Here is a 134,176-nt window from a genome sequence, read left to right on the forward strand (position 1 = left end):
CGACCCGCGCAGAATTGACGGCTCCGGAGCCACCGGGAGCTCAGAGCAGCCGGACGGCTGCGGCTGCGGCACAGGCGGTGCCGAGACATGGAGCGGCACCGAGGCAGCTCCGGACGGCGGAGCTCCGGACGGCGGAGGGGGAGGGCTAGAGGAGACCTCCGTGGGCTCCGTTCCTAGGTCAGCCTGCATTTCGCGAGGGGGTGCAGAGGGCGCTGAGGCTGCAGCCGGCAAGGTAACGGAGGAAAAAACAGGGGGGTTCGGGACACTAGTGCCCCATGGCAGCCCATCATCTTGATTCTGTTTTTGCGCAGCTTGAGCTTCCCGAGCTGCCCTTTTTTCCGCCTGACTCATCAACAACTCGTTATGCACTGCTTTCCACAACTTACTTCTCTTTTTTGCTGGCTTATCATCGTCTAAAACTAACTCCCACAGTTTATCCCCACACCGCCGCCACTCCTCTAAGGTGTGCACCGAGTGGGGATTTGCAAAAAAGCCATATGAGACCGCGTGGCTCAATAAAGCAGGGAGATCCTTTACTAAGTCTATACCTTTAAACTGTCTCCGCCTAGAAAAGCGGAAAATAAATCATATGCTGCTTGCCTGTCCATATTTACTCACGTCGGTTCCGTTGCAGCCCTCCAGGCTTCGGCAGCACGTATCTGCATAAACACTCTCCACACAGCCCTGCCAAAAAACACCTGGCAATGCGCCCCTTGTGTCATGGTTTTGTAATGCCGCTATCAATATTCCACATCATAACATCATGTGCAGTATGGATCATTGAAAGGTTCATACTCCAGTTCCGTGGAATAAGCCCTGAATTTTCCTGTTCGTTGTGGGAGAGTCAGACCAGATGGCCATCAGAGGTCCCTTCCAACTCTGAGGTTTCTGTGATTCTATAATTCTGTGAAAGCTTAGCACCTTAGAAGACAAACATTCAAACTATTAGACAAGCCAGGTACTTGACCAGGAAATTAGAATTTGGAGCCTACTAAGTGAATTATCCTCAACGAGAAATTCTGTTATTGTCTCCAGAGAGAACAGAGTTTTATTCCAGTCAGGCAGTTATCCCATTTGTTCCCTTCTCACAGGATTTCACTGTTTGGTTTTGTTTGTTTGTTTGTTTGTTTTTTAATGGTCAAATATTCTGTTATCAGAATACAATAAATTAGTATTTGCTACCGTCTAGTGGTAGCATTTATTTTATTGCCTCTACATGCTTTGTTCTGCAATAACGTTCTTTTCTCCTCAGAAATTCCTAAGCTGATCTTGACTTTATGCTTCTTCGCAGTAGTAAAGGCAAGGAAGGAAAAGCCTGCGTACTTTCAGTGATGGAACTTTTTACATTCATGGTGATATTTTTCTCTTCCTTTCCAAATGTTTTTTTCTTTAAGAGAATTTTGTCTTCAGCTTTTTGTTGAAGGATTTTACTGACACCACTGCGACATTGGATGACGACATCCAAGGTACATTAGGAGCTAAACTTGTGCTTTCTGCCACCACCATCAGTGAAGGAAGGGTGAATTTAATGAGCTAAGTGAAAAGAACACTTCAGTATTTGAAGAACGTGAAAGCAGCATTTTCTCAGTACAGCTGGACACATTTCCAAGACAAGAAAAATAAATAAATAAAGAGCTTCAACAAAAATAAAGAGCTTCAACAAACGAATAAATAAACAATCCCATTTAAATCCAAGAAATTGCATGGATTTTATGTTGGGGTACTAAGTTGTTGTTGTAAGGATTTATGAGTGCATACAATTGTTCTGAGTAGATGGACTGTTCTAGAATAGCTGAGTTGGGCCTGTAGGTTAAGAGTTAGTGGGCGGGGGGTTTAGGTAGGTGTGTGTATAGGTTCTTTTGCGTGCATTGGGTTTTGCCTAGTGGGTGTACGCGTCTGCATGGGATTTAGGATGGTATATAAGGAGTGTGACGCAACAATAAATTGAGAGAAGACATCATGGCGTCCATGTTTGTATCTCTCCCCCAGACAGTTGAGGTCCTGGGACAAGTCAGGTTAGTTGGCGGATACGTCAATTTTACTTATACAACAAAAATGAAACTATTCAAAAATATGATTCCCAGGGATGCTGCAGATGGATGCTGGTGTATGAAATCCTCACTTCTGTTATAGACCACGCGTGCTGTGCTGCTCCTCTGTTTAGCTCTGTAGGTACCGGGAGCAATTTATGTGTTTTGAAGAACTGTCCAACCTGATAACTCATCTTTGCCACATTAAAAGATAGTTTTGTTGATGGCTGTTGAGTACACAAGCTCTGATAAGACAGTGCAAAAAGGCAGCAGAAAAAAAAAAGAAAAAAGAAAAAGAAAAAAGAAAAAGGAAAGCTATGAATGTTAAACGTGGAAGGCTGCATTGTGCCCAGGTACCAGTGTGCAGGAAACATGGCCTGCAGCACTCCTGGGAAAGGGTGATGGAAGATAAAGAAGGCTGTGTCATAACATACCTTTGATGAAGAGAAACCAGTGGGAAAAACAGATGTGACATCCCTGAAGTCATCACTCTTAAGCTTGTCTGAACCTTTTTTTCCTGCCCCTGCGTTGAGTACAGATACATGTTGGGCAGAGAAATGGCTTGAGAGCAGCCCTGAGGAGAGGGCTGTGGGGCTGTGGGTTGAGGTAAGATTCAATATGAGCTGTCAATGCGTGCTTGCAGCCCTGAAGGCCACCAGTAGCCTAGACTGCATGAAAAGAAGCGTGAGCAGGCTTTGAGCAAGCTGGTCTAGAGGGAGGTGTCCCCTCCAGCAGGAGGGCTCCCTGGGATCAGCCTTGGGAGCAGTGGGCATCCTGCAGACGGCACGGCTCTGGGAAGTCCCGCGCGTCCCTGCGCGCAGCGCGGCGCCGGCGGGGCTCCGCCGAACGGGGAAGGGGCGGCGCGACCCCGCGCCCTCCCAGGCACCCCCGCTGCGCCGCTGTCCCACCGCCCCCCGGGCCTCCGAGGGGCGAGCCGACCCGCCTCCGTCCCGCGGGGGCCGGCCGTCAGGGAGCCCGAGCCCGCGCCGCTGAGGCGGACGGAACCGCCTCTCTTCGCCCCGCCGTTGGCTCCGACCGGGAGCCTGTGTGAGGCCGCCGCTCCGCAGTGGAGCCGCGGCCGGGCGGGCGGCACCGGGCATCGCTATGGAGAGGAACCCCATCCCGGTGCTGACGGTGCAGACGACGCCCTACGAGGACCAGCGGCCGACGGGCGGCGGGGGGCTGCGGCGCCCCACGGGGCTCTTGGAGAGCCAGCGCAACTACCTGCCCAACTTCGTGCAGAGCCTGCTCTCCTCCGTCGATCTCCGCGACCGCCAGGGCTGCACCATGGTGGTGGGCAGCGACGGCCGCTACTTGAGCAAGACGGCCATCGAGATCGTCGTCCAGATGGCCGCGGCCAACGGGGTAAGCTCTCCATGCACATGGCCAGAAAATGCCTGGAGATAAAGCAGCTGAGCCCTGTTCATGGTTCACATATATCAGCACCAATGTTCCTTTTAACCTTTAAGAGTTTTATTTAGAAAGGAGGTGCCTGTCTCAGAGTCGTATGTGACTTGATATTCTGAGATTCATGGAATCTCAGAACTGTGGGGGTTGGAATGGACAACTGGGGATCATCAAGTCCAGTCCTGCTAAAGCAGGTTCACGACAATAGTTTTGTTCTAGGTTCTATCATTTCACTCAAGAATCTTGGTTGTATTTCAAATAAATTTTTGCATTGCTATGGAATTTGTGGGAGAACTTTGTCTTAGAGACTGTCATTGATCCGTATTACTAGCAGCAGGAGGAGTAAGAACATATCTCTGACACCAGTGTGGTAAGAAGTGACTTAAGGTTACAAGTCAGGTAATTTAATGACTGTTATTTAGAGACATAATCTTGGTTTTCATATCCTCAGATTTCTTGTCAGAGGTCCAGTTACTTGTTTTGTTGCTTCTGTACTGGAAGAGCTTTTTCAATTCACTAAAACAAGCAAAAAATAAGAATTTCTCAAGCCTGGTTTGGTGGACTTTTTTTAGCTACAGGTATGAGTTAATAAGGCAAACTAATCAGGTGACAAGTGCTGTGTTGCGATATGCTGGGAGTTCTGAAAATACTATAAACGATTTCAAATGTGATGATAGTTGTGTGGAAAGGAGTGCTTAAAGCAGCTAATGGTTTTACTCCATTTTAATGTTCTCCCTTTAGGTATTGTATCTGTTGTTTATGCAAAGCATGGATTGCAGGTAAGATACTGGATTTCCCACATGTTTTAGATAAACTGCTACCCAGAACAGCTGTTGCAATGATGTTCATTTTGGTTAATTTTTTTACAATTGCTTTAATTCTTACAACAAATAAGGATATATTTCGTTTATTGTGGCTCACTAGTACTGTGTTTTGAACAGGAACAAAGAACTGATAAGCATGCAATTTTCAGCTTCTTACCAAGGCAGCAGCATCTCTGCAAAGAGTTGTCAGGTTACTTGACACGTGATTCATGGAATCTCAGATCTGTGGGGGTTGGAATGGACAACTGGGGATCATCAAGTCCAATCCTGGTAAAGCAGGTTCACGACAATAGTTTCGCTCTAGGTTTTATCATTTCACTCAAGAATCTTGGTTGTATTTCAAATAGATTTTTGCATTGCTATGGAATTTGTGGGAGAACTTTGTCTTAGAGACTGTCATTGATCCGTATTACTAGCAGCAGGAGGAGTAAGAACATATCTCTGACACCAGTGTGGTAACAAGTGACTTAATTAAATGTTGTAAGTCAGGTAATTTAATGACTAATGGCAGCTACGGGGAGGAGAGGTTAGAGGGTTGGACTACTACATACTGTATCGGATTAACAGATGATTTAGTTGCCTGGAAGTAGAATAAAATGTCAGGTAACAGAGGCATCTAAGTAAAGTGTACTGAAAGAACAGACCTACAGAACAGTGAGGATTGGTAAGTGCAGAAATAGTTTTTCATTTCTAGCTTTTTCATTGATAGTTGGCCATAAAAACAGTTCCTTACAACGTAGTAACTTAAGCAGTATGAATGAAAATCATACATTGTGTAAAATGATTTTGGCATAGTTTAAATGCAAATTAATTTGAGCGTTTTTTAAACATGCTCAATCCAGTTGTTTTAATTATTGTCTAGCACTTGACAGAGGAGAAGCCAGAAGGCCTTGTCAACGAAGCATCTCGGTATGGATATCAAAACCACTTTTTTAATCATAGTCAGTGACTGCGCTGTGCGGAAGATCATTCAAAATTGATTCTTTTTCTTTTCTAAGGTTTTCCCCTCCCTTGCTTTTAAACAAAGGTTGAAAGCAAAAATTACTCTGTACTTCATTTGATCATTCTGCTTAGATATGAATTTTCTAACAAGTAGGTTGATCTGAAAATAATGCCTCCTCTTTTTTTCCATGGAAACTACAACAGATAGAGTACAAATAACAGGTTGAAAGAAGCTCAACTTTCAGCTACAAAAACAGTTTTCAGTATAGTCTCCTCACCATTAGCTATACATTTTTACTAGCAGTGAAAAAACCTCAGCATGCTGTGCTTGTAAACATTTCAGTGGCCATGGCTTGTCTTTCATGTCACTGTCTGCTGCTACTTTTGTCTACTGAAATGCACAAGCCACAAGTAACCTCAAGAAGCTAATACTGTAGACATTCCATGATGTTTTAGTTGGCTGATGGTTTGGTTAATGTTTGCCTTCCTGTACTAACAATATAGTAATTTTACAGTGCTATGAGAGACATACTGCTTCTGCTTTACAAAAAACTGCTTTATTTTTCAAGGTGTTCCTTTTTTCTTTTTCCAAATGCATAGGCAGGTTGCATTAGCTGATCTTGTAATCGTCAATAAAACGGATTTGGTTTCAAGGGAAGAATTTAATAAAGTCAGACCAACTGTCAGGTATGAAATTTCTGGTATAACCATGACATTGTACATGCTCAAATGTTATTAGAAATTAGGCTCAAAATTAGGCCTAAAAAATGCCTTATAATAGACCTTTGTCTTAAGTGCTCACATTCTTATACTATTGGGCAGCTGTTGCCATTTGTCTGAGTTAACTACAGGGGGCAGTGTCTGGTAGTACATACATGTTTATTAGCAAATATAAAGGGGTATGGAAGATATCTGAATAATTGTCATGGATGTAAAAGAACAAACGGGCTGAATCAAAGCAGTGTTCAAAGGTGTGTTCCATCTTTCTCAGTACCCTGACAGACAAAATGGAATATTGAGAAATACTTTGCAATGTTATTTGTGGTTCAGACTCTTGAGAATTCTTAACCTTGCAGTTTGTACTGGGAGAAGAAAAATGCTGTGTTCAGTAGTAATATTTTATTGTCAGAAGTTGTGAATTTTGACCTTGGTTCGGCTATAAAATGTCACAAAAGCAAACTTTTTCTTGATGCCTCTTGGACTGTAAAACATTTAGTAACAGTGTGAGAGATGTCGTTATGTTTCTTGTATTGCTCTACATTGTTAAATTGTTCAATGGATATATTACAGTTGCGTTTGCACCTCATTTTGCTTTTTTCTCTTTGTTTTAGGTCAATAAATGGACTTGTCGAAATTTTGGAGACACAAAGGTCGAGGTATTAGATTAACCTGTATTCCAACAAGTACCAAATCCTGTCCCACTGACATTATTTTTACCAAGCTTTCATTATGATCTGTTGGCTGTGCACATGCATACCTACCTGTACTGTGTTTTAATGTGTGCTTGTGTTCAAAGAGGTACAGAACGATTGTTCCCATCAGAGAATTAGATAACACTTAGGCATCCAATACAAATCACATCTTTCAGAAAACAGATTCTTGTGTGGTTTTTGTTTGTTTGTTTGTTTGTTTAGTATTAATTTATTCTTTAACTGTATTCACTAAAATTCTCTTTTTATGCTCCCATATTACTGTACAGCTGAAAGCTGCTTTACTCCACGGTAGATAGCACTGACTGCTGACATCTGAAAATAGGGCTAGCTTCTGCTGCTTTGCATTGGAATAAGAGATCAGGAAAAAAAAAAACAACAAACATGAACAATTATTTATATGTTTAAAAATGAGTAATCAAAGCTTCAGTACACATAATTCTTACATGCAATGAAAATACAAAGCTTTCTTTCTCTCCCTATCTGTGCAGAGTTGATCTTTCCAATGTGCTGGACCTGCATGCTTTAGACAGTCTATCTGGAATCAGGTATGGCAATAATTTCACTTTTATTAAAAGTAATGCTCATTGCATAGATACACGCATGAAGTAGGTACATTTACATTTAGGCAGAGTCTGCATCTGAATTTCTGTTCCATGTTCTAGTTCAGACACTTGTTTACAATTCTCAGTAAGAGTAAGAAGTACTAGAAAGAGGATGTTTTTCCACTTGAGATACATGCAGCAAAAGATTGTAGGGTTTGTAAAATGAAATGAGAGCCAAAGCACCCATGACTGTTTGGCGTTTCCCTTGTTGAGGCTTTAAGTTGTCCATTAGTACTACTAGTAATCAATAAGATCTCAGTGGTTTTTTCTGGTTCTCTTAAAACTCAGAGGATTTAATTTTTTTCTTGCTTTACATTGTGATGAACTGGAGACCTTAGTTTTCACAGGAAACTCTGAGTTCCACAACAACCTAAGCCTTGGAAATGTTGTTCAGCGTGTTCCTGGATCCGTTATGTCCTCTGGTTCTTTTATGACTAAGAGGCTCAGCTTTAAATTAGCAACCACTGCACAGTGTGCAGTGGGAATTAGCTTTGGGAATGAGTTAAGTAGAAAGTGGTGTATAGTATTTCACTTCATTTTATACTGCACATTTTACTCTTAGAAGCAATGGCTTTGTTCCTTTTTTACTTCCTAACATAGTTTCAAAAAGTGATGCCCAACAAATCATCCCACAGATGTCAGAAGTTACTTTTTTGTTTTATAAAGATGTAAGAGTGTAAAATGTAGATAGAAGTCCATGGCGACTTACTCTATGATGGTTAAAAGTTAGTAGGAGGGTCGTACTATTAGCCTTGTTGTGAAAATGGGTCTCCTAAGTCTTTCTTGTAAGACACTGACAGCTGAGTTAGAACAAAGCGTTTCTAACCATAACAGACTCTCTTGGCCCAAAGACAGCTTGAATCCAACCAGAAATGACCATCCAATAGGTCACTCCTTGCTTTATCACTCATAGGTCAGAATTTTTTTCCTAATCTAGAAAGGAAATCCGTAATTGTTCTGTACATTACTATAGTCAAATTAGACAATTGACAGTGGAATTCCAGCAGTTAATCTGTGGCAGACTTCCTATCACAGATGATTTGAAAGATCAAACAAACATAATTAAACATAACTATTCTGAGATTAAAGCTGAATTAACAGTTGAAAATTACTTTGATAACAGCACTTTAGTTTTGGTCTGCAGTACTGAAGAGTTTGTGTAGATCTTGTTTGAGATAATGACACTGCATCCATCCAGTGCAAATGCAACATCTGCTTGTTTACAGCTTGCAGAAAAAATTGGAGAGTATGAAGACAACAGATGCACATCTCGACAAGGTAATTACAACAAGCACTGCTTCAGTCTCGCTGTTAGAAGATAGTTCAGGATAACTGCAACCATGGCATACTAATCATCTTATTTTTTCAGAAGGTTTCAGGTAGAGAATAGTATGTTTAAGATCTCTGGAATATTACACTAAATGCCATGTACTTTGATACAGATAGATAGTAAATGTATATACTGAGTTCTGCTTTCAAATATGGTTTAAGAGTTCTATTGTTGGAAACAGTGTTCTTGTACATGGAGAGCATTACTACAACAGACAAGTAATACTATTCTTTCAATATTTGTCCTTATTGAGCAATTGAGATTTGAGAATTGAGCCCTATACTTACACCTGATATTTATCCCGTAGGTCGAAATGATGTCAGTGTTTGTAGATATTGGGGAGTTGCTGTTCACAACTTTGCATTAATTAAGGTGTTAGAGAGACACATTCTGTGAGTGCTTCCCTTCGTTTTTACACAGAAAATCAACAGATCAACCTGTAACAGTGAATTAGGTTTTCCTATAAATTTGATATAAGACCTACAATCGCATGTGTGCTAGAAGGTTAGGAATGTGAAATGCTTTGTTTTTCCAGATATGTAACCCAGCTTTTATTTATGTCAGGGTAGAATCTTCTCTCTTGCTCTGTGCAATAAAACAATCCTTGCATATTACAGTTTAAATTGCATTTTTATCTTGGTGATTGTGTTTTATTTAGAGAGAAAATACAGTATTTTGTCTGTTTTGTGGTTTTGATTTTTAATAAATAATTGAAGGGGAAAGGGTCTGGCCTGTCACTCCTTTAGAGTATAAGCAGTTGTGTGCTAAATGCTGCTTTTAAGCATCTATCTTGTCTGTCTTGTGTGTCTTTCCATTTACAGGACATAGTGACAGTAACACTTGAAGTCCTAGGAAATATTAAGGAAGAAAACGTTAATCTCTTTATACAGGTAAATATGAATACATCGCAGTCAAGTGCGAAATCATTGTGTCCTTTTGTAGAAAATCATCTTACGCTGTTCTGTTTGTGAAAACATTTTTCCTCTTTGTAGAATCTTGTGTGGGAAAAGAATGTGAAAGATAGGACTGGATGTACCATGGATGTCATAAGACTGAAGGTTTGCCTGAAACTTCCAACCTCTTTGTTTTGTGCTTTCCCTCTTTTTAAATGGAAAGAAACTGCAGTGTATTGTCAGCCACATACAGGTCAAAGAGCAGACAAAAGAGAGAACATCAGTTTGTCATTGATCCATGTAGAGACACTTAAATACCTGCCAGCCAATGAGACCACTCAAGGTAGCTGACAGAGAAGCAAACCACAGTACTACTTGCTGTGTAGTGAAAGGGGAGACTTGCAGTCCCAAACATGAGTGGGACAGGATGAATGATCAGGACATAAGTGAAAGGAGGTGATGTTGTTTTCCCCTCCTTTGCTCTGAAAGGTCTCATCCATTTCACCTAGATGGCTCCTTATCTAGGGATGTAGTTACAGGTTTCTGTCCATGATTACAGTTATTGGCATAATAAACAGAAGTTTAACTGAGTGTAACAATGCAGCACAGTGCTAGCTATGGTCCCCCTAAAATTTTTTGATTACATCAGGCTGCAGTTTTAAAGATGTGATTTACACATAAGTGTATTCATTCCCGTGTACGATTCATTGCATAGTTCTGAGGTGAACGTTGGTGATGCTTGAGGATATACTTTCGTTTTCCTTAAACCACAAAGCTAAGTAAATGATAAAAAAGTCGATTGTATGATTAGACAAGGTCTAAGGAAAACAATCAAATGTGCTGTGATTTGTTTCCTGAGAACATATGTGTGTCACAGGCAGCAAGGTAATTATTTCTACTTCACTGGAAGAAAGGTTTATTTCTTGACAAGTAGAACAACAGCAGCATAAAGCCGGCAGTGCTGATGCACTTAAGCTGTCTGTTGTACTCATTAGCTGTACTGCTGATTAGAAGTATGCTTCTGTTGTACTGAGCTTTGGGATCCGAGTAATATTTACATTCTATTTTAGACAGTTTTCAAGTGATGAAAACTCTTTTAGTGCAACGTTTGGCATGTGAGTTAATGGACTTAGTTTTGAAGGTATTCCATTGTTAATTCCATTGCTAGTCATTTCACCACACAGATATTTGTTCTTTCTCTGCTATTGAGAGATTCTGTTTCAAGACAGTGTAAGTGTTAAGCATGAGAACTCAGTGGGAACAGACTCAGCATTTTTGGCTATTTTACATCACCTTGGACAGGTGATGAGGCTTTCATAGAGACATATATCATACATACAATCAAAGTGGCATGGTAGGAGATGACATTGAAATTTGCACAAATATTCCAGGTAACGGTCCAAATGAGAAGCTGAAGGCAGAGTATAGCAAAGTATAATTCTTAATTGTAAGAATGGTTGTTACAAGAGATGACTCTGTTGCATTGTTATTTTGATCAACCTCTGCATATTTGTCAGAGGTTTTTCCCTGCTCTGTGTACTTGTAAAGTTGTTTTGTTTTTCTTTTTTTCTCCGTAAGTATTTTGTTTTTAAAGGTTTGTTTATATACTCTAACAGTTATTTTTCTGGTAGGGGACTGGTATCTATTCAAGGCAAATCTCATCAAGAGATAGTCCAAGGTGTCCATGAGCTGTATGATCTGGAAGAGACTGCAATAGAATGGAAAGAAGATGAAAAAAGAACCAATAGGTTCATTCTCAGGGTGAGAGAGTGAGGCAGACTACTACATACTGGATCGGATTGACAGCTGATGTAGTTGCCTGGAAGTAGAATAAAATGTCAGGTAACAGAGGCATCTATGTAAAGTGTACTGAAAAAACAGACCTACAGAACAGTGAGGATTGGTAAGTGCAGAAATAGTTTTTCATTTCTAGCTTTTTCATTGATAGTTGGCCATAAAAATAGTTCCTTACAATGTAGTCACTTAAGCGGTATGAATGAAAATCATACATTGTGTAAAATGATTTTGGCATAGTTTAAATGCAAATTATTTTGAGCATTTTTTAAACATGCTTAATCCAGTTGTTTTAATTATTGTCTAGCACTTGAGACAGGAGAAGCGAGAAGGCCTTGTCAATGAAGCATCTCGGTATGGATATCAAAACCACTTTTTTAATCATAGTCAGTGACTGCACTGTGCGGAAGATCATTCAAAATTGATTCTTTATCTTTTCTAAGGTTTTCCCCTCCCTTGCTTTTAAACAAAGGTAGAAAACAAAACTTACTCTGTACTTCATTTGATCATTCTGCTTAGATATGAATTTTCTAATAAGTGGGTTGATCTGAAAATAATGCCTCCTCTTTTTTTCCATGGAAACTACAACAGATGGAGTACAAATAACAGGTTGAAAGAAGCTCAACTCTCAGCTACAAAAACAGTTTTCAGTATAGTCTCCTCACCATTAGCTATACATTTTTGCTAGCAGTGAAAAAGCCTCAGCATGCTGTGCTTGTAAACATTTCAGTGGCCATGGCTTGTCTTTCATGTCACTGGCTGCTGCTACTTTTGTCTCCTGAAATGCACAAGCCACAAGTCACCTCAAGAAGCTAATACTGTAGTCATTCCATGATGTTTTAGTTGGCTGATGGTTTGGTTAATGTTTGCCTTCCTGTACTAACTAACAATCTAGTAATTTTACAGCGCTATGAGAGACATACTGCTTCTGCCTTACAAAAAACTGCTTGTTCAAGGTATTCCTTTTTTCTTTTTCCAAATGCATAGGCAGGTTGCATTAGCTGATCTTGTAATCGTCAATAAAACGGATTTGGTTTCAAGGGAAGAATTGAATAAAGTCAGACCAACTGTCAGGTATGAAATTTCTGGTATAACCGTGACATTGTACATGCTCAAATGTTATTAGAAATTAGATCTCATGATTGTTCCAACAGATCGTGTAGTGAAAAAGAGCAGTGAGAAAGCAGTGAAAAAGAGTCTGCGCCTTTCTGGAGATGTTTCCAGTGCATTTCTGTGCTTCCACAGTATTATCGGCTTGCCTAAGTAAGATTTGATGTTACCTGCTCAGAAGTGTAGAATTATAGAATAGAATCAAAGAATGCTTTTAAGTTGGAAGGAACCTTCAAGGACCATTGACTCCAACCTCTGGCTCTACTCAGGACCACCCAAAATTCCAATTCTATGTCTGAGAGCTTTCTCCAAATGTTCCTTGAACTCTGGCTGCTTGGGGCTGTTCCATGTCTACCGCCCTCTGGTGAAGAACCTTTTCCCAATACCCAACCTGACCCTCTTCTGGTGCAACTCCACACCGTTTCCTTGGCTAAATTAGGCCTAACAAATGCCTTATAATAGACCTTTGTCTTAAGTGCTCACATTCTTATACTATTGGGCAGCTGTTGCCATTTGTCTTAGTTAACTACGGGGGGCAATGTCTGCTAGTCCATACATGTTTATTAGCAAATATAAAGGGGTATGGAAGATATCTGAATAATTGTCATGGATGTAAAAGAACAAATGGGCTGAATCAAAGCAGTGTTCAAAGGTGTGTTCCATCTTTCTCAGTACCCTGACAGACAAAATGGAATATTGAGAAATACTTTGCAACGTTATTTGTGGTTCAGACTCTTGAGAATTCTTAACCTTGCAGCTTGTACTGAGAGAAGAAAAATGCTCTGTTCAGTAGTAATATTTTATTGTCAGAAGTTGTGAATTTTGACCTTGGTTCGGCTATAAAATGTCACAAAGGCAAACTTTTTCTTGATGCCTCTTGGACTGTAAAACATTTAGTAACAGTGTGAGAGATGTCGTTATGTTTCTTGTATTGCTCTACATTGTTAAATTGTTCAATCGATATATTACAGTTGCGTTTGCACCTCATTTTGCTTTTTTCTATTTGTTTTAGGTCAATAAATGGACTTGTCGAAATTTTGGAGACACAAAGGTCGAGGTATTAGATTAACCTGTATTCCAACAAGTACCAAATCCTGTCCCACTGACATTATTTTTACAAAGCTTTCATTATGATCTGTTGGCTGTGCACATGCATACCTACCTGTACTGTGTTTTAATGTGTGCTTGTGTTCGAAGAGGTACAGAACGATTGTTCCCATCAGAGAATTAGATAACACTTAGGCATCCAATACAAATCACATCTTTCAGAAAACGGATTCTTGTGTGGTTTTTTTTTTGTTTGTTTGTTTGTTTAGTATTAATTTATTTTTTAACTGTATTCACTAAAATTCTCTTTTTATGCTCCCATATTACTGTACAGCTGAAAGCTGCTTTACTCCATGGTAGATAGCACTGACTGCTGACATCTGAAAATAGGGCTAGCTTCTGGTGCTTTGCATTGGAATAAGAGATCAGGAAAAAAAACCAACAAACATGAACAATTATTTATATGTTTAAAAATGAGTAATCGAAGCTTCAGTACACATAATTCTTACATGCAGTGAAAATACAAAGCTTTCTTTCTCTCCCTATCTGTGCAGAGTTGATCTTTCCAATGTGCCGGACCTGCATGCTTTAGACAGTCTATCTGGAATCAGGTATGGCCATAATTTCACTTTTATTAAAAGTAATGCTCATTGCATAGATACACGCATGAAGTAGGTACATTTACATTTAGGCAGAGTCTGCATCTGAATTTCTGTTGCATGTTCTAGTTCAGACACTTGTTTACAATTCTCAGTAAGAGTAAGAAGTAATAGAAAGAGGATGTTTTTCCACTTGAGATACATGCAGCAAAAGATTGTAGGGTTTGTAAAATGAAATGAGAGCCAAAGCACCCATGATTGTTTGGCGTTTTCCCCCCGTTTCCCTTGTTGAGGCTTTAAGTTGTCCATTAGTACTACTAGTAATCAATAAGATCTCAGTGCTTTTTTCTGGTTCTCTTAAAACTCAGAGGATTTAATTTTTTTCTTGCTTTACATTGTGATGAACTGGAGACCTTAGTTTTCACAGGAAACTCTGAGTTCCACAACAACCTAAGCCTTGGAAATGTTGTTCAGCGTGTTCCTGGATCCGTTATGTCCTCTGGTTCTTTTATGACTAAGAGGCTCAGCTTTAAATTAGCAACCACTGCACAGTGTGCAGTGGGAATTAGCTTTGGGAATGAGTTAAGTAGAAAGTGGTGTATAGTATTTCACTTCATTTTATACTGCACATTTTACTCTTAGAAGCAATGGCTTTGTTCCTTTTTTACTTCCTAACATAGTTTCAAAAAGTGATGCCCAACAAATCATCCCACAGATGTCAGAAGTTACTTTTTTGTTTTATAAAGATGTAAGAGTGTAAAATGTAGATAGAAGTCCATGGCGACTTACTCTATGATGGTTAAAAGTTAGTAGGTCGTACTACTAGCCTTGTTGTGAAAATGGGTCTCCTAAGTCTTTCTTGTAAGACACTGACAGCTGAGTTAGAACAAAGCGTTTCTAACCATAACAGACTCTCTTGGCCCAAGGACAGCTTGAATCCAACCAGAAATGACCATCCAATAGGTCACTCCTTGCTTTATCACTCTTAGGTCAGAATTTTTTTCCTAATCTAGAAAGGAAATCCGTAATTGTTCTGTACATTACTATAGTCAAATTAGAGAATTGACAGTGGAATTCCAGCAGTTAAGCTGTGGCAGACTTCCTATCACAGATCATTTGAAAGATCAAACAAACATAATTAAACATAACTATTCTGAGATTAAAGCTGAATTAACAGTTGAAAATTACTTTGATAACAGCACTTTAGTTTTGGTCTGCAGTACTGAAGAGTTTGTGTAGATCTTGTTTGAGATAATGACACTGCATCCATCCACTGCAAATGCAACATCTGCTTGTTTACAGCTTGCAGAAAAAATTGGAGAGTATGAAGACAACAGATGCACATCTCGACAAGGTAATTACAACAAGCACTGCTTCAGTCTCGCTGTTAGAAGATAGTTCAGGATAACCGCAACCATGGCATACTAATCATCTTATTTTTTCAGAAGGTTTCAGGTAGAGAATAGTATGTTTAAGATCTCTGGAATATTACACTGAATGCCATGTACTTTGATATAGATAGATAGTAAATGTATATACTGAGTTCTGCTTTCAAATATGGTTTAAGAGTTCTATTGTTGGAAACAGTGTTCTTGTACATGGAGAGCATTACTACAACAGACAAGTAATACTATTCTTTTCAATATTTGCCCTTATTGAGCAATTGAGATTTGAGAATTGAGCCCTATACTTACACCTGATATTTATCCCGTAGGTCGAAATGATGTCAGTGTTTGTAGATATTGGGGAGTTGCTGTTCACAACTTTGCATTAATTAAGGTGTTAGAGAGACACATTCTGTGAGTGCTTCCCTTCGTTTTTACACAGAAAATCAACAGATCAACCTGTAACAGTGAATTAGGTTTTCCTATAAATTTGATATAAGACCTACAATCGCATGTGTGCTAGAAGGTTAGGAATGTGAAATGCTTTGTTTTTCCAGATATGTAACCCAGCTTTTATTTATGTCAGGGTAGAATCTTCTCTCTTGCTCTGTGCAATAAAACAATCCTTGCATATTACAGTTTAAATTGCATTTTTATCTTGGTGATTGTGTTTTATTTAGAGAGAAAATACAGTATTTTGTCTGTTTTGTGGTTTTGATTTTTAATAAATAATTGAAGGGGAAAGGGTCTGGCCTGTCACTCCTTTAGAGTATAAGCAGTTCTGTGCTAAATGCTGCTTTTAAGCATCTATCTTGTCTGTCTTGTGTGTCTTTCCATTTACAGGACATAGTGACAGTAACACTTGAAGTCCTAGGAAATATTAAGGAAGAAAACGTTAATCTCTTTATACAGGTAAATATGAATACATCGCAGTCAAGTGCGAAATCATTGTGTCCTTTTGTAGAAAATCATCTTACGCTGTTCTGTTTGTGAAAACATTTTTCCTCTTTGTAGAATCTTGTGTGGGAAAAGAATGTGAAAGATAGGACTGGATGTACCATGGATGTCATAAGACTGAAGGTTTGCCTGAAACTTCCAACCTCTTTGTTTGGTGCTTTCCCTCTTTTTAAATGGAAAGAAACTGCAGTGTATTGTCAGCCACATACAGGTCAAAGAGCAGACAAAAGAGAGAACATCAGTTTGTCATTGATCCATGTAGAGACACTTAAATACCTGCCGGCCAATGAGACCACTCAAGGTAGCTGACAGAGAAGCAAACCACAGTACTACTTGCTGTGTAGTGAAAGGGGAGACTTGCAGTCCCAAACATGAGTGGAACAGGATGAATGATCAGGACATAAGTGAAAGGAGGTGATGTTGTTTTCCCCTCCTTTGCTCTGAAAGGTCTCATCCATTTCACCTAGATGGCTCTTTATCTAGGGATGTAGTTACAGGTTTCTGTCCATGATTACAGTTATTGGCATAATAAACAGAAGTTTAATTGAGTGTAACAATGCAGCACAGTGCTAGCTATGGTCCCCCTAAAATTTTTTGATTACATCAGGCTGCAGTTTTAAAGATGTGATTTACACATAAGTGTATTCATCCCCGTGTACGATTCATTGCATAGTTCTGAGGTGAACGTTGGTGATGCTTGAGGATATACTTTCATTTTCCTTAAACCACAAAGCTAAGTAAATGATAAAAAAGTCGATTGTATGATTAGACAAGGTCTAAGGAAAACAATCAAATGTGCTGTGATTTGTTTCCTGAGAACATATGTGTGTCACAGGCAGCAAGGTAATTATTTCTACTTCACTGGAAGAAAGGTTTATTTCTTGACAAGTAGAACAACAGCAGCATAAAGCCGGCAGTGCTGATGCACTTCAAGCTGTCTGTTGTACTCATTAGCTGTACTGCTGATTAGAAGTATGCTTCTGTTGTACTGAGCTTTGGGATCCGAGTAATATTTACATTCTATTTTAGACAGTTTTCAAGTGATGAAAACTCTTTTAGTGCAACGTTTGGCATGTGAGTTAATGGACTTAGTTTTGAAGGTATTCCATTGTTAATTCCATTGCTAGTCATTTCACCACACAGATATTTGTTCTTTCTCAGCTATTGAGAGATTCTGTTTCAAGACAGTGTAAGTGTTAAGCATGAGAACTCAGTGGGAACAGACTCAGCATTTTTGCCTATTTTACATCACCTTGGACAGGTGATGAGGCTTTCATAGAGACATATATCATACATACAATCAAAGTGGCATGGTAGGAGATGACATTGAAATTTGCACAAATAATCCAGGTAACCGTCCAAATGAGATGCTGAAGGCAGAGTATAGCAAAGTATAATTCTTAATTGTAAGAATGGTTGTTACAAGAGATGACTCTGTTGCATTGTTATTTTGATCAACCTCTGCATATTTGTCAGAGGGTTTTCCCTGCTCTGTGTACTTGTAAAGTTGTTTTGTTTTTCTTTTTTTCTCCGTAAGTATTTTGTTTTTAAAGGTTTGTTTATATACTCTAACAGTTATTTTTCTGGTAAGGGACTGGTATCTATTCAAGGCAAATCTCATCAAGAGATAGTCCAAGGTGTCCATGAGCTGTATGATCTGGAAGAGACTGCAATAGAATGGAAAGAAGATGAAAAAAGAACCAATAGGTTCATTCCCAGGGTGAGAGAGTGAGGCAGACTACTACATACTGGATCGGATTGACAGCTGATGTAGTTGCCTGGAAGTAGAATAAAATGTCAGGTAACAGAGGCATCTAAGTAAAGTGTACTGAAAGAACAGACCTACAGAACAGTGAGGATTGGTAAGTGCAGAAATAGTTTTTCATTTCTAGCTTTTTCATTGATAGTTGGCCATAAAAATAGTTCCTTACAATGTAGTCACTAAAGCGGTATGAATGAAAATCATACATTGTGTAAAATGATTTTGGCATAGTTTAAATGCAAATTAATTTGAGCATTTTTTAAACATGCTTAATCCATCTGTTTTAATTATTGTCTAGCACTTGACAGAGGAGAAGCCAGAAGGCCTTGTCAATGAAGCATCTCGGTATGGATATCAAAACCACTTTTTTAATCATAGTCAGTGACTGCACTGTGCGGAAGATCATTCAAAATTGATTCTTTTTCTTTTCTAAGGTTTTCCCCTCCCTTGCTTTTAAACAAAGGTAGAAAACAAAACTTACTCTGTACTTCATTTGATCATTCTGCTTAGATATGAATTTTCTAACAAGTAGGTTGATCTGAAAATAATGCCTCCTCTTTTTTTCCATGGAAACTACAACAGATGGAGTACAAATAACAGGTTGAAAGAAGCTCAACTTTCAGCTACAAAAACAGTTTTCAGTATAGTCTCCTCACCATTAGCTATACATTTTTGCTAGCAGTGAAAAAGCCTCAGCATGCTGTGCTTGTAAACATTTCAGTGGCCATGGCTTGTCTTTCATGTCACTGGCTGCTGCTACTTATGTCTCCTGAAATGCACAAGCCACAAGTCACCTCAAGAAGCTAATACTGTAGTCATTCCATGATGTTTTAGTTGGCTGATGGTTTGGTTAATGTTTGCCTTCCTGTACTAACTAACAATCTAGTAATTTTACAGCGCTATGAGAGACATACTGCTTCTGCCTTACAAAAAACTGCTTGTTCAAGGTATTCCTTTTTTCTTTTTCCAAATGCATAGGCAGGTTGCATTAGCTGATCTTGTAATCGTCAATAAAACGGATTTGGTTTCAAGGGAAGAATTGAATAAAGTCAGACCAACTGTCAGGTATGAAATTTCTGGTATAACCGTGACATTGTACATGCTCAAATGTTATTAGAAATTAGATCTCATGATTGTTCCAACAGATCGTGTAGTGAAAAAGAGCAGTGAGAAAGCAGTGAAAAAGAGTCTGCCCCTTTCTGGAGATGTTTCCAGTGCATTTCTGTGCTTCCACAGTATTATCGGCTTGCCTAAGTAAGATTTGATGTTACCTGCTCAGAAGTGTAGAATTATAGAATAGAATCAAAGAATGCTTTTAAGTTGGAAGGAACCTTCAAGGACCATTGACTCCAACCTCTGGCTCTACTCAGGACCACCCAAAATTCCAATTCTATGTCTGAGAGCTTTCTCCAAATGTTCCTTGAACTCTGGCTGCTTGGGGCTGTTCCATGTCTACCGCCCTCTGGTGAAGAACCTTTTCCCAATACCCAACCTGACCCTCTTCTGGTGCAACTCCACACCGTTTCCTTGGCTAAATTAGGCCTAACAAATGCCTTATAATAGACCTTTGTCTTAAGTGCTCACATTCTTATACTATTGGGCAGCTGTTGCCATTTGTCTGAGTTAACTACGGGGGGCAATGTCTGCTAGTCCATACATGTTTATTAGCAAATATAAAGGGGTATGGAAGATATCTGAATAATTGTCATCAATGTAAAAGAACAAATGGGCTGAATCAAAGCAGTGTTCAGGGGTGTGTTCCATCTTTCTCAGTACCCTGACAGACAAAATGGAATATTGAGAAATACTTTGCAACGCTATTTGTGGTTCAGACTCTTGAGAATTCTTAACCTTGCAGCTTGTACTGAGAGAAGAAAAATGCTCTGTTCAGTAGTAATATTTTATTGTCAGAAGTTGTGAATTTTGACCTTGGTTCGGCTATAAAATGTCACAAAAGCAAACTTTTTCTTGATGCCTCTTGGACTGTAAAACATTGAGTAACAGTGTGAGAGATGTCGTTGTGTTTCTTGTATTGCTCTACATTGTTAAATTGTTCAATCGATATATTACAGTTGCGTTTGCACCTCATTTTGCTTTTTTCTATTTGTTTTAGGTCAATAAATGGACTTGTCGAAATTTTGGAGACACAAAGGTCGAGGTATTAGATTAACCTGTATTCCAACAAGTACCAAATCCTGTCCCACTGACATTATTTTTACAAAGCTTTCATTATGATCTGTTGGCTGTGCACATGCATACCTACCTGTACTGTGTTTTAATGTGTGCTTGTGTTCGAAGAGGTACAGAACGATTGTTCCCATCAGAGAATTAGATAACACTTAGGCATCCAATACAAATCACATCTTTCAGAAAACGGATTCTTGTGTGGTTTTTTTTTTTGTTTGTTTGTTTGTTTAGTATTAATTTATTTTTTAACTGTATTCACTAAAATTCTCTTTTTATGCTCCCATATTACTGTACAGCTGAAAGCTGCTTTACTCCATGGTAGATAGCACTGACTGCTGACATCTGAAAATAGGGCTAGCTTCTGGTGCTTTGCATTGGAATAAGAGATCAGGAAAAAAAACCAACAAACATGAACAATTATTTATATGTTTAAAAATGAGTAATCGAAGCTTCAGTACACATAATTCTTACATGCAGTGAAAATACAAAGCTTTCTTTCTCTCCCTATCTGTGCAGAGTTGATCTTTCCAATGTGCCGGACCTGCATGCTTTAGACAGTCTATCTGGAATCAGGTATGGCAATAATTTCACTTTTATTAAAAGTAATGCTCATTGCATAGATACACGCATGAAGTAGGTACATTTACATTTAGGCAGAGTCTGCATCTGAATTTCTGTTCCATGTTCTAGTTCAGACACTTGTTTACAATTCTCAGTAAGAGTAAGAAGTACTAGAAAGAGGATGTTTTTCCACTTGAGATACATGCAGCAAAAGATTGTAGGGTTTGTAAAATGAAATGAGAGCCAAAGCACCCATGATTGTTTGGCGTTTTCCCCCCGTTTCCCTTGTTGAGGCTTTAAGTTGTCCATTAGTACTACTAGTAATCAATAAGATCTCAGTGCTTTTTTCTGGTTCTCTTAAAACTCAGAGGATTTAATTTTTTTCTTGCTTTACATTGTGATGAACTGGAGACCTTAGTTGTCTCAGGAAACTCTGAGTTCCACAACAACCTAAGCCTTGGAAATGTTGTTCAGCGTGTTCCTGGATCCGTTATGTCCTCTGGTTCTTTTATGACTAAGAGGCTCAGCTTTAAATTAGGAAGCACTGCACAGTGTGCAGTGGGAATTAGCTTTGGGAATGAGTTAAGTAGAAAGTGGTGTATAGTATTTCACTTCATTTTATACTGCACATTTTACTCTTAGAAGCAATGGCTTTGTTCATTTTTTACTTCCTAACATAGTTTCAAAAAGTGGTGCCCAACAAATCATCCCACAGATGTCAGAAGTTACTTTTTTGTTTTATAAAGATGTAAGAGTGTAAAATGTAGATAGAAGTCCATGGCGACTTACTCTGTGATGGTTAAAAGTTAATAGGAGGGTCGTACTACTAGCCTTGTTGTGAAGATGGGTCTCCTAAGTCTTTCTTGTAAGACACTGACAGCTGAGTTAGAACAGAGCGTTTCTAACCATAACAGACTCTCTTGGCCCAAGGACAGCTTTAATCCAACCAGAAATGACCATCCAATAGGTCACTCCTTGCTTTATCACTCTTAGGTCAGAATTTTTTTCCTAATCTAGAAAGGAAATCCGTAATTGTTCTGTACATTACTATAGTCAAATTAGATAATTGACAGTGGAATTCCAGCAGTTAAGCTGTGGCAGACTTCCTATCACAGATGATTTGAAAGATCAAACAAACATAATTAAACATAACTATTCTGAGATTAAAGCTGAATTAACAGTTGAAAATTACTTTGATAACAGCACTTTAGTTTTGGTCTGCAGTACTGAAGAGTTTGTGTAGATCTTGTTTGAGATAGTGACATTGCATCCATCCAGTGCAAATGCAACATCTGCTTGTTTACAGCTTGCAGAAAAAATTGGAGAGTATGAAGACAACAGATGCACATCTCGACAAGGTAATTACAACAAGCACTGCTTCAGTCTCGCTGTTAGAAGATAGTTCAGGATAACTGCAACCATGGCATACTAATCATCTTATTTTTTCAGAAGGTTTCAGGTAGAGAATAGTATGTTTAAGATCTCTGGAATATTACCCTGAATGCCATGTACTTTGATACAGATAGATAGTAAATGTATATACTGAGTTCTGCTTTCAAATATGGCTTAAGAGTAATTCACAACATCCTTCTCTCCACATTGGGAAGATATAAATTTGATTGGTGAACTTTTCTATGAATGAAGAATTGGATGTAGGATTGGGTCCAGAGACAGCTTGTCAGTGGCTCAATGTCTGGATGGAGTTTGGTGATGATTGGTGCCCGCTCTACAAAACTGACAGAACAACACCGTTTTTATCAGGACACACTCTGTAAGATTTACTTTTTCTTTAATTATTTATTTCTTAATTTTTTTCCTTTGCCAAAGAAAAGTGGGAGTGTCATCAGCTTTTCCATAGCACAGGATCAGCTTAAGTCAAGGTCTCTTCTCTTCTCTTCTCTTCTCTTCTCTTCTCTTCTCTCTCTTCTCTTCTCTCTCTTTCTCTTCTCTTCTCTTCTCTCTTCTCTTCTCTTCTCTTCTCTTCTCTTCTCTTCTCTTCTCTTCTCTTCTCTTCTCTTCTCTTCTCTTCTCTTCTCTTCTCTTCTCTTCTCTTCTCTTCTCTTCTCTTTTCTCTTCTTTTCTCTTTTCTCTTCTTTTCTCTTCTTTTCTCTTCTTTTCTCTTCTTTTCTTTTCTTTTCTTTTCTTTTCTTTTCTTTTCTCTTCTCTTCTCTTCTCTTCTCTTCTCTTCTCTTCTCTTCTCTTCTCTTCTCTTCTCTTCTCTTCTCTTCTCTCTCTTCTCTTCTCTTCTCTTCTCTTCTCTTTTCTTTTCTTTTCTTTTCTTTTCTTTTCTTTTCTTTTTTCTTCTTTTCTTTCCTTTCCTTTATTTTCCTTTTCCCTTCCTTCTCTTCTCTTCTCTTCTCTTCTCTTCTCTTCTCTTCTCTTCTCTTCTCTTCTCTTCTCTTCTCTTCTCTTCTCTTCTCTTCTCTTCTCTTCTCTTCTCTTCTCTTCTCTTCTCTTCTCTTCTCTTCTCTTTCTCTTCTCTCTCTCTCTCTCTCTTCTCTCTTCTCTTCTCTCTCTCTCTCTTCTCTTTTCTCTACTTTTCTCTACTTTTCTTCTCTTTTCCCCTTTCCTTTCCTTTCCTTTCCTTCCTTTCCTTTCCTTTCCTTTCCTTTCCTTTCCTTTCCTTTCCTTTCCTTTCCTTTCCTTTCCTTTCCTTTCCTTTCCTTTCCTTTCCTTTCCTTTCCTTTCCTTTCCTTTCCTTTCCTTTCCTTTCCTTTCCTTTCCTTTCCTTTCCTTTCCTTTCCTTTCCTTCCTTTCCTTCCTTTCCTTTCTTTCCTTTCCTTTTTTCTTTTCTTCCTTTCCCTTCCCTTCCCTTTCCTTCCCTTCCCTTCCCTTCCCTTCCCTTCCCTTCCCTTCCCTTCCCTTCCCTTCCCTTCCCTTCCCTTCCCTTCCCTTCCCTTCCCTTCCCTTCCCTTCCCTTCCCTTCCCTTCCCTTCCCTTCCCTTCCCTTCCCTTCCCTTCCCTTCCCTTCCCTTCCCTTCCCTTCCCTTCCCTTCCCTTCCCTTCCCATTCCCATTCCTTTCCTTTCTTCCTTTTTTTTTTTATCCTCTATCCCCTCTCCTCCTCTCCCACCCCCTCCCCTTCTCTCCCCTCCTGTCCTCTCCCTTCCCATCCTTACCCCTCCCCTCCCCTCTTTTTCTTTTTCTTCCCCCTTTTCATATTTTTCTAATTCTTCTCCAATTCTTCTTCTCTATCTTCATTTTTTCTTCTTCTGCCTTGCTTTTTTCTCTATTTTCATTTTCGTTGCAACTTTCTTAAAATTTTTCACATTCTTCATTATTTCTTGCTTTTCATCTTTCTTTTCTTTTTTTTCTATTCCTCTTCCTTTTCCTCTCCCATTTCCCCCCCTGTTTTCTTTTGCTTTTGGTTCTCCTTACCCTATTTGTTTTTCTTTTCCTTCCCCATTTTCTGTTCTCCTTTCTCTTTTTCTTCCCTATTTAATTTTCATTTTCTCTTCCTTCCCTCTTTATACTTTTTTTTTTTAATTTCCCCTTTATGTTTCCCTTTCCCCTTCCTTTTCCCTTTCCTTGTCTTCCTTTTCTTTATATTTTTCCTTTTTTTAAATTTTTCTTTCTTTTCTTCTTCTTCTCCCCTTCTTTCCTTTGGCTTTTTTTTTTTTTCTTTCTTCCCCTCTTTGTTTCTTCTTTCTCCCCCATTTTCTTTCTCTTCTCCTTTTTCTATTCTTTTTCTTCCCTATTATCATTCTTCTTCTATTTTCTTCCCTGTTTTCTTCCCTCTTTTTTCTCCCTTTATCTTTACTTTCCCCTTTTGTTTTTGTTTTTTTTGCCCTATTTCTTTTTCTTTACCCTTTTCTTCCCTATCTTCATTTAATTTTTCTTCTTTCCTGCTTTCTTTTTAATTTTCATTTTCTTTCCATTTTTCCTCCCCTTATCTCATTCTTTTTTATTTCTTGCTTTTCTTCTCTCTTTTCTTTTTTCCTCCTTTTTATTGTTCTTTTTCTTCCTACTTTTAAAAGCTTGATATCTTTTTTCTTATTTTCTTCCCCCCTTTTTTTTGTTCCCATATATTCTTTACTTCTTTTCCTCTTCCTTTTCCATTTCCCCCCCTATTTTCTATTGCTATTGGTTCTTCTTACCCTGTTTTTCTTTTGCTTCTCCCACTTCTGTTCTCTTTTTCGTTTTTCTTCCCTATTTCATTTTCATTTTCTATTCCCCCTTTGCTTCCCTCCTTTTTCTTGCCCTTCTTTTTTTCTTCCCCTTTATGTTTCCCTTCTTCTTTTCTATTTCCTTTTCTTCTCTTTTCTTTTCTTTTCTTTTCTTTTCTTTTCTTTTCTTTTCTTTTCTTTTCTTTTCTTTTCTTTTCTTTTCTTTTCTTTTCTTTTCTTTTCTTTTCTTTTCTTTTCTTTTCTTTTCTTTTCTTTTCTTTTCTTTTCTTTTCTTTTCTTTTCTTTTCTTCTTTTCTTTTCTTTTCTTTTCTTTTCTTTTCTTTTCTTTCCTTTCCTTTCCTTTCCTTTCCTTTCCTTTTCTTTTCTTTTCTTTTCTTTTCTTTTCTTTTCTCTTCTTTCTTTTCTTTTCTTTTCTTTTCTTTTCTTTTCTTTTCTTTTCTTTTCTTTTCTTTTCTTTTCTTTTCTTTTCTTTTCTTTTCTTTTCTTTTCTCTTCTTTTCTTTCTCTTTTCTTCTTTTTCTTCCCTATTATCATTCTTGTCTATTTTCTTCCCTGTTTTCTTCCCTCTTTCTTCTTCCACTTTTATCTTTACTCTCCACTTTCTGTTTCCGTTTTTTTTTCCTATTTATTTTTTTTTGAACTTTTTGTTCCCTATCTTCCTTTTATTTTTCTCCTTTCATGCTTTTTTTAATTTTCATTTTCTTTCCATTTTTCCTCCCCATTTCTCCTTCTTTTTTATTTCTTGCTTTTCTTCTCTATTTTCTTCCCCCCCCCCTTTTATAACTTTTTTTCCTAGTCTTAAAAACTTGATAATTTATTTCATAATAAATGTTTCTTCCCTTACCCCCCGCCCCCTTTTTTTTTGTTCCCATTTATTTTTACTTCTTTTCCTCTTCCTTTTACATTCTCCCCCCCCCCCCCCTTTCAATTTTTTTTTGGCTTTTGGTTCTTTTACACTACTTGTTTTTCTTTTGCTTCTCCCATTACTCTTCTTTTTTCCTTTTCTTCAATATTTAATGTTCTTATTCTATTTTCTTCCCCCTTTCCTTCCCTATATTTATTGCTCTCATTTTTTTCTATCCCTTTATGTTTCCCTTTTTTCCCTATTTATTTACGTTACCCCTTTATTCCCTATCTTCATTTTATTTTTCTTCTCTCTTGCTTTCTTTTTAATTTTCATTTTCTTCCCATTTTTCTTCCCCTTATCTCATTCTTTTTTATTGATTTCCTTTCCTTTCCTTTCCTTTCCTTTCCTTTCCTTTCCTTTCCTTTCCTTTCCTTTCCTTTCCTTTCCTTTCCTTTCCTTTCCTTTCCTTTCCTTTCCTTTCCTTTCCTTTCCTTTCCTTTCCTTTCCTTTCCTTTCCTTTCCTTTCCTTTCCTTTCCTTTCCTTTCCTTTCCTTTCCTTTCCTTTCCTTTCCTTTCCTTTCCTTTCCTTTCCTTTCCTATACTTTCCTTTCCTTTCATACTTTCCTTTGCTTTCCTTTCTTTTTTTGCTTTCCCTTTCCTTTTCTGTATACTTTCTGTATACTTTCTTTTCCTTTACACTTTCATTTCAATTCCTATTTTTAAACTTAGACTTTACTTTCATTTATACTTTCCTTTCCTTTCATACTTACCTTTGCTTTCCTATCTTTTTTAAATTCCCTTCTTTTATAATTCCCTTCCCTTTGCATTATACCTACATTCCCTTTCTGTTCTGTAACATTTTCCTTTCCACCTTCGTTTCCATTTTTTTTTTTTTTAATTAACCTTTCCTTTCCTTTTTTATATACTTCCCTATCCTTACAATTCTACATAAATTGACTTTCCTTTATACATTGCTTTCCTTTCCATTATATCTACCTTTCCTTTCTTTTCTATTCCCTTCCTTTCCCTTCCTTTATACTTACCTTTGCTTCCTTTCTTTTATACTTTCCCTTCCTTTATACTTTCCATTCCCTTATACTTTCCTTTCCATTCCTATTTTTAAACTTACCCATTCCTTTCATTTATACTTTCTTATCCTTTCCAATATACTTACCTTTGCTTTCCTTTCTTTTATACTTTCCCTTCCTTTATACTTTCCTTTTCTTTATACTTTCCTTTCCTTTATACTTTCCTTTTCTGTATACTTTCCTTTCCTTTACACTTTAATTTCAATTCCTATTTTTAAACTTAGCCTTTCCTTTCATTTATAGTTTCCTTTCCTTTCCTTTCATACTTACCTTTGCTTTCCTTTCCTTTATAAATTCCCTTCTTTTATAATTCCCTTCCCTTTGCATTATATCTACATTCCCTTTCTGTTCTGTAACATTTTCCCTTAGACCTTCCTTTCCATTCCTTTTTTTTTTCTTAAATTAACCTTTCCTTTCCTTTTTTATATACTTCCCTATCCTTACAATTCTACATACATTGACTTTCCTTTATACTTTGCTTTCCTTTCCATTATATCTACCTTTCCTTTCTTTTCTATTCCCTTCCTTACCATTCCTTTATACTTACCTTTGCTTCCTTTCTTTTATACTTTCCCTTCCTTTATACTTTCCATTCCCTTATACTTTCCTTTCCATTCCTATTTTTAAACTTACCCATTCCTTTCATTTATACTTTCTTATCCTTTCCAATATACTTACTTTTGCTTTCCTTTCCTTTATACTTTCCCTTTCCTTTTCTTTATACTTTCTTTTCCTTTACACTTTCATTTCAATTCCTATTTTTAAACTTAGACTTTCCTTTCATTTATACTTTCCTTTCCTTTCATACTTACCTTTGCTTTCCTATCTTTTATAAATTCCCTTCTTTAATAATTCCCTTCCCTTTGCATTATACCTACATTCCCTTTCTGTTCTGTAACATTTTCCTTTAGACCTTCCTTTCCATTCCTTTTTTTTTTTAAATTAACCTTTCCTTTCCTTTTTTATATACTTGCCTATCCTTACAATTCTACATAAATTGACTTTCCTTTATACATTGCTTTCCTTTCCATTATATCTACCTTTCCTTTCTTTTCTATTCCCTTCCTTTCCCTTCCTTTATACTTACCTTTGCTTCCTTTCTTTTATACTTTCCCTTCCTTTATACTTTCCATTCCCTTATACTTTCCTTTCCATTCCTATTTTTAAACTTACCCATTCCTTTCATTTATACTTTCTTATCCTTTCCAATATACTTACCTTTGCTTTCCTTTCTTTTATACTTTCCCTTCCTTTATACTTTCCTTTTCTTTATACTTTCCTTTCCTTTATACTTTCCTTTTCTGTATACTTTCCTTTCCTTTACACTTTAATTTCAATTCCTATTTTTAAACTTAGCCTTTCCTTTCATTTATAGTTTCCTTTCCTTTCCTTTCATACTTACCTTTGCTTTCCTTTCCTTTATAAATTCCCTTCTTTTATAATTCCCTTCCCTTTGCATTATATCTACATTCCCTTTCTGTTCTGTAACATTTTCCCTTAGACCTTCCTTTCCATTCCTTTTTTTTTTCTTAAATTAACCTTTCCTTTCCTTTTTTATATACTTCCCTATCCTTACAATTCTACATACATTGACTTTCCTTTATACTTTGCTTTCCTTTCCATTATATCTACCTTTCCTTTCTTTTCTATTCCCTTCCTTACCCTTCCTTTATACTTACCTTTGCTTCCTTTCTTTTATACTTTCCCTTCCTTTATACTTTCCATTCCCTTATACTTTCCTTTCCATTCCTATTTTTAAACTTACCCATTCCTTTCATTTATACTTTCTTATCCTTTCCAATATACTTACTTTTGCTTTCCTTTCCTTTATACTTTCCCTTTCCTTTTCTTTATACTTTCTTTTCCTTTACACTTTCATTTCAATTCCTATTTTTAAACTTAGACTTTCCTTTCATTTATACTTTCCTTTCCTTTCATACTTACCTTTGCTTTCCTATCTTTTATAAATTCCCTTCTTTAATAATTCCCTTCCCTTTGCATTATACCTACATTCCCTTTCTGTTCTGTAACATTTTCCTTTAGACCTTCCTTTCCATTCCTTTTTTTTTTAAATTAACCTTTCCTTTCCTTTTTTATATACTTGCCTATCCTTACAATTCTACATACATTGATTTTCCTTTATACATTGCTTTCCTTTCCATTATATCTACCTTTCCTTTTTTTTCTATTCCCTTCCTTTCCCTTCCTTTATACTTAACTTTGCTTCCTTTCTTTTATACTTTCCCTTCCTTTATACTTTCCATTCCCTGATACTTTACTTTCCATTCCTATTTTTAAACTTACCCATTCCTTTCATTTATACTTTCTTATTTTTTCCAATATACATAACTTTGCTTTCCTTTTATACTTTCCCTTCCTTTATACTTTCCTTTTCTTTATACTTTCCTTTATACTTTCCTTTTCTGTATACTTTCCTTTCCTTTACACTTTCATTTCAATTCCTATTTTTAAACTTACCCTTTCCTTTCATTTATACTTTCCGTTCATACTTACCTTTGCTTTCCTTTCTTTTATAAATTCCCTTCTTTTATAATTCCCTTCCCTTTGCATTATACCTACATTCCCTTTCTGTTCTGTAACATTTTCCTTTAGACCTTCCTATCCATTCCTTTTTTTTTTTTAAATTAACCTTTCCTTTCCTTTTTTATATACTTCCCTATCCTTACAATTCTACATACATTGATTTTCCTTTATACATTGCTTTCCTTTCCATTATATCTACCTTTCCTTTCTTTTCTATTCCCTTCCTTTCCCTTCCTTTATACTTACCTTTGCTTCCTTTCTTTTATACTTTCCCTTCCTTTATACTTTCCATTCCCTTACACTTTCCTTTCCATTCCTATTTTTAAACTTACCCATTCCTTTCATTTATACTTTCTTATCCTTTCCAATATACTTACCTTTGATTTCCTTTCTTTTATACTTTCCCTTCCTTTATACTTTCCTTTTCTTTATACTTTCCTTTCCTTTATACTTTCCTTTTCTGTATACTTTCCTTTCCTTTACACTTTCATTTCAATTCCTATTTTTAAACTTAGCCTCTCCTTTCATTTATACTTTCCTTTCCTTTCACCCTTGCTTTCCTTTCTTTTATAAATTCCCTTCTTTTATAATTCTTTTCCCTTTGCATTATACCTACATTCCCTTTCTGTTCTGTAACATTTTCCTTTAGACCTTCCTTTCCATTCCTTTTTTTTTTTTAAATTAACCTTTCCTTTCCTTTTTTATATACTTCCCTATACTTACAATTCTACATACATTGATTTTCCTTTATACATTGCTTTCCTTTCCATTATATCTACCTTTCCTTTCTTTTCTATTCCCTTCCTTTCCCTTCCTTTATACTTACCTTTGCTTCCTTTCTTTTATACTTTCCCTTCCTTTATACTTTAATTCCCTTATACTTTCCTTTCCATTCCTATTCTTAAACTTACCCATTCCTTTCATTTATACTTTCTTATCCTTTCCAATATACTTACCTTTGCTTTCCTTTCTTTTCTACTTTCCCTTTCCTTTTCTGTATACTTTCTTTTCCTTTACACTTTCATTTCAATTCCTATTTTTAAACTTAGCCTCTCCTTTCATTTATACTTTCCTTTCCTTTCATACTTACCTTTGCTTTCCTATCTTTTATAAATTCCCTTCTTTTATAATTCCCTTCCCTTTGCATTATACCTACATTCCCTTTCTGTTCTGTAACATTTTCCTTTAGACCTTCCTTTGCATTCCTTTTTTTTTTTTAAATTAACCTTTCCTTTCCTTTTCTATATACTTCCCTATCCTTACAATTCTACATACATTGACTTTCCTTTATACATTGCTTTCCTTTCCATTATATCTACCTTTCCTTTCTTTTCTATTCCCTTCCTTTCCCTTCCTTTATACTTAACTTTGCTTCCTTTCTTTTATACTTTCCCTTCCTTTATACTTTCCATTCCCTGATACTTTACTTTCCATTCCTATTTTTAAACTTACCCATTCCTTTCATTTATACTTTCTTATTTTTTCCAATATACATAACTTTGCTTTCCTTTTATACTTTCCCTTCCTTTATACTTTCCTTTTCTTTATACTTTCCTTTATACTTTCCTTTTCTGTATACTTTCCTTTCCTTTACACTTTCATTTCAATTCCTATTTTTAAACTTACCCTTTCCTTTCATTTATACTTTCCGTTCATACTTACCTTTGCTTTCCTTTCTTTTATAAATTCCCTTCTTTTATAATTCCCTTCCCTTTGCATTATACCTACATTCCCTTTCTGTTCTGTAACATTTTCCTTTAGACCTTCCTATCCATTCCTTTTTTTTTTTTAAATTAACCTTTCCTTTCCTTTTTTATATACTTCCCTATCCTTACAATTCTACATACATTGATTTTCCTTTATACATTGCTTTCCTTTCCATTATATCTACCTTTCCTTTCTTTTCTATTCCCTTCCTTTCCCTTCCTTTATACTTACCTTTGCTTCCTTTCTTTTATACTTTCCCTTCCTTTATACTTTCCATTCCCTTACACTTTCCTTTCCATTCCTATTTTTAAACTTACCCATTCCTTTCATTTATACTTTCTTATCCTTTCCAATATACTTACCTTTGATTTCCTTTCTTTTATACTTTCCCTTCCTTTATACTTTCCTTTTCTTTATACTTTCCTTTCCTTTATACTTTCCTTTTCTGTATACTTTCCTTTCCTTTACACTTTCATTTCAATTCCTATTTTTAAACTTAGCCTCTCCTTTCATTTATACTTTCCTTTCCTTTCACCCTTGCTTTCCTTTCTTTTATAAATTCCCTTCTTTTATAATTCTTTTCCCTTTGCATTATACCTACATTCCCTTTCTGTTCTGTAACATTTTCCTTTAGACCTTCCTTTCCATTCCTTTTTTTTTTTTTAAATTAACCTTTCCTTTCCTTTTTTATATACTTCCCTATACTTACAATTCTACATACATTGATTTTCCTTTATACATTGCTTTCCTTTCCATTATATCTACCTTTCCTTTCTTTTCTATTCCCTTCCTTTCCCTTCCTTTATACTTACCTTTGCTTCCTTTCTTTTATACTTTCCCTTCCTTTATACTTTAATTCCCTTATACTTTCCTTTCCATTCCTATTCTTAAACTTACCCATTCCTTTCATTTATACTTTCTTATCCTTTCCAATATACTTACCTTTGCTTTCCTTTCTTTTCTACTTTCCCTTTCCTTTTCTGTATACTTTCTTTTCCTTTACACTTTCATTTCAATTCCTATTTTTAAACTTAGCCTCTCCTTTCATTTATACTTTCCTTTCCTTTCATACTTACCTTTGCTTTCCTATCTTTTATAAATTCCCTTCTTTTATAATTCCCTTCCCTTTGCATTATACCTACATTCCCTTTCTGTTCTGTAACATTTTCCTTTAGACCTTCCTTTGCATTCCTTTTTTTTTTTTAAATTAACCTTTCCTTTCCTTTTCTATATACTTCCCTATCCTTACAATTCTACATACATTGACTTTCCTTTATACATTGCTTTCCTTTCCATTATATCTACCTTTCCTTTCTTTTCTATTCCCTTCCTTTCCCTTCCTTTATACTTAACTTTGCTTCCTTTCTTTTATACTTTCCCTTCCTTTATACTTTCCATTCCCTTATACTTTCCTTTCCATTCCTATTTTTAAACTTACCCATTCCTTTCATTTATACTTTCTTATCCTTTCCAATATACTTACCTTTGCTTTCCTTTCTTTTATACTTTCCCTTCCTTTATACTTTCCTTTTCTTTATACTTTCCCTTCCTTTATACTTTCCTTTTCTTTATACTTTCCTTTCCTTTATACTTTCCTTTTATGTATACTTTCCTTTCCTTTACAATTTCATTTCAATTCCTATTTTTAAACTTAGCCTCTCCTTTCATTTATAGTTTCCTTTCCTTTCATACTTACCTTTGCTTTCCTTTCTTTTATACTTTCCCTTTCCTTTTCTGTATACTTTCTTTTCCTTTACACTTTCATTTCAATTCCTATTTTTAGTCTTACCCTTTCCTTTCATTTATACTTTCCTTTCATACTTACCTTTGCTTTCCTATCTTTTATAAATTCCCTTCTTTAATAATTCCCTTCCCTTTGCATTATACCTACATTCCCTTTCTGTTCTGTAACACTTTCCCTTAGACCTTCCTTTCCATTCCTTTTTTTTTTTAAATTAACCTTTCCTTTCCTTTTTTATATACTTCCCTATCCTTACAATTCTACATACATTGACTTTCCTTTATACATTGCTTTCCTTTCCATTATATCTACCTTTCCTTTCTTTTCTATTCCCTTCCTTTCCCTTCCTTTATACTTACCTTTGCTTCCTTTCTTTTATACTTTCCCTTCCTTTATACTTTCCATTCCCTTATACTTTCCTTTCCATTCCTATTTTTAAACTTACCCATTCCTTTCATTTATACTTTCTTATTCTTTCCAATATACTTACCTTTGCTTTCCTTTCTTTTATACTATCCCTTCCTTTATACTTTCCTTTTCTTTATACTTCCCTTTCCTTTATACTTTCCTATTCTGTATACTTTCCTTTCCTTAACACTTTCATTTCAATTCCTATTTTTAAACTTACCCTTTCCTTTCATTTATACTTTCCTTTCCTTTCATACTTACCTTTGCTTTCCTTTCTTTTATAAATTCCCTTCTTTTATAATTCCCTTCCCTTTGCATTATACCTACATTCCCTTTCTGTTCTGTAACATTTTCCGTTAGACCTTCCTTTCCATTCCTTTTTTTTTTTTTAAATTAACCTTTCCTTTCCTTTTTTATATACTTCCCTATCCTTACAATTCTACATACATTGACTTTCCTTTATACATTGCTTTCCTTTCCATTATATGTACCTTTCCTTTCATTTCTATTCCCTTCCCTTCCCTTCCTTTATACTTACCTTTGCTTCCTTTCTTTTATACTTTCCCTTCCTTTATACTTTCCTTTCCTTTATACTTTCCTTTTCTGTATACTTTCCTTTCCTTTACACTTTCATTTCAATTCCTATTTTTAAACTTAGCCTCTCCTTTCATTTATACTTTCCTTTCCTTTCATACTTACCTTTGCTTTCCTTTCTTTTATAAATTCCCTTCTTTTATAATTCCCTTCCCTTTGCATTATACCTACATTCCCTTTCTGTTCTGTAACATTTTCCTTTAGACCTTCCTTTGCATTCCTTTTTTTTTTTTTAATTAACCTTTCCTTTCCTTTTCTATATACTTCCCTGTCCTTACAATTCTACATACATTGACTTTCCTTTATACTTTGCTTTCCTTTCCATTATACCTACCTTTCCTTTCTTTTCTATTCCCTTCCTTTCCCTTCCTTTATACTTAACTTTGCTTCCTTTCTTTTATACTTTCCCTTCCTTTATACTTTCCATTCCCTGATACTTTACTTTCCATTCCTATTTTTAAACTTACCCATTCCTTTCATTTATACTTTCTTATTTTTTCCAATATAATTACCTTTGCTTTCCTTTTATACTTTCCCTTCCTTTCTACTTTCCTTTTCTTTATACTTTCCCTTCCTTTATACTTTCCTTTTCTTTATACTTTCCTTTCCTTTATACTTTCCTCTTCTGTATACTTTCCTTTCCTTTACACTTTCATTTCAATTCCTATTTTTAAACTTAGCCTCTCCTTTCATTTATACTTCCCTTTCCTTTCCTTTCATACTTACCTTTGCTTTCCTTTCTTTTATAAATTCCCTTCTTTTATAATTCCCTTCCCTTTGCATTATACCTACATTCCCTTTCTGTTCTGTAACATTTTCCTTTAGAACTTCCTTTCCATTCCTTTTTTTTTTTAAATTAACCTTTCCTTTCCTTTTTTATATACTTCCCTATCCTTACAATTCTACATACATTGACTTTCCTTTATACATTGCTTTCCTTTCCATTATATGTACCTTTCCTTTCTTTTCTATTCCCTTCCTTTCCCTTCCTTTATACTTACCTTTGCTTCCTTTCTTTTATACTTTCCCTTCCTTTATACTTTCCATTCCCTTATACTTTCCTTTCCATTCCTATTTTTAAACTTACCCATTCCTTTCATTTATACTTTCTTATCCTTTCCAATATACTTACCTTTGCTTTCCTTTCTTTTATACTTTCCCTTTCCTTTTCTGTATACTTTCTTTTCCTTTACACTTTCATTTCAATTCCTATTTTTAAACTTAGCCTCTCCTTTCATTTATACTTTCCTTTCCTTTCATACTTACCTTTGCTTTCCTATCTTTTATAAATTCCCTTCTTTTATAATTCCCTTCCCTTTGCATTATACCTACATTCCCTTTCTGTTCTGTAACATTTTCCCTTAAACCTTCCTTTCCATTCCTTTTTTTTTTTTTAAATTAACCTTTCCTTTCCTTTTTTATATACTTCCCTATCCTTACAATTCTACATACATTGACTTTCCTTTATACATTGCTTTCCTTTCCTTTATATGTACCTTTCCTTTCTTTTCTATTCCCTTCCTTTCCCTTCCTTTATACTTACCTTTGCTTCCTTTCTTTTATACTTTCCCTTCCTTTATACTTTCCATTCCCTTATACTTTCCTTTCCATTCCTATTTTTAAACTTACCCATTCCTTTCATTTATACTTTCTTATCCTTCCCAATATACTTACCTTTGCTTTCCTTTCTTTTATACTTTCCCTTCCTTTATACTTTCCTTTTCTTTATACTTTCCTTTCCTTTATACTTTCCTTTTCTGTATACTTTCCTTTCCTTTACAATTTCATTTCAATTCCTGTTTTTAAACTTAGCCTCTCCTTTCATTTATAGTTTCCTTTCCATTCCTTTCATACTTACCTTTGCTTTCCTTTCTTTTATACTTTCCCTTCCTTTATACTTTCCTTTTCTTTATACTTTCCCTTCCTTTATACTTTCCTTTTCTTTGTACTTTCCTTTCCTTTATACTTTCCTTTTCTGTATACTTTCCTTTCCTTTACACTTTCATTTCAATTCCTATTTTTAAACTTAGCCTCTCCTTTCATTTATACTTTCCTTTCCTTTCATACTTACCTTTGCTTTCCTTTCTTTTATAAATTCCCTTCTTTTATAATTCCCTTCCCTTTGCATTATACCTACATTCCCTTTCTGTTCTGTAACATTTTCCTTTAGACCTTCCTTTCCATTCCTTTTTTTTTTTTAAATTAACCTTCCCTTTCCTTTTTTATATACTTTTCCCTATACTTACAATTCAACATACATTGATTTTCCTTTATACATTGCTTTCCTTTCCATTATATCTACCTTTCCTTTCTTTTCTATTCCCTTCCTTTCCCTTCCTTTATACTTACCTTTGCTTCCTTTCTTTTATACTTTCCCTTCCTTTATACTTTCCATTCCCTTATACTTTCCTTTCCATTCCTATTTTTAAACTTACCCATTCCTTTCATTTATACTTTCTTATCCTTTCCAATATACTTACCTTTGCTTTCCTTTCTTTTATACTTTCCCTTCCTTTATACTTTCCTTTCCTTTATACTTTCCTTTTCTGTATACTTTCCTTTCCTTTACACTTTCATTTCAATTCCTATTTTTAAACTTAGCCTCTCCTTTCATTTATACTTTCCTTTCCTTTCATACTTACCTTTGCTTTCCTTTCTTTTATAAATTCCCTTCTTTTATAATTCCCTTCCCTTTGCATTATACCTACCTAACCTTTCTGTTCTTTAACATTTTCCTTTAGACCTTCCTTTCCATTCCTTTTTTTTTTTTTTAAATTAACCTTTCCTTTCCTTTTTTATATACTTCCCTATACGTACAATTCTACATACATTGATTTTCCTTTATACATTGCTTTCCTTTCCATTATATGTACCTTTCCTTTCTTTTCTATTCCCTTCCTTTCCCTTCCTTTATACTTACCTTTGCTTCCTTTCTTTTATACTTTCCCTTCCTTTATACTTTCCATTCCCTTATACTTTCCTTTCCATTCCTATTTTAAACTTACCCATTCCTTTCATTTATACTTTCTTATCCTTTCCAATATACTTACCTTTGCTTTCCTTTCTTTTATACTTTCCCTTCCTTTATACTTTCCTTTTCTTTATACTTTCCTTTCCTTTATACTTTCCTTTTCTGTATACTTTCCTTTCCTTTACACTTTCATTTCAATTCCTATTTTTAAACTTAGCCTCTCCTTTCATTTATAGTTTCCTTTCCTTTCCTCTCCTCTCATACTTACCTTTGCTTTCCTTTCTTTTATAAATTCCCTTCTTTTATAATTCCCTTCCCTTTGCATTATACCTACATTCCCTTTCTGTTCTGTATCATTTTCCTTTAGACCTTCCTTTCCATTCCTTTTTTTTTTTTAAATTAACCTTTCCTTTCCTTTTTTTTATACTTCCCTATCCTTACAATTCTACATACATTGACTTTCCTTTATACATTGCTTTCATTTCCATTATATCTACCTTTCCTTTCTTTTCTATTCCCTTCCTTTCCCTTCCTTTATACTTACCTTTGCTTCCTTTCTTTTATACTTTCCCTTCCTTTATACTTTCCATTCCCTTTACTTTCCTTTCCATTCCTATTTTTAAACTTACCCATTCCTTTCATTTATACTTTCTTATCCTTTCCAATATACTTACCTTTGCTTTCCTTTCTTTTATACTTTCCCTTCCTTTATACTTTCCTTTTCTTTATACTTTCCTTTCCTTTATACTTTCCTTTTCTGTATACTTTCCTTTCCTTTACACTTTCATTTCAATTCCTATTTTTAAACTTAGCCTCTCCTTTCATTTATACTTTCCTTTCCTTTCATACTTACCTTTGCTTTCCTTTCTTTTATAAATTCCCTTCTTTTATAATTCCCTTCCCTTTGCATTATACCTACATTCCCTTTCTGTTCTGTAACATTTTCCTTTAGACCTTCCTTTCCATTCCTTTTTTTTTTTAAATTAACCTTTCCTTTCCTTTTTTATATACTTCCCTATCCTTACAATTCTACATACATTGACTTTCCTTTATACATTGCTTTCCTTTCCATTATATCTACCTTTCCTTTCTTTTCTATTCCCTTCCTTTCCCTTCCTTTATACTTACCTTTGCTTCCTTTCTTTTATACTTTCCCTTCCTTTATACTTTCCATTCCCTTATACTTTCCTTTCCATTCCTATTTTTAAGCTTACCCATTCCTTTCATTTATACTTTCTTATCCTTTCCAATATACTTACCTTTGCTTTCCTTTCTTTTATACTTTCCCTTCCTTTATACTTTCCTTTTCTTTATACTTTCCCTTCCTTTATACTTTCCTTTTCTGTATACTTTCCTTTCCTTTACACTTTCATTTCAATTCCTATTTTTAAACTTAGCCTCTCCTTTCATTTATACTTTCCTTTCCTTTCATACTTACCTTTGCTTTCCTTTCTTTTATAAATTCCCTTCTTTTATAATTCCCTTCCCTTTGCATTATACCTACATTCCCTTTCTGTTCTGTAACATTTTCCTTTAGACCTTCCTTTCCATTCCTTTTTTTTTTTTTTAAATTAACCTTTCCTTTCCATTTTTATATACTTCCCTATCCTTACAATTCTACATACATTGACTTTCCTTTATACATTGCTTTCCTTTCCATTATATCTACCTTTCCTTTCTTTTCTATTCCCTTCCTTTCCCTTCCTTTATACTTACCTTTGCTTCCTTTCTTTTATACTTTCCCTTCCTTTATACTTTCCATTCCCTTATACTTTCCTTTCCATTCCTATTTTAAACTTACCCATTCCTTTCATTTATACTTTCTTATCCTTTCCAATATACTTACCTTTGCTTTCCTTTCTTTTATACTTTCCCTTCCTTTATACTTTCCTTTTCTTTATACTTTCCTTTCCTTTATACTTTCCTTTTCTGTATACTTTCCTTTCCTTTACACTTTCATTTCAATTCCTATTTTTAAACTTAGCCTCTCCTTTCATTTATACTTTCCTTTCCTTTCCTCTCCTCTCATACTTACCTTTGCTTTCCTTTCTTTTATAAATTCCCTTCTTTTATAATTCCCTTCCCTTTGCATTATACCTACATTCCCTTTCTGTTCTGTATCATTTTCCTTTAGACCTTCCTTTCCATTCCTTTTTTTTTTTAAATTAACCTTTCCTTTCCTTTTTTTTATACTTCCCTATCCTTACAATTCTACATACATTGACTTTCCTTTATACATTGCTTTCATTTCCATTATATCTACCTTTCCTTTCTTTTCTATTCCCTTCCTTTCCCTTCCTTTATACTTACCTTTGCTTCCTTTCTTTTATACTTTCCCTTCCTTTATACTTTCCATTCCCTTTACTTTCCTTTCCATTCCTATTTTTAAACTTACCCATTCCTTTCATTTATACTTTCTTATCCTTTCCAATATACTTACCTTTGCTTTCCTTTCTTTTATACTTTCCCTTCCTTTATACTTTCCTTTTCTTTATACTTTCCTTTCCTTTATACTTTCCTTTTCTGTATACTTTCCTTTCCTTTACACTTTCATTTCAATTCCTATTTTTAAACTTAGCCTCTCCTTTCATTTATACTTTCCTTTCCTTTCATACTTACCTTTGCTTTCCTTTCTTTTATAAATTCCCTTCTTTTATAATTCCCTTCCCTTTGCATTATACCTACATTCCCTTTCTGTTCTGTAACATTTTCCTTTAGACCTTCCTTTCCATTCCTTTTTTTTTTTAAATTAACCTTTCCTTTCCTTTTTTATATACTTCCCTATCCTTACAATTCTACATACATTGACTTTCCTTTATACATTGCTTTCCTTTCCATTATATCTACCTTTCCTTTCTTTTCTATTCCCTTCCTTTCCCTTCCTTTATACTTACCTTTGCTTCCTTTCTTTTATACTTTCCCTTCCTTTATACTTTCCATTCCCTTATACTTTCCTTTCCATTCCTATTTTTAAGCTTACCCATTCCTTTCATTTATACTTTCTTATCCTTTCCAATATACTTACCTTTGCTTTCCTTTCTTTTATACTTTCCCTTCCTTTATACTTTCCTTTTCTTTATACTTTCCCTTCCTTTATACTTTCCTTTTCTGTATACTTTCCTTTCCTTTACACTTTCATTTCAATTCCTATTTTTAAACTTAGCCTCTCCTTTCATTTATACTTTCCTTTCCTTTCATACTTACCTTTGCTTTCCTTTCTTTTATAAATTCCCTTCTTTTATAATTCCCTTCCCTTTGCATTATACCTACATTCCCTTTCTGTTCTGTAACATTTTCCTTTAGACCTTCCTATCCATTCCTTTTTTTTTTTTTTAAATTAACCTTTCCTTTCCATTTTTATATACTTCCCTATCCTTACAATTCTACATACATTGACTTTCCTTTATACATTGCTTTCCTTTCCATTATATCTACCTTTCCTTTCTTTTCTATTCCCTTCCTTTCCCTTCCTTTATACTTACCTTTGCTTCCTTTCTTTTATACTTTCCCTTCCTTTATACTTTCCATTCCCTTATACTTTCCTTTCCATTCCTATTTTAAACTTACCCATTCCTTTCATTTATACTTTCTTATCCTTTCCAATATACTTACCTTTGCTTTCCTTTCTTTTATACTTTCCCTTCCTTTATACTTTCCTTTTCTTTATACTTTCCTTTCCTTTATACTTTCCTTTTCTGTATACTTTCCTTTCCTTTACACTTTCATTTCAATTCCTATTTTTAAACTTAGCCTCTCCTTTCATTTATACTTTCCTTTCCTTTCCTCTCCTCTCATACTTACCTTTGCTTTCCTTTCTTTTATAAATTCCCTTCTTTTATAATTCCCTTCCCTTTGCATTATACCTACATTCCCTTTCTGTTCTGTATCATTTTCCTTTAGACCTTCCTTTCCATTCCTTTTTTTTTTTTAAATTAACCTTTCCTTTCCTTTTTTTTATACTTCCCTATCCTTACAATTCTACATACATTGACTTTCCTTTATACATTGCTTTCATTTCCATTATATCTACCTTTCCTTTCTTTTCTATTCCCTTCCTTTCCCTTCCTTTATACTTACCTTTGCTTCCTTTCTTTTATACTTTCCCTTCCTTTATACTTTCCATTCCCTTTACTTTCCTTTCCATTCCTATTTTTAAACTTACCCATTCCTTTCATTTATACTTTCTTATCCTTTCCAATATACTTACCTTTGCTTTCCTTTCTTTTATACTTTCCCTTCCTTTATACTTTCCTTTTCTTTATACTTTCCTTTCCTTTATACTTTCCTTTTCTGTATACTTTCCTTTCCTTTACACTTTCATTTCAATTCCTATTTTTAAACTTAGCCTCTCCTTTCATTTATACTTTCCTTTCCTTTCATACTTACCTTTGCTTTCCTTTCTTTTATAAATTCCCTTCTTTTATAATTCCCTTCCCTTTGCATTATACCTACATTCCCTTTCTGTTCTGTAACATTTTCCTTTAGACCTTCCTTTCCATTCCTTTTTTTTTTTAAATTAACCTTTCCTTTCCTTTTTTATATACTTCCCTATCCTTACAATTCTACATACATTGACTTTCCTTTATACATTGCTTTCCTTTCCATTATATCTACCTTTCCTTTCTTTTCTATTCCCTTCCTTTCCCTTCCTTTATACTTACCTTTGCTTCCTTTCTTTTATACTTTCCCTTCCTTTATACTTTCCATTCCCTTATACTTTCCTTTCCATTCCTATTTTTAAGCTTACCCATTCCTTTCATTTATACTTTCTTATCCTTTCCAATATACTTACCTTTGCTTTCCTTTCTTTTATACTTTCCCTTCCTTTATACTTTCCTTTTCTTTATACTTTCCCTTCCTTTATACTTTCCTTTTCTGTATACTTTCCTTTCCTTTACACTTTCATTTCAATTCCTATTTTTAAACTTAGCCTCTCCTTTCATTTATACTTTCCTTTCCTTTCATACTTACCTTTGCTTTCCTTTCTTTTATAAATTCCCTTCTTTTATAATTCCCTTCCCTTTGCATTATACCTACATTCCCTTTCTGTTCTGTAACATTTTCCTTTAGACCTTCCTTTCCATTCCTTTTTTATTTTAAATTAACCTTTCCTTTCCATTTTTATATACTTCCCTATCCTTACAATACTACATACATTGACTTTCCTTTATACATTGCTTTCCTTTCCATTATATCTACCTTTCCTTTCTTTTCTATTCCCTTCCTTTCCCTTCCTTTATACTTACCTTTGCTTCCTTTCTTTTATACTTTCCCTTCCTTTATACTTTCCATTCCCTTATACTTTCCTTTCCATTCCTATTTTTAAACTTACCCATTCCTTTCATTTATACTTTCTTATCCTTTCCAATATACTTACCTTTGCTTTCCTTTCTTTTATACTTTCCCTTCCTTTATACTTTCCTTTTCTTTATACTTTCCTTTATACTTTCCTTTTCTGTATACTTTCCTTTCCTGTACACTTTCATTTCAATTCCTGTTTTTAAACTTAGCCTCTCCTTTCATTTATACTTTCCTTTCCTTTCATACTTACCTTTGCTTTCCTTTCTTTTATAAATTCCCTTCTTTTATAATTCCCTTCCCTTTGCATTATACCTACATTCCCTTTCTGTTCTGTAACATTTTCCTGTAGACCTTCCTTTCCATTCCTTTTTTTTTTTTAAATTAACCTTTCCTTTCCTTTTTTATATACTTCCCTATCCTTACAATTCTACATACATTGACTTTCCTTTATACTTTGCTTTCCTTTCCATTATATCTACCTTTCCTTTCTTTTCTATTCCCTTCCTTTCCCTTCCCTTATACTTACCTTTGCTTCCTTTCTTTTATACTTTCCCTTCCTTTATACTTTCCATTCCCTTATACTTTCCTTTCCATTCCTATTTTTAAACTTACCCATTCCTTTCATTTATACTTTCTTATCCTTTCCAATATACTTACCTTTGCTTTCCATTCTTTTATACTTTCCCTTCCTTTATACTTTCCTTTCTTTTATACTTTCCCTTCCTTTATACTTTCCTTTTCTTTATACTTTCCTTTCCTTTATACTTTCCTTTTCTGTATACTTTCCTTTCCTTTACACTTTCATTTCAATTCCTATTTTTAAACATAGCCTCTCCTTTCATTTATACTTCCCTTTCCTTTCCTTTCATACTTACCTTTGCTTTCCTTTCTTTTATAAATTCCCTTCTTTTATAATTCCCTTCCCTTTGCATTATACCTACATTCCCTTTCTGTTCTGTAACATTCTCCCTTAGACCTTCATTTCCATTCCTTTTTTTTTTTTAAATTAACCTTTCCTTTCCTTTTTTATATACTTCCCTATCCTTACAATTCTACATACATTGACTTTCCTTTCTACTTTGCTTTCCTTTCCATTATATCTACCTTTCCTTTCTTTTCTATTCCCTTCCTTTCCCTTCCTTTATACTTACCTTTTCTTCCTTTCTTTTATACTTTCCCTTCCTTTATACTTTCCATTCCCTTATACTTTCCTTTCCATTCCAATTTTTAAACTTACCCATTCCTATCATTTATACTTTCTTATCCTTTCCAATATACTTACCTTTGCTTTCTTTTCTTTTATACTTTCCCTTTCCTTTTCTGTATACTTTCTTTTCCTTTACACTTTCATTTCAATTCCTATTTTTAAACTTAGCCTCTCCTTTCATTTATACTTTCCTTTCCTTTCATACTTACCTTTGCTTTCCTATCTTTTATAAATTCCCTTCTTTAATAATTCCCTTCCCTTTGCATTATACCTACCTTCCCTTTTTGTTCTGTAACATTTTCCTTTAGACCATCCTTTCCATTCCTTTTTTTTTTAAAAATTAACCTTTCCTTTCCTTTTTTATATACTTCCCTATCCTTACAATTCTACATACATTGACTTTCCTTTATACATTGCTTTCCTTTCCATTATATCTACCTTTCCTTTCTTTTCTATTCCCTTCCTTTCCCTTCCTTTATACTTACCTTTGCATCCTTTCTTTTATACTTTCCCTTCCTTTATACTCTCCATTCCCTTATACTTTCCTTTCCATTCCTATTTTTAAACTTACCCATTCCTTTCATTTATACTTTCTTATCCTTTCCAATATACTTACCTTTGCTTTCCTTTCTTTTATACTTTCCCTTCCTTTATACTTTCCTTTTCTTTATACTTTCCTTTATACTTTCCTTTTCTGTATACTTTCCTTTCCTGTACACTTTCATTTCAATTCCTGTTTTTAAACTTAGCCTCTCCTTTCATTTATACTTTCCTTTCCTTTCATACTTACCTTTGCTTTCCTTTCTTTTATAAATTCCCTTCTTTTATAATTCCCTTCCCTTTGCATTATACCTACATTCCCTTTCTGTTCTGTAACATTTTCCTGTAGACCTTCCTTTGCATTCCTTTTTTTTTTTTTAAATTAACCTTTCCTTTCCTTTTTTATATACTTCCCTATCCTTACAATTCTACATACATTGACTTTCCTTTATACTTTGCTTTCCTTTCCATTATATCTACCTTTCCTTTCTTTTCTATTCCCTTCCTTTCCCTTCCTTTATACTTACCTTTGCTTCCTTTCTTTTATACTTTCCCTTCCTTTATACTTTCCATTCCCTTATAATTTCCTTTCCATTCCTATTTTTAAACTTACCCATTCCTTTCATTTATACTTTCTTATCCTTTCCAATATACTTACCTTTGCTTTCCTTTCTTTTATACTTTCCCTTCCTTTATACTTTCCTTTTCTTTATACTTTCCTTTATACTTTCCTTTTCTGTATACTTTCCTTTCCTTTACACTTTCATTTCAATTCCTATTTTTAAACTTACCCTTTCTTTATACTTTCCGTTCATACTTACCTTTGCTTTCCTTTCTTTTATAAATTCCCTTCTTTTATAATTCCCTTCCCTTTGCATTATACCTACATTCCCTTTCTGTTCTGTAACATTTTCCTTTAGACCTTCCTTTCCATTCCTTTTTTTTTTTTTAAATTAACCTTTCCTTTCCTTTTTTATATACTTCCCTATCCTTACAATTCTACATACATTGACTTTCCTTTATATATTACTTTCCTTTCCATTATATGTATTTTTCCCTTCTTTTCTATTCCCTTCCTTTCCCTTCCTTTATACTTACCTTTGCTTCCTTTATTTTATACTTTCCCTTCCTTTATACTTTCCATTCCCTTATACTTTCCTTTCCATTCCTATTTTTAAACTTACCCATTCCTTTCATTTATACTTTCTTATCCTTTCCAATATACTTACCTTTGCTTTCCTTTCTTTTATACTTTCCGTTCCTTTATACTTTCCTTTTCTTTATACTTTCCCTTCCTTTATACTTTCCTTTTCTGTATACTTTCCTTTCCTTTACACTTTCATTTCAATTCCTATTTTTAAACATAGCCTCTCCTTTCATTTATACTTTCCTTTCCTTTCCTTTCATGCTTACCTTTGCTTTCCTTTCTTTTATAAATTCCCTTCTTTTATAATTCCTTTCCCTTTGAATTATACCTACATTCCCTTTCTGTTCTGTAACATTTTCCCTTAGACCTTCCTATCCATTCCTTTTTTTTTTTTTAAATTAACCTTTCCTTTCCTTTCTTATATACTTCCCTATCCTTTCAATTCTACATACATTGACTTTCCTTTATACATTGCTTTCCTTTCCATTATATCTACCTTTCCTTTCTTTTCTATTCCCTTCCTTTCCTATCCTTTATACTTACCTTTGCTTCCTTTCTTTTATACTTTCCCTTCCTTTATACTTTCCATTCCCTTATACTTTCCTTTCCATTCCTATTTTTAAACTTACCCATTCCTTTCATTTATACTTTCTTATCCTTTCCAATATACTTACCTTTGCTTTCCATTCTTTTATACTTTCCCTTCCTTTATACTTTCCTTTTCTTTATACTTTCCCTTCCTTTATACTTTCCTTTTCTTTATACTTTCCTTTCCTTTATACTTTCCTTTTCTGTATACTTTCCTTTCCTTTACACTTTCAATTCCTATTTTTAAACTTAGCCTCTCCTTTCATTTATACTTTCCTTTCCTTTCATACTTACCTTTGCTTTCCTTTCTTTTATAAATTCCCTTCTTTTATAATTCCCTTCCCTTTGAATTATACCTACATTCCCTTTCTGTTCTGTAACATTTTCCCTTAGACCTTCCTTTCCATTCCTTTTTTTTTTTTTAAATTAACCTTTCCTTTCCTTTTTTATATACTTCCCTATCCTTACAATTCTACATACATTGACTTTCCTTTATACTTTGCTTTCCTTTCCATTATATCTACCTTTCCTTTCTTTTCTATTCCCTTCCTTTCCCTTCCTTTATACTTACCTTTGCTTCCTTTATTTTATACTTTCCCTTCCTTTATACTTTCCATTCCCTTATACTTTCCTTTCCATTCCTATTTTTAAAATTACCCATTCCTTTCATTTATACTTTCTTATCCTTTCCAATATACTTACCTTTGCTTTCCTTTCTTTTATACTTTCCCTTCCTTTATACTTTCCTTTTCTTTATACTTTCCCTTCCTTTATACTTTCCTTTTCTTTATACTTTCCTTTTCTGTATACTTTCATTTCCTTTACACTTTCATTTAAATTCCTATTTTTAAACTTAGCCTTCCTTTCATTTATACTTTCCTTTCCTTTCCTTTCCTACTTACCTTTGCTTTCCTTTCTTTTATAAATTCCCTTCTTTTATAATTCCCTTCCCTTTGCATTATACCTACATTCCCTTTCTGTTCTGTAACATTTTCCTTTAGACCTTCCTTTCCATTCCTTTTTTTTTTTTTAAATTAACCTTTCCTTTCCTTTTTTATATACTTCCCTATCCTTACAATTCTACATACACTGACTTTCCTTTATACTTTGCTTTCCTTTCCATTATATCTACCTTTCCTTTCTTTTCTATTCCCTTCCTTTCCCTTCCTTTATACTTACCTTTGCTTCCTTTATTTTATACTTTCCCTTCCTTTATACTTTCCATTCCCTTATACTTTCGTTTCCATTCTTATTTTTAAACTTACCCATTCCTTTCATTTATACTTTCTTATCCTTTCCAATATACTTACCTTTGCTTTCCTTTCTTTTATACTTTCCCTTTCCTTTTCTGTATACTTTCTTTTCCTTTACACTTTCATTTCAATTCCTATTTTTAAACTTAGACTTTCCTTTCATTTATACTTTCCTTTCATACTTACCTTTGCTTTCCTATCTTTTAGAAATTCCCTTCTTTAATAATTCCCTTCCCTTTGCATTATACCTACCTTCCCTTTTTGTTCTGTAACATTGTCCTTCAGACCTTCCTTTCCATTCCTTTTTTTTTTTTAAATTAACATTTCCTTTCCTTTTTTATATACTTCCCTATCCTTACAATTCTACATACATTGACTTTCCTTCATACTTTGCTTTCCTTTCCATTATATCTACCTTTGCTTTCTTTTCTATTCCCTTCCTTTCCCTTCCTTTATACTTACCTTTGCTTCCTTTCTTTTATACTTTCCCTTCCTTTATACTTTCCATTCCCTTCTACTTTCCTTTCCATTCCTATTTTTAAAATTACCCATTCCTTTCATTTATACTTTCTTATCCTTTCCAATATACTTACCTTTGCTTTCCTTTCTTTTATACTTTCCCTTCCTTTATACTTTCCTTTTCTTTATACTTTCCTTTCCTTTATACTTTCCTTTTCTGTATACTTTCCTTTCCTTTACACTTTCATTTCAATTCCTATTTTTAAACTTAGCCTTCCTTTCATTTATACTTTCCTTTCCTTTCATACTTACCTTTGCTTTCCTTTCTTTTATAAATTCCCTTCTTTTATAATTCCCTTCCCTTTGCATTATACCTACATTCCCTTTCTGTTCTGTAACATTTTCCTTTAGACCTTCCTTTCCATTCCTTTTTTTTTTTTTTAAATTAACCTTTCCTTTCCTTTTTTATATACTTCCCTATCCTTACAATTCTACATACACTGACTTTCCTTTATACATTGCTTTCCTTTCCATTATATCTACCTTTCCTTTCTTTTCTATTCCCTTCCTTTCCCTTACTTTATACTTACCTTTGCTTCCTTTATTTTATACTTTCCCTTCCTTTATACTTTCCATTCCCTTATACTTTCCTTTCCATTCCTATTTTTAAAATTACCCATTCCTTTCATTTATACTTTCTTATCCTTTCCAATATACTTACCTTTGCTTTCCTTTCTTTTATACTTTCCCTTCCTTTATACTTTCCTTTTCTTTATACTTTCCTTTCCTTTATACTTTCCTTTTCTGTATACTTTCCTTTCCTTTACACTTTCATTTCAATTCCTATTTTTAACCTAGCCTCTCCTTTCATTTATACTTTCCTTTCCTTTCATACTTACCTTTGATTTCCTTTCTTTTATAAATTCCCTTCTTTTATAATTCCCTTCCCTTTGAATTATACCTACATTCCCTTTCTGTTCTGTAACATTTTCCCTTAGACCTTCCTTTCCATTCCTTTTTTTTTTTTTTAAATTAACATTTCCTTTCCTTTTTTATATACTTCCCTATCCTTACAATTCTACATACATTGACTTTCCTTTATACTTTGCTGTCCTTTCCATTATATCTACCTTTCCATTCTTTTCTATTCCCTTCCTTTCCCTTCCTTTATACTTACCTTTGCTTCCTTTCTTTTATACTTTCCCTTCCTTAAAACTTTCCATTCCCTTATACTTTCCTTTCCATTCCTATTTTTAAAATTACCCATTCCTTTCATTTATACTTTCTTATCCTTTCCAATATACTTACCTTTGCTTTCCTTTCTTTTATACTTTCCCTTCCTTTATACTTTCCTTTTCTTTATACTTTCCTTTTCTTTATACTTTCCTTTCCTTTATACTTTCCTTTTCTGTATACTTTCATTTCCTTTACACTTTCATTTAAATTCCTATTTTTAAACTTAGCCTTCCTTTCATTTATACTTTCCTTTCCTTTCCTTTCCTACTTACCTTTGCTTTCCTATCTTTTATAAATTCCCTTCTTTTATAATTCCCTTCCCTTTGCATTATACCTACATTCCCTTTCTGTTCTGTAACATTTTCCTTTAGACCTTCCTTTCCATTCCTTTTTTTTTTTTTTTTAATTAACCTTTCCTTTCCTTTTTTATATACTTCCCTATCCTTACAATTCTACATACACTGACTTTCCTTTATACATTGCTTTCCTTTCCATTATATCTACCTTTCCTTTCTTTTCTATTCCCTTCCTTTCCCTTCCTTTATACTTACCTTTGCTTCCTTTCTTTTATACTTTCCCTTCCTTTATACTTTCCATTCCCTTATACTTTCCTTTCCATTCCTATTTTTAAACTTACCCATTCCTTTCATTTATACTTTCTTATCCTTTCCAATATACTTACCTTTGCTTTCCTTTCTTTTATACTTTCCCTTCCTTTATACTTTCCTTTTCTTTATACTTTCCTTTCCTTTATACTTTTCTGTATGCTTTCCTTTCCTTTACACTTTCATTACAATTCCTATTTTTAAACTTAGCCTCTCCTTTCATTTATACTTTCCTTTCCTTTCATACTTACCTTTGCTTTCCTTTCTTTTATAAATTCCCTTCTTTTATAATTCCCTTCCCTTTGCATTATACCTACATTCCCTTTCTGTTCTGTAACATTTTCCTTTAGACCTTCCTATCCATTCCTTTTTTTTTTTAAATTAACCTTTCCTTTCCTTTCTTATATACTTCCCTATCCTTACAATTCTACATACATTGACTTTCCTTCATACTTTGCTTTCCATTATATCTACCTTTCCTTTCTTTTCTATTCCCTTCCTTTCCCTTCCTTTATACTTACCTTTGCTTCCTTTCTTTTATACTTTCCCTTCCTTTATACTTTCCATTCCCTTACACTTTCCTTTCCATTCCTATTTTTAAAATTACCCATTCCTTTCATTTATACTTTCTTCTCCTTTCCAATATACTTACCTTTGCTTTCCTTTCTTTTATACTTTCCCTTCCTTTATACTTTCCTTTTCTTTATACTTTCCTTTCCTTTATACTTTCCTTTTCTGTATACTTTCCTTTCCTTTACACTTTCATTTCAATTCCTATTTTTAAACTTAGCCTCTCCTTTCATTTATACTTTCCTTTCCTTTCATACATACCTTTGCTTTCCTTTCTTTTATAAATTCCCTTCTTTTATAATTCCCTTCCCTTTGAATTATACCTACATTCCCTTTCTGTTCTGTAACATTTTCCCTTAGACCTTCCTTTCCATTCCTTTTTTTTTTTTTAAATTAACCTTTCCTTTCCTTTTTTATATACTTCCCTATCCTTACAATTCTACATACATTGACTTTCCTTTATACTTTGCTTTCCTTTCCATTATATCTACCTTTCCTTTCTTTTCTATTCCCTTCCTTTCCCATCCTTTATACTTACCTTTGCTTCCTTTCTTTTATAGTTTCCCTTCCTTTATACTTTCCATTCCCTTATACTTTCCTTTCCATTCCTATTTTTAAAATTACCCATTCCTTTCATTTATACTTTCTTATCCTTTCCAATATACTTACCTTTGCTTTCCTTTCTTTTATACTTTCCCTTCCTTTATACTTTCCTTTTCTTTATACTTTCCCTTCCTTTATACTTTCCATTTCTTTATACTTTCCTTTCCTTTATACTTTCCTTTTCTGTATACTTTCATTTCCTTTACACTTGCATTTAAATTCCTATTTTTAAACTTAGCCTTCCTTTCATTTATACTTTCCTTTCCTTTCCTTTCATACTTACCTTTGCTTTCCTTTCTTTTATAAATTCCCTTCTTTTATAATTCCCTTCCCTTTGCATCATACCTACATTCCCTTCCTGTTCTGTAACATTTTCCTTTAGACCTTCCTTTCCATTCCTTTTTTATTTTAAATTAACCTTTCCTTTCCATTTTTATATACTTCCCTGTCCTTACAATTCTACATACATGGACTTTCCTTTATACATTGCTTTCCTTTCCATTATATCTACCTTTCCTTTCTTTTCTATTTCCTTCCTTTCCCTTCCTTTATACTTACCTTTGCTTCCTTTCTTTTATACTTTCCCTTCCTTTATACTTTCCATTCCCTTATACTTTCCTTTCCATTCCTATTTTTAAACTTACCCATTCCTTTCATTTATACTTTCTTATCCTTTCCAATATACTTACCTTTGCTTTCCTTTCTTTTATACTTTCCCTTCCTTTATACTTTCCTTTTCTTTATACTTTCCTTTCCTTTATACTTTTCTGTATACTTTCCTTTCCTTTACACTTTCATTTCAATTCCTATTTTTAAACTTAGCCTCTCCTTTCATTTATACTTTCCTTTCCTTTCCTTTCCTTTCATACTTACCTTTGCTTTCCTATCTTTTATAAATTCCCTTCTTTTATAATTCCCTTCCCTTTGCATTATACCTACATTCCCTTTCTGTTCTGTAACATTTTCCTTTAGACCTTCCTATCCATTCCTTTTTTTTTTTTAAATTAACCTTTCCTTTCCTTTCTTATATACTTCCCTATCCTTACAATTCTACATACATTGACATTCCTTCATACTTTGCTTTCCTTTCCATTATATCTACCTTTCCTTTCTTTTCTATTCCCTTCCTTTCCTTTCCTTTATACTTACCTTTGCTTCCTTTCTTTTATACTTTCCCTTCCTTTATACTTTCCATTCCCTTACACTTTCCTTTCCATTCCTATTTTTAAAATTACCCATTCCTTTCATTTATACTTTCTTATCCTTTCCAATATACTTACCTTTGCTTTCCTTTCTTTTATACTTTCCCTTCTATTATACTTTCCTTTTCTTTATACTTTCCTTTCGTTTATACTTTCCTTTTCTGTATACTTTCCTTTCCTTTACACTTTCATTTCAATTCCTATTTTTAACCTAGCCTCTCCTTTCATTTATACTTTCCTTTCCTTTCATACTTACCTTTGATTTCCTTTCTTTTATAAATTCCCTTCTTTTATAATTCCCTTCCCTTTGAATTATACCTACATTCCCTTTCTGTTCTGTAACATTTTCCCTTAGACCTTCCTTTCCATTCCTTTTTTTTTTTTTAAATTAACATTTCCTTTCCTTTTTTATATACTTCCCTATCCTTACAATTCTACATACATTGACTTTCCTTTATACTTTGCTGTCCTTTCCATTATATCTACCTTTCCATTCTTTTCTATTCCCTTCCTTTCCCATCCTTTATACTTACCTTTGCTTCCTTTCTTTTATACTTTCCCTTCCTTTATACTTTCCATTCCCTTATACTTTCCTTTCCATTCCTATTTTAAAAATTACCCATTCCTTTCATTTATACTTTCTTATCCTTTCCAATATACTTACCTTTGCTTTCCTTTCTTTTATACTTTCCCTTCCTTTATACTTTCCTTTTCTTTATACTTTCCCTTCCTTTATACTTTCCATTTCTTTATACTTTCCTTTCCTTTATACTTTCCTTTTCTGTATACTTTCATTTCCTTTACACTTCCATTTAAATTCCTATTTTTAAACTTAGCCTTCCTTTCATTTATACTTTCCTTTCCTTTCCTTTCATACTTACCTTTGCTTTCCTTTCTTTTATAAATTCCCTTCTTTTATAATTCCCTTCCCTTTGCATCATACCTACATTCCCTTTCTGTTCTGTAACATTTTCCTTTAGACCTTCCTTTCCATTCCTTTTTTATTTTAAATTAACCTTTCCTTTCCATTTTTATATACTTCCCTGTCCTTACAATTCTACATACATTGACTTTCCTTTATACATTGCTTTCCTTTCCATTATATCTACCTTTCCTTTCTTTTCTATTCCCTTCCTTTCCCTTCCTTTATACTTACCTTTGCTTCCTTTCTTTTATACTTTCCCTTCCTTTATACTTTCCATTCCCTTATACTTTCCTTTCCATTCCTATTTTTAAACTTACCCATTCCTTTCATTTATACTTTCTTATCCTTTCCAATATACTTACCTTTGCTTTCCTTTCTTTTATACTTTCCCTTCCTTTATACTTTCCTTTTCTTTATACTTTCCTTTCCTTCATACTTTTCTGTATACTTTCCTTTCCTTTACACTTTCATTTCAATTCCTATTTTTAAACTTAGCCTCTCCTTTCATTTATACTTTCCTTTCCTTTCATACTTACCTTTGCTTTCCTATCTTTTATAAATTCCCTTCTTTTATAATTCCCTTCCCTTTGCATTATACCTACATTCCCTTTCTGTTCTGTAACATTTTCCTTTAGACCTTCCTTTCCATTCCTTTTTTTTTTTTTTTTAATTAACCTTTCCTTTCCTTTTTTATATACTTCCCTATCCTTACAATTCTACATACACTGACTTTCCTTTATACATTGCTTTCCTTTCCATTATATCTACCTTTCCTTTCTTTTCTATTCCCTTCCTTTCCCTTCCTTTATACTTACCTTTGCTTCCTTTCTTTTATACTTTCCCTTCCTTTATACTTTCCATTCCCTTATACTTTCCTTTCCATTCCTATTTTTAAACTTACCCATTCCTTTCATTTATACTTTCTTATCCTTTCCAATATACTTACCTTTGCTTTCCTTTCTTTTATACTTTCCCTTCCTTTATACTTTCCTTTTCTTTATACTTTCCTTTCCTTTATACTTTTCTGTATGCTTTCCTTTCCTTTACACTTTCATTACAATTCCTATTTTTAAACTTAGCCTCTCCTTTCATTTATACTTTCCTTTCCTTTCATACTTACCTTTGCTTTCCTTTCTTTTATAAATTCCCTTCTTTTATAATTCCCTTCCCTTTGCATTATACCTACATTCCCTTTCTGTTCTGTAACATTTTCCTTTAGACCTTCCTATCCATTCCTTTTTTTTTTTTAAATTAACCTTTCCTTTCCTTTCTTATATACTTCCCTATCCTTACAATTCTACATACATTGACTTTCCTTCATACTTTGCTTTCCATTATATCTACCTTTCCTTTCTTTTCTATTCCCTTCCTTTCCCTTCCTTTATACTTACCTTTGCTTCCTTTCTTTTATACTTTCCCTTCCTTTATACTTTCCATTCCCTTACACTTTCCTTTCCATTCCTATTTTTAAAATTACCCATTCCTTTCATTTATACTTTCTTCTCCTTTCCAATATACTTACCTTTGCTTCCTTTCTTTTATACTTTCCCTTCCTTTATACTTTCTATTTCCTTATACTTTCCTTTCCATTCCTATTTTTAAACTTACCCATTCCTTTCATTTATACTTTCTTATCCTTTCCAATATACTTACCTTTGCTTTCCTTTCTTTTATACTTTCCCTTCCTTTATACTTTCCTTTTCTTTATACTTTCCTTTCCTTTATACTTTTCTGTATACTTTCCTTTCCTTTACACTTTCATTTCAATTCCTGTTTTTAAACTTAGCCTCTCCTTTCATTTATACTTTCCTTTCCTTTCATACTTACCTTTGCTTTCCTATCTTTTATAAATTCCCTTCTTTTATAATTCCCTTCCCTTTGCATTATACCTACATTCCCTTTCTGTTCTGTAACATTTTCCTTTAGACCTTCCTTTCCATTCCTTTTTTTTTTTTTTTTAATTAACCTTTCCTTTCCTTTTTTATATACTTCCCTATCCTTACAATTCTACATACACTGACTTTCCTTTATACATTGCTTTCCTTTCCATTATATCTACCTTTCCTTTCTTTTCTATTCCCTTCCTTTCCCTTCCTTTATACTTACCTTTGCTTCCTTTCTTTTATACTTTCACTTCCTTTATACTTTCCATTCCCTTATACTTTCCTTTCCATTCCTATTTTTAAACTTACCCATTCCTTTCATTTATACTTTCTTATCCTTTCCAATATACTTACCTTTGCTTTCCTTTCTTTTATACTTTCCCTTCCTTTACACTTTCCTTTTCTTTATACTTTCCTTTCCTTTATACTTTTCTGTATGCTTTCCTTTCCTTTACACTTTCATTACAATTCCTATTTTTAAACTTAGCCTCTCCTTTCATTTATACTTTCCTTTCCTTTCATACTTACCTTTGCTTTCCTTTCTTTTATAAATTCCCTTCTTTTATAATTCCCTTCCCTTTGCATTATACCTACATTCCCTTTCTGTTCTGTAACATTTTCCTTTAGACCTTCCTATCCATTCCTTTTTTTTTTTTAAATTAACCTTTCCTTTCCTTTCTTATATACTTCCCTATCCTTACAATTCTACATACATTGACTTTCCTTCATACTTTGCTTTCCATTATATCTACCTTTCCTTTCTTTTCTATTCCCTTCCTTTCCCTTCCTTTATACTTACCTTTGCTTCCTTTCTTTTATACTTTCCCTTCCTTTATACTTTCCATTCCCTTACACTTTCCTTTCCATTCCTATTTTTAAAATTACCCATTCCTTTCATTTATACTTTCTTCTCCTTTCCAATATACTTACCTTTGCTTTCCTTTCTTTTATACTTTCCCTTCCTTTATACTTTCCTTTTCTTTATACTTTCCTTTCCTTTATACTTTCCTTTTCTGTATACTTTCCTTTCCTTTACACTTTCATTTCAATTCCTATTTTTAAACTTAGCCTCTCCTTTCATTTATACTTTCCTTTCCTTTCATACATACCTTTGCTTTCCTTTCTTTTATAAATTCCCTTCTTTTATAATTCCCTTCCCTTTGAATTATACCTACATTCCCTTTCTGTTCTGTAACATTTTCCCTTAGACCTTCCTTTCCATTCCTTTTTTTTTTTTAAATTAACATTTCCTTTCCTTTTTTATATACTTCCCTATCCTTACAATTCTACATACATTGACTTTCCTTTATACTTTGCTTTCCTTTCCATTATATCTACCTTTCCTTTCTTTTCTATTCCCTTCCTTTCCCATCCTTTATACTTACCTTTGCTTCCTTTCTTTTATAGTTTCCCTTCCTTTATACTTTCCATTCCCTTATACTTTCCTTTCCATTCCTATTTTTAAAATTACCCATTCCTTTCATTTATACTTTCTTATCCTTTCCAATATACTTACCTTTGCTTTCCTTTCTTTTATACTTTCCCTTCCTTTATACTTTCCTTTTCTTTATACTTTCCCTTCCTTTATACTTTCCATTTCTTTATACTTTCCTTTCCTTTATACTTTCCTTTTCTGTATACTTTCATTTCCTTTACACTTCCATTTAAATTCCTATTTTTAAACTTAGCCTTCCTTTCATTTATACTTTCCTTTCCTTTCCTTTCATACTTACCTTTGCTTTCCTTTCTTTTATAAATTCCCTTCTTTTATAATTCCCTTCCCTTTGCATCATACCTACATTCCCTTTCTGTTCTGTAACATTTTCCTTTAGACCTTCCTTTCCATTCCTTTTTTATTTTAAATTAACCTTTCCTTTCCATTTTTATATACTTCCCTGTCCTTACAATTCTACATACATGGACTTTCCTTTATACATTGCTTTCCTTTCCATTATATCTACCTTTCCTTTCTTTTCTATTGCCTTCCTTTCCCTTCCTTTATACTTACCTTTGCTTCCTTTCTTTTATACTTTCCCTTCCTTTATACTTTCCATTCCCTTATACTTTCCTTTCCATTCCTATTTTTAAACTTACCCATTCCTTTCATTTATACTTTCTTATCCTTTCCAATATACTTACCTTTGCTTTCCTTTCTTTTATACTTTCCCTTCCTTTATACTTTCCTTTTCTTTATACTTTCCTTTCCTTTATACTTTTCTGTATACTTTCCTTTCCTTTACACTTTCATTTCAATTCCTATTTTTAAACTTAGCCTCTCCTTTCATTTATACTTTCCTTTCCTTTCCTTTCATACTTACCTTTGCTTTCCTATCTTTTATAAATTCCCTTCTTTTATAATTCCCTTCCCTTTGCATTATACCTACATTCCCTTTCTGTTCTGTAACATTTTCCTTTAGACCTTCCTATCCATTCCTTTTTTTTTTTTAAATTAACCTTTCCTTTCCTTTCTTATATACTTCCCTATCCTTACAATTCTACATACATTGACATTCCTTCATACTTTGCTTTCCTTTCCATTATATCTACCTTTCCTTTCTTTTCTATTCCCTTCCTTTCCCTTCCTTTATTCTTACCTTTGCTTCCTTTCTTTTATACTTTCCCTTCCTTTATACTTTCCATTCCCTTACACTTTCCTTTCCATTCCTATTTTTAAAATTACCCATTCCTTTCATTTATACTTTCTTATCCTTTCCAATATACTTACCTTTGCTTTCCTTTCTTTTATACTTTCCCTTCCTTTATACTTTCCTTTTCTTTATACTTTCCTTTCCTTTATACTTTTCTGTATACTTTCCTTTCCTTTACACTTTCATTTCAATTCCTATTTTTAACCTAGCCTCTCCTTTCATTTATACTTTCCTTTCCTTTCATACTTACCTTTGATTTCCTTTCTTTTATAAATTCCCTTCTTTTATAATTCCCTTCCCTTTGAATTATACCTACATTCCCTTTCTGTTCTGTAACATTTTCCCTTAGACCTTCCTTTCCATTCCTTTTTTTTTTTTTTAAATTAACATTTCCTTTCCTTTTTTATATACTTCCCTATCCTTACAATTCTACATACATTGACTTTCCTTTATACTTTGCTGTCCTTTCCATTATATCTACCTTTCCATTCTTTTCTATTCCCTTCCTTTCCCATCCTTTATACTTACCTTTGCTTCCTTTCTTTTATACTTTCCCTTCCTTTATACTTTCCATTCCCTTATACTTTCCTTTCCATTCCTATTTTAAAAATTACCCATTCCTTTCATTTATACTTTCTTATCCTTTCCAATATACTTACCTTTGCTTTCCTTTCTTTTATACTTTCCCTTCCTTTATACTTTCCTTTTCTTTATACTTTCCCTTCCTTTATACTTTCCATTTCTTTATACTTTCCTTTCCTTTATACTTTCCTTTTCTGTATACTTTCATTTCCTTTACACTTCCATTTAAATTCCTATTTTTAAACTTAGCCTTCCTTTCATTTATACTTTCCTTTCCTTTCCTTTCATACTTACCTTTGCTTTCCTTTCTTTTATAAATTCCCTTCTTTTATAATTCCCTTCCCTTTGCATCATACCTACATTCCCTTTCTGTTCTGTAACATTTTCCTTTAGACCTTCCTTTCCATTCCTTTTTTATTTTAAATTAACCTTTCCTTTCCATTTTTATATACTTCCCTGTCCTTACAATTCTACATACATTGACTTTCCTTTATACATTGCTTTCCTTTCCATTATATCTACCTTTCCTTTCTTTTCTATTCCCTTCCTTTCCCTTCCTTTATACTTACCTTTGCTTCCTTTCTTTTATACTTTCCCTTCCTTGATACTTTCCATTCCCTTATACTTTCCTTTCCATTCCTATTTTTAAACTTACCCATTCCTTTCATTTATACTTTCTTATCCTTTCCAATATACTTACCTTTGCTTTCCTTTCTTTTATACTTTCCCTTCCTTTATACTTTCCTTTTCTTTATACTTTCCTTTCCTTTATACTTTTCTGTATACTTTCCTTTCCTTTACACTTTCATTTCAATTCCTATTTTTAAACTTAGCCTCTCCTTTCATTTATACTTTCCTTTCCTTTCATACTTACCTTTGCTTTCCTATCTTTTATAAATTCCCTTCTTTTATAATTCCCTTCCCTTTGCATTATACCTACATTCCCTTTCTGTTCTGTAACATTTTCCTTTAGACCTTCCTATCCATTCCTTTTTTTTTTTTAAATTAACCTTTCCTTTCCTTTCTTATATACTTCCCTATCCTTACAATTCTACATACATTGACATTCCTTCATACTTTGCTTTCCTTTCCTTTATATCTACCTTTCCTTTCTTTTCTATTCCCTTCCTTTCCCTTCCTTTATACTTACCTTTGCTTCCTTTCTTTTATACTTTCCCTTCCTTTATACTTTCCATTCCCTTACACTTTCCTTTCCATTCCTATTTTTAAAATTACCCATTCCTTTCATTTATACTTTCTTATCCTTTCCAATATACTTACCTTTGCTTTCCTTTCTTTTATACTTTCCCTTCTCTTATACTTTCCTTTTCTTTATACTTTCCTTTCCTTTATACTTTCCTTTTCTGTATACTTTCCTTTCCTTTACACTTTCATTTCAATTCCTATTTTTAAACTTAGCCTCTCCTTTCATTTATACTTTCCTTTCCTTTCATACATACCTTTGCTTTCCTTTCTTTTATAAATTCCCTTCTTTTATAATTCCCTTCCCTTTGAATTATACCTACATTCCCTTTCTGTTCTGTAACATTTTCCCTTAGACCTTCCTTTCCATTCCTTTTTTTTTTTTTAAATTAACATTTCCTTTCCTTTTTTATATACTTCCCTATCCTTACAATTCTACATACATTGACTTTCCTTTATACTTTGCTTTCCTTTCCATTATATCTACCTTTCCTTTCTTTTCTATTCCCTTCCTTTCCCATCCTTTATACTTACCTTTGCTTCCTTTCTTTTATACTTTCCCTTCCTTTATACTTTCCATTCCCTTATACTTTCCTTTCCATTCCTATTTTTAAAATTACCCATTCCTTTCATTTATACTTTCTTATCCTTTCCAATATACTTACCTTTGCTTTCCTTTCTTTTATACTTTCCCTTCCTTTATACTTTCCTTTTCTTTATACTTTCCCTTCCTTTATACTTTCCATTTCTTTATACTTTCCTTTCCTTTATACTTTCCTTTTCTGTATACTTTCATTTCCTTTACACTTCCATTTAAATTCCTATTTTTAAACTTAGCCTTCCTTTCATTTATACTTTCCTTTCCTTTCCTTTCATACTTACCTTTGCTTTCCTTTCTTTTATAAATTCCCTTCTTTTATAATTCCCTTCCCTTTGCATTATACCTACATTCCCTTTCTGTTCTGTAGCATTTTCCTTTAGACCTTCCTTTCCATTCCTTTTTTATTTTAAATTAACCTTTCCTTTCCATTTTTATATACTTCCCTGTCCTTACAATTCTACATACATGGACTTTCCTTTATACATTGCTTTCCTTTCCATTATATCTACCTTTCCTTTCTTTTCTATTTCCTTCCTTTCCCTTCCTTTATACTTACCTTTGCTTCCTTTCTTTTATACTTTCCCTTCCTTTATACTTTCCATTCCCTTATACTTTCCTTTCCATTCCTATTTTTAAACTTACCCATTCCTTTCATTTATACTTTCTTATCCTTTCCAATATACTTACCTTTGCTTTCCTTTCTTTTATACTTTCCCTTCCTTTATACTTTCCTTTTCTTTATACTTTCCCTTCCTTTATACTTTCCATTTCTTTATACTTTCCTTTCCTTTATACTTTCCTTTTCTGTATACTTTCATTTCCTTTACACTTCCATTTAAATTCCTATTTTTAAACTTAGCCTTCCTTTCATTTATACTTTCCTTTCCTTTCCTTTCATACTTACCTTTGCTTTCCTTTCTTTTATAAATTCCCTTCTTTTATAATTCCCTTCCCTTTGCATCATACCTACATTCCCTTTCTGTTCTGTAACATTTTCCTTTAGACCTTCCTTTCCATTCCTTTTTTATTTTAAATTAACCTTTCCTTTCCATTTTTATATACTTCCCTGTCCTTACAATTCTACATACATGGACTTTCCTTTATACATTGCTTTCCTTTCCATTATATCTACCTTTCCTTTCTTTTCTATTTCCTTCCTTTCCCTTCCTTTATACTTACCTTTGCTTCCTTTCTTTTATACTTTCCCTTCCTTTATACTTTCCATTCCCTTATACTTTCCTTTCCATTCCTATTTTTAAACTTACCCATTCCTTTCATTTATACTTTCTTATCCTTTCCAATATACTTACCTTTGCTTTCCTTTCTTTTATACTTTCCCTTCCTTTATACTTTCCTTTTCTTTATACTTTCCTTTCCTTTATACTTTTCTGTATACTTTCCTTTCCTTTACACTTTCATTTCAATTCCTATTTTTAACCTAGCCTCTCCTTTCATTTATACTTTCCTTTCCTTTCCTTTCATACTTACCTTTGCTTTCATTTCTTTTATAAATTCCCTTCTTTTATAATTCCCTTCCCTTTGAATTATACCTACATTCCCTTTCTGTTCTGTAACATTTTCCCTTAGACCTTCCTTTCCATTCCTTTTTTTTTTTTTAAATTAACATTTCCTTTCCTTTTTTATATACTTCCCTATCCTTACAATTCTACATACATTGACTTTCCTTTATACTTTGCTGTCCTTTCCATTATATCTACCTTTCCATTCTTTTCTATTCCCTTCCTTTCTTATCCTTTATACTTACCTTTGCTTCCTTTCTTTTATACTTTCCCTTCCTTTATACTTTCCATTCCCTTATACTTTCCTTTCCATTCCTATTTTTAAACTTACCCATTCCTTTCATTTATACTTTCTTATCCTTTCCAATATACTTACCTTTGCTTTCCTTTCTTTTATACTTTCCCTTCCTTTATACTTTCCTTTTCTTTATACTTTCCCTTCCTTTATACTTTCCATTTCTTTATACTTTCCTTTCCTTTATACTTTCCTTTTCTGTATACTTTCATTTCCTTTACACTTCCGTTTAAATTCCTATTTTTAAACTTAGCCTTCCTTTCATTTATACTTTCCTTTCCTTTCCTTTCATACTTACCTTTGCTTTCCTTTCTTTTATAAATTCCCTTCTTTTATAATTCCCTTCCCTTTGCATCATACCTACATTCCCTTTCTGTTCTGTAACATTTTCCTTTAGACCTTCCTTTCCATTCCTTTTTTATTTTAAATTAACATTTCCTTTCCATTTTTATATACTTCCCTGTCCTTACAATTCTACATACATTGACTTTCCTTTATACATTGCTTTCCTTTCCATTATATCTACCTTTCCTTTCTTTTCTATTCCCTTCCTTTCCCTTCCTTTATACTTACCTTTGCTTCCTTTCTTTTATACTTTCCCTTCCTTTATACTTTCCATTCCCTTATACTTTCCTTTCCATTCCTATTTTTAAACTTACCCATTCCTTTCATTTATACTTTCTTATCCTTTCCAATATACTTACCTTTGCTTTCCTTTCTTTTATACTTTCCCTTCCTTTATACTTTCCTTTTCTTTATACTTTCCTTTCCTTTATACTTTTCTGTATACTTTCCTTTCCTTTACACTTTCATTTCAATTCCTATTTTTAAACTTAGCCTCTCCTTTCATTTATACTTTCCTTTCCTTTCCTTTCATACTTACCTTTGCTTTCCTATCTTTTATAAATTCCCTTCTTTTATAATTCCCTTCCCTTTGCATTATACCTACATTCCCTTTCTGTTCTGTAACATTTTCCTTTAGACCTTCCTATCCATTCCTTTTTTTTTTTTAAATTAACCTTTCCTTTCCTTTCTTATATACTTCCCTATCCTTACAATTCTACATACATTGACATTCCTTCATACTTTGCTTTCCTTTCCATTATATCTACCTTTCCTTTCTTTTCTATTCCCTTCCTTTCCCTTCCTTTATACTTACCTTTGCTTCCTTTCTTTTATACTTTCCCTTCCTTTATACTTTCCATTCCCTTACACTTTCCTTTCCATTCCTATTTTTAAAATTACCCATTCCTTTCATTTATACTTTCGTATCCTTTCCAATATACTTACCTTTGCTTTCCTTTCTTTTATACTTTCCCTTCTCTTATACTTTCCTTTTCTTTATACTTTCCTTTCCTTTATACTTTCCTTTTCTGTATACTTTCCTTTCCTTTACACTTTCATTTCAATTCCTATTTTTAAACTTAGCCTCTCCTTTCATTTATACTTTCCTTTCCTTTCATACATACCTTTGCTTTCCTTTCTTTTATAAATTCCCTTCTTTTATAATTCCGTTCCCTTTGAATTATACCTACATTCCCTTTCTGTTCTGTAACATTTTCCCTTAGACCTTCCTTTCCATTCCTTTTTTTTTTTTTAAATTAACATTTCCTTTCCTTTTTTATATACTTCCCTATCCTTACAATTCTACATACATTGACTTTCCTTTATACTTTGCTTTCCTTTCCATTATATCTACCTTTCCTTTCTTTTCTATTCCCTTCCTTTCCCATCCTTTATACTTACCTTTGCTTCCTTTCTTTTATACTTTCCCTTCCTTTATACTTTCCATTCCCTTATACTTTCCTTTCCATTCCTATTTTTAAACTTACCCATTCCTTTCATTTATACTTTCTTATCCTTTCCAATATACTTACCTTTGCTTTCCTTTCTTTTATACTTTCCCTTCCTTTATACTTTCCTTTTCTTTATACTTTCCCTTCCTTTATACTTTCCATTTCTTTATACTTTCCTTTCCTTTATACTTTCCTTTTCTGTATACTTTCATTTCCTTTACACTTCCATTTAAATTCCTATTTTTAAACTTAGCCTTCCTTTCATTTATACTTTCCTTTCCTTTCCTTTCATACTTACCTTTGCTTTCCTTTCTTTTATAAATTCCCTTCTTTTATAATTCCCTTCCCTTTGCATCATACCTACATTCCCTTTCTGTTCTGTAACATTTTCCTTTAGACCTTCCTTTCCATTCCTTTTTTATTTTAAATTAACCTTTCCTTTCCATTTTTATATACTTCCCTGTCCTTACAATTCTACATACATTGACTTTCCTTTATACATTGCTTTCCTTTCCATTATATCTACCTTTCCTTTCTTTTCTATTCCCTTCCTTTCCCTTCCTTTATACTTACCTTTGCTTCCTTTCTTTTATACTTTCCCTTCCTTTATACTTTCCATTCCCTTATACTTTCCTTTCCATTCCTATTTTTAAACTTACCCATTCCTTTCATTTATACTTTCTTATCCTTTCCAATATACTTACCTTTGCTTTCCTTTCTTTTATACTTTCCCTTCCTTTATACTTTCCTTTTCTTTATACTTTCCTTTCCTTTATACTTTTCTGTATACTTTCCTTTCCTTTACACTTTCATTTCAATTCCTATTTTTAAACTTAGCCTCTCCTTTCATTTATACTTTCCTTTCCTTTCATACTTACCTTTGCTTTCCTATCTTTTATAAATTCCCTTCTTTTATAATTCCCTTCCCTTTGCATTATACCTACATTCCCTTTCTGTTCTGTAACATTTTCCTTTAGACCTTCCTATCCATTCCTTTTTTTTTTTTAAATTAATTTTTCCTTTCCTTTCTTATATACTTCCCTATCCTTACAATTCTACATACATTGACATTCCTTCATACTTTGCTTTCCTTTCCATTATATCTACCTTTCCTTTCTTTTCTATTCCCTTCCTTTCCCTTCCTTTATACTTACCTTTGCTTCCTTTCTTTTATACTTTCCCTTCCTTTATACTTTCCATTCCCTTACACTTTCCTTTCCATTCCTATTTTTAAAATTACCCATTCCTTTCATTTATACTTTCGTATCCTTTCCAATATACTTACCTTTGCTTTCCTTTCTTTTATACTTTCCCTTCTCTTATACTTTCCTTTTCTTTATACTTTCCTTTTCTGTATACTTTCCTTTCCTTTACACTTTCATTTCAATTCCTATTTTTAAACTTAGCCTCTCCTTTCATTTATACTTTCCTTTCCTTTCATACATACCTTTGCTTTCCTTTCTTTTATAAATTCCCTTCTTTTATAATTCCGTTCCCTTTGAATTATACCTACATTCCCTTTCTGTTCTGTAACATTTTCCCTTAGACCTTCCTTTCCATTCCTTTTTTTTTTTTTAAATTAACATTTCCTTTCCTTTTTTATATACTTCCCTATCCTTACAATTCTACATACATTGACTTTCCTTTATACTTTGCTTTCCTTTCCATTATATCTACCTTTCCTTTCTTTTCTATTCCCTTCCTTTCCCATCCTTTATACTTACCTTTGCTTCCTTTCTTTTATACTTTCCCTTCCTTTATACTTTCCATTCCCTTATACTTTCCTTTCCATTCCTATTTTTAAACTTACCCATTCCTTTCATTTATACTTTCTTATCCTTTCCAATATACTTACCTTTGCTTTCCTTTCTTTTATACTTTCCCTTCCTTTATACTTTCCTTTTCTTTATACTTTCCCTTCCTTTATACTTTCCATTTCTTTATACTTTCCTTTCCTTTATACTTTCCTTTTCTGTATACTTTCATTTCCTTTACACTTCCATTTAAATTCCTATTTTTAAACTTAGCCTTCCTTTCATTTATACTTTCCTTTCCTTTCCTTTCATACTTACCTTTGCTTTCCTTTCTTTTATAAATTCCCTTCTTTTATAATTCCCTTCCCTTTGCATCATACCTACATTCCCTTTCTGTTCTGTAACATTTTCCTTTAGACCTTCCTTTCCATTCCTTTTTTATTTCAAATTAACCTTTCCTTTCCATTTTTATATACTTCCCTGTCCTTACAATTCTACATACATTGACTTTCCTTTATACATTGCTTTCCTTTCCATTATATCTACCTTTCCTTTCTTTTCTATTCCCTTCCTTTCCCTTCCTTTATACTTACCTTTGCTTCCTTTCTTTTATACTTTCCCTTCCTTTATACTTTCCATTCCCTTATACTTTCCTTTCCATTCCTATTTTTAAACTTACCCATTCCTTTCATTTATACTTTCTTATCCTTTCCAATATACTTACCTTTGCTTTCCTTTCTTTTATACTTTCCCTTCCTTTATACTTTCCTTTTCTTTATACTTTCCTTTCCTTTATACTTTTCTGTATACTTTCCTTTCCTTTACACTTTCATTTCAATTCCTATTTTTAAACTTAGCCTCTCCTTTCATTTATACTTTCCTTTCCTTTCATACTTACCTTTGCTTTCCTATCTTTTATAAATTCCCTTCTTTTATAATTCCCTTCCCTTTGCATTATACCTACATTCCCTTTCTGTTCTGTAACATTTTCCTTTAGACCTTCCTATCCATTCCTTTTTTTTTTTTAAATTAACCTTTCCTTTCCTTTCTTATATACTTCCCTATCCTTACAATTCTACATACATTGACATTCCTTCATACTTTGCTTTCCTTTCCATTATATCTACCTTTCCTTTCTTTTCTATTCCCTTCCTTTCCCTTCCTTTATACTTACCTTTGCTTCCTTTCTTTTATACTTTCCCTTCCTTTATACTTTCCATTCCCTTACACTTTCCTTTCCATTCCTATTTTTAAAATTACCCATTCCTTTCATTTATACTTTCTTATCCTTTCCAATATACTTACCTTTGCTTTCCTTTCTTTTATACTTTCCCTTCTCTTATACATTCCTTTTCTTTATACTTTCCTTTCCTTTATACTTTCCTTTTCTGTATACTTTCCTTTCCTTTACACTTTCATTTCAATTCCTATTTTTAAACTTAGCCTCTCCTTTCATTTATACTTTCCTTTCCTTTCATACATACCTTTGCTTTCCTTTCTTTTATAAATTCCCTTCTTTTATAATTCCGTTCCCTTTGAATTATACCTACATTCCCTTTCTGTTCTGTAACATTTTCCCTTAGACCTTCCTTTCCATTCCTTTTTTTTTTTTTAAATTAACATTTCCTTTCCTTTTTTATATACTTCCCTATCCTTACAATTCTACATACATTGACTTTCCTTTATACTTTGCTTTCCTTTCCATTATATCTACCTTTCCTTTCTTTTCTATTCCCTTCCTTTCCCATCCTTTATACTTACCTTTGCTTCCTTTCTTTTATACTTTCCCTTCCTTTATACTTTCCATTCCCTTATACTTTCCTTTCCATTCCTATTTTTAAAATTACCCATTCCTTTCATTTATACTTTCTTATCCTTTCCAATATACTTACCTTTGCTTTCCTTTCTTTTATACTTTCCCTTCCTTTATACTTTCCTTTTCTTTATACTTTCCCTTCCTTTATACTTTACATTTCTTTATACTTTCCTTTCCTTTATACTTTCCTTTTCTGTATACTTTCATTTCCTTTACACTTCCATTTAAATTCCTATTTTTAAACTTAGCCTTCCTTTCATTTATACTTTCCTTTCCTTTCCTTTCATACTTACCTTTGCTTTCCTTTCTTTTATAAATTCCCTTCTTTTATAATTCCCTTCCCTTTGCATCATACCTACATTCCCTTTCTGTTCTGTAACATTTTCCTTTAGACCTTCCTTTCCATTCCTTTTTTATTTTAAATTAACCTTTCCTTTCCATTTTTATATACTTCCCTGTCCTTACAATTCTACATACATTGACTTTCCTTTATACATTGCTTTCCTTTCCATTATATCTACCTTTCCTTTCTTTTCTATTCCCTTCCTTTCCCTTCCTTTATACTTACCTTTGCTTCCTTTCTTTTATACTTTCCCTTCCTTTATACTTTCCATTCCCTTATACTTTCCTTTCCATTCCTATTTTTAAACTTACCCATTCCTTTCATTTATACTTTCTTATCCTTTCCAATATACTTACCTTTGCTTTCCTTTCTTTTATACTTTCCCTTCCTTTATACTTTCCTTTTCTTTATACTTTCCTTTCCTTTATACTTTTCTGTATACTTTCCTTTCCTTTACACTTTCATTTCAATTCCTATTTTTAAACTTAGCCTCTCCTTTCATTTATACTTTCCTTTCTTTTATACTTACCTTTGCTTTCCTTTCCTTTATAAATTCCCTTCTTTTATAATTCCCTTCCCTTTGAATTATACCTACATTCCCTTTCTGTTCTGTAACATTTTCCCTTAGACCTTCCTTTCCATTCCTTTTTTTTTTTTTAAATTAACATTTCCTTTCCTTTTTTATATACTTCCCTATCCTTACAATTCTACATACATTGACTTTCCTTTATACTTTGCTTTCCTTTCCATTATATCTACCTTTCCTTTCTTTTCTATTCCCTTCCTTTCCCATCCTTTATACTTACCTTTGCTTCCTTTCTTTTATACTTTCCCTTCCTTTATATTTTCCATTCCCTTATACTTTCCTTTCCATTCCTATTTTTAAAATTACCCATTCCTTTCATTTATACTTTCTTATCCTTTCCAATATACTTACCTTTGCTTTCCTTTCTTTTATACTTTCCCTTCCTTTATACTTTCCTTTTCTTTATACTTTCCCTTCCTTTATACTTTCCATTTCTTTATACTTTCCTTTCCTTTATACTTTCCTTTTCTGTATACTTTCATTTCCTTTACACTTCCATTTAAATTCCTATTTTTAAACTTAGCCTTCCTTTCATTTATACTTTCCTTTCCTTTCCTTTCATACTTACCTTTGCTTTCTTTTCTTTTATAAATTCCCTTCTTTTATAATTCCCTTCCCTTTGCATCATACCTACATTCCCTTTCTGTTCTGTAACATTTTCCTTTAGACCTTCCTTTCCATTCCTTTTTTATTTTAAATTAACCTTTCCTTTCCATTTTTATATACTTCCCTGTCCTTACAATTCTACATACATTGACTTTCCTTTATACATTGCTTTCCTTTCCATTATATCTACCTTTCCTTTCTTTTCTATTCCCTTCCTTTCCCTTCCTTTATACTTACCTTTGCTTCCTTTCTTTTATACTTTCCCTTCCTTTATACTTTCCATTCCCTTATACTTTCCTTTCCATTCCTATTTTTAAACTTACCCATTCCTTTCATTTATACTTTCTTATCCTTTCCAATATACTTACCTTTGCTTTCCTTTCTTTTATACTTTCCCTTCCTTTATACTTTCCTTTTCTTTATACTTTCCCTTCCTTTATACTTTCCTTTTCTTTATACTTTCCTTTCCTTTATACTTTCCTTTTCTGTATACTTTCATTTCCTTTACACTTTCATTTAAATTCCTATTTTTAAACTTAGCCTTCCTTTCATTTATACTTTCCTTTCCTTTCCTTTCATACTTACCTTTGCTTTCCTATCTTTTATAAATTCCCTTCTTTTATAATTCCCTTCCCTTTGCATTATACCTACATTCCCTTTCTGTTCTGTAACATTTTCCTTTAGACCTTCCTATCCATTCCTTTTTTTTTTTTTAAATTAACTTTTCCTTTCCTTTCTTATATACTTCCCTATCCTTACAATTCTACATACATTGACTTTCCTTTATACATTGCTTTCCTTTCCATTATATCTACCTTTCCTTTCTTTTCTATTCCCTTCCTTTCCCTTCCTTTATACTTACCGTTGCTTCCTTTATTTTATACTTTCCCTTCCTTTATACTTTCCATTCCCTTATACTTTCGTTTCCATTCTTATTTTTAAACTTACCCATTCCTTTCATTTATACTTTCCTTTCCTTTCCTTTCATACTTACCTTTGCTTTCCATTCTTTTATACTTTCCCTTCCTTTATACTTTCCTTTCTTTTATACTTTCCCTTCCTTTATACTTTCCTTTTCTTTATACTTTCCTTTCCTTTATACTTTCCTTTTCTGTATACTTTCCTTTCCTTTACACTTTCATTTCAATTCCTATTTTTAAACTTAGCCTCTCCTTTCATTTATACTTTCCTTTCCTTTCCTTTCATACTTACCTTGGCTTTCCTTTCTTTTATAAATTCCCTTCTTTTATAATTCCCTTCCCTTTGCAATATACCTACATTCCCTTTCTGTTCTGTAACATTTTCCTTTAGACCTTCCTTTCCATTCCTTTTTTATTTTAAATTAACCTTTCCTTTCCATTTTTATATACTTCCCTATCCTTACAATTCTACATACATTGACTTTCCTTTATACATTGCTTTCCTTTCCATTATATCTACCTTTCCTTTCTTTTATATTCCCTTCCTTTCCCTTCCTTTATACTTACCTTTGCTTCCTTTCTTTTATACTTTCCCTTCCTTTATACTTTCCATTCCCTTATACTTTCCTTTCCATTCCTATTTTTAAACTTACCCATTCCTTTCATTTATACTTTCTTATCCTTTCCAATATACTTACCTTTGCTTTCCTTTCTTTTATACTTTCCCTTCCTTTATACTTTCCTTTTCTTTATACTTTCCTTTCCTTTATACTTTTCTGTATACTTTCCTTTCCTTTACACTTTCATTTCAATTCCTATTTTTAAACTTAGCCTCTCCTTTCATTTATACTTTCCTTTCCTTTCATACTTACCTTTGCTTTCCTTTCTTTTATAAATTCCCTTCTTATATAATTCCCTTCCCTTTGCATTATACCTACATTCCCTTTCTGTTCTGTAACATTTTCCTTTAGACCTTCCTATTCATTCCTTTTTTTTTTTTTTAAATTAACCTTTCCTTTCCTTTTTTATATACTTCCCTATCCTTACAATTCTACATACATTGACTTTCCTTCATACTTTGCTTTCCTTTCCATTATATCTACCTTTCCTTTCTTTTCTATTCCCTTCCTTTCCCTTCCTTTATACTTACCTTTGCTTCCTTTCTTTTATACTTTCCCTTCCTTTATACTTTCCATTCCCTTATACTTTCCTTTCCATTCCTATTTTTAAAATTACCCATTCCTTTCATTTATACTTTCTTATCCTTTCCAATATACTTACCTTTGCTTTCCTTTCTTTTATACTTCCCTTCCTTTATACTTTCCTTTTCTTTATACTTTCCTTTCCTTTATACTTTCCTTTTCTGTATACTTTCCTTTCCTTTACACTTTCATTTCAATTCCTATTTTTAAACTTAGCCTCTCCTTTCATTTATGCTTTCCTTTCCTTTCATACTTACCTTTGCTTTCCTTTCTTTTATAAATTCCCTTCTTTTATAATTCCCTTCCCTTTGCATTATACCTACATTCCCTTTCTGTTCTGTAACATTTTCCTTTAGACCTTCCTTTCCATTCCTTTTTTTTTTTATAAATTAACCTTTCCTTTCCTTTTTTATATACTTCCCTATCCTTACAATTCTACATACATTGACTTTCCTTTATACATTGCTTTCCTTTCCATTATATCTACCTTTCCTTTCTTTTCTATTCCCTTCCTTTCCCTTCCTTTATACTTACATTTGCTTCCTTTATTTTATACTTTCCCTTCCTTTATACTTTCCATTCCCTTATACTTTCCTTTCCATTCCTATTTTTAAACTTACCCATTCCTCTCATTTATACTTTCTTATCCTTTCCAATATACTTACCTTTGCTTTCCTTTCTTTTATACTTTCCCTTCCTTTATACTTTCCTTTTCTTTATACTTTCCTTTCCTTTATACTTTTCTGTATACTTTCCTTTCCTTTACACTTACATTTCAATTCCTATTTTTAAACTTAGCCTCTCCTTTCATTTATACTTCCCTTTCCTTTCATACTTACCTTTGCTTTCCTTTCTTTTATAAATTCCCTTCTTTTATAATTCCCTTCCCTTTGCATTATACCTACATTCCCTTTCTGTTCTGTAACATTTTCCTTTAGACCTTCCTTTCCATTCCTTTTTTATTTTAAATTAACCTTTCCTTTCCATTTTTATATACTTCACTATCCTTACAATTCTACATACATTGACTTTCCTTTATACATTGCTTTCCTTTCCATTATATCTACCTTTCCTTTCTTTTCTATTCCCTTCCTTTCCCTTCCTTTATACTTACATTTGCTTCCTTTATTTTATACTTTCCCTTCCTTTATACTTTCCATTCCCTTATACTTTCCTTTCCATTCCTATTTTTAAACTTACCCATTCCTTTCATTTATACTTTCTTATCCTTTCCAATATACTTACCTTTGCTTTCCTTTCTTTTATACTTTCCCTTCCTTTATACTTTCCTTTTCTTTATACTTTCCTTTCCTTTATACTTTTCTGTATACTTTCCTTTCCTTTACACTTTCATTTCAATTCCTATTTTTAAACTTAGCCTCTCCTTTCATTTATACTTTCCTTTCCTTTCCTTTCATACTTACCTTTGCTTTCCTTTCTTTTATAAATTCCCTTCTTTTATAATTCCCTTCCCTTTGCATTATACCTACCTAACCTTTCTGTTCTGTAACATTTTCCTTTAGACCTTCCTATCCATTCCTTTTTTTTTTTTAAATTAACCTTTCCTTTCCTTTCTTATATACTTCCCTATCCTTACAATTCTACATACATTGACTTTCCTTCATACTTTGCTTTCCTTTCCATTATATCTACCTTTCTTTTCTATTCCCTTCCTTTATACTTACCTTTGCTTCCTTTCTTTTATACTTTCCCTTCCTTTATACTTTCCATTCCCTTATACTTTCCTTTCCATTCCTATTTTATAATTACCCATTCCTTTCATTTATACTTTCTTATCCTTTCCAATATACTTACCTTTGCTTTCCTTTATTTTATACTTTCCTTTTCTTTATACTTTCCTTTCCTTTATACTTTCCTTTTCTGTATACTTTCCTTTCCTTTACACTTTTATTTCAATTCCTATTTTTAAACTTAGCCTCTCCTTTCATTTATACTTTCCTTTCCTTTCATACTTACCTTTGCTTTCCTTTCTTTTATAAATTCCCTTCTTTTATAATTCCCTTCCCTTTGCATTATACCCACATTCCCTTTCTGTTCTGTAACATTTTCCTTTAGACCTTCCTATCCATTCCTTTTTTTTTTTTAAATTAACCTTTCCTTTCCTTTCTTATATACTTCCCTATCCTTACAATTCTACATACATTGACTTTCCTTCATACATTGCTTTCCTTTCCATTATATCTACCTTTCCTTTCTTTTCTATTCCCCTCCTTTCCCTTCCTTTATACTTACCTTTGCTTTTTTTCTTTTATACGATCCCTTCCTTTATACTTTCCATTCCCTTATACTTTCCTGTCCATTCCTATTTTTAAAATTACCCATTCCTTTCATTTATACTTTCTTATCCTTTCCAATATACTTACCTTTGCTTTCCTTTCTTTTATACTTTCCCTTCCTTTATACTTTCCTTTTCTTTATACTTTCCTTTCCTTTATACTTTCCTTTTCTGTATACTTTCTTTCCTTTACACTTTCATTTCAATTCCTATTTTTAAACTTAGCCTCTCCTTTCATTTATACTTTCCTTTCCTTTCATACTTACCTTTGCTTTCCTTTCTTTTATAAATTCCCTTCTTTTATAATTCCCTTCCCTTTGCATTATACCTACATTCCCTTTCTGTTCTGTAACATTTTCCTTTAGACCTTCCTTTCCATTCCTTTTTTTTTTTAAATTAACCTTTCCTTTCCTTTCTTATATACTTCCCTATCCTTACAATTCTACATACATTGACTTTCCTTCATACTTTGCTTTCCTTTCCATTATATCTACCTTTCCTTTCTTTTCTATTCCCTTTCTTTCCCTTCCTTTATACTTACCTTTGCTTCTTTTATTTTATACTTTCCCTTCCTTTATACTTTCCATTCCCTTATACTTTCCTTTCCATTCCTATTTTTAAAATTACCCATTCTTTTCATTTATACTTTCTTATCCTTTCCAATATACTTACCTTTGCTTTCCTTTCTTTTATACTTTCCCTTCCTTTATACTTTCCTTTTCTTTATACTTTCCCTTCCTTTATACTTTCCTTTTCTTTATACTTTCCTTTCCTTTATACTTTCCTTTTCTGTATACTTTCCTTTCCTTTACACTTTCATTTCAATTCCTATTTTTAAACTTAGCCTTCCTTTCATTTATACTTTCCTTTCCTTTCCTTTCATACTTACCTTTGCTTTCCTTTCTTTTATAAATTCCCTTCTTTTATAATTCCCTTCCCTTTGCATTATACCTACATTCCCTTTCTGTTCTGTAACATTTTCCTTTAGACTTTCCTTTCCATTCCTTTTTTTTTTTTTTTTAAATTAACCTTTCCTTTCCTTTTTTATATACTTCCCTATCCTTACAATTCTACATACACTGACTTTCCTTTATGCATTGCTTTCCTTTCCATTATATCTACTTTTCCTTTCTTTTCTATTCCCTTCCTTTCCCTTCCTTTATACTTACCTTTGCTTCCTTTATTTTATACTTTCCCTTCCTTTATACTTTCCATTCCCTTATACTTTCCTGTCCATTCCTATTTTTAAAATTACCCATTCCTTTCATTTATACTTTCTTATCCTTTCCAATATACTTACCTTTGCTTTCCTTTCTTTTATACTTTCCCTTCCTTTATACTTTCCTTTTCTTTATACTTTCCCTTCCTTTATACTTTCCTTTTCTTTATACTTTCCTTTCCTTTATACTTTTCTTTTCTGTATACTTTCCTTTCCTTTACAATTTCATTTCAATTCCTATTTTTAAACTTAGCCTCTCCTTTCATTTATAGTTTCCTTTCCTTTCCTTTCATACTTACCTTTGCTTTCCTATCTTTTATAAATTCCCTTCTTTTATAATTCCCTTCCCTTTGCATTATACCTACATTCCCTTTCTGTTCTGTAACATTTTCCTTTAGACCTTCCTATCCATTCCTTTTTTTTTTTTTAAATTAACTTTTCCTTTCCTTTCTTATATACTTCCCTATCCTTACAATTCTACATACATTGACTTTCCTTTATACATTGCTTTCCTTTCCATTATATCTACCTTTCCTTTCTTTTCTATTCCCTTCCTTTCCCTTCCTTTATACTTACATTTGCTTCCTTTATTTTATACTTTCCCTTCCTTTATACTTTCCATTCCCTTATACTTTCCTTTCCATTCCTATTTTTAAACTTACCCATTCCTCTCATTTATACTTTCTTATCCTTTCCAATATACTTACCTTTGCTTTCCTTTCTTTTATACTTTCCCTTCCTTTATACTTTCCTTTTCTTTATACTTTCCTTTCCTTTATACTTTTCTGTATACTTTCCTTTCCTTTACACTTACATTTCAATTCCTATTTTTAAACTTAGCCTCTCCTTTCATTTATACTTCCCTTTCCTTTCATACTTACCTTTGCTTTCCTTTCTTTTATAAATTCCCTTCTTTTATAATTCCCTTCCCTTTGCATTATACCTACATTCCCTTTCTGTTCTGTAACATTTTCCTTTAGACCTTCCTTTCCATTCCTTTTTTATTTTAAATTAACCTTTCCTTTCCATTTTTATATACTTCACTATCCTTACAATTCTACATACATTGACTTTCCTTTATACATTGCTTTCCTTTCCATTATATCTACCTTTCCTTTCTTTTCTATTCCCTTCCTTTCCCTTCCTTTATACTTACATTTGCTTCCTTTATTTTATACTTTCCCTTCCTTTATACTTTCCATTCCCTTATACTTTCCTTTCCATTCCTATTTTTAAACTTACCCATTCCTTTCATTTATACTTTCTTATCCTTTCCAATATACTTACCTTTGCTTTCCTTTCTTTTATACTTTCCCTTCCTTTATACTTTCCTTTTCTTTATACTTTCCTTTCCTTTATACTTTTCTGTATACTTTCCTTTCCTTTACACTTTCATTTCAATTCCTATTTTTAAACTTAGCCTCTCCTTTCATTTATACTTTCCTTTCCTTTCCTTTCATACTTACCTTTGCTTTCCTTTCTTTTATAAATTCCCTTCTTTTATAATTCCCTTCCCTTTGCATTATACCTACCTAACCTTTCTGTTCTGTAACATTTTCCTTTAGACCTTCCTATCCATTCCTTTTTTTTTTTTAAATTAACCTTTCCTTTCCTTTCTTATATACTTCCCTATCCTTACAATTCTACATACATTGACTTTCCTTCATACTTTGCTTTCCTTTCCATTATATCTACCTTTCTTTTCTATTCCCTTCCTTTATACTTACCTTTGCTTCCTTTCTTTTATACTTTCCCTTCCTTTATACTTTCCATTCCCTTATACTTTCCTTTCCATTCCTATTTTATAATTACCCATTCCTTTCATTTATACTTTCTTATCCTTTCCAATATACTTACCTTTGCTTTCCTTTATTTTATACTTTCCTTTTCTTTATACTTTCCTTTCCTTTATACTTTCCTTTTCTGTATACTTTCCTTTCCTTTACACTTTTATTTCAATTCCTATTTTTAAACTTAGCCTCTCCTTTCATTTATACTTTCCTTTCCTTTCATACTTACCTTTGCTTTCCTTTCTTTTATAAATTCCCTTCTTTTATAATTCCCTTCCCTTTGCATTATACCCACATTCCCTTTCTGTTCTGTAACATTTTCCTTTAGACCTTCCTATCCATTCCTTTTTTTTTTTTAAATTAACCTTTCCTTTCCTTTCTTATATACTTCCCTATCCTTACAATTCTACATACATTGACTTTCCTTCATACATTGCTTTCCTTTCCATTATATCTACCTTTCCTTTCTTTTCTATTCCCCTCCTTTCCCTTCCTTTATACTTACCTTTGCTTTTTTTCTTTTATACGATCCCTTCCTTTATACTTTCCATTCCCTTATACTTTCCTGTCCATTCCTATTTTTAAAATTACCCATTCCTTTCATTTATACTTTCTTATCCTTTCCAATATACTTACCTTTGCTTTCCTTTCTTTTATACTTTCCCTTCCTTTATACTTTCCTTTTCTTTATACTTTCCTTTCCTTTATACTTTCCTTTTCTGTATACTTTCTTTCCTTTACACTTTCATTTCAATTCCTATTTTTAAACTTAGCCTCTCCTTTCATTTATACTTTCCTTTCCTTTCATACTTACCTTTGCTTTCCTTTCTTTTATAAATTCCCTTCTTTTATAATTCCCTTCCCTTTGCATTATACCTACATTCCCTTTCTGTTCTGTAACATTTTCCTTTAGACCTTCCTTTCCATTCCTTTTTTTTTTTAAATTAACCTTTCCTTTCCTTTCTTATATACTTCCCTATCCTTACAATTCTACATACATTGACTTTCCTTCATACTTTGCTTTCCTTTCCATTATATCTACCTTTCCTTTCTTTTCTATTCCCTTTCTTTCCCTTCCTTTATACTTACCTTTGCTTCTTTTATTTTATACTTTCCCTTCCTTTATACTTTCCATTCCCTTATACTTTCCTTTCCATTCCTATTTTTAAAATTACCCATTCTTTTCATTTATACTTTCTTATCCTTTCCAATATACTTACCTTTGCTTTCCTTTCTTTTATACTTTCCCTTCCTTTATACTTTCCTTTTCTTTATACTTTCCCTTCCTTTATACTTTCCTTTTCTTTATACTTTCCTTTCCTTTATACTTTCCTTTTCTGTATACTTTCCTTTCCTTTACACTTTCATTTCAATTCCTATTTTTAAACTTAGCCTTCCTTTCATTTATACTTTCCTTTCCTTTCCTTTCATACTTACCTTTGCTTTCCTTTCTTTTATAAATTCCCTTCTTTTATAATTCCCTTCCCTTTGCATTATACCTACATTCCCTTTCTGTTCTGTAACATTTTCCTTTAGACTTTCCTTTCCATTCCTTTTTTTTTTTTTTTTAAATTAACCTTTCCTTTCCTTTTTTATATACTTCCCTATCCTTACAATTCTACATACACTGACTTTCCTTTATGCATTGCTTTCCTTTCCATTATATCTACTTTTCCTTTCTTTTCTATTCCCTTCCTTTCCCTTCCTTTATACTTACCTTTGCTTCCTTTATTTTATACTTTCCCTTCCTTTATACTTTCCATTCCCTTATACTTTCCTGTCCATTCCTATTTTTAAAATTACCCATTCCTTTCATTTATACTTTCTTATCCTTTCCAATATACTTACCTTTGCTTTCCTTTCTTTTATACTTTCCCTTCCTTTATACTTTCCTTTTCTTTATACTTTCCCTTCCTTTATACTTTCCTTTTCTTTATACTTTCCTTTCCTTTATACTTTTCTTTTCTGTATACTTTCCTTTCCTTTACAATTTCATTTCAATTCCTATTTTTAAACTTAGCCTCTCCTTTCATTTATAGTTTCCTTTCCTTTCCTTTCATACTTACCTTTGCTTTCCTATCTTTTATAAATTCCCTTCTTTTATAATTCCCTTCCCTTTGCATTATACCTACATTCCCTTTCTGTTCTGTAACATTTTCCTTTAGACCTTCCTATCCATTCCTTTTTTTTTTTTTAAATTAACTTTTCCTTTCCTTTCTTATATACTTCCCTATCCTTACAATTCTACATACATTGACTTTCCTTTATACATTGCTTTCCTTTCCATTATATCTACCTTTCCTTTCTTTTCTATTCCCTTCTATTCCCTTCCTTTATACTTACCGTTGCTTCCTTTATTTTATACTTTCCCTTCCTTTATACTTTCCATTCCCTTATACTTTCGTTTCCATTCTTATTTTTAAACTTACCCATTCCTTTCATTTATACTTTCCTTTCCTTTCCTTTCATACTTACCTTTGCTTTCCATTCTTTTATACTTTCCCTTCCTTTATACTTTCCTTTTCTTTATACTTTCCTTTCCTTTATACTTTCCTTTTCTGTATACTTTCCTTTCCTTTACACTTTCATTTCAATTCCTATTTTTAAACTTAGCCTCTCCTTTCATTTATACTTTCCTTTCCTTTCCTTTCATACTTACCTTTGCTTTCCTTTCTTTTATAAATTCCCTTCTTTTATACTTCCCTTCCCTTTGCAATATACCTACATTCCCTTTCTGTTCTGTAACATTTTCCTTTAGACCTTCCTTTCCATTCCTTTTTTATTTTAAATTAACCTTTCCTTTCCATTTTTATATACTTCCCTATCCTTACAATTCTACATACATTGACTTTCCTTTATACATTGCTTTCCTTTCCATTATATCTACCTTTCCTTTCTTTTCTATTCCCTTCCTTTCCCTTCCTTTATACTTACCTTTGCTTCCTTTCTTTTATACTTTCCCTTCCTTTATACTTTCCATTCCCTTATACTTTCCATTCCTATTTTTAAACTTACCCATTCCTTTCATTTATACTTTCTTATCCTTTCCAATATACTTACCTTTGCTTTCCTTTCTTTTATACTTTCCCTTCCTTTATACTTTCCTTTTCTTTATACTTTCCTTTCCTTTATACTTTTCTGTATACTTTCCTTTCCTTTACACTTTCATTTCAATTCCTATTTTTAAACTTAGCCTCTCCTTTCATTTATACTTTCCTTTCCTTTCATACTTACCTTTGCTTTCCTTTCTTTTATAAATTCCCTTCTTTTATAATTCCCTTCCCTTTGCATTATACCTACATTCCCTTTCTGTTCTGTAACATTTTCCTTTAGACCTTCCTATCCATTCCTTTTTTTTTTTTTAAATTAACCTTTCCTTTCCTTTCTTATATACTTCCCTATCCTTACAATTCTACATACATTGACTTTCCTTCATACTTTGCTTTCCTTTCCATTATATCTACCTTTCCTTTCTTTTCTATTCCCTTCCTTTCCCTTCCTTTATACTTACCTTTGCTTCCTTTCTTTTATACTTTCCCTTCCTTTATACTTTCCATTCCCTTATACTTTCCTTTCCATTCCTATTTTTAAAATTACCCATTCCTTTCATTTATACTTTCTTATCCTTTCCAATATACTTACCTTTGCTTTCCTTTCTTTTATACTTCCCTTCCTTTATACTTTCCTTTTCTTTATACTTTCCTTTCCTTTATACTTTCCTTTTCTGTATACTTTCCTTTCCTTTACACTTTCATTTCAATTCCTATTTTTAAACTTAGCCTCTCCTTTCATTTATGCTTTCCTTTCCTTTCATACTTACCTTTGCTTTCCTTTCTTTTATAAATTCCCTTCTTTTATAATTCCCTTCCCTTTGCATTATACCTACATTCCCTTTCTGTTCTGTAACATTTTCCTTTAGACCTTCCTTTCCATTCCTTTTTTTTTTTTTAAATTAACCTTTCCTTTCCTTTTTTATATACTTCCCTATCCTTACAATTCTACATACATTGACTTTCCTTTATACATTGCTTTCCTTTCCATTATATCTACCTTTCCTTTCTTTTCTATTCCCTTCCTTTCCCTTCCTTTATACTTACATTTGCTTCCTTTATTTTATACTTTCCCTTCCTGTATACTTTCCATTCCCTTATACTTTCCTTTCCATTCCTATTTTTAAACTTACCCATTCCTCTCATTTATACTTTCTTATCCTTTCCAATATACTTACCTTTGCTTTCCTTTCTTTTATACTTTCCCTTCCTTTATACTTTCCTTTTCTTTATACTTTCCTTTCCTTTATACTTTTCTGTATACTTTCCTTTCCTTTACACTTTCATTTCAATTCCTATTTTTAAACTTAGCCTCTCCTTTCATTTATACTTCCCTTTCCTTTCATACTTACCTTTGCTTTCCTTTCTTTTATAAATTCCCTTCTTTTATAATTCCCTTCCCTTTGCATTATACCTACATTCCCTTTCTGTTCTGTAACATTTTCCTTTAGACCTTCCTTTCCATTCCTTTTTTATTTTAAATTAACCTTTCCTTTCCATTTTTATATACTTCACTATCCTTACAATTCTACATACATTGACTTTCCTTTATACATTGCTTTCCTTTCCATTATATCTACCTTTCCTTTCTTTTCTATTCCCTTCCTTTCCCTTCCTTTATACTTACATTTGCTTCCTTTATTTTATACTTTCCCTTCCTTTATACTTTCCTTTTCTGTATACTTTCCTTTCCTTTACACTTTCATTTCAATTCCTATTTTTAAACTTAGACTTTCCTTTCATTTATACTTTCCTTTCATATTTACCTTTGCTTTCCTTTCTTTTATAAATTCCCTTCTTTTATATTTCCCTTCCCTTTGCATTATACCTACATTCCCTTTCTGTTCTGTAACATTTTGTTTAGACCTTCCTTTCCATTCCTTTTTTTTTTTTTTAAATTTACCTTTCCTTTCCTTTATACTTTCCCTTCTTTTGTACCTTCCTTTCCTTTACACTTTCCTTTCCTTAGCATACCTTTATACTTTCCTTTCGTTTATACTTTGCTTTTCTTTCCTTTCATTTATTTTTTTCTTGCCTATATATTTGATTTTTTTTTCTTATTTTCTTCCTTCCCCCCCCTCACCCCCCTTTTTTCTGTTCTTATATATTTTTTATTTCATTTTCTTTTTCCTTCTTTTTCCTTCCCCCCCCCCCCTTTTTCTTCTTTTCTCTTTATTTTTCTTTTTTTTCTACTTATTTTTCTTGCCTTCTTTCCTTATTCTTTGGCTTTTTCTTCCTCTTTTTGTTTTGTTTTTCTTCCCCATTTTCTTTCCCTTCTTTTTTTTCGATTCTTTTTCTTCCCAAATCTTCTTCTATTTTCTTCCCTGTTTTCTTCCCTCGTCTTTCTTCCCCTTTTATCTTTTACTTTCTGTTTTATGTTTTTTTTTTCCCGGTGTCTTTTTCTTTACCTTTTTCTTCCCTACCTCCATTTTATTTTTCTTCTTTATTGCTTTGTTTTTAATTTTCATTTTCTTTACATTTTTCTTCCGCTTTTCTCATTATTTTTTATTTCTTGCTTTTCTTCCCTCTTCCCCCCCCGACACCCACCCATCCACATTTTGTCTTTTGCTTCCTCCTTTTAAAATCTTGATTGTTTTTTTCTTATTTTCTTCCCTTCCCCCCCTCTTTTTTTGTTCCCATATATTTTTTACTTGTTTATGTTTTCCTCTTCCTTTTCCATCCCCCCCCCCCCACCATTTTTCTTTTGTATTTGGGTTCTTCTTAACCTGTTTTTCTTTTGCTTCCCTCTTTTTGTTCTCCTTTCTCTATTTAATTTTCATTTTCTCTTCCCCCTTTCTTTTCCTCTTTTTTCTTGCTCCTTTTTTTCTTCCCCTTTATGTTTCCCTTTCCCTTTCTTTCCCTTTATCTTTTTTCTCTTTTTTCTTTTATTTTCCTGTCTTTTCTTTCTTTACTTTTTCTTTTTTTTTCTTCTTCTTTTTCTTCCCTTCTTTCCTTTTGCTTTTGCTTCTTCTTCCCCTTTTTGTTTTATTTTTCTTCCCCATTTTCTTTCCCTTCTCCTTTTTCTATTCTTTTTCTTCCCTATTATCATTCTTCTTCTATTTTCTTCCCTGTTTTCTCCCCTCTTTTTTCTTCCCCTTTTATCTTGACTTTCTCCTGTTTCATGTTTTTTTCCCTATTTCTTTTTTTTAACTTTTTCTTCCCTATCTTTATTTTATTTTTCTTCTTTCTTGCTTTTTTCTCTTTTTAATATTCGTTTTCTTTCCATTTTTCTTCCCCTTTTCTCATTCTTTTTTATTTCTTGATTTTCTTCCCTCTTTTCTTTTTACCCTGACCCATTCTTTGTCTTCTTTTTTCTTTTTAATTTTTGATATTTTTTTTTTCCTTCTTCTCTTCCCTTCCCCCTTTTTTTATAGCCCATATATTTACTTCTTTTTTTTTTTCCTTTTCCAATCATTCCCCCACCCCCCAACCCCTATTTTCTTTAGCTTTTGTTTCTTTTTACCCTATGTTTTACTTTCGCTTCCTCCTTTTCTGTTCTCTTTTCTCTTTTTCTTCCCTATTTAATTTTCTTTTTTGCTTCCCCATTTCCTTCCCTCTTTTTTCTTGCTTTTTTTTCTTTCCCTTTATGTTTCTTTTTCTTCTTCTCTATTCTTGACCTTTTTCTTTTTCTTTTTTTTCTTTTCTTTTCTTTTTCCTTTTTTTTCTTTTTTCTTTTTTCTTTTTTCCTTTGTTTTCCTTTTTTTTCTTTTCCTTTCTTTTTTTATTCTTCTTTTCTTTTTCTTCCCTTCTTTCCTTTTGCTTTTACTTTCTCTTCCCCTTTTTGTTTTTTCTTCCCCATTTTTTCCCTTCTCCTTTTCCTATTCTTTTTCTTCCCTATTATCATTCTTCTTCTATTTCCTTCCCTGTATTCTTCCCTCTTTTTTCTTCCCTCTTTTTTTCTTCCTTTTATCTTTACTTTCCCCCTTCTGTTTCCTGTTTTTTATTTCTCCTATTTCTTTTCCATTACCTTTTTTCCCTATCTTCCCCCTTTTCTATTCCCTTTTCTCTTTTTCTTCACTGTTTAATTTTCATTTCCTCTTTCTTCCCCCTTTCCTTCCCTGTTTTTTCTTGCTCTTTTTTTTTTCCTTCCCCTTTATGTTTCCTTATCGCTTTCTTTCTCTTTCCCTCTCTCTTTCGTATTCCCTTTCTTCTTCACTTCCCTCTTTTCTTTACTCTTCATTCCTTTCTTTTTCTTCTTCTTCTTTTTCTTCCTTTTCTTTGCCTTCTTTTTCTTCACTTCTTTCATTTTCCTTTTGTTCATTTCTCCTGTTTTTGTTTTTCTTTTCTTCCCCATTTTCTTTTCCTTCTATTTTTTATATTCTTTTTCTTCCCTATTATCATTTTTCTTTTTTTTTTCCCCGTTTTCTTACCTTTACCCCCCCCAATTTTATTTTTGTCTTCCCTCTTCTATTTCCTTTTATCTTTCTCCTATTACTTTTTTTCTCTTCTTCTTTCCTTTCCTTATATTCTCTTCTTTTCTTCCTTCTTTTCTTTTTTCCTTTCTTTTTTCTATCCTCTTTCCATTTTCTCCCCTCCCCTCTCCTCATTTCTTTTTTTTTCCCTCTTTCCCTTTCTTTCCCTTTTCCTTTCTATTTCCCTTCCCCTTTATTTCCCTTTCCCTTCCCTTTCTCTTTTCTTCTTTTCATTTCTTCTTTTAATTTTTTTTTCTTCTTCGACTTCCCTTCTTTCCTTTTGCTTTTGTTTTTTCTTCCCCTATTTTTTTCTTCCTCATTTTCTTTCCCTTCTCCTCTCACTATTCTTTTTCTTCCCAACTATCATTCTTCTTCTATTTTCCTCCCTCTTTTCTTCCCCCTTTATTCTTCCCCTTTTATCTTTGCTTTCCCACTTCTCTTTCCCTTCCCTCCCCTTTCTTTCCCTTTACCCCCTTCTATCCCTTTCCCTTTCTTTTTTCTTATTTTCTTTTCTTTTTTTTATTCTTTTCTTTTGCTACCCTATTTTTCTTCTCTATTTTTTCTTCTTTTTTCTTTTTCTTTTTCTCTTCTTTTTTCTTTTTCTATTTTCTTTTGGCTTTGCTATTAACTTATCCTTTTTGTTTTTCTATATCTTCATTTTTTCCCTTTATTCTATTCTTCTTTTTTCTATCCCTATTATTTTTTTCCTTTTTCATTAACTTTTTTCTTTTTCTTTATCTTTTTTTCTTTTTTTTTCTTTCTTTTCTGTTGCTCTTTCTTCTCGTTTCTTTTTCTTTTATTTTTTTCTGCTGCTTTTTCTTCTTGTTTCATTGTTTTTCCTTTTCTTTTGCTTTTTAAATCTCTCTATTTTTCCTTTCCTTTTTTTCTTTCTCTTTTTCTTCCCTCGTTTCTTTTTTATCCCAATGTTCTTCACCTTTTTCTTTCATCTTCTTCCCCTTCTTCATTTCCTTTACTTCCCTTTTTTTTTACTTTTAAAGCACAATTACTTCATGAAATGATACTTCTCGATGTACAAACAGATATAAAAATATCATCTGATACCTCTTTGCGCTGTTCTCCCAATCACAGAGTAGCCATCAGTAGCTTTGGTTTTGGTAAAAAAAAAAAAAAAAAAGAAAAAAAAAATCTGCAGGACTGTCGTACAAATACTAGTGATGGGGGATGGAGGGGAGATATTCTGGCCATCAGTGACCTTTCCCTTCCATTTCCCCCCCTTATTTTCTTTTGCTTTTGGTTCTTCTTACCCTATTTGTTTCTCTCTTCCTTCCCCCTTTTCTGTTCTCCTTTCTCTTTTTCTTCCCTATTTTCTCTTCCCCCTTTCCTTCCCCCTTTTTTCTTGCTCTTTTTTTTAACTTCCCCTTTATGTTTCCCTTTCCCTTTCCTTTTATTTCCCTTTCCCTTTATTTCCCTTCCATTTTTCTTTTCTCTTTTCTATTCTTTTCTTTGGGGAAGCTGTATTTATGTTGTATTTACTTTGGTATTTATCTTACCTTTTTAGAGGAGTTGTGCCTGCTTCTGCTTCTTCAAAAAGGAACAGGGAGCTCTACAGTAGAAGCCTGAAGGTGAGGTGGGCTGGCCTCTCTGCCTGCCTGTGCTCCTTCCTTCCCCCTGGAAAGTTTATCACATGAGATTTTGATAGGCTTCTTCTTACCCTATTTGTTTTACTATTCCTCCCCCCTTTTGTGTTCTCCTTTTTCTTTTTCTTCCCTATTTAATTTTCATTTTCTCTTTACTTCCCCCTTTCCTTCCCTCTTTTTTCTTGCTCTTTCTTTTTCTTCCCCTTTATGTTTCCCTTTCTCTTGATTTCTCTTTCTCTTCCTCTTTCCCTTCCCCTTCCCTTTTCTTTTCCCCTTCTGTTTCTTCCCTTACTTCCCTTCTTTTTTGGGAAGCTGTATTTATCTTGTATTTACTTTTGTATTTATCTTACCTTTTTAGAGGTGTTGTGCCTGCTTCTGCTGGCTTCAAAAAGGAACAAGGAGCTCTACAGTAGAAGCCTGAAGGTGAGGTGGGCTGGCCTCTCTGCCTGCCTGTGCTCCTTCCTTCCCCCTGAAAACATCACCACATGAGATTTTGATAGGATTCTTTTTACTCTATTTGTTTTTCTTTTCCTTCCATCTTTTCTGTTCTCCTTTCTCTTTTTCTTCCCTATTTAATTTTCATTTTCTCTTTGCTTCCCCATTTCCTTCCCTCTTTTTTCTTGCTTTTTTTTCCTTCCCTTTTATGTTTCTCTTTCCCTTTATTTCCCTTTCCTCTTTCCCTTTCTCCTTCCTTTCCTTTCTCTTTTCTTTTCTTTTGTACTCTTTTCTTCTTCTTCTTTGTCTTCCATTCTTTCCTTTTGCTTTTGCTTTTTCTTCCCCTTTGTTTTTTTTTCTTCCCCATTTTCTTTCCCTTCTCCTTTTACTATTCTTGTTCTTCCCAATTATCATTCTTCTTCTATTTTCCTCCCTCTTTTCTTCCCCCTTTATTCTTCCCCTTTTATCTTTGCTTTCCCACTTCTCTTTCCTATCCCCTTTATGTTTCTATTTCCCTTTCCTTTTCCCTTTCCTTTTTTTCTTTTTATTTTTTTTTTTTTTTTTTCTTCCTTATTTTTCTTCTCTATTTTTTCTTCTTTTTCCATTTTCTTATTCTCTTCCTTTTTCTTTTTCTGTTTTCTTTTGGTTTTGTTTTTTCCTTATCCTTTTTGTTTTTCTTTATCTTCCTTTTTTTCCCCTTCCCTTTATTTTATTCTTCTTTCTCTTTTTTCCCCTATTCTCATTTTATTTTTTCCCTCTCATTAACCTTTTTTTCTTTTTTCATTTTCTTTTTCTGTTGCTTTTTCTTGTTTCTTTTTTTCTTTTTCTCTTGCATTTTCTTATTCTATTGTTTTTCCTTTCCTCTTGCTTCTTTAAATCTCTCTATTTTTCCTCTCCTTTTTTATTTTTTCTTTCTCTTTTTCTTCCCTTATTTCTTTTTTTACTCTATTTTCTTCACCTTTCTCTTTCACCTTCTTCCCCTTCTTCTTTTCCATTTCCCTTTCCTTTTTTTTTAAAAAAGCACAATAAATTCATGAAATGACACTTCTCGACGTACAAACATATAAAAATATCATCTGATACCTCTTTGCGCTGTTCTCACAATCATAGAGTAGCCATCAGTAGCTTTGATTTTGGTAATAAATAAATAAGTAAATAAATAAATAAAAAATCTGCAGGACTGTGGTACAAATAATAGTGATGAGGGATGGAGGGGAGATATCCTGGCCACCTCTCCCTTCCATTTCCCCAACATATTTTCTTTTGCTTTTGGTTCTTCTTAACCTATTTGTTTTCCTTTTCCTTCCCCCTTTTCTGTTCTCCTTTCTCTTTTTCTTCCCTATTTAAGTTTCTTTTTGTCTTTACTTCCCCCTTTCCTTCCCTCTTTTTTCTTGCTCTTTTTTTTTACTTCCAATTTATTTTTCCCTTTCCCTTTATTTCCCTTTCTCTATCCCTTCCCTTTTTCTTTTCTCTTTTCTATTCTTTTCTTTGGGGAAGCTGTATTTATGTTGTATTTACTTTGGTATTTATCTTACCTTTTTAGAGGAGTTGTGCCTGCTTCTGCTTCTTCAAAAAGGAACAGGGAGCTCTACAGTAGAAGCCTGAAGGTGAGGTGGGCTGGCCTCTCTGCCTGCCTGTGCTCCTTCCTTCCCCCTGGAAAGTTCACCACATGAGACTTTGATAGGCTTCTTCTTACCCTATTTGTTTTACTTTTCCTCCCCCCTTTCGTGTTCTCCTTTCTCTTTTTCTTCCCTATTTAATTTTCATTTTCTGTTTACTTCCCCCTTTTCTTCCCTCTTTCTTCTTGCTCTTTCTTTTTCATCCCCTTTATGTTTCCGTTTCCCTTCCTCTTTCCCTTTCCCTTCCACTTCCCCTTTCTCTTTCCCTTTCCCTTCCCCTTTCCCTTTTCCTTCCCTTTTCTCTTTCCTTTCCCTTTTTGTTTCCCCTTCCCTTCCCTTCTTTTCCTTCCAAGAAGCTGTATTTATCTTGTATTTACTTATGTATTTATCTTACCTTTTTAGAGATGTTGTGCCTGCTTCTGCTGGCTTCAAAAAGGAACAGGGAGCTCTACAGTAGAAGCCTGAAGTTGAGGTGGGGTGGCCTCTCTGCCTGTACTTCTTCCTTCCTCCTGGAAAGTTCACCACATGAGGTTTTGATAGGCTTCCATAATGTATGGGTATGGAAAGCTGCAACTAACTCTGCAGATGACTGGTATATACTTAACATTTGAAATCTCAATAAAATTTTCTGCTTGTTGAGTTATTGTCTGGCATTCACTTATTTCCTGATTTGGCCATCATTTCTGGCTGCTCTTTTGACAGATTTTCACTATTTCTGCAGTCACATTGGTCTGGCAACAGGGGAATCAGCTGTGGCTGTGGGTGTGGTGAGAGCAGCACAACCACCCCATCCTTCTCTGAGTCCTCACTTCCTCTGCAGCATTGCTTCACAGACCCTTGCACACCCTAAAAGCAGCGGCCAGCAACCAGCCACAGTGACCTGGGTTTAATTTGTCTGCAGTTGAATACAATTAGTCCCCAGACAAACTTGGGTCGCCTTTTTGTTTCACCAAAAAAATCACTGATGCTGAAGATCTGGCATATGCTCCAGCCTTACAGCTCAAGTCCTGTCACCCGCCCCCCCCCAATCTCACCCCCCCGCCCGTCCCATCTCCCCCCCCCCCCCCGGCAATGTGTGAGTTCAGCTGAAAGTGAACTGTATATACAAGACATTTGAGAGCTCCTTGTGAAATGGGCTTGTATTTTAAACTTCCAAGCGTCTGGAACCTCAACTGGCTTTGAATGCATCCCTGAGCCGAGCCCAATCTGGACACATACCTGAGGGTGGAGAGCAGAGACGATCCGCTTTTGGGAGCCGGGCTGAAAACGGCTGCGCCGTAACCCGCATAGTACATCAGGATCACTCCGTCGGGCAAGCGGCTCCATCTAGCGGCCGTGGCCCGTTTCATGCCGGACGCTCAGTGATGTCACCAACGAATGAGCTGACGTTACAGAACGGGGCGACCCTTCCCCGATCCCGGGCAGCCCCAGGATCTTTCTGGGAGCGATATGAGCAGAGCAGGGGTGGGGTGCATTGTAACTCCTCTTCTCAGCGTCACCCGCAGGTTCACCAGCAACTCACTGCAGCGCTCCCTGAGAACCACTGAAAGGGCTTGGTGCTGTGAGCACCTGGAGGAGCTCTTTGTGATAGGGAGTGGCCGAATGTTGCTTCCGGCTTTGCTGCTGGATAGATTTGCTGTGTACTGATATCAAATGCATTACAGTAGTTTGAGGCACCGGGAGATGACTGCCAGGCCCTCTGTCAAAGGAAAAACAAGTCTTTTGGCAGTGTGAAAAATAAACTGGGCTGTTCTCCAGTAGCAACCCAGAAAGATTATTGGATTTTGCACTTTGTTAGTAATTTGTAAGCAAATACTCAAACTATCAAATAGAAAACAATATTTCCTTATTTTATTTTATTTTATTTTATCTTATTTTATTTTATTTTATCTTATTTTATTTTATTTTAGAATGTGAGCTGAATAACATCTTCATCCTCACCTCCAGATTGCAGTATGGGAGCCAGTTGAGATGTCTCCTTCATGCTTTTGGTCTGGCAATCAGCTACTTTGCTGGATCAAACAGCCTGGAGACCCAATAGTGGCTGTCATCAGATGGTGAAGACATCACAGGCCATTGTCAGATGGCAATGTGACATTGACAGCAGATGAGTTCCTGCTCCCACTCAGCCCCATCTGCACATTGGTCAGATGCACAGCTTCTGAATGTGCAGCTGCTCAAGGGATATTCTCTCCTTCCCACAGCCACACACACCAGAGATAACTCACATCAAGGACTGGATGTGAGCCCTTGGCAGGGCCCTCCATGACAGGAATCCAAACTGTTTTGAGATCTTTCAGCACATTAACCATTTCACAGCCATCTTTTCTGTGGATGTTATCATAAAAGCTGAGGAGATCTTATCTTTCACTGTTAAGTGCTGGCTCATGAGAAAAGGCTGCTCTGATGTCTCCTCATGCTTAACAACATAATGGTATATTTGAATGAACACATCTTCACTAGCAGACAAGGGTGTGGGTCTAGAGCATAAGCAGAGGATAAATTTTCCCCACCGTTTGTGCTGGGAGTGAATTATCCTGTAACATTCTCAGGGAACAGGAAGAAGGAGGAAACTGTAACGAGGCAGTGCCACTTCCATGCTCAGAAGAGGATATGTGAGCATCTTCCTGCACTCAGCTTGAAGTTCCCACACACAAAAGGACCTAGACCCTTGTTTTTCAGTCTTCTGCTGACATATATCATGTAGCACTTCATATGCCTTTATTTTTACTTAGCCTTACTGACATGTCTATATAAACCAGTGTAACCTGTAAGACTGGCATTGTCAAAGTGATTGTTCAGGAAGCTATTTTCACAGTTTAAGGCCAAGAAGATGCTACTGCTTTTCAAGTGCTACATGGAATTTGTTGCTTGTAAAGGTCAGCGTTCATGGTTCATGCTGTAACACTACCCTAATCCTCATCAGGATCAACAACATGGATGATGACAGTGATCCTTTTTCTCCACCAGAGTCCTCTGTTTCACTGGCAAAAATACTGGAGGCAGGAAGAAGGCTGTGGGTTGGATCCTTGGGTACTTTTTCCACTGATGAAATGAAGGCAAGCAAATGACAGATCCAACTGTGCAGCCTTGGGTGTATGAATCAGTATTATCTGCTGGCTGGAGCTCCTGGTAGGTTTTGCACTAAGAAATGGTTTTGGTGTCACATTTGACATGAGACTCAGACTATCATGGGGTGTTTTGGGCTCATCTTATACACTATCTCAAGCTCTTTGGGAACAAGCAGCCTATTTTTCATTATGCAATATCGTCTTTATTCATCTACATGTTAATTGCTGGTTTCTAGGCTTTCTAGATCTGTGACCTAAGAATCACAAATCACGACAGGGGCAGAGGCAATTAGTTGTCCTCGGGCTGCTCTCTAAGACTCAAGTGTGTAAATTGCTCTTTCATTCGCACGTGAATTATTCTTAATATCCCTTCTCTGGTAATAAATACGTGGCTGTGAAGGCATGAAGATGTGTGTGTGTGTGTGTGTGTGAGGGGGGTGGGGGTGGTGGGGGATTAAGAGGGAAAGGTAGCATGACCCTCCCGTTCTCTTTTCTTTTTCAAGTAAAAGCTACCCCTAGGTCTTAACATTCTCTCAAAAAGATAATGCTACCGGTTTGTTTGCTTTCTGCATTCCCCTTGGATGCTAAGGCAAGACTAACACCGAGAGCATAAAGAAGTTCATGTGCACGTTGCCTCATATTGTATACGTGCTTCTCTATTAGCTCTGGACAGAGAGCATAACCAGATGAAAAACGGGTAAGCAGCACAGGTCAGGCAATTCAAAGAGAAAGATGGGGTCTTCAGAAGGGCACCTCAGCTTTATTCCCACTCTCATCTTCTGCAACCTGAGCCAGCAACACCCGCGGCTCCACAGGACGGCCATCGCTCCTGCCTCGGGCAGAGAACAGCCCTTTGCCATGCTGACTGTCTGCTCTGCTCTGCCAGGAGCTGATGGTTTACTTACAGCAGAGGAATGTATCTCCCGTTCTGGACAGCATGGTGACCTCCTGCTCAGCTTACTCAGACTCCTTTCTCAGAGTGACAAAGTGGGTAAATTGCACCAGAAATGCCCTGTCCATTCCCAGGGTGAGAGAGTGAGGCAGACCTGTAGGAGGCCAGTGGCCAGGATTTTCCATTTACATGCCCTTAGTTCCCTCTCAGTCTGGTAGGGGTGACTGTGAGCACAATTTGGAAGCCTTTGCTTGCTTCATGCCATATCTACTTGGGCTCATCACTGTGGGCTTGGGAAACCAGACAAGTACTTCCATTGGTTTCTGCAGACCATCTTTCACATTTGTGCATTCAGAAGCTCTGCTGTGTGAACACAGCCTCTGTCTGCATCAGCTGGCAGTGTCCCCTTCCCCAGCTGCTGATGTTTGTCAGGTCAGCACTGCACTTGCATGAGGGAGGTCAGCAGAACAACATCCTTAGGTAAATGACTGCAAAGGATTTCAAGCAAATACATTGCCCCCTTTTGTGATTGGAGCCCTGGGGTATCTCCCTTTTTGTGTGTACCTCTGGTAAAAACGTGGTCCGTGGGCTTTTGCTCTGCCCTTCTTAGCTTCACACACGACAGGCAAGGTACCTGAAACAAGTGCTGAGGGAGGTTGCTAAGCATCCAGCCTTAGAAATATTTAAAGCTCAGCTGAGCAGGGACTAAAACAAATTGCTCTAGATTTTAGGCTAGTTCTGCTTTGAGCAGGAGGTTGAACCAGATGCCTTCAAGGGGTCCTTTCCAAAAAAAGATTATTTTTTTTCTAAATGTTGTGTTCTAATCAATGAAGGCATCAGGTTTGGAAGAGAAACCTGTTTTTCTTGCTGGGGAATGAACTGGTTTCTGCAGAACAAGAACTAGGATATATTGATTTATATGAACAGCTCTGAGCCAGCAGATGTGGTGCAGTGGTTCTACCAGTGCTGCTGCACTTACAGAGGAAATGTTGGTCTTCCAGGGTATTCTCTCTGAATATTTACATCTTACAACCAGTGCAAAAGGAATCCCAGAGTGAAAATGCTCAAGTTCCTCTGAGAGAACTTGCACACTGGGTTGGCTCATTGCTGTCTTGTAACTAGTGAAGAAGGATGGAAGGATTAGTATAGCACATCTGATGCAGGAGAAAAAAGGATGCTTTTCTTATACGTGGAAGAATGAGACAGATGACTGAAAAGAAGCACAAAATGCCTAGGTCATGTCTCATGACTCTTGCAGTTTTGTTCTCACGTGACATTGTAAAGAGAATTTAATTTTATCAGAAAAATGCTTTTTTTTTTCTTTATTCTTTCTTTCCTTCCCTAGGAGCCTGCTCTGTTCCCTGAGAGAGTCTGTCCTCTGGTGTCCATAGAGGCATTTGGACTTAGCATTTGTTGACTTCTCTGCCTTCCTTTGCAGACATCAGTGAGGAGAGGCTGGGTGATGCCAGCGGAACAGACAATGCTGAGACCTACAGTGACGAAGACACAGACCAAAGGAATTCCCCAGACATGGCTAAAGCCAGAACCTGCTTCACCCCTGAAAGCCCAGAAATTGTATAAGTGGTTGAGGTATGTTACGCAGTTCAGAAAAATGGTGGGAGCACGGAGAGCCGTCCAGAGAGCCCCAAGTACCATGCAGAGCAGAATCACCTCCTGATAGAAGGTCCTTCTGGGACAGTTTCTTTACCTTTCAGCTTGAAAGCCAACAGACCTCCACTGGAAGTGCTGAAAAAGATTTTCCCTAACCAGAAGCCAATGGTGCTGGAGTTGATCCTGAAAGGATGTGGTGGTGACCTGGTGAGTGCTGTTGAGGTTCTCTTGTCCAGCCGGTCTTCAGTGGCCAGTGGTGAGAGAACTACTGCAGAGTCAGATGGTCTAGTTCTACCTTCCAATGGGCATATTTTTGAACACACGCTGAGTTCCTATCCTATTTCCTCTTCCAAGTGGTCAGTGGGCTCAGCCTTCAGGGTCCCTGACACACTGAGGTTCTCTGCTGACTCCAGCAATGTTGTGCCCAATCCTCTGACTGTACCTTTGCAGCACCCATTTCCTCAGCCACCTCGCTACCTGCTGATGCTGAGGAACACTTTGGCAAGAAACCAGTCCAGTCCTTTCCTGCCTAATGATGTCACCCTTTGGAACACCATGACGCTGCAGCAGCAGTACCAGCTGCGGTCCCAGTATGTCAGTCCTTTCTCTAGCAACTCGGCCAGCATCTTCCAAAGCTCTTCTGTCCTTCCTTCTCGCTCATCAGAAGATCCTAGGATCTCAATCCCTGATGACGGATGTCCTATTGTGTCTAAGCAACCTCTTTACACAGAAGATGAGTATGATGAAAGGTCTGATTCTTCAGACTCAAGAATACTCAACACATCTTCTTAGGATGACATTTGCCATATGATAAGTAAGTAAGTGATATTTTCAGTGCAGCTGAACTACTGGGCCTGAAGAGGAGAGACGTATACTCCATGAAACACTTGCAATTGTATTAAAACTTGACTTTGCTTGGTATTGTACTATAGCAATAAAAACACAACTTATTTAATTTCTTGCACTTCATTGGATAATGCCAAATAGCAATACTCTGGCTTTAGCTCTGAGTGTGTACGACAAGGAAAGACTTTATGGCCATCGGTTACGGGACTCTGGAAGATTCGTAGCGGGAACAGAAGCTCAAGGTCTACTTTGTTCCTTAACTCAGACAACTGGGGATATTAAACTAGAATACTTGAATGCTGTTTTATAAGAGAGAACTCCTCGGGACATAAGAAATCAAACAAAAGTAGTTCAATTGCAAATGGACTAAAACAAGGACCAGTCATCATCTTTGCATTGAAAGGAAAGGCAGAAGAATTATGCACATGGAACTAGCATGAACTGCTTCTGTACTGTTTGAGCTTGGACATTTTTTAGAAAAATAATCTTATGAGTTATTCTTTTCCCATGGCTAGGTCAAAATGTGTAATGTCAGTGTAAAACCAATTACGGCTGTGAAGTGCATGAAGTGTATTGTGAAATGAACACAAGATTAAACATTGTCAGGTTAATGTAGCATGCTAAGGACTCTAGAAAAATAAACTAAGATGATCATCTTGGTTTATGTCATTTATATTGGGCAAATAGCATTTCTGAGGATAGAGAGCTGATTAACTGCCAGCTGGGGTAACAATGTCTAGTTCCAGCAACAGCAGACAAGGGAAGTCTATTTTTCCCAGTCCAGGTTCTGCCCCCCTGCCTCGTAGCCTGAAACTGAGTCTCAGCAAATGCTATCATGAGGGAAGCTTAGGTCCTTGGATGTGTGCTACAGACACTTCCAAGTTCAGGAGAGTGAAGCAGAACTTGTAACAGTCACAGTAAGCAGGAAAAAAAATATATATATAAGTCAATAAGAGGCTCTCCTGCCCCTTCAGAAACATTTTTTTTTTTATTTTTATTTTTTTTTATTTTTTTTTCCCCCTATGCTATAGAAATAGAAATAGGAGATAGGGTGTAATAGCAGATCTTTCTTTAAAACAGTGTGGAGTTAAATGGCAGCTTTCCCGAATCTGGAAAAGTAATTATTTGAACAATTTATTGCATGTTTGCATGCATGAACTCCCCTTTTATCCTACTTTCATTACAGTGTCAGAATAACACTACAAATTGCTTCTGGTGAAGAATGCCACTACATTCACTCTCCACCTAGATATTTGTCTGTTAAGGTTTTTGTGCCATTTTTTGAACCATTTGACAGTGACCACATCTGCTTGGCAGTTGGATTTTCCAAAACACTTCTTTCTGTGTGGATGCAATGGCTGGCAGGCCTGCCATGTGTACAGATCAGCCCTACCCCTCAAACCCAATGAGGGTTCCCCTAGAGGGGGGAAGCCTAAAGCAGGTGGGCTGTAGGACCTTAGAATTTGTCAGGCATGTTGCCTAGTATCACTGCTAATGTGAATGCCTGTGTTCTCATTTGGCATTTCATACTTCGTAATGTTTGTGTACTCAATGGATCCCACAGTTTATACTGATATTGAACAGGCACAAGCAGAAGGAGAATAAAATAAATAATGTTTTTATTTTCTCCGGGGGATAAATGATCAGAAATACACTTTTTATTGTGTATTTTTGCAATCTGTTCAGTAAAGCAATTTGTAGTTGTATGCTAGAGAGCAAAGAGGGAAAGTTGGAGAGTGGGAGAAAAGAAAATAAATAGCATTCCTTATGCAAATGTAAGAACATCTGGAATTTTCATAATGCAGAATTACAGTTTTGTACTGACACGTTTTCCTGTGCCCACATGGAATTTGTAAACAAATTCATCTTCAAGACACTCCAAGCAGAAAAGTAATAGACACTCATAAAATAAGCTTGGTCTTGCAAACAGAAAGAGATGAGGTAGTGAAATGCTGTGCTCCGACATCGTAGAGGAGTTAGGTGTGAAAGGCTCGATGCGAACAAACAGGTCCGTGAGCTCAGGTTTTGAGCTCATGCACCAAGCAGATTTCCCTCCAGCAGAGGCTTTTGTATAGGCACCCTCATAGGTTGAATGAATTCTGTTTCTTCTTCTTTCTTTTGTTTCCCAGCAGAGGGTGAATAACCTCCAGCAGGAAGACCAAACAGTGGCAACCGACAGCTCACAGTGATCTTATGCACTGTGGTCTGTGGGTTTTCAGTGAGCAGAACCTTGACATCTTGGAAATGGAACATATCTTTCAGAGAAAGATGACCTTTGGCCAAGCTGGGGCAAACTGTTCATACTACAAACATGATGGGTGAAAAAATGCAGGGTCAGAAATGCAGTTATCAGCAATTATTAAATCCTATCTCTTTTGATAAACTGTTGTGGGTTGGTTTTTTGTTTTTGTTTTTTTTCTTTGTGAAAGCGCTGAAATTAAAATAGTCATTCTTTCAGGAATCATAGAATATCTTTTGACTAAATTCACAATTATTATTATTATTATTTTTAAATAAAGTAAACATAAGCATGTTAAAAACAAAAACCAAACACATTTTGTTTGTCTGAAGACAACTTCTGCAGTATTTTGGCTATTTACAAGTTCCATTAAAGCAAACAAACCAACAGGAAAATAAACTAACCAACCAACCAAACTGACCCAAACAAACCAATTGGACTGACCAGCAGTTATATGTCTAGGAAAGGATACTGTTCATACAGCTGTGTTTCCAGGCTGCCACTAAATGTGGATGTCATTTCTAGACTTCACTCAACATGCAGCAAGGATCTGGGGCCCTTGGCATATTGGCAGGGCCCCATGGTGCTGGAGTCTGCTCCTTATGTCTTTACCTGTGGGTAATCCTAACTCCATCCTGCCTTTACAGTGTGGGCAAATAGGAGATGAGAGAACCTCTGCTTCCCTATGCACCATAATGTACTATTGCATCCCATCCCGTCCCATCCCATTCCATCTCATCCCACTCCTGGCACCTGGCCCACATGCACTACCCAATTGCACCTTTTCCTTTGCATCAGCAGACGTTCTTGAGAACACCTGTTTTGTCTCAGGCCATGCACTTCCCAGCCCTGGTTCCTGCAGGTACCAGGTCCCAGCCCTCTGTTTTCTGGCTCCGTCTCGTGGTAAAATAAGGGAGAAGACGCGTGGGTGAAGAGGAAGGAGTGAAACTGGCTGCGTGTCTGGAAACCATAAAGAACGAGCTTAAGCATCAAGAAGATCAGCGAAGCCTTTGTTGTAGTCCTGCAATTAAGTGGTCCTATTTCATTTTTATTTGATATTTTTGTAGGGGGCGATACCGCAGCCACGAGTCACTTGGAGCAAGAGGACTTCCCCTCATTTCACGGCGCAGTTCTCGCTCTGGGTGCGCGGAGCGGCTGAGCCCAGGTGCATTTTCTGTGGTGCTCCTCCTGTCAGGACGGTGATTTCACGGCTCACCACCTGCCTGTGCGCACAACACAGACGGTAACTCCGCAGGAAGCCCTTCTTCCGGCTGCTCCGCACTCAGCCGCTCCGCGGGGCGGCTGCGATCAGAACACAGCGCTGTGCTGCGCTGCCCCACGTCCCTCCCCGCGGCTCCGCAGTTGGCTGCGTGCTCCCCGCGGCCCCGACGTGCCCTCCTTGCGGCCCCAGGGCCACTCTGCGAACGCTGGCTGAACAGGCTGGCCTCGCGTTCGTGCTGACACGTTTGAAGAACGATTTGGATTCTCCCAGTATACTGTTTCAGTCATTCACTCCTTATGTGGACGTGAGTGGGCGAGTAGGATTGAGGCTAAATTTATATGTTAATTTTAATACTGAAGCCATCCTGTATTTGAAGAAGAAGATTAATTCTTCAATTTCATTTCTTACTTGATATTGCATATTGCCATTACTGGGAAATCAAATTATTTCTGAATGCGCACTTTCCAAACTTCAATTCTAGTGGGCATATAACCCTCAAGCATCATTCTTCTCCCTTCCCTATAACCAACTAACTTAATGCAGAATCTTAATGTTCCTGCACTCGTCTGCCACTGGCAGATAACAAGCCTTCTTCCCCAAGCACATTTTGATAATGCAGTGTCTCAGCAGCTTTCTGCATGACTCAGCAGCTCCTGGTAGGATGCTGTGTGTACACTGGAAATCTCAGCTGAGATTTCCCTTAGAGAGACTAATTACATTGATCTCCACAGTAACACAGTACCAGAGGGCCGTAACCACAGCTGTGTGACAAACACATGGACACACAGTGTGAGTCCTGACATCACATGGAAGGTCAAACTTTTGTGCAGGTACTGGGCAGTAGACCTTGTAGATGGTAAGTTTAGAGCATCGTATGTGTTGAAAGATTGGGAATGCAGAGGGAGACATACTTCTAGGAGAACTGCCGTTGGAGACCAGGCTTCGTTAGAGTCTCAGCAGAACAGAAACATGTACAGAACCTTTGGGAATGCGGCTTGTTATTTCTGTATTCACTCTATGGAAAATGAAGATGAGACACGGGCAACTCTCACAAGGGTACATCCCTGCTCTGCCCACTGATCTGAGGGAGATCTCGTAGCTCAGTTTGAGTGTCAGATGTCTCTTTCTCCATCTCCATGAGGTAAAAAAAGCTGCTACAAGGAGTACATGGCTATTACCTGTAAATTCTCCAGTGCTCTGTAAGAACTGGACACCAGTGCTGGGGCTGATTACCTTTAATATGTTCATTAATGATACTGACAGTGGGGTTGAGTGCACCCTTAGCAAGCTTGTGGATGGCACCAAGCTGTGGGGTGCAGTTGACACTCCAGAGGGACAGGATGCCATCCTGAGGGACCTAGACAGTGCTGAGCAATGGGCACATTTAACATTATGAGATTCTATAAATCCAAGTACAAGATGTTGCACCTGAGCAGAGGCAAACCCAATACCAATACCACCTGTGGGATGAAAGGATTCAGTGCAGCCCTGTTGGAAGTAACCGCGGGAGACAAGTCTCATGCTATCATGGTCAACAAGCCTTGTTTATTAGGTGTTACAGCATCTCATTTATACAATCAGTAATAAGTTCATGCATATTGCAAAAGTAAAGCTCAGGATTGGTGGGTTACACATTACTTCATCTGACCTTTGTGGTTAGTCTTGTGGATACTTTTTCTTTACAGCTATGTCTTCACCTTGCTACACATCTTGTTTTTCCCTCAGGCCGTCCTTGCCTCTAGCTACATATCCTGTCTTTAGCTACATACCCTGTCTTTTCACATCCTGATTTCTTCTCAGCTGCCTAGCCCGTGATCGGCCCTAGGATAGACCGTCTTTGTCTTCAGTCACGTTCATTCTTTTACAATTTCACTAATGGAATCTCTTCATGTCCTTTCTCACAAAGCCATTCTGCATAAACGCTCTCCACACTTCCCCCGTTTTCTTTTAAACTGAAAAGGGGTTTGATTTACTGACCGATTAATCATATTTAACAATCAGTTCAGTTCATTTGTTCAATCAGTTCTCATGTAGTTTTATCCTGCTCCATAGCTGCTGCTCTGTGAACTTCTCATCTCGATCCATGGCTGCTGCTCCGTAGAATTCTTCTTGTATTACAACAATTTCAAGATACTGCCTATAGAGTAACAACACTACTTAAATTAATAACATAACTATTATAACTCAATCAAGACCTCGATTAACAATACTCTAAAAGTGAAAAAAGAGACAAGTCAAATACAACTTAACAACATTACTGTTAAACCTGCTGTAAAGGACAAATGTGTTTGCTCTGCAACCTAAGTTTCTGCAACCTGAAAATAAATCTGTGAGGGTCCCATTGTGTTAATCTGTAACTGATCAGGAAAAGTCTTCAATTTTCATATACTCTGATATATTGATTTTAATGACCACTAAAATTTGTGCAATAAATGCTTTTAAGATGCTCATAACCATGCTCTACAGACTGAGTTATCCGGGCTAATAATTGATTAATGATCGTGCAATTTTATGAAGTAGCATGTCAAATAGAACCAATTTTAGAGGACAAATGGACTAGAGTATCAGTAGGGGCATTAATACTTATTGACCCTTGAGAAACAGCAAGCTGTGTTGGTGGTGGATGAGACAGATAGTGCCAGCAGGGCGTCCCCTGCTTCAAGGTGCACCTTTCCTCTCTCACCCATCACAGATTCTCTCCTGCATTCAGGGTCTGAAGGATTTCTTCCAGTTGTATACCACATCCGCATGGCCAGTGCGTGATATAGAGCCCAAGTGGAACACCTGCTTGGAAAACAAAATAAACTATCAAATTCAGTTCTATTAGCATGCACTTTTGTCAAATGATGCATGGTTATATTTTCAGATCCCAATTAATTGGATGTAAAAGAGGTATCTGTTCTATGATACAGGGTCATCTCTTTGTCTGGGATTCCTTTCCAGGTTTTGTCTTTGCAAATTAAGAAAAGCTAATTAATAGGCTAATAATATCATAAGCAAACAGTACTAAAATATTAAAAGAGCTATTCCTGTAGATTCTAGCATTGATTAGATCAAATCCTGTTTAATACACATCTGATCTATTACTAAAATAGAAGAAGCACACAACATCCTAGCTAATGCCTTAAACTCTAAATCTTGAGACTGCATTGGTAAAACAGAAAATCACACACTATGTCAAACTATTAGTAATATTATCTATAACACAGCAAGTTACAAAGCAATACCACTAAGTAAGAAACACATGATTAAAATTACTATAAAGGCTGGATGCTATTTTCTGCCTTCAGATGAGACCAAACGTATCATGCTGGAACCCACGTAGGGCCAGTCCCTGTGGAAATAAGAGCATATTCACGACCCCAAGTTGTCAATGGTAGGGGACAGTCCCAAAGTCCTGTGGCCATATTCCAAACATTAACCATAGGCTGTTCCTTTAGCACTGGGGAAGCCTCAAAATGATGATCCACATAAGCTGTATCTCTATGAACACGATTCAAAAAATTCAGCACAAACAAAACAAGCAAAACCTTGCATAATATTTCTTGTAGTGTGTCTCCCATATTCCCCCTTTTTTGTTTAATAATAAGAATGGATTTCAGTGTTTGATAAATGTGATCAGTGATAGCTTGTTCAGTGGGAGAATGAGCAATGGCTGTAGTATGTCTAACACACCCTTCTTGGAGGAAAGTTTGAGTGGCCTTAGAGGTATACGCAGGCCTATTATCTGTTTTTGTAGTATGTGGGATTCCCATAGCAGCATAAGCAGATAACCAGTGTTTACAGGTGTCATGACTGTGTTCACCTGTATGTGCTGTGGCAAATACGTAAGAAGAATGAATATCTATTGTTACATGTGCATATTTTAGACGGCCAAATTCAGGAATGTGAGTGACATTTGTCTGACACAGTTGAAGAGGTGCTGTGTCACAGGGATTTGTCCGAGTCTGAGGCAAAGAGCTATCAGTCAAATTATGTAGCTGATATTCAGTCATCAACACGGTGTATTGCATAGGAGAGAGGATCATTCTTAACACAGTTTTCCAATCGTGAGGGGTCATAGCGTAACTGTCACTGTTTGTAACCAAAAGATTGTATGGAAAGGCTGACTGAACTCCGAATGTTCTCACTGACTCCCTTAGCTCCTTCACTGCCTCGTAACGCAGGGATTCCCAACGGGGGACCTGATTAGGAAAGGTTTGCAACGTGTCAGCATCACCCCTTCATATTGTTTCTTTTCTGCACGGCTCTAAGACATCACAGGATGCTGTAGGGAAATTTGTCATTCCTGCTTCCTTCCAAGTATCATCAGGAGGAAATGCATCCGATTCGCTTTCTGGATCTTCTGGACCTGGGTCACAACGATCCCCTGGTTTCAGTCCATCCGTGTCTTTAACCACGTTACACGCGCACGACGAGGGGGGGGGGCGGCAGGCGGCCGCTGGCTGGGAACGGCTGCTTGTGTCGGAGCGCGGCCGCTGTTCTTTCTCGCGCTGCTTCTCACGTTTCCCGACTCCCTCTAGCATACAGCAGCGTTGTGGGTGTTGGATTGACACTTGCTGCACCAAATCCCAGTGGCTTGGCACTCGTGACGGATGTGGCCAGTTTTTTCACAACGGAAACATTTCACGCGGGAGCTGTTCTGCGAGCGTGGGCTTGTAGCGACTGCAGCTTGGAGGGGTGCAAGGGCTGCTAAAACCCGAGTATGCGAGGATCTAGATTGCTCCTGAAATGCCTTTGCCTGCTCTTGCAACCCGTCACTAATTTTCTGTAAAGCACTCCTAAGAATGCCTGGGTTCCAGTTGGAACCGAAGCAGCCTTTTCTAGCAACTCGGGGATTGACCAATCTCCGGGCAATGTATTAACCAGAGATCGGGTTGAGGAATTGCCATTTTGGAGCACACGTTGTTTAATCAATGCCCCTTGCAAATATTCTGGAACACTAGCCTTCTTGATGGCATCCACAACCTTATCTATGAAATTACCTAGCGGCTCCTCACGCCCCTGTCTTATTCCCATGTAAATGGGCGTTCCCCCCGCAGCTTTTATACTATCCATAGCTTTCCTGGCTATATTCCTAGTTTCTCGCAAAACTTCAGGATCAGAAATCGCCTGAGCCTCTATTCGAGTCCATGCCCCAAGACCCAACAATTGTTCCACTGTTACACCTGCTAAGGGGTCTCCTGGTCCTCTCTGTACTGCTGCGGACGCCACAGCCTGCTGATGCCAATGAGCATTAAACAATATTAACTGATGAGGGGTAGAGATCAATTTCGTTATGCTTCTAATATCTGCTGGGAGAAGGATATGCGCACTAAAAAGATCATCTATCATTTGCCTGGCCGGTTCACTAGTCACCCCATATGTCCCTACTGTAGCCCGCAACTGTGAGAACATCCTCCAGTCCAGAGATTGAATCTCAGCCTGGACTCCTCCCTGCGGCAAGGGAGTGTAAACAACAGGGAATGCAAGATTCTCAGTCGCTGTCTGTACTAACTCATTATCGCCATCCTCCATCCCGTGCCTTGCCAGCATAGACCACAACTCGCGTCTTTCCCTTGCGACAGTCCCCGCAAGATCAGACCCAGCCCCAGAGATCGGACCCGACCCGCGCAGAATTGACGGCTCCGGAGCCACCGGGAGCTCAGAGCAGCCGGACGGCTGCGGCTGCGGCACAGGCGGTGCCGAGACATGGAGCGGCGCCGAGGCAGCTCCGGACGGCGGAGCTCCGGACGGCGGAGGGGGAGGGCTAGAGGAGACCTCCGTGGGCTCCGTTCCTAGGTCAGCCTGCATTTCGCGAGGGGGTGCAGAGGGCGCTGAGGCTGCAGCCGGCAAGGTAACGGAGGAAAAAACAGGGGGGTTCGGGACACTAGTGCCCCATGGCAGCCCATCATCTTGATTCTGTTTTTGCGCAGCTTGAGCTTCCTGAGTGTCACGGGTTACTTAGATTTACCTATGCCCGTGACAGGGGAAGCCACCCCGTGGGCCCCCCTCCCGGGGCCCGGAAAGGAGGGGGAAAAAGGGAGTGGGATAAAACAGCGACAATCTAAGGAGGAAAAACTTATTTTACTAAATATGATGCCGAAATACAAGATAACACAATATAATATAATTGAGGCTAACAAATTGAACGAAACAGAGAGAGAGAGTCCCCGAAAACCGAGAGGCCTACTGTGAGCTCTAGGCGACACGGCTGGAACGCTTCCCACTCTCCGAGAAGTTCGAGAGAAGAAGGAGGGCACTCCAGCCTGGGAACGAGATTATACAGCGTCCTGGTCCCGTGACTTATCATTAACCCTGTTGTTCTCTGGGATATGTAGTCTTCTTCTGTGGACTGCACATTCAATAGAAGTATCCATACTTTACATGATGTTATGATGTGGAATACTGATACTGATAGCAAAATTACAAAACCATGACATTCCACCCCTTATTCTACATTATTACATCATGGTAAAAATATATATACATATATATACACGTATGTAAAATTATGATAGCTAAACAGTAGAATTACATGTAACATAACTAAATGTACAACTATAATACTATAATAACTAAAATACACTACACATGCAAACATATATACATATAAATACATAAAATTATTGACTGCACTCCCTCAGCATCAAATTCCCTTGTGGTACACACTGAACATCCCCATCCTTCTGCATTACCCACCAAGTGCACCCAGGTCCCTGGGCAAAGACAGTTCCACGGATAGGTTTGCCCTTTCCAGAAGCTGGAAGGACCCAAACAGCTTTTCCCAACATGTTCTTTACATGTACAACAGGGACCTTATCTCCTTCTACAGTGTGTAGGGGGCTAGATTGACTAGGACCATCACGATTGACAGATCCTCTAGTATTCACCAACCAAGTGGCTTCTGCTAGATTCTTCTCCCAGTGCTTAAATGTTCCGCCACCCATTGCTTTCAACATAGTTTTCAACAACCCATTATATCGTTCAATTTTACCAGAAGCTGGTGCATGGTAGGGAATATGATAAATCCACTCAATGCCATGATCTTTGGCCCAAGTATTTATAAGGGAATTTTTAAAATGTGTCCCATTATCAGATTCAATTCTTTCTGGGGTGCCATGTCGCCACAGGACTTGTTTCTCAAGACCTAATATGGTGTTTCGAGCAGTTGCATGGGGTACTGCGTATGTTTCAAGCCACCCAGTGGTTGCCTCTACCATGGTGAGTACATAACACTTACCACTGCGAGATCGTGGCAAGGTGATATAATCAACCTGCCACGCCTCCCCATATTTATACTTTTGCCACCGCCCTTCCTCCCAGAGAGGTTTCATCCTTTTGGCTTGTTTAATTATGGCACATGTTTCACAATCATGAATAATCTGCGCAATAGCGTCCATGGTTAAGTCCACCCCTCGGTCTCTGGCCCACTTATATGTCGCGTCTCTTCCTTGATGACCTGAGGTCTCATGAGCCCATCGAGCTAGAAATAATTCACCCTTATTCTGCCAGTCCAAGTCAATTTGAGCCACTTCAATTTTGGCAGCTTTATCTACCTGATGGTTGTTTTGTTGTTCTTCAGTAGCCCGACTTTTGGGCACATGTGCATCCACATGACGCACCTTTACAACCATATTCTTTGTTCGGGCAGCAATGTCCTTCCATAATTCAGCGGCCCAAACAGATTTACCCTTCCGTTGCCAGTTGTTTTGTTCCCACCTCTGTAACCACCCCCATAAGGCATTTGCCACCATCCATGAGTCAGTATAAAGATACAGCATTGGCCACCTCTCCCGTTCAGCAACATCTAAGGCCAGCTGGACAGCTTTTACCTCTGCAAACTGACTTGATTCTCCCTTACCTTCGGTGGCCTCTGCAACCTGTCGTGTGGGGCTCCACACAGCAGCTTTCCATTTGCGATGCTTCCCTACAATGCGACATGATCCGTCTGTGAATAGGGCATATTTCTTTTCATTTTCTGGTAATTCGTTGTATGGTGGGGCCTCTTTAGCACGTGATACCTCTTCTGCTGGTGATGTTCCAAACCTTTTATCTTCAGGCCAGTCCATGATTACCTCTAGGATTCCTGGACGATTGAGGTTTCCCATTCGCGCTCGCTGTGTAATCAGCGTAATCCACTTGCTCCAGGTGACATCGGTAGCATGATGAGTGGAGGGAACCTGTCCTTTGAACATCCAGTTCAGCACTGGCAGTCGAGGTGCCAAAAGGAGCTGTGTTTCAGTCCCGACTACTTCGGAAGCAGCCCGAACCCCCTCATACGCGGCTAAGATCTCCTTCTCAGTTGGAGTGTAGCACTCTTCAGACCCCTTATATGATCGACTCCAGAATCCCAGGGGTCGGCCTCGGGTCTCTCCTGAGGCTCTTTGCCACAAACTCCAAGTGGGGCCTTTCTCTCCAGCAGCAGTATAGAGGATGTTCTTTACATCCTGTCCAGTCCGTACTGGCCCCAGTGCTACAGCTCGGGCTATCTCTTGTTTAATCTGTTCAAAAGCCTGCTGCTGCTCAGGGCCCCATGCAAAATCGTTCTTCTTCCGCGTCACCTGATAAAGGGGGCTTACAATGAGGCTGTAGTTTGGAATGTGCATCCTCCAAAAGCCTACTGCACCCAGGAAAGATTGTGTCTCTTTCTTGCTAGTTGGTGGAGACATGGCAGTGATTTTGTCGATCACATCTGTTGGGATGTGACGACGTCCATCCTGCCACTTTATACCTAAGAACTGAATTTCCTGGGCAGGTCCTTTTACTTTGCTTCGCTTAATAGCAAAGCCGGCTTGTAGAAGAATTTGGATGATCTGCTCTCCTTTTGTGAAAACCTCTTCTGCTGTATCACCCCACACAACAATGTCATCAATGTACTGCAGGTGTTCAGGAGCACCACCTTGTTCCAGTACAGTTTGGACCAACCCATGGCAAATGGTTGGGCTGTGTTTCCACCCCTGGGGCAAACGGTTCCAAGTATACTGAATGCCCCTCCAGGTGAAGGCAAACTGTGGCTTACATTCTGCAGCCAAAGGAATAGAGAAGAAGGCATTGGCAATGTCAATGGTGGCATACCATTTGGCTGCTTTTGACTCCAGCTCGTACTGGAGTTCCAACATGTCCGGCACAGCAGCGCTCAATGGGGGTGTGACCTCATTCAGGCCACGGTAGTCTACTGTCAGCCTCCATTCTCCACTGGCTTTACGCACTGGCCATATGGGACTGTTAAAAGGTGAGTGAGTTTTACTGATCACTCCCTGATTCTCCAACTGGCGAATCAAATCATGAATGGGGAGCAAGGAATCCCTGTTGGTGCGATACTGCCGTCTGTGCACTGTCTTTGTAGCAATCGGTACCTGCTGCTCTTTTACTCGTAGCAGCCCCACAACAGACGGGTCCTCTGACAGGCCAGGCAAAACAGACAGCTGCTTAATGTTGTCCATATCTACAGCAGCTATCCCAAAGGCCCATCGATACCCCTTAGGATCCTTGAAATGCCCCCTTCTGAGGTAATCAATACCCAGTATACATGGAGCCCCTGGGCCAGTCACAATAGGATGTTTTTGCCAGTCTTTGCCAGTGAGGCTTATTTCAGCCTCCAGCACAGTCAATTCTTGAGAGCCCCCAGTCACTCCAGAAATATGGATTGATTCTGTCCCTTCATGACTGGAGGGCATTAGGGTGCACTGTGCACCGGTATCCACCAGCGCCTTATATTCCTGTGGTTCTGATGTGCCAGGCCATCGAATCCACACAGTCCAATAAACTCTATTATCCCTTTCCCTCCCCTGACTGAGGGCAGGGCCCCTCTATTGGTTACCTGTGATGACTGGAGCAACTCCACTGGTGGTTGGTATGTCTAGTAGTTCTTTCACCCGTGCTCGTAGTGCAGAAGTGGGCTGATCATGCCACTTCCTCATGTCTTCTCCACGGTCACGTAGGTAGCGCCACATGGAAACACGCGGTGCAATCGTACTGTTGTTCTTTGCTCGAGCTGGGAAGCGTGTGCGTTTAACAGCTGAGACTTTTGATGATGCAGGTGAGGAGTAGGACTGGAATACTTTGATCAGATCCTTCATTAGACCTGGTGGCCCGTACGAGGATTGACCTTCATCAGTTGTTTCTGATACTATTACGGGATCATCATTATGATTAGTTGATGGAAACAATTTCTTGCACATTTCATCTACTCGGTTTTCTAGCCGTGAGATGGCAGAAACTGCGGCATGCAGTTGAGGGAGCTGCTGATCAGTGGTTTGAAGCATTATAATCAGCTCAACAACTCGGGGCCATCTGTCCACGAACCCTTTAGAACCTGTTACCAATGACTGTGCCATTCTCTCTGGTGCTGTACTTGTGATTTTCTGCCACATGTCAGGATCGGCCCTCACTCTCTCAGGGTCAAGTTCACTTGGATCAGGGCTGTACAACATTTTCGCCATGGCCAATTCCCTCAGGCGCTGAATACCTTTTTGGACGGTATTCCAACTATCAAATTTAGGCTTCAAAGCATCCTTATAGGGGTACCTTTCTCTCACGGCTTCTAACAGCCGCAACCAGAGAGTGGCAGCTCCATCCGAACATCTGCTAATCCCTCTGTCGATACCTGCATCTTGGGCAATGTTTCCTAGTTGGCGAGCTTCATTACCATCTAGAGACAAGCTGTTGGCCCCGTTGTCCCAGCAGCGAAGCAACCAAGCAAGGATACCTTCATCTTGACGCCGTGTGAACTCCTTTCTTGAGCCTTGGATTTCAGTCAGCTTCAGAGGTCGACAATAGGTGATTTCCTCCTCATCATCAGTCTCTTCTTCATGCCTCTTGGTTTTTGCCTTTGCTTTTTTCGGTACTGCTCCATGCCCGGCACCTGGGTCTTCTGCAGCCCCCCCCTGTGCTTCTCCTTCTTTTCGTTCTAGACGCGTGGACACCCGTTTCCATTTCTTGCCTTCCACAGGGGCAACTGATATTGCTACTGATGCCTCCTGTGACTGATCAGAATTAACTTGGGCTTGAATCTCAGATCGGAAACTCTCTCTCTCCAGAATAGTATGATACAAAGCACGGTATGCATAAGCCAAACCCCACATAAGGTTTACCTCCTTAGATCTCTGACCCAAATACTCACTTAATTTCTTAGGGTCCCTTAGGTGTTCAAGAGTGAAATCCCATGACACTGCGGGTCCCCATGCTTCTAAGACTTTTCCTAAACCTTTCCATATTCCCTGCCAGTCATCATTCTCTGGTTCTGGAGGAGACTTCCGCATAGAACGAATGCATAGGAACATATATGCATTCATTAATAGTGATAACATGGATGCAAGTATGAACCCTATCTCAGTTATTGAAAGGTGTGTGGAAATCTGAGAGTACAACCTAAATAAAAAGGGTTTTTTTAGCCTGTACAATGAATTAAACATGGTGGTGTTTGTAAAATTGCCTGTTCCATCTGGGATGCAAGTACTTGTAAGATTCGCAATTCCATCTGGGATGCAAGTGTTTGTAAGATTCACAATTCCATCTGGGATGTAGGTGCCAAAATTCTGACCATACCACATCTCATAAAAGTACCAGGCAGGTGTCTCCATCAGTATCCACCTTATTAGGCTATATACCTGCACAATTCCACAACACCAAATTATGGTGTTAATAGTTGACCAATACTTTAAGAAGATCATAATTGCTTTCAATCCCTTAAACAGAGCAACTGGGATGAAGAGTGGATTCATAGCTGGCAGGCTCTGTAAAAGTCAGAGCTAGCTAGCTTTGCTCTAAGGGAGAAAGAAATCCCTTTGTTTTCTACACAAAAGTTAGATAGCAGTGCTGAGAATGTACAGCAGCCCTTAATGTTGACAATTTGTCTGGTATTTCAAGGTCACGTTCTCAGTGAGCAGCTACGAAAAGATAACACTCCCCTAACGAAGCTCTTTAAGAGTAAAGAGAGAGTTGTTCTAAAAGCTAAAAAGCTCTATGCCCGCATCCTCCACCAAAAAATCTGTCACGGGTTACTTAGATTTACCTATGCCCGTGACAGGGGAAGCCACCCCGTGGGCCCCCCTCCCGGGGCCCGGAAAGGAGGGGGAAAAAGGGAGTGGGATAAAACAGCGACAATCTAAGGAGGAAAAACTTATTTTACTAAATATGATGCCGAAATACAAGATAACACAATATAATATAATTGAGGCTAACAAATTGAACGAAACAGAGAGAGAGAGTCCCCGAAAACCGAGAGGCCTACTGTGAGCTCTAGGCGACACGGCTGGAACGCTTCCCACTCTCCGAGAAGTTCGAGAGAAGAAGGAGGGCACTCCAGCCTGGGAACGAGATTATACAGCGTCCTGGTCCCGTGACTTATCATTAACCCTGTTGTTCTCTGGGATATGTAGTCTTCTTCTGTGGACTGCACATTCAATAGAAGTATCCATACTTTACATGATGTTATGATGTGGAATACTGATACTGATAGCAAAATTACAAAACCATGACACTGAGCTGCCCTTTTTTCCGCCTGACTCATCAACAACTCGTTATGCACTGCTTTCCACAACTTACTTCTCTTTTTTGCTGGCTTATCATCGTCTAAAACTAACTCCCACAGTTTATCCCCATACCGCCGCCACTCCTCTAAGGTGTGCACTGAGTGGGGATTTGCAAAAAAGCCATATGAGACCGCGTGGCTCAATAAAGCAGGGAGATCCTTTACTAAGTCTGTACCTTTAAACTGTCTCCGCCTAGAAAAGCGGAAAATAAATCATATGCTGCTTGCCTGTCCATATTTACTCACGTCGGTTCCGTTGCAGCCCTCCAGGCTTCGGCAGCACGTATCTGCATAAACACTCTCCACACAGCCCTGCCAAAAAACACCTGGCAATGCGCCCCTTGTGTCATGGTTTTGTAATGCCGCTATCAATATTCCACATCATAACATCATGTGCAGTATGGATCATTGAAAGGTTCATACTCCAGTTCCGTGGAATAAGCCCTGAATTTTCCTGTTCGTTGTGGGAGAGTCAGACCAGATGGCCATCAGAGGTCCCTTCCAACTCTGAGGTTTCTGTGATTCTATAATTCTGTGAAAGCTTAGCACCTTAGAAGACAAACATTCAAACTATTAGACAAGCCAGGTACTTGACCAGGAAATTAGAATTTGGAGCCTACTAAGTGAATTATCCTCAACGAGAAATTCTGTTATTGTCTCCAGAGAGAACAGAGTTTTATTCCAGTCAGGCAGTTATCCCACTTGTTCCCTTCTCACAGGATTTCACTGTTTGGTTTTGTTTGTTTGTTTGTTTGTTTTTTAATGGTCAAATATTCTGTTATCATGATACAATAAATTAGTATTTGCTACCGTCTAGTGGTAGCATTTATTTTATTGCCTCTACATGCTTTGTTCTGCAATAACGTTCTTTTCTCCTCAGAAATTCCTAAGCTGATCTTGACTTTATGCTTCTTCGCAGTAGTAAAGGCAAGGAAGGAAAAGCCTGCGTACTTTTAGTGATGGAGCTTTTTACATTCATGGTGATATTTTTCTCTTCCTTTCCAAATGTTTTTTTCTTTAAGAGAATTTTGTCTTCAGCTTTTTGTTGAAGGATTTTACTGACACCACTGTGACATTGGATGACGACATCCAAGGTACATTAGGTACATTTCTGCCACCACCATCAGTGAAGGAAGGGTGAATTTAATTAGCTAAGTGAAAAGAACACTTCAGTATTTGAAGAACGTGAAAGCAGCATTTTCTCAGTACAGCTGGACACATTTCCAAGACAAGAAAAATAAATAAATAAAGAGGTTCAACAAAAATAAAGAGCTTCAACAAACGAATAAATAAACAGTCCCATTTAAATCCAAGAAATTGCATGGATTTTATGTTGGGGTACTAAGTTGTTGTTGTAAGGATTTATGAGTGCATACAATTGTTCTGAGTAGATGGACTGTTCTAGAATAGCTGAGTTGGGCCTGTAGGTTAAGAGTTAGTGGGCGGGGGGTTTAGGTAGGTGTGTGTATAGGTTCTTTTGCGTGCATCGGGTTTTGCCTAGTGGGTGTACGCGTCTGCGTGGGATTTAGGATGTTATATAAGGAGTGTGACGCAACAATAAATTGAGAGAAGACATCATGGCGTCCATGTTTGTATCTCTCCCCCAGACAGTTGAGGTCCTGGGATAAGTCAGGTTAGTTGGCGGATACGTCAATTTTATTTATACAACAAAAATGAAACTATTCAAAAATATGATTCCCAGGGATGCTGCAGATGGATGCTGGTGTATGAAATCCTCACTTCTGTTATAGACCACGCGTGCTGTGCTGCTCCTCTGTTTAGCTCTGTAGGTACCGGGAGCAATTTATGTGTTTTGAAGAACTGTCCAACCTGATAACTCATCTTTGCCACATTAAAAGATAGTTTTGTTGATGGCTGTTGAGTACACAAGCTCTGATAAGACAGTGCAAAAAGGCAGCAGAAAAAAAAAAGAAAAAAGAAAAAGAAAAAAGAAAAAGGAAAGCTATGAATGTTAAACGTGGAAGGCTGCATTGTGCCCAGGTACCAGTGTGCAGGAAACATGGCCTGCAGCACTCCTGGGAAAGGGTGATGGAAGATAAAGAAGGCTGTGTCATAACATACCTTTGATGAAGAGAAACCAGTGGGAAAAACAGATGTGGCATCCCTGAAGTCATCACTCTTAAGCTTGTCTGAACCTTTTTTTCCTGCCCCTGCGTTGAGTACAGATACATGTTGGGCAGAGAAATGGCTTGAGAGCAGCCCTGAGGAGAGGGCTGTGGGGCTGTGGGTTGAGGTAAGATTCAATATGAGCTGTCAATGCGTGCTTGCAGCCCTGAAGGCCACCAGTAGCCTAGACTGCATGAAAAGAAGCGTGAGCAGGCTTTGAGCAAGCTGGTCTAGAGGGAGGTGTCCCCTCCAGCAGGAGGGCTCCCTGGGATCAGCCTTGGGAGCAGTGGGCATCCTGCAGACGGCACGGCTCTGGGAAGTCCCGCGCGTCCCTGCGCGCAGCGCGGCGCCGGCGGGGCTCCGCCGAACGGGGAAGGGGCGGCGCGACCCCGCGCCCTCCCAGGCACCCCCGCTGCGCCGCTCTCCCACCGCCCCCCGGGCCTCCGAGGGGCGAGCCGACCCGCCTCCGTCCCGCGGGGGCCGGCCGTCAGGGAGCCCGAGCCCGCGCCGCTGAGGCGGACGGAACCGCCTCTCTTCGCCCCGCCGTTGGCTCCGACCGGGAGCCTGTGTGAGGCCGCCGCTCCGCAGTGGAGCCGCGGCCGGGCGGGCGGCACCGGGCATCGCTATGGAGAGGAACCCCATCCCGGTGCTGACGGTGCAGACGACGCCCTACGAGGACCAGCGGCCGACGGGCGGCGGGGGGCTGCGGCGCCCCACGGGGCTCTTGGAGAGCCAGCGCAACTACCTGCCCAGCTTCGTGCAGAGCCTGCTCTCCTCCGTCGATCTCCGCGACCGCCAGGGCTGCACCATGGTGGTGGGCAGCGACGGCCGCTACTTGAGCAAGACGGCCATCGAGATCGTCGTCCAGATGGCCGCGGCCAACGGGGTAAGCTCTCCATGCACATGGCCAGAAAATGCCTGGAGATAAAGCAGCTGAGCCCTGTTCATGGTTCACATATATCAGCACCAATGTTCCTTTTAACCTTTAAGAGTTTTATTTAGAAAGGAGGTGCCTGTCTCAGAGTCGTATGTGACTTGATATTCTGAGATTCATGGAGTCTCAGAACTGTGGGGGTTGGAATGGACAACTGGGGATCATCAAGTCCAGTCCTGCTAAAGCAGGTTCACGACAATAGTTTTGTTCTAGGTTCTATCATTTCACTCAAGAATCTTGGTTGTATTTCAAATAAATTTTTGCATTGCTATGGAATTTGTGGGAGAACTTTGTCTTAGAGACTGTCATTGATCCGTATTACTAGCAGCAGGAGGAGTAAGAACATATCTCTGACACCAGTGTGGTAACAAGTGACTTAAGGTTGCAAGTCAGGTAATTTAATGACTGTTATTTAGAGACATAATCTTGGTTTTCATATCCTCAGATTTCTTGTCAGAGGTCCAGTTACTTGTTTTGTTGCTTCTGTACTGGAAGAGCTTTTTCAATTCACTAAAACAAGCAAAAAATAAGAATTTCTCAAGCCTGGTTTGGTGGACTTTTTTTAGCTACAGGTATGAGTTAATAAGGCAAACTAATCAGGTGACAAGTGCTGTGTGGCGATATGCTGGGAGTTCTGAAAATACTATAAACGATTTCAAATGTGATGATAGTTGTGTGGAAAGGAGTGCTTAAAGCAGCTAATGGTTTTACTCCATTTTAATGTTCTCCCTTTAGGTATTGTATCTGTTGTTTATGCAAATCATGGATTGCAGGTAAGATACTGGATTTCCCACATGTTTTAGATAAACTGCTACCCAGAACAGCTGTTGCAATGATGTTCATTTTGGTTAATTTTTTTTACAATTGCTTTAATTCTTACAACAAATAAGGATATATTTTGTTTATTGTGGCTCACTAGTACTGTGTTTTGAACAGGAACAAAGAACTGATAAGCATGCAATTTTCAGCTTCTTACCAACGCAGCAGCATCTCTGCAAAGAGTTGTCAGGTTACTTGACGTGTGATTCATGGAATCTCAGAACTGTGGGGGTTGGAATGGACAACTGGGGATCATCAAGTCCAATCCTGGTAAAGCAGGTTCACGACAATAGTTTTGTTCTAGGTTCTATCATTTCACTCAAGAATCTTGGTTGTATTTCAAATAGATTTTTGCATTGCTATTAAAGTAGAGGGAGAATTTTGTCTTAGAGATTGTCATTGATCCGTATTACTAGCAGCAGGAGGAGTAAGAACATATATCTGACCCGAGTGTGGTAACAAGTGACTTAAGGTTGTAAGTCAGGTAATTGAATGACTGTAATGGCAGCACGGGGAGGAGAGGTTAGAGGGTTGGACTACTACATACTGTATCGGATTAACAGATGATTTAGTTGCCTGGAAGTAGAATAAAATGTCAGGTAACAGAGGCATCTAAGTAAAGTGTACTGAAAGAACAGACCTACAGAACAGTGAGGATTGGTAAGTGCAGGAATAGTTTTTCATTTCTAGCTTTTTCATTTATAGTTGGCCATAAAAACAGTTTCTTACAATGTAGTAACTTAAGCAGTATGAATGAAAATCATACATTGTGTAAAATGATTTTGGCATAGTTTAAATGCAAATTAATTTGAGCATTTTTTAAACATGCTTAATCCAGTTGTTTTAATTATTGTCTAGCACTTGACAGAGGAGAAGCCAGAAGGCCTTGTCAACGAAGCATCTCGGTATGGATATCAAAACCACTTTTTTAATCATAGTCAGTGACTGCACTGTGCGGAAGATCATTCAAAATTGATTCTTTTCTAAGGTTTTCCCCTCCCTTGCTTTTAAACAAAGGTAGAAAACAAAAATTACTCTGTACTTCATTTGATCATTCTGCTTAGATATGAATTTTCTAATAAGTAGGTTGATCTGAAAATAATGCCTCCTCTTTTTTTCCACGGAAACTACAACAGATAGAGTACAAATAACAGGTTGAAAGAAGCTCAACTTTCAGCTACAAAAACAGTTTTCAGTATAGTCTCCTCACCATTAGCTATACATTTTTGCTAGCAGTGAAAAAGCCTCAGCATGCTGTGCTTGTAAACATTTCAGTGGCCATGGCTTGTCTTTCATGTCACTGGCTGCTGCTACTTTTGTCTCCTGAAATGCACAAGCCACAAGTCACCTCAAGAAGCTAATACTGTAGTCATTCCATGATGTTTTAGTTGGCTGATGGTTTGGTTAATGTTTGCCTTCCTGTACTAACAATCTAGTAATTTTACAGTGCTATGAGAGACATACTGCTTCTGCCTTACAAAAAACTGCTTGTTCAAGGTGTTCCTTTTTTCTTTTTCCAAATGCATAGGCAGGTTGCATTAGCTGATCTTGTAATCGTCAATAAAACGGATTTGGTTTCAAGGGAAGAATTGAATAAAGTCAGAACAACTGTCAGGTATGAAATTTCTGGTATAACCGTGACATTGTACATGCTCAAATGTTATTAGAAATTAGATCTCAATTAGATCTCATGATTGTTCCAACAGATCGTGTAGTGAAAAAGAGCAGTGAGAAAGCAGTGAAAAAGAGTCTGCCCCTTTCTGGAGATGTTTCCAGTGCATTTCTGTGCTTCCACAGTATTATCGGCTTGCCTAAGTAAGATTTGATGTTACCTGCTCAGAAGTGTAGAATTATAGAATAGAATCCAAGAATGCTCTTAAGTTGGAAGGAACCTTCAAGGACCATTGACTCCAACCTCTGGCTCTACTCAGGACCACCCAAAATTCCAATTCTATGTCTGAGAGCTTTCTCCAAATGTTCCTTGAACTCTGGCTGCTTGGGGCTGTTCCATGTCTACCGCCCTCTGGTGAAGAACCTTTTCCCAATACCCAACCTGACCCTCTTCTGGTGCAACTCCACACCGTTTCCTTGGCTAAATTAGGCCTAAAAAATGCCTTATAATAGACCTTTGTCTTAAGTGCTCACATTCTTATACTATTGGGCAGCTGTTGCCATTTGTCTGAGTTAACTACAGGGGGCAGTGTCTGGTAGTACATACATGTTTATTAGCAAATATAAAGGGGTATGGAAGATATCTGAATAATTGTCATGGATGTAAAAGAACAAACGGGCTGAATCAAAGCAGTGTTCAAAGGTGTGTTCCATCTTTCTCAGTACCGTGACAGACAAAATGGAATATTGAGAAATACTTTGCAACGTTATTTGTGGTTCAGACTCTTGAGAATTCTTAACCTTGCAGTTTGTTCTGAGAGAAGAAAAATGCTATGTTCAGTAGTAGTATTTTATTGTCAGAAGTTGTGAATTTTGACCTTGGTTCGGCTATAAAATGTAACAAAAGCAAACTTTTTCTTGATGCCTCTTGGACTGTAAAACATTTAGTAACAGTGTGAGAGATGTCGTTATGTTTCTTGTATTGCTCTACATTGTTAAATTGTTCAATCGATATATTACAGTTGCATTTGCACCTCATTTTGCTTTTTTCTATTTGTTTTAGGTCAATAAATGGACTTGTCAAAATTTTGGAGACACAAAGGTCGAGGTATTAGATTAACCTGTATTCCAACAAGTACCAAATCCTGTCCCACTGACATTATTTTTACAAAGCTTTCATTATGATCTGTTGGCTGTGCACATGCATACCTACCTGTACTGTGTTTTAATGTGTGCTTGTGTTCAAAGAGGTACAGAACGATTGTTCCCATCAGAGAATTAGATAACACTTAGGCATCCAATACAAATCACATCTTTCAGAAAACAGATTCTTGTGTGGTTTTTTTTTTTGTTTTTTTTGTTTGTTTTTTAGTATTAATTTATTTTTTAATTGTATTCACTAAAATTCTCTTTTTATGCTCCCATATTACTGTACAGCTGAAAGCTGCTTTACTCCATGGTAGATAGCACTGACTGCTGACATGTGAAAATAGGGCTAGCTTCTGGTGCTTTGCATTGGAATAAGAGATCAGGAAAAAAAAAACAAAACAAACATGAACAGTTATTTATATGTTTAAAAATGAGTAATCGAAGCTTCAGTAGACATAATTCTTACATGCAATGAAAATACAAAGCTTTCTTTCTCTCCCTATCTGTGCAGAGTTGATCTTTCCAATGTGCTGGACCTGCATGCTTTTGACAGTCTATCTGGAATCAGGTATGGCAATAATTTCACTTTTATTAAAAGTAATGCTCATTGCATAGATAGACGCATGAAGTAGGTACATTTACATTTAGGCAGAGTCTGCATCTGAATTTCTGTTCCATGTTCTAGTTCAGACACTTGTTTACAATTCTCAGTAAGAGTAAGAAGTAATAGAAAGAGGATGTTTTTCCACTTGAGATACATGCAGCAAAAGATTGTAGGGTTTGTAAAATGAAATGAGAGCCAAAGCACCCACGATTGTTTGGCGTTTTCCCCCGTTTGCCTTGTTGAGGCTTTAAGTTGTCCATTAGTACTACTACTAATCAATAAGATCTCAGTGCTTTTTTCTGGTTCTCTTAAAACTCAGAGGATTTAATTTTTTTCTTGCTTTACATTGTGAGGAACTGGAGACCTTAGTTTTCACAGGAAACTCTGAGTTCCACAACAACCTAAGCCTTGGAAATGTTGTTCAGCGTGTTCCTGGATCCGTTATGTCCTCTGGTTCTTTTATGACTAAGAGGCTGAGCTTTAAATTAGCAAACACTGCACAGTGTGCAGTGGGAATTAGCTTTGGGAATGAGTTAAGTAGAAAGCATTGTATAGTATTTCACTTCATTTTATACTGCACATTTTACTCTTAGAAGCAATGGCTTTGTTCATTTTTTACTTCCTAACATAGTTTCAAAAAGTGATGCCCAACAAATCATCCCACAGATGTCAGAAGTTGCTTTTTTGTTTTATAAAGATGTAAGAGTGTAAAATGTAGATAGAAGTCCATGGCGACTTACTCTATGATGGTTAAAAGTTAGTAGGTCGTACTACTAGCCTTGTTGTGAAAATGGGTCTCCTAAGTCTTTCTTGTAAGAGACTGACAGCTGAGTTAGAACAAAGCATTTCTAACCATAACAGACTCTCTTGGCCCAAGGACAGCTTTAATCCAACCAGAAATGACCATCCAATAGGTCACTCCTTGCTTTATCACTCATACGTCAGAATTTTTTTCCTAATCTAGAAAGGAAATCCGTAATGGTTCTGTACATTACTATAGTCAAATTAGACAATTGACAGTGGAATTCCAGCAGTTAAGCTGTGGCAGACTTCCTATCACAGATCATTTGAAGGATCAAACAAACATAATTAAACATAACTATTCTGAGATTAAAGCTGAATTAACAGTTGAAAATTACTTTGATGACAGCACTTTAGTTTTGGTCTGCAGTACTGAAGAGTTTGTGTAGATCTTGTTTGAGATAATGACACTGCATCCATCCAGTGCAAATGCAACATCTGCTTGTTTACAGCTTGCAGAAAAAAATCGAGAGTATGAAGACAACAGATGCACATCTCGACAAGGTAATTACAACAAGCACTGCTTCAGTCTCGCTGTTAGAAGATAGTTCAGGATAACTGCAACCATGGCATACTAATCATCTTATTTTTTCAGAAGGTTTCAGGTAGAGAATAGTATGTTTAAGATCTCTGGAATATTACACTGAATGCCATGTACTTTGATACAGATAGATAGTAAATGTATATACTGAGTTCTGCTTTCAAATATGGCTTAAGAGTTCTGTTGTTGGAAACAGTGTTCTTGTACATGGAGAGCATTACTACAACAGACAAGTAATACTATTCTTTTCAATATTTGCCTTTATTGAGCAATTGAGATTTGAGAATTGAGCCCTATACTTACACCTGATATTTATCCCGTAGGTCGAAATGATGTCAGTGTTTGTAGATATTGGGGAGTTGCTGTTCTCAACTTTGCATTAATTAAGGTGTTAGAGAGACACATTCTGTGAGTGCTTCCCTTTGTTTTTACACAGAAAATCAACAGATCAACCTGTAACAGTGAATTAGGTTTTCCTATAAATTTGATATAAATCCTATAATCGCACGTGTGCTAGAAGGTTAGGAATGTGAAATGCTCTGTTTTTCCAGATATGTAACCCAGCTTTCATTTATGTCAGGGTAGAATCTTCTCTCTTGCTCTGTGCAATATAACAGTCCTTGCATATTACAGTGTAAATTGCATGTTTATCTTCGTGATTGTGTTTTATTTAGAGAGAGAAAATACAGTATTTTGTCTGTTTTGTGGTTTTGATTTTTAATAAATAATTGAAGGGGAAAGGGTCTGGCCTGTCACTCCTTTAGAGTATAAGCAGTTGTGTGCTAAATGCTGCTTTTAAGCATCTATCTTGTCTGTCTTGTGTGTCTTTCCATTTACAGGACATAGTGACAGTAACACTTGAAGTCCTAGGAAATATTAAGGAAGAAAACCTTAATCTCTTTATACAGGTTAATATGAATACATCGCAGTCAACTGCAAAATCATTGTGTCCTTTTGTAGAAAATCATCTTACGCTGTTCTGTTTGTGAAAACATTTTTCCTCTTTGTAGAATCTTCTGTGGGAAAAGAATGTGAAAGATAGGACTGGATGTACCATGGATGTCATAAGACTGAAGGTTTGCCTGAAACTTCCAACCTCTTTGTTTTGTGCTTTCCTTCTTTTTAAATGGAAAGAAACTGCAGTGTATTGTCAGCCACATACAGGTCAAAGAGCAGACAAAAGAGAGAACATCAGTTTGTCATTGATCCATGTAGAGACACTTAAATACCTGCTGGCCAATGAGACCACTCAAGGTAGCTGACAGAGAAGCAAACCACAGTACTACTTGCTGTGTAGTGAAAGGGGAGACTTGCAGTCCCAAACATGTGTGGGACAGGATTAATGATCAGGACATAAGTGAAAGGAGGTGATGTTGTTTTCCCCTACTTTGCTCTGAAAGGTCTCATCCATTTCACCTAGATGGCTCCTTAGCTAGGGATGTAGTTACAGGTTTCTGTCCATGATTACAGTTATTGGCATAATAAACAGAAGTTTAATTGAGTGTAACAATGCAGCACAATGCTAGTTATGGTCCACCTAAAATTTTTTGATTACATCAGGCTGCAGTTTTAAAGATGTGATTTACACATAAGTGTATTCATCCCCGTGCACGATTCATTGCATAGTTCTGAGGTGAACGTTGGTGATGCTTGAGGATATACTTTCATTTTCCTTAAACCACAAAGCTAAGTAAATGATAAAAAAGTCGATTGTATGATTAGACAAGGTCTAAGGAAAACAATCAAATGTGCTGTGATTTGTTTCCTGAGAACATATGTGTGTCACAGGCAGCAAGGTAATTATTTCTACTTCACTGGAAGAAAGGTTTATTTCTTGACAAGTAGAACAACAGCAGCATAAAGCCAGCAGTGCTGATGCACTTCAAGCTGTCTGTTGTACTCATTAGCTGTACTGCTGATTAGAAGTATGCTTCTGTTGTACTGAGCTTTGGGATCCAAGTAATATTTACATTCTATTTTAGACAGTTTTCAAGTGATGAAAACTCTTTTAGTGCAACGTTTGGCATGTGAGTTAATGGACTTAGTTTTGAAAGTATTTCATTGTTAATTCCATTGCTAGTCATTTCACCACACAGATATTTGTTCTTTCTCTGCTATTCAGAGATTCTGTTTCAAGACAGTGTAAGTGTTAAGCATGAGAACTCAGTGGGAACAGACTCAGCATTTTTGCCTATTTTACATCACCTTGGACAGGTGATGAGGCTTTCATAGAGACATATATCATACATACAATCAAAGTGGCATGGTAGGAGATGACATTTAAATTTGCACAAATATTCCAGGTAACCGTCCAAATGAGAAGCTGAAGGCAGAGTATAGCAAAGTATAATTATTAATTGTAAGAATGGTTGTTACAAGAGATGACTCTGTTGCATTGCTATTTTGATCAACCTCTGCATATTTGTCAGAGGTTTTTCCCTGCTCTGTGTACTTGTAAAGTTGTTTTTTTGTTTTTTTTTTCTCCATAAGTATTTTGTTTTTAAAGGTTTGTTTATATACTCTAACAGTTATTTTTCTGGTAAGGGACTCGTATCTATTCAAGGCAAATCTCATCAAGAGATAGTCCAAGGTGTCCATGAGCTGTATGATCTGGAAGAGACTGCAATAGAATGGAAAGAAGATGAAAAAAGAACCAATAGATTCATTCCCAGGGTGAGAGAGTGCGGCAGACTACTACATACTGTATCGGATTTACAGATGATTTAGTTGCCTGGAAGTAGAATAAAATGTCAGGTAACAGAGGCATCTAAGTAAAGTGTACTGAAAGAACAGACCTACAGAACAGTGAGGATTGGTAAGTGCAGAAATAGTTTTTCATTTCTAGCTTTTTCATTGATAGTTGGCCATAAAATCAGTTCCTTACAATGTAGTAACTTAAGCAGTATGAATGAAAATCATACATTGTGTAAAATGATTTTGGCATAGTTTAAATGCAAATTAATTTGAGCATTTTTTAAACATGCTTAATCCAGTTGTTTTAATTATTGTCTAGCACTTGACAGAGGAGAAGCCAGAAGGCCTTGTCAACGAAGCATCTCGGTATGGATATCAAAACCACTTTTTTAATCATAGTCAGTGACTGCACTGTGCGGAAGATCATTCAAAATTGATTCTTTTTCTTTTCTAAGGTTTTCCCCTCCCTTGCTTTTAAACAAAGGTAGAAAACAAAAATTACTCTGTACTTCGTTTGATCATTCTGCTTAGATATGAATTTTCTAATAAGTAGGTTGATCTGAAAATAATGCCTCCTCTTTTTTTCCATGGAAACTACAACAGATAGATTACAAATAACAGGTTGAAAGAAGCTCAACTTTCAGCTACAAAAACAGTTTTCAGTATAGTCTCCTCACCATTAGCTATACATTTTTGCTAGCAGTGAAAAAGCCTCAGCATGCTGTGCTTGTAAACATTTCAGTGGCCATGGCTTGTCTTTCATGTCACTGGCTGCTGCTGCTTTTGTCTACTGAAATGCACAAGCCACAAGTCACCTCAAGAAGCTAATACTGTAGTCATTCCATGATGTTTTAGTTGGCTGATGGTTTGGTTAATGTTTGCCTTCCTGTACTAACAATATAGTAATTTTACAGTGCTATGAGAGACATACTGCTTCTGCCTTACAAAAAACTGCTTTTTTTTTCAAGGTGTTCCTTTTTTCTTTTTCCAAATGCATAGGCAGGTTGCATTAGCTGATCTTGTAATAGTCAATAAAACGGATTTGGTTTCAAGGGAAGAATTGAATAAAGTCAGAACAACTGTCAGGTATGAAATTTCTGGTATAACCGTGGCATTGTATGTGCTCAAATGTTATTAGAAATTAGATCTCATGATTGTTCCAACAGATCATGTAGTGAAAAAGAGCAGTGAGAAAGCAGTGAAAAAGAGTCTGCCCCTTTCTGGAGATGTTTCCAGTGCATTTCTGTGCTTCCACAGTCTTATCAGCTTGCCTAAGTAAGATTTGATGTTACCTGCTCAGAAGTGTAGAATTATAGAATAGAATCAAAGAATGCTCTTAAGTTGGAGGGAGCCTTCAAGGACCATTGACTCCAACCTCTGGCTCTACTCAGGACCACCCAAAATTCCAATTCTATGTCTGAGAGCTTTATCCAAATGTTCCTTGAACTCTGGCTGCTTGGGGCTGTTCCATGTCTACCACCCTCTGGTGAAGAACCTTTTCCTAGTACCCAACCTGACCCTCTTCTGGTGCAACTCCACACCGTTTCCTTGGCTAAATTAGGCCTAAAAAATGCCTTATAATAGACCTTTGTCTTAAGTGCTCACATTCTTATACTATTGGGCAGCTGTTGCCATTTGTCTGAGTTAACTACAGGGGGCAATGTCTGCTAGTCCGTACATGTTTATTAGCAAATATAAAGGGGTATGGAAGATATCTGAATAATTGTCATGGATGTAAAAGAACCGATGGGCTGAATCAAACCAGTGTTCAAAGGTGTGTTCCATCTTTCTCAGTACCGTGACAGACAAAATGGAATATTGAGAAATACTTTGCAACGTTATTTGTGGTTCAGACTCTTGAGAATTCTTAACCTTGCAGTTTGTACGGGGAGAAGAAAAATGCTATGTTCAGTAGTAATATTTTATTGTCAGAAGTTGTGAATTTTGACCTTGGTTCGGCTATAAAATGTCACAAAAGCAAACTTTTTCTTGATGCCTCTTGGACTGTAAAACATTTAGTAACAGTGTGAGAGATGTCGTTATGTTTCTTGTATTGCTCTACATTGTTAAATTGTTCAATCGATATATTACAGTTGCATTTGCACCTCATTTTGCTTTTTTCTATTTGTTTTAGGTCAATAAATGGACTTGTCGAAATTTTGGAGACACAAAGGTCGAGGTATTAGATTAACCTGTATTCCAACAAGTACCAAATCCTGTCCCACTGACATTATTTTTACCAAGCTTTCATTATGATCTGTTGGCTGTGCACATGCATACCTACCTGTACTGTGTTTTAATGTGTGCTTGTGTTCAAAGAGGTACAGAACGATTGTTCCCATCAGAGAATTAGATAACACTTAGGCATCCAATACAAATCACATCTTTCAGAAAACAGATTCTTGTGTGGTTTTTTTTTTTGTTTTTTTTGTTTGTTTTTTAGTATTAATTTATTTTTTAACTGTATTCACTAAAATTCTCTTTTTATGCTCCCATATTACTGTACAGCTGAAAGCTGCTTTACTCCATGGTAGATAGCACTGACTGCTGACATGTGAAAATAGGGCTAGCTTCTGGTGCTTTGCATTGGAATAAGAGATCAGGAAAAAAAAACAACAAACATGAACAATTATTTATATGTTTAAAAATGAGTAATCAAAGCTTCAGTAGACATAATTCTTACATGCAATGAAAATACAAAGCTTTCTTTCTCTCCCTATCTGTGCAGAGTTGATCTTTCCAATGTGCTGGACCTGCATGCTTTTGACAGTCTATCTGGAATCAGGTATGGCAATAATTTCACTTTTATTAAAAGGAATGCTCATTGCATAGATAGACGCATGAAGTAGGTACATTTACATTTAGGCAGAGTCTGCATCTGAATTTCTGTTCCATGTTCTAGTTCAGACACTTGTTTACAATTCTCAGTAAGAGTAAGAAGTAATAGAAAGAGGATGTTTTTCCACTTGAGATACATGCAGCAAAAGATTGTAGGGTTTGTAAAATGAAATGAGAGCCAAAGCACCCACGATTGTTTGGCGTTTTCCCCCGTTTGCCTTGTTGAGGCTTTAAGTTGTCCATTAGTACTACTACTAATCAATAAGATCTCAGTGCTTTTTTCTGGTTCTCTTAAAACTCAGAGGATTTAATTTTTTTCTTGCTTTACATTGTGAGGAACTGGAGACCTTAGTTTTCACAGGAAACTCTGAGTTCCACAACAACCTAAGCCTTGGAAATGTTGTTCAGCGTGTTCCTGGATCCGTTATGTCCTCTGGTTCTTTTATGACTAAGAGGCTGAGCTTTAAATTAGCAAACACTGCACAGTGTGCAGTGGGAATTAGCTTTGGGAATGAGTTAAGTAGAAAGCATTGTATAGTATTTCACTTCATTTTATACTGCACATTTTACTCTTAGAAGCAATGGCTTTGTTCATTTTTTACTTCCTAACATAGTTTCAAAAAGTGATGCCCAACAAATCATCCCACAGATGTCAGAAGTTGCTTTTTTGTTTTATAAAGATGTAAGAGTGTAAAATGTAGATAGAAGTCCATGGCGACTTACTCTATGATGGTTAAAAGTTAGTAGGTCGTACTACTAGCCTTGTTGTGAAAATGGGTCTCCTAAGTCTTTCTTGTAAGAGACTGACAGCTGAGTTAGAACAAAGCATTTCTAACCATAACAGACTCTCTTGGCCCAAGGACAGCTTTAATCCAACCAGAAATGACCATCCAATAGGTCACTCCTTGCTTTATCACTCATACGTCAGAATTTTTTTCCTAATCTAGAAAGGAAATCCGTAATGGTTCTGTACATTACTATAGTCAAATTAGACAATTGACAGTGGAATTCCAGCAGTTAAGCTGTGGCAGACTTCCTATCACAGATCATTTGAAGGATCAAACAAACATAATTAAACATAACTATTCTGAGATTAAAGCTGAATTAACAGTTGAAAATTACTTTGATGACAGCACTTTAGTTTTGGTCTGCAGTACTGAAGAGTTTGTGTAGATCTTGTTTGAGATAATGACACTGCATCCATCCAGTGCAAATGCAACATCTGCTTGTTTACAGCTTGCAGAAAAAAATCGAGAGTATGAAGACAACAGATGCACATCTCGACAAGGTAATTACAACAAGCACTGCTTCAGTCTCGCTGTTAGAAGATAGTTCAGGATAACTGCAACCATGGCATACTAATCATCTTATTTTTTCAGAAGGTTTCAGGTAGAGAATAGTATGTTTAAGATCTCTGGAATATTACACTGAATGCCATGTACTTTGATACAGATAGATAGTAAATGTATATACTGAGTTCTGCTTTCAAATATGGCTTAAGAGTTCTGTTGTTGGAAACAGTGTTCTTGTACATGGAGAGCATTACTACAACAGACAAGTAATACTATTCTTTTCAATATTTGCCTTTATTGAGCAATTGAGATTTGAGAATTGAGCCCTATACTTACACCTGATATTTATCCCGTAGGTCGAAATGATGTCAGTGTTTGTAGATATTGGGGAGTTGCTGTTCTCAACTTTGCATTAATTAAGGTGTTAGAGAGACACATTCTGTGAGTGCTTCCCTTTGTTTTTACACAGAAAATCAACAGATCAACCTGTAACAGTGAATTAGGTTTTCCTATAAATTTGATATAAATCCTATAATCGCACGTGTGCTAGAAGGTTAGGAATGTGAAATGCTCTGTTTTTCCAGATATGTAACCCAGCTTTCATTTATGTCAGGGTAGAATCTTCTCTCTTGCTCTGTGCAATATAACAGTCCTTGCATATTACAGTGTAAATTGCATGTTTATCTTCGTGATTGTGTTTTATTTAGAGAGAGAAAATACAGTATTTTGTCTGTTTTGTGGTTTTGATTTTTAATAAATAATTGAAGGGGAAAGGGTCTGGCCTGTCACTCCTTTAGAGTATAAGCAGTTGTGTGCTAAATGCTGCTTTTAAGCATCTATCTTGTCTGTCTTGTGTGTCTTTCCATTTACAGGACATAGTGACAGTAACACTTGAAGTCCTAGGAAATATTAAGGAAGAAAACCTTAATCTCTTTATACAGGTTAATATGAATACATCGCAGTCAACTGCAAAATCATTGTGTCCTTTTGTAGAAAATCATCTTACGCTGTTCTGTTTGTGAAAACATTTTTCCTCTTTGTAGAATCTTCTGTGGGAAAAGAATGTGAAAGATAGGACTGGATGTACCATGGATGTCATAAGACTGAAGGTTTGCCTGAAACTTCCAACCTCTTTGTTTTGTGCTTTCCTTCTTTTTAAATGGAAAGAAACTGCAGTGTATTGTCAGCCACATACAGGTCAAAGAGCAGACAAAAGAGAGAACATCAGTTTGTCATTGATCCATGTAGAGACACTTAAATACCTGCTGGCCAATGAGACCACTCAAGGTAGCTGACAGAGAAGCAAACCACAGTACTACTTGCTGTGTAGTGAAAGGGGAGACTTGCAGTCCCAAACATGTGTGGGACAGGATTAATGATCAGGACATAAGTGAAAGGAGGTGATGTTGTTTTCCCCTACTTTGCTCTGAAAGGTCTCATCCATTTCACCTAGATGGCTCCTTAGCTAGGGATGTAGTTACAGGTTTCTGTCCATGATTACAGTTATTGGCATAATAAACAGAAGTTTAATTGAGTGTAACAATGCAGCACAATGCTAGTTATGGTCCACCTAAAATTTTTTGATTACATCAGACTGCAGTTTTAAAGATGTGATTTACACATAAGTGTATTCATCCCCGTGCACGATTCATTGCATAGTTCTGAGGTGAACGTTGGTGATGCTTGAGGATATACTTTCATTTTCCTTAAACCACAAAGCTAAGTAAATGATAAAAAAGTCGATTGTATGATTAGACAAGGTCTAAGGAAAACAATCAAATGTGCTGTGATTTGTTTCCTGAGAACATATGTGTGTCACAGGCAGCAAGGTAATTATTTCTACTTCACTGGAAGAAAGGTTTATTTCTTGACAAGTAGAACAACAGCAGCATAAAGCCAGCAGTGCTGATGCACTTCAAGCTGTCTGTTGTACTCATTAGCTGTACTGCTGATTAGAAGTATGCTTCTGTTGTACTGAGCTTTGGGATCCAAGTAATATTTACATTCTATTTTAGACAGTTTTCAAGTGATGAAAACTCTTTTAGTGCAACGTTTGGCATGTGAGTTAATGGACTTAGTTTTGAAAGTATTTCATTGTTAATTCCATTGCTAGTCATTTCACCACACAGATATTTGTTCTTTCTCTGCTATTCAGAGATTCTGTTTCAAGACAGTGTAAGTGTTAAGCATGAGAACTCAGTGGGAACAGACTCAGCATTTTTGCCTATTTTACATCACCTTGGACAGGTGATGAGGCTTTCATAGAGACATATATCATACATACAATCAAAGTGGCATGGTAGGAGATGACATTTAAATTTGCACAAATATTCCAGGTAACCGTCCAAATGAGAAGCTGAAGGCAGAGTATAGCAAAGTATAATTATTAATTGTAAGAATGGTTGTTACAAGAGATGACTCTGTTGCATTGCTATTTTGATCAACCTCTGCATATTTGTCAGAGGTTTTTCCCTGCTCTGTGTACTTGTAAAGTTGTTTTTTTGTTTTTTTTTTCTCCATAAGTATTTTGTTTTTAAAGGTTTGTTTATATACTCTAACAGTTATTTTTCTGGTAAGGGACTCGTATCTATTCAAGGCAAATCTCATCAAGAGATAGTCCAAGGTGTCCATGAGCTGTATGATCTGGAAGAGACTGCAATAGAATGGAAAGAAGATGAAAAAAGAACCAATAGATTCATTCCCAGGGTGAGAGAGTGCGGCAGACTACTACATACTGTATCGGATTTACAGATGATTTAGTTGCCTGGAAGTAGAATAAAATGTCAGGTAACAGAGGCATCTAAGTAAAGTGTACTGAAAGAACAGACCTACAGAACAGTGAGGATTGGTAAGTGCAGAAATAGTTTTTCATTTCTAGCTTTTTCATTGATAGTTGGCCATAAAATCAGTTCCTTACAATGTAGTAACTTAAGCAGTATGAATGAAAATCATACATTGTGTAAAATGATTTTGGCATAGTTTAAATGCAAATTAATTTGAGCATTTTTTAAACATGCTTAATCCAGTTGTTTTAATTATTGTCTAGCACTTGACAGAGGAGAAGCCAGAAGGCCTTGTCAACGAAGCATCTCGGTATGGATATCAAAACCACTTTTTTAATCATAGTCAGTGACTGCACTGTGCGGAAGATCATTCAAAATTGATTCTTTTTCTTTTCTAAGGTTTTCCCCTCCCTTGCTTTTAAACAAAGGTAGAAAACAAAAATTACTCTGTACTTCGTTTGATCATTCTGCTTAGATATGAATTTTCTAATAAGTAGGTTGATCTGAAAATAATGCCTCCTCTTTTTTTCCATGGAAACTACAACAGATAGATTACAAATAACAGGTTGAAAGAAGCTCAACTTTCAGCTACAAAAACAGTTTTCAGTATAGTCTCCTCACCATTAGCTATACATTTTTGCTAGCAGTGAAAAAGCCTCAGCATGCTGTGCTTGTAAACATTTCAGTGGCCATGGCTTGTCTTTCATGTCACTGGCTGCTGCTGCTTTTGTCTACTGAAATGCACAAGCCACAAGTCACCTCAAGAAGCTAATACTGTAGTCATTCCATGATGTTTTAGTTGGCTGATGGTTTGGTTAATGTTTGCCTTCCTGTACTAACAATATAGTAATTTTACAGTGCTATGAGAGACATACTGCTTCTGCCTTACAAAAAACTGCTTTTTTTTTCAAGGTGTTCCTTTTTTCTTTTTCCAAATGCATAGGCAGGTTGCATTAGCTGATCTTGTAATAGTCAATAAAACGGATTTGGTTTCAAGGGAAGAATTGAATAAAGTCAGAACAACTGTCAGGTATGAAATTTCTGGTATAACCGTGGCATTGTATGTGCTCAAATGTTATTAGAAATTAGATCTCATGATTGTTCCAACAGATCATGTAGTGAAAAAGAGCAGTGAGAAAGCAGTGAAAAAGAGTCTGCCCCTTTCTGGAGATGTTTCCAGTGCATTTCTGTGCTTCCACAGTCTTATCAGCTTGCCTAAGTAAGATTTGATGTTACCTGCTCAGAAGTGTAGAATTATAGAATAGAATCAAAGAATGCTCTTAAGTTGGAGGGAGCCTTCAAGGACCATTGACTCCAACCTCTGGCTCTACTCAGGACCACCCAAAATTCCAATTCTATGTCTGAGAGCTTTATCCAAATGTTCCTTGAACTCTGGCTGCTTGGGGCTGTTCCATGTCTACCACCCTCTGGTGAAGAACCTTTTCCTAGTACCCAACCTGACCCTCTTCTGGTGCAACTCCACACCGTTTCCTTGGCTAAATTAGGCCTAAAAAATGCCTTATAATAGACCTTTGTCTTAAGTGCTCACATTCTTATACTATTGGGCAGCTGTTGCCATTTGTCTGAGTTAACTACAGGGGGCAATGTCTGCTAGTCCGTACATGTTTATTAGCAAATATAAAGGGGTATGGAAGATATCTGAATAATTGTCATGGATGTAAAAGAACCGATGGGCTGAATCAAACCAGTGTTCAAAGGTGTGTTCCATCTTTCTCAGTACCGTGACAGACAAAATGGAATATTGAGAAATACTTTGCAACGTTATTTGTGGTTCAGACTCTTGAGAATTCTTAACCTTGCAGTTTGTACGGGGAGAAGAAAAATGCTATGTTCAGTAGTAATATTTTATTGTCAGAAGTTGTGAATTTTGACCTTGGTTCGGCTATAAAATGTCACAAAAGCAAACTTTTTCTTGATGCCTCTTGGACTGTAAAACATTTAGTAACAGTGTGAGAGATGTCGTTATGTTTCTTGTATTGCTCTACATTGTTAAATTGTTCAATCGATATATTACAGTTGCATTTGCACCTCATTTTGCTTTTTTCTATTTGTTTTAGGTCAATAAATGGACTTGTCGAAATTTTGGAGACACAAAGGTCGAGGTATTAGATTAACCTGTATTCCAACAAGTACCAAATCCTGTCCCACTGACATTATTTTTACCAAGCTTTCATTATGATCTGTTGGCTGTGCACATGCATACCTACCTGTACTGTGTTTTAATGTGTGCTTGTGTTCAAAGAGGTACAGAACGATTGTTCCCATCAGAGAATTAGATAACACTTAGGCATCCAATACAAATCACATCTTTCAGAAAACAGATTCTTGTGTGGTTTTTTTTTTTGTTTTTTTTGTTTGTTTTTTAGTATTAATTTATTTTTTAACTGTATTCACTAAAATTCTCTTTTTATGCTCCCATATTACTGTACAGCTGAAAGCTGCTTTACTCCATGGTAGATAGCACTGACTGCTGACATGTGAAAATAGGGCTAGCTTCTGGTGCTTTGCATTGGAATAAGAGATCAGGAAAAAAAAACAACAAACATGAACAATTATTTATATGTTTAAAAATGAGTAATCAAAGCTTCAGTAGACATAATTCTTACATGCAATGAAAATACAAAGCTTTCTTTCTCTCCCTATCTGTGCAGAGTTGATCTTTCCAATGTGCTGGACCTGCATGCTTTTGACAGTCTATCTGGAATCAGGTATGGCAATAATTTCACTTTTATTAAAAGGAATGCTCATTGCATAGATAGACGCATGAAGTAGGTACATTTACATTTAGGCAGAGTCTGCATCTGAATTTCTGTTCCATGTTCTAGTTCAGACACTTGTTTACAATTCTCAGTAAGAGTAAGAAGTAATAGAAAGAGGATGTTTTTCCACTTGAGATACATGCAGCAAAAGATTGTAGGGTTTGTAAAATGAAATGAGAGCCAAAGCACCCACGATTGTTTGGCGTTTTCCCCCGTTTGCCTTGTTGAGGCTTTAAGTTGTCCATTAGTACTACTACTAATCAATAAGATCTCAGTGCTTTTTTCTGGTTCTCTTAAAACTCAGAGGATTTAATTTTTTTCTTGCTTTACATTGTGATGAACTGGAGACCTTAGTTTTCACAGGAAACTCTGAGTTCCACAAGAACCTAAGCCTTGGAAATGTTGTTCAGCGTGTTCCTGGATCCGTTATGTCCTCTGGTTCTTTTATGACTAAGAGGCTGAGCTTTAAATTAGCAAACACTGCACAGTGTGCAGTGGGAATTAGCTTTGGGAATGAGTTAAGTAGAAAGCATTGTATAGTATTTCACTTCATTTTATACTGCACATTTTACTCTTAGAAGCAATGGCTTTGTTCATTTTTTACTTCCTAACATAGTTTCAAAAAGTGATGCCCAACAAATCATCTCACAGATGTCAGAAGTTGCTTTTTTGTTTTATAAAGATGTAAGAGTGTAAAATGTAGATAGAAGTCCATGGCGACTTACTCTATGATGGTTAAAAGTTAGTAGGTCGTACTACTAGCCTTGTTGTGAAAATGGGTCTCCTAAGTCTTTCTTGTAAGAGACTGACAGCTGAGTTAGAACAAAGCATTTCTAACCATAACAGACTCTCTTGGCCCAAGGACAGCTTTAATCCAACCAGAAATGACCATCCAATAGGTCACTCCTTGCTTTATCACTCATACGTCAGAATTTTTTTCCTAATCTAGAAAGGAAATCCGTAATGGTTCTGTACATTACTATAGTCAAATTAGAGAATTGACAGTGGAATTCCAGCAGTTAAGCTGTGGCAGACTTCCTATCACAGATCATTTGAAGGATCAAACAAACATAATTAAACATAACTATTCTGAGATTAAAGCTGAATTAACAGTTGAAAATTACTTTGATGACAGCACTTTAGTTTTGGTCTGCAGTACTGAAGAGTTTGTTTAGATCTTGTTTGAAATAATGACACTGCATCCATCCAGTGCAAATGCAACATCTGCTTGTTTACAGCTTGCAGAAAAAATTGGAGAGTATGAAGACAACAGATGCACATCTCGACGAGGTAATTACAACAAGCACTGCTTCAGTCTCGCTGTTAGAAGATAGTTCAGGATAACTGCAACCATGGCATACTAATCATCTTATTTTTTCAGAAGGTTTCAGGTAGAGAATAGTATGTTTAAGATCTCTGGAATATTACACTGAATGCCATGTACTTTGATAGAGATAGATAGTAAATGTATATACTGAGTTCTGCTTTCAAATATGGCTTAGGAGTTCTGTTGTTGGAAACAGTGTTCTTGTACATGGAGAGCATTACTACAACAGACAAGTAATACTATTCTTTTCAATATTTGCCTTTATTGAGCAATTGAGATTTGAGAATTGAGCCCTATACTTACACCTGGTATTTATCCCGTAGGTCGAAATGATGTCAGTGTTTGTAGATATTGGGGAGTTGCTGTTCTCAACTTTGCATTAATTAAGGTGTTAGAGAGACACATTCTGTGAGTGCTTCCCTTTGTTTTTACACAGAAAATCAACAGATCAACCTGTAACAGTGAATTAGGTTTTCCTATAAATTTGATATAAATCCTATAATCGCACGTGTGCTAGAAGGTTAGGAATGTGAAATGCTTTGTTTTTCCAGATATGTAACCCAGCTTTCATTTATGTCAGGGTAGAATCTTCTCTCTTGCTCTGTGCAATAAAACAATCCTTGCATATTACAGTGTAAATTGCATGTTTATCTTCGTGATTGTGTTTTATTTAGAGAGAGAAAATACAGTATTTTGTCTGTTTTGTGGTTTTGATTTTTAATAAATAATTGAAGGGGAAAGGGTCTGGCCTGTCACTCCTTTAGAGTATAAGCAGTTGTGTGCTAAATGCTGCTTTTAAGCATCTATCTTGTCTGTCTTGTGTGTCTTTCCATTTACAGGACATAGTGACAGTAACACTTGAAGTCCTAGGAAATATTAAGGAAGAAAACCTTAATCTCTTTATACAGGTTAATATGAATACATCGCAGTCAACTGCAAAATCATTGTGTCCTTTTGTAGAAAATCATCTTACGCTGTTCTGTTTGTGAAAACATTTTTCCTCTTTGTAGAATCTTCTGTGGGAAAAGAATGTGAAAGATAGGACTGGATGTACCATGGATGTCATAAGACCGAAGGTTTGCCTGAAACTTCCAACCTCTTTGTTTTGTGCTTTCCTTCTTTTTAAATGGAAAGAAACTGCAGTGTATTGTCAGCCACATACAGGTCAAAGAGCAGACAAAAGAGAGAATATCAGTTTGTCATTGATCCATGTAGAGACACTTAAATACCTGCTGGCCAATGAGACCACTCAAGGTAGCTGACAGAGAAGCAAACCACAGTACTACTTGCTGTGTAGTGAAAGGGGAGACTTGCAGTCCCAAACATGTGTGGGACAGGATTAATGATCAGGACATAAGTGAAAGGAGGTGATGTTGTTTTCCCCTCCTTTGCTCTGAAAGGTCTCATCCATTTCACCTAGATGGCTCCTTATCTAGGGATGTAGTTACAGGTTTCTGTCCATGATTACAGTTATTGGCATAATAAACAGAAGTTTAATTGAGTGTAACAATGCAGCACAATGCTAGTTATGGTCCACCTGAAATTTTTTGATTACATCAGACTGCAGTTTTAAAGATGTGATTTACACATAAGTGTATTCATCCCCGTGCACGATTCATTGCATAGTTCTGAGGTGAACGTTGGTGATGCTTGAGGATATACTTTCATTTTCCTTAAACCACAAAGCTAAGTAAATGATAAAAAAGTCGATTGTATGATTAGACAAGGTCTAAGGAAAACAATCAAATGTGCTGTGATTTGTTTCCTGAGAACATATGTGTGTCACAGGCAGCAAGGTAATTATTTCTACTTCACTGGAAGAAAGGTTTATTTCTTGACAAGTAGAACAACAGCAGCATAAAGCCGGCAGTGCTGATGCACTTCAAGCTGTCTGTTGTACTCATTAGCTGTACTGCTGATTAGAAGTATGCTTCTGTTGTACTGAGCTTTGGGATCCAAGTAATATTTACATTCTATTTTTGACAGTTTTCAAGTGATGAAGACTCTTTTAGTGTAACGTTTGGCATGTGAGTTAATGGACTTAGTTTTGAAAGTATTCCATTGTTAATTCCATTGCTAGTCATTTCACCACACAGATATTTGTTCTTTCTCTGCTATTCAGAGATTCTGTTTCAAGACAGTGTAAGTGTTAAGCATGAGAACTCAGTGGGAACAGACTCAGCATTTTTGCCTATTTTACATCACCTTGGACAGGTGATGAGGCTTTCATAGAGACATATACATACAATCAAAGTGGCATGGTAGGAGATGACATTTAAATTTGCACAAATATTCCAGGTAACAGTCCAAATGAGAAGCTGAAGGCAGAGTATAGCAAGGTATAATTATTAATTGTAAGAATGGTTGTTACAAGAGATGACTCTGTTGCATTGTTATTTTGATCAACCTCTGCATATTTGTCAGAGGTTTTTAACCTGCTCTGTGTACTTGTAAAGTTGTCTTCTTTTTTTTTTTTTTCTCCATAAGTATTTGGTTTTTAAAGGTTTGTTTATATACTCTAACAGTTATTTTTCTGGTAAGGGACTGGTATCTATTCAAGGCAAATCTCATCAAGAGATAGTCCAAGGTGTCCATGAGCTGTATGATCTGGAAGAGACTGCAATAGAATGGAAAGAAGATGAAAAAAGAACCAATAGGTTCATTCCCAGGGTGAGAGAGTGAGGCAGACTACTACGTACTGGATCGGATTTACAGATGATTTAGTTGCCTGGAAGTAGAATAAAATGTCAGGTACAGAGGCATCTAAGTAAAGTGTACTGAAA

At 36.1% G+C, this 134,176-nt stretch overlaps 2 protein-coding genes, 6 long non-coding RNA genes and 1 pseudogene across 10 annotated transcripts; 6 read left to right on the forward strand and 3 right to left on the reverse strand.

Annotated features, from left to right (window-relative positions):
- Window positions 1–275: 275 nt before the first annotated feature.
- Window positions 276–6,988, forward strand: LOC146751636 (uncharacterized). The gene is made up of 7 exons (XM_085533907.1): window positions 276–463; window positions 1,411–1,519; window positions 2,744–3,395; window positions 4,179–4,216; window positions 4,379–4,531; window positions 5,124–5,890; window positions 6,535–6,988. Exons 1-6 carry the CDS (start codon window positions 276–278, stop codon window positions 5,208–5,210), a joined length of 1,227 nt encoding a protein of 408 aa, XP_085390033.1. The 3' UTR covers window positions 5,211–5,890; window positions 6,535–6,988.
- Window positions 6,989–20,131: 13,143 nt separating this feature from the next.
- On the forward strand, window positions 20,132–85,078 carry LOC146751637 (uncharacterized). Of its 2 annotated transcripts, XR_014941301.1 has the most exons (5): window positions 20,132–20,273; window positions 20,819–20,875; window positions 22,170–22,634; window positions 84,566–84,629; window positions 85,003–85,078. It is a non-coding gene; the product is annotated as an uncharacterized LOC146751637 (long non-coding RNA). The 2 variants fall into 2 exon arrangements; XR_014941300.1 differs by lacking the exon at window positions 20,132–20,273 and having other exon boundaries at window positions 20,512–20,875.
- LOC146751638 (uncharacterized) lies at window positions 43,254–52,761 on the reverse strand. The gene is made up of 2 exons (XR_014941322.1): window positions 47,340–52,761; window positions 43,254–43,471 (listed from the first exon to the last, which is right to left on the reverse strand). It is a non-coding gene; the product is annotated as an uncharacterized LOC146751638 (long non-coding RNA).
- LOC146751639 (uncharacterized) lies at window positions 83,280–85,089 on the reverse strand. Its single transcript, XR_014941314.1, has 2 exons — window positions 84,995–85,089; window positions 83,280–84,675 (listed from the first exon to the last, which is right to left on the reverse strand). It is a non-coding gene; the product is annotated as an uncharacterized LOC146751639 (long non-coding RNA).
- Window positions 85,090–86,036: 947 nt separating this feature from the next.
- Window positions 86,037–87,180, reverse strand: LOC146751640 (uncharacterized). Its single transcript, XR_014941315.1, has 2 exons — window positions 87,093–87,180; window positions 86,037–86,732 (listed from the first exon to the last, which is right to left on the reverse strand). It is a non-coding gene; the product is annotated as an uncharacterized LOC146751640 (long non-coding RNA).
- Window positions 86,340–87,337, forward strand: LOC146751641 (uncharacterized). The gene is made up of 2 exons (XR_014941304.1): window positions 86,340–86,686; window positions 87,101–87,337. It is a non-coding gene; the product is annotated as an uncharacterized LOC146751641 (long non-coding RNA).
- An 854-nt stretch (window positions 87,338–88,191) lies between these two features.
- On the forward strand, window positions 88,192–93,772 carry LOC146751642 (doublesex and mab-3 related transcription factor 3-like; annotated as a pseudogene). The gene is made up of 2 exons (XR_014941286.1): window positions 88,192–89,830; window positions 92,100–93,772. The product of XR_014941286.1 is annotated as a doublesex and mab-3 related transcription factor 3-like (transcript).
- A 16,400-nt stretch (window positions 93,773–110,172) lies between these two features.
- LOC146751643 (uncharacterized) lies at window positions 110,173–116,577 on the forward strand. The gene is made up of 6 exons (XM_085533908.1): window positions 110,173–110,187; window positions 111,455–112,106; window positions 112,890–113,243; window positions 113,832–114,588; window positions 115,648–115,692; window positions 116,245–116,577. Exons 1-3 carry the CDS (start codon window positions 110,173–110,175, stop codon window positions 112,955–112,957), a joined length of 735 nt encoding a protein of 244 aa, XP_085390034.1. The 3' UTR covers window positions 112,958–113,243; window positions 113,832–114,588; window positions 115,648–115,692; window positions 116,245–116,577.
- An 8,756-nt stretch (window positions 116,578–125,333) lies between these two features.
- LOC146751644 (uncharacterized) lies at window positions 125,334–127,554 on the forward strand. The gene is made up of 2 exons (XR_014941313.1): window positions 125,334–125,444; window positions 125,547–127,554. It is a non-coding gene; the product is annotated as an uncharacterized LOC146751644 (long non-coding RNA).
- The last annotated feature ends 6,622 nt before the right edge of the window (window positions 127,555–134,176 follow it).

The sequence above is a fragment of the Coturnix japonica genome, unplaced genomic scaffold (genome assembly GCF_054131305.1).
Source record: "Coturnix japonica strain WE unplaced genomic scaffold, WE-NBRP24 Scf070, whole genome shotgun sequence".
In the NCBI taxonomy this organism is placed as follows: Eukaryota; Metazoa; Chordata; class Aves; order Galliformes; family Phasianidae; genus Coturnix; species Coturnix japonica.

Excerpts from the sequence above, each read along its gene's own strand:
- LOC146751636 (XM_085533907.1), top strand. The coding sequence starts at position 276 with ATGGCAGCCCATCATCTTGATTCTGTTTTTGCGCAGCTTGAGCTTCCC. Across the intron at positions 3,396-4,178 it reads AGATGGCCGCGGCCAACGGG|GTATTGTATCTGTTGTTTAT; the intron begins GTAAGCTCTCCA and ends TTCTCCCTTTAG. Across the intron at positions 4,217-4,378 it reads ATGCAAAGCATGGATTGCAG|GAACAAAGAACTGATAAGCA; the intron begins GTAAGATACTGG and ends TGTTTTGAACAG.
- LOC146751643 (XM_085533908.1), top strand. Across the intron at positions 112,107-112,889 it reads AGATGGCCGCGGCCAACGGG|GTATTGTATCTGTTGTTTAT; the intron begins GTAAGCTCTCCA and ends TTCTCCCTTTAG.